This window comes from Aphelocoma coerulescens, chromosome 2, assembly GCF_041296385.1.
Source record: "Aphelocoma coerulescens isolate FSJ_1873_10779 chromosome 2, UR_Acoe_1.0, whole genome shotgun sequence".
NCBI classification, from domain to species: Eukaryota; Metazoa; Chordata; class Aves; order Passeriformes; family Corvidae; genus Aphelocoma; species Aphelocoma coerulescens.
Window position 1 is genome coordinate 143,331,301 of NC_091015.1, and position 144,179 is coordinate 143,475,479.

A 144,179-nucleotide genomic window follows, 5' to 3' on the forward strand; every position below is an offset into this window, starting at 1 on the left:
TATTACACCCACAGGTTTATTCCTCTGACAATGCTTACCTCAGGAAAATGAAATTTTTACATTTTAAATTAAAGGTAGCTCTAATTTGCAATCATAATGTACTGTAAGAGATTATTATACAGTATGTGTGCCAAAGGAGCTACCCTATGCTGGTAAGGTACACTATAGTAAGGACTGCTGTGAATGACTGTGACACATGAGAATAAGGGAAAAGACACATCAAGTAACTCCAGCTTCTGACTATAACAACTGCATACTGCTAAAGAAATTTCAGATGTGTCTGATAATCTGCCAGAACACACCAATCTCTCCAGCCTGGCAAGAAAGCATCACTCACACACCACTCACCTGCAAAACCAAACAATGTCTTTGTAACTATGCAGAAAAAGTGATGTCCCCAGGGTATCTCCTTTTTTGAATGGCTTTGGCATTAAGTCTTCTGTAGTAGAACATTTTATCAAGAAATCTTTCTGATTATATTGCATAAACAGAAAATCCTCAGTGCACCAGTTACAAATATTCCTCTTCCTACTGAGCATAGATCTATGCTGGGTGTCCATGTCAATGATCCCTATTCCAAGAAGCCATTCTGAAACAAAGTTGCTAATGATCTTCCCAGATCAATAGCAACTTAAATGCTAGTCTGCTAAACTACCGTTGCTTAATTCCACTCCCACACCAAGGAAGCTCCTGGGTAATCACTATCCTTCTCTTTCTTCAGAACTAGGAGTAGGATACCAGGTAAAGCTTGGCTGTACCATCTCCTGTACACACTTACACACTGCGAGTGGTGTAAAAAGGCAAGGTTCACTCAGGATGATGCTGTGTTATCTTATGTAGAGTTGCCTCATATGTATCAAGGCTAAATTGCTCCCTGAATCCCAAAGATCACTCCCACAACCCTGCTATGGCACAAGTAGTTAATAAATCTTCAGAGTGCTACCATTTCTCAAGGTGTAGTTTGTTGTCCTTAATGCAGCAGGAATAACAGAGTTCATGTTCCTTGACAGCCTTAAGCGTCCTGAAGAAAGAGACTGCCCATCCCTCACAAACAACCACAAGGGTTCATAGGATTTGTGGTCTGAAACGGGCCAGATGCTCCCACAGAGCAGTTCCAAAGGTCAGAGGCAGGGGTGCCAAGGGTCCTCTTACAAGCTTTATGTGTGTTGGCTGATCTTATATTAGAAGAGTGTCTTAAAAAGGCCTGTATAGAAACAGACCCCTTTGCCTCCGGGCATTGTTTGCTGCCAGTGATTGCAGCATCACAGTTACTCTCCCTGATGTGGTCTATCGAGTATTTCCTGCTTAAAACTAATAAGCTGTGAGAGTGTTATTTGTTCCCCCACCTCCCACTTTTTCTAATTTTCACTGCAAACACAGCTTATTTACACTCTGTCTCTTTTAAAAATCAAGTGTCAACCAAGTGCTAAACTGCTGCTATTTGCCAATGTTTCATTAACACCTTATTAACTTCCAACAGCTGAAGGTGACTGGACCCTCACCTCTGTTTATTTCCTCAAAGTAACAGTTAACTGAAGCATCAGGATAGAGGCACCCCTGTAAATATGACTGAAAACAAATATGCACTCAGAATATAATCAGGCACAACTTCAGCCAGATCTGCTAACTGACACATCTAGTTAATTTTATGCACAGTCACATACTATCAAGTTTGGAGCTCAGATTTTTATTAAAGATGATAATAAAGATCTCTGTTTTTTTCCCTAGTCCATATCAGAAACTGGCTAAAACAGAAATACAAACCTTGTACAAATTAGGCCACCAGTAGTTTGCTATTTCAGTTTAAATACCAGGTACAAAGATGTGATCCTCTTGTCATGTAAATCAGCACAGCTCCACTGCTTCCCATAAAAACTGTAGTGTTTTACATAGCTGAGCCCCCTCCACATCTATATACATTCTTCTATATTGAATTCCAGTCTATGTAGATATAACTGTAGAAGAAACAAGAAAAAAAAAAAGAAAAAAGAAAAAAAAAAGACAAAAAAAAAAAAAAAAAAAAAGACAAACCCCAAGAAATAGGACTCCCAGAACAAGAGGATAGGAAACATCCTCCTTCAGAGGGATCCCTGAATTGAAGGAATTAAAACCTTTCTTCAGCTTTCCACTATTCCCCTGCCCTAACCTCCCTCTCCTCCCACCCACTTCTGTGTTCTCATTTAATTTGAAAGGAAAGGGACAGGAGAGCTTAGATATATATGTTTTCTATATCTCTCTCTTTCTCTGTTTTTCATTTTTAAAAAAATCTTTCCTGCTGTTTTTTTTTTTGTCCCACCCTTCCAGATTATCATTTTACAAAAATGGAAAAAGTAACCAATTTGGTGGAAAGCAATATATAGAGATTTTTGTTCCTCCACCCAAATAGGCAGGGTCTTTGAGCTCCAGTAAAGCTGGAGGAGCTGGAGTTGTTATGGTTGCTCTCCAGTTCATACTTCTGTTTTTGAATGGCACATTGGTTTCTGCGACTGCATCACATATGTATTAACTCTGGGACCTCAGTGGTGAGAATGCTGAAAAGTTAACACTTTTCATTGTCTAAACAGGAAGAATACAGATGTTTCCAATAAGCTAAAAAGGGGGAGGTCTCTTCTATGAATAAGCATTCAAGAACTTGAACTAATCAACAATAAAATTTTCATGCATATAGTGAAAAAAAATCACTTTCTAAAATAATCACAGGAAAAGCTGGTAAATCACAAAGCAGCTGAGAAGAGTAAAAGGAAAGGAACTGGCAGGTATTTAGCCAGAAGTCAAAAGTCCAGAAAATAATCATATGGGTGATTAATAAAACATGCATAAAATAAATAGGATGCTGGTGGCACTAACAAAAGTAGTGTACCTAGTTGCAAGGGTGGAAACTTGGATTATAGTTCCCATCTCAAAATACTGTGTTAAACTAGCACATTTAAAAATATTTGCAAGCTCATAACTTGAAAATTAATGTAGCTTATCTGATTCTCTTTTTTTGCATCTACCCAGGAACATTCCCAGGTTTTACTAGTTTTGGTATAAGCTAGTGGATCGCTTTTAATCTTTTATTCTCTTAGTGTTAACTCTTTTTATGCTTATTGTTACACAGAGACTTGTGTTCAAGGATTTTTAAAAGTCTGCAGGGTGGTGTATTTTACTTGAGGATTGAAATGAATGCTTTGCTCTCAGATCTCTGCAAGTAGATTGGACCAAATTTTGGTCTCATTATCACCAATTTAAATCTGGAATAGTTCCACTACTCTCTGTAATGTTACTCCCAATACATGCTGATTTAACTGAGTTCACAAGCTGGTCCATTGACCTAAGTGGTGTCAGTGGGAATGTACTGTGAAGAAAATTTGATCTACTAAATTCAAATCCTTGAGGTGTTGTTCTAGCAGCCAAGTTGTTTAGAAAGAAAACACTGAACTTGAATGTTGACCCTCCATCCCAGCTGGATCTCCATGTAAACTGTGCTCCTGCTGTAGCCTTTTAAATAGATCAGCAATTTACATTTTAAATAGATCAGCAATTCAAATTAGTAAAATGCCAGGATGTAGGTAGTGTGCAGTGGGGAGATTTAGCACTACCTGAAATTTCATCAGTGCTCAGCAATGTAACTCTCCATACATTTTCTGAGAGCAGGGACTGGATGGGATGTAGGGATTTGGCTACGGCACCTCTGTACCCAGGGATGGCAGAGCTGGCTGTTAGATAAAGGACAAGCAGAGATGGACATGATGTCCCAGATTGTCACCAGACCTTGACTGACAATAACAGGTGGGCTGAAGCATGAATCTTGCTGGGGAGAAACATGCCAAAGAAGCATTTTGGACAACTGTGGGAGACACAACCATGCTCCAGCCTGGCATGGTTTGCTTATGTGGATATGTCCCATACGTATTCAGAGTGTGGGGAATGGAGTATATGGAACAGGGATGTGACAAGATGATGGCTCTGTGTTCCAATTTGTAGTCCTTTAAAAGCCCAAATATATTCCAAGAATAGGAGGCATTTGCTCCTGGGAGTTCTGGGACCTACTACAATGGATGTGGGTGCCTCTAGGCTTAAATTACAGTGGCCTGTAGGTTTTTAAATCATATTCTTGAATTTTAGTGGCAAATAGGTGGTCCAAGTCTCACCAAAGATAAATTACTGGCAGTGAGAGCAATGCATAAATAGAGGAAAATGTAAATGGAAAGGCCAGTGCAAAAGTGTGTGACTATGTGGTGTCTTCTGAAGGCCCCAGGCCACATCAGTCTGTATCATACAGTGGCTCATCAGGCCCTGCTAGACAGGGTTCTGTCCTTCTGCCTTCCCACAGAGCCACATCCATGGCAACAGTCACCTGTCCATGGGGGCCCAACACATGCTCCGTACAATAAGCCTGTGGGATTAGTCATAAGGTAGAAGCAGCTAGTTCTTCTGAATCAGTGGGAGAAAATACAACTGACACAGAGTGAGATTTTAATCAGATGTTTTGTTTCTTTGCTGCTTTTTGCAGTGCTTCCTCATTTATTTGTCCCTCCCTTCATGTATTTAGCCGTTGCTGCTGGGCAGCAAAAATTAACCTTCAGCACTGATCTTACTCCGAATGGGCCAGATGATTTTGGTGTGATAAAATGCTGCTGCAGTTCTCAAGCCCAAATAATTTTCCCCTCAAAGAAATAGTGAAGCTTCAGTACTTATGCTCATCTACATCCCTTGCTTCACACGCACAAAGAGCCTTTAATTGCTGCCACCAATTAAAGGCCTGTAGTGCAGGCATGCACCCCTCACCCCCCACTGTGCTAGGTCTGTCTCTCCTTGGCTGAAGGAATACCACTGCATTTTATCTGCCTCCCTCACGGCCTGACACACAGTGCAGAGCAGTGTCACAGACCTCAGCATCTGCCTTAAAAAGCATCTGCGCCAATCACAACACAATTATTCTTAATCCCTCCAGCTCTGGCATTTGTTCACCTCACACCAGGAGGAAGAATAGGGGACAGTTGCTTGGGATAAACAAGAATGACTGTGGGTGATCCTCTCAAGAGCAGCTCTGTCAGAGAGGACATTTGCCTCATTGACAGCCCCACGTAGCCTGTCGGCTTGGCTGCTGCTCTCCACAAGAGAAATGGCAGCATTTCAGGCTCTTAAGGGTGTGATTGATGGGTGTTGTCGGTCCCTACCTGTCAGCTCATTGCACTGACAGGAGTGAGATCCGCCAGGGGAGGCAGCCTTACACAATACAGCCCACCCGTCCTGTTCAGTGAGACCCTGATGCCCTGCTGCAGCGCACCTGGCAGGTGGCAATCTGCTTGGCAGGACTGGGGAAGGGCAAATGAAGAGCTGGGAGTGCAGTTTTTGTTGGCAAGGGCAGTGACATCTCTCTCAGAAGTACCTGGAGACGCTGGAGCACGGCTGCCAGAGCAGCTGAGGCAGGCTGGCTGCTGCAGAGCGCTGGTTCAGCCTGGGGTTAGGATAGATCCTGCTGCTGCAGCTGCAGCTGAGGGGACGTCAGTGGGAGAAACTTGTGGGATGCTGGCACGACTCCATGGCTTTGCATGTGCAACATTAAACATGTGCAGAGGGTTTGCAGTATGTGCTCCTGAGCCCAGGGGATGACAGAGGTGATATAACCATTTACCCCTGCCTGGAGGAATCCCCCACAGATGCCCATGGCAGAGCTGGCACACATAGGTGTGAATTCCTCACCCCACAGGAGCGAGGCTCAATGTCATCTGACTGTTCCTCTGGTTTTGCATCAAACTACATAGAAGAGTGTGGTTGGAAAAATAATTCACTCTAGGAACCAGGAGCTTTTTTTCTGTTTTGTGTTTGACAGCAGGAGGTTTAAGGCTATTTTTCAACATTGAAGTTTAAAGAGGATCTTTTCATCCACAAGAACATACAAAACCTCAGACCATTCAGCCAGTGTTAACAAGAAGAAAGCAACAGCAAGAAAATCCAGCTGCCTTTCAGCAGTCCATTCCCTTTCTGGCTTTCCCTTTCTCTTCCCCACCCTCTGCCCCTCCAAATCAGCAGTGGTTAATCTTTGAGCAGCTTGACCTGCCTCTCCCTGCACCTGGCTCAAATCAGCACCAATGTTCTTGGGCCAGGAAACCCCAGTGGGGTCATCCAAAGCCCAGTGAAGTCAGTGGAAATACTCCCACTGGCTTCAGGGGAGGCTGCATCAAGCCCAGTTCGAAGCAGAGCCATCTTTCCTTTAAAACCTTTGCTCGACATTTCGGAGCCCACACTGTCTACGCATTAATACTTTTGGGGAATTGCTACAGTGCATGCAAGGCAAGCACTGACATCACAGCTGGATCACTCCTTTCAGCTGGTGCCTTGGATAACAGTCTCACAGCTTCCCTTTCCCCTCCAAATCAAAGGCAGCGGCTGCAGCTGCACAGACCAGCGAGTCTGTTTAGTTTCTGTGGGCCAACAGCCACCAGCTGTAGACGCTGCTGTGCTTTTTGCTGGATAGGAGCTTTTAATTCCAATAGACAATGTGTACAAATATTTCCCATACCAAAATTGTTCCATATCTTCCTAAGTTAATTAAATGCTAATTTTCTAATGAGGTGGCAACAATGGCAACAACCTGTTATCAGCATGCTAGCTAGTGCCCGTAACCAACCAGTGAACACAGAACCCTTCCGCTGTTATTAAACTGCATTCCTATATTAATTAATTACTTTTGCAGCTGTATTATTCCGAAGCTGGACACAAATGTGGATAGTAATTAAATAAAAAAAAAAAATTTACATCATTTATAGATTCCAGAGTTGCTTTGTGGAATTTATTATTTCACAGTGTTGTTATAGAAACCCCTCATGCGTCTTCAGTTCCGCTGTATGCTAGTTTAGCAAAAAATGGTGGAAGGAAAACTCAGGATGAAAATGCTTTTTGTTGTGGTCTAACCCCAGCCAGCAGCCAAGTCCCACGCAGCTGCTGGCTCACTCTCCCACCAGCAGGATCAGGGACGGAACTGAAGGACAAAAGGTAGAAACCCATGGGTTGAGATAAAGACAGTTTAACAGGGAAAGCAAAAGCCATGGACACAGGTAAAGTAAAGCAAGGAATTAATTCACTGCTTCCCATGGACAGGCAGGTGTTCAGCCATCCATAGGAAAGCAGGGCCCCATCATACACAATGGTTACTTGGCAAGACAAACACCATCAATCTGAACATCCCCCTTCCTCCTTCTTCCCACTACTTTATATACTGAGCGTGATGCCACATGGTCTGGAATATCCCTTTGGTCAGTTTGGGTCACCTGTCCCAGCTGTGTCTCTTCCCAACCTTTCATGCACCCCTAACTTCCTTACCATCATGGCAGTACAAAAGCAGAAAAGGCCTTGGCTCTGTGCAAGCCCTGCTCAGCAATAACTAAAACATCTCTATATGATCAGTCCTGTGCTCAGCACAAATCCAAAACACAGTCCCATACCAGCCACTGTGAAGAAAACTAGCTCTACCTCAGCCCAAACCAGCACACTGTTCAATATACACTGAGCATAAATTAAAGTTTAAAAGTTTCCTGAGTTGTGCAATAAGAATGAAATCTTGGAGTTCAGGTGGAAGGGTGGGCATACATCTGTCCTGGCTTTATACTCAGAAGAGGACTTAAGTGCTTAAAACCTGGCAGAGTGGGAGTTTATGTGCTTACATTCAAAAGAGAGATTCTGCTATCTGCTTCAGATTTCCAAACTCTGAGCTCAGCTGCCAGTACAAAATCTTCCCAGATATCTTGAATTTGGGTCATACCCAAGAGCTCTTTGGTTTTAAAGAGGTCAAGTTGCCCAGTATCCCATTCAGGCACCACCTTAGTTCAGACACAAAAATATGCTCCTCTGTTTATCTCCCCCCAGGGCTGGTTTGAGCACTCCAAAAATTAATACTAAACAGCTCTGAAATTGGATTTTTTAAAAACACAATGGCAGCTATTGATTTCTTTTGAAATATGGCTGCTGGAGTCCTCCCCTGGTCTAAGCTATTGTAGTATTTGAATGGGATATGAGAGATGCAGCTCAATGCCTCACTACGCCCAGTCAGAGCTCACAGAATCACAGAGTATCCCGAGTTGAAAGTAACTCACAAGGATCATCAAGTCCAACTCCTGGCCCTGCAAAGGACCATCTCCAAGAGTCACACCATGTACCTTAGAGCACTGTCCAAACACTTTTTGAATTCTGCAGGTCTGGTGCTGTGACCACTTCCCTGGGGATCTTGTTCCACGCCCAACCACCCTCTGGGTGAAAAACCTTTTCCTGATATCCAACCTAAACTTCCCCTGACACAACTTCAGGCCATTCCCTCAAGTCCTGTCACTGGGCACCAGATCAGTGTCTGCCCCTCCTCTTCCCCTCATGAGGAAGTTGCAGACTGCAATGAGGTCTCCCTCCAGTCTCCTCTTCTCCAGGCTGAACAGACCAAGTGACCTCAGTTGCTCCTCATACGGCTTCCCCTCAAGGCCCTTCACCATCCTTGTTGTCCTCCTTTGGACACTCTCTAGTAGCTTTATATCCTTACATTGTGGCACCCAAAACTGCCCCCAGCACTTGGGGTGAGGCTGCCCCAGTGCAGAGCAGAGCAGAGCAGGACAATCCCCTCCCTTGCCCAGCTGGTGATGCTGTGCCTGATGCCCCCCAAGATGTGGTTGGCCCTCCTGCCAACTCCTGTTGACTCACATTCAACTTTCCATTGACCAGGACCCCCAGAAGAACATATTCCTCTTGTAATATACTCTAGTCAGCAGATTTCATCTCCCTGGGAGGTCAGTGTGAGATTTTCTCACCCCTTCTCATAGAAAAGAAATGGTAATTTCCATCAGAAGCATGATTAAGAGATCCAACAGGTGCTCCACTTTTGACAGAGCTGGCACCTACTACCATCAAGAGAGCAGTCAGATGGTGAGGAAAAGGACAAGCCTTCTTGATGGCATTGAAATTAAAAAGCCCATTAAAAAGCCATTCCAAAGTGGGGAAGGCCATGGGATTTCAGACAGGCTCCTGACTTCCACATCTCCATGTCCTGTCCCCAAGTATGCTCCACCCCCCAGCACCTCCATGCACTGTTCATGGACCCTGGTCACCCAGGTCACCCAATTAAGGATCAGGTACTGAGAAGCTGTATACATCAGTGGTAGAGTGTTGTGACAGTAAAACCTGCACTGGTCTTGAATTCTCTTAAATCCTGGGATTTGTATGTGGGAAACTCCAAATATTTTTCTGCCAATGGCCAGCATGCTTCAAAGATACAAAGGACAGATTTTTCCCCACTGTTGAGAACAGACTATGTTTATAGTGACTGACAGATTTTATTAGGAATAAATTGTATGCACTATGTTTAGATAATGAGGTAATGCACTTCCATGTAGAACATTTTACAGCCGTTCTCTAAATGGTATGAATTTCATCACAATGAACAGGTGAGATGCTCCTGTAAAACATTTCTTTGAGGGCTTCACAGAGCCAGTGTAATGATATCTTACAAAGGAATAATAAAGTCTGCCAGGAAAATTAAGACACAATGTGAAATTCATGTTAAATCTGTTCAAAACAACTTGTTTACTGAATTCAAATACCTCCAAACTGTTTTCATTACATTTACTACTACCTGAGTTAAGGGAAAAAAATACAACGCTGATAGTAAACTATGAGTCCATTTGCATTAAGCAATAGGTAGACAATTACCTCTGCTGTATGCCTGTGTGCTTCTTTCTACTCCTAATGTGGATAGAAAAATTCTCAGTATTCACGCCTAGTAGTTGAAGACAATGACAGTAATAATAATGATGATGACAATAGTGAAATAATTTACATTTAAATAAAATGTTTCCATTAAATAATTCTACAAACTTTGCAAAATGAGGCAGTGGGACCACTTTACCCAGTTACTGAAATGCAGCCACCTCTGGAGTGAATCACATCTGCTTAAATATGGGTAAGGTCAATCGTAGATGATAGTTTAGGATCAGGAGAAGGAATAAATACTACTATGTAAAAATGAAAGGGAAAGTATTTGAGTTCAGGTTTGTAGGAAAACAACAGCTAAACCTCTCTGCTTCAGAGGAAAGGCCTACGGTGTTTAGTAATTATTAGGTTTTTGAGTTTCGCTTCAACCTAATGGCAAAATCTTAAGCTGTGCAGTGATCCAAACAGCATACTGGAGGATGGAAAAACCTGGCTGTGACATACCAGCACTGTAACTTCCCAATGGCTGTGAAACATCCTGAGCAGGCTTCAGGAGGAAGCCTGTTGGCACCATGCACTGAATGAAGTGAAATGGTTTTTAAGACGACTCTTTTCATCCCAACCTATCACTTTCATCTAAATGAATTTGGTATTATTCAGAACAGTGGATTTAATTAAAGATATTTAAAGTATTTAAATTATTAATTATTTAATAATTAGAAGTAAGTATTTTAATCCATGACTGAATAATATATATTATTAAATTATTTTTTTGCAAATAATGGTCTATTCTTTTCCCTGTATTTTCAATTCAGCATTGTTCAGACATTGCAACTCTGTTATACTGGCTTGTTGCAAAATACAGTGAGTGCAAAACATCTTATTTAATGCAGCCCAAGAAAACACACATGCATGTGGGAGAAAGAAAGTGACAAAGTCTCCTAAAGCTCTGCTAAAATCTCAGTAGTGATTTGATATAGTGGTGTGAAAAACACTGGAAAAAACAAATCACAAGACATAAACAAAAAGGTTAGAATTACACCAGAGAAAATTTACAACTTTTATACCACTAGAGATAAGGCAAGAGGTAATGGCATTAATTTGGAAACTGATAGGTTTTAGGAAAAAATTCGTTACTGTGAAGGTGGCACTGTCAGACATTGGAACAGGTTTCCCAGGGAAGTTGTGGATGTCCCATCCCTGGAGGTGTTCAAGGACAGGTTGGATGGGGCTCTGAACAACCTGGTCTAGTGGAAGGTGTCCCTGCTTATGACAGGGGGGTTGGAATTAGATGGTCTTTAAGGTCCCTTCCAACCCAAACCATCCATGATTCTACGCATGTGCTCACAGAGTCTTGCTCAACACAACATCATGCATAATCATGTGTATTCATCCTTCATACAGGCAGCAAACATGGGCTAGCCTGGGAGCAGCTGGAGACAGCCCTTCAGAAACCACACATCCAAGCACACCCACAAGTAAATTTAATATTGCCATGGCATGAAGTGGGTCAGTGCATTACCAGACAGGCTGTTGCACAACACAACACTTGGTTGTTCCACTGTGGACAGGGAGCAGACATCCTGGTGGGTGGTGGCCCTTTGGTGACATATCCACACATCTACAACTGCAGACTGCCTTCTGCTCTGCAGAGACTTCTGGTGTGCCCAGTTGTTCACTGTACACTCAGGATCTGTTGAGAACCAGCCCTAAACCAAACCAACTTCTAAATTCCCTTCATTTCTGACCAGAGTTGGATTTGGACACCAGCCTCCTGAGAATTCAGCAAATCTAGGCTCTGTGTCCCCTGTGGCTTCTGCTCATCCTGTCACATGCATTCATTACTTGGTTTTGCCTCCAGGGTACTGCTTGCTCAGGTCTACTGCAGAGACCAGCCCTGTCAATACTAAAACTGCCTGGAAGGCTGATTCAGCAGCAGGGAGCACATCAGCTGCACTGGCCCTGCAGGGACTCCGGACTCCCAGAGCAGGCAATACCACTGGGAGAAGTGTGTCATGATGGTGTAACCATGAACAGATTCCTGCCTTCTCCTAAACAAGCTGCCCTGCCAGAGACACTGCACCCATCTCTGTGCCAGCCACAGTGAATCAAGCAACTATCTGCGTGGGCTTTTTTTTTCTCTTTAATGCAGCTGCCATATATCCAAAAAACAAGTAATTAGGAACATAGCAGTATTAGTCAAATCAATTTTGTTTATCAGAGGGATGAAAGCCAGTGACACAGTTCACAAGTAGGGAGTGTCAGTGGGTGGGAGTATTACGCAGTTTTTCAAGCTCTCTTCTTCCGTGTGAGCAAATTTTCATTCTTGCAGAGACCTCCTGCATAACTGCTGTTGAAGGTCACACAAGCTTTGTTTTTCCCAAGCTCCCAGGTAGAGTGAACTGGCCAAAGGCTTGGGATTCAGATGGAGAGGAAGTGCTGCTCCTCCAGGCCATGGCACTGCTGTGGATTTGAGGCTCTGAAGAAGAGACTGCTCTGCTTGCTGGTTGCTTTCTTCATTTCAGTACCATCTATTCAGCCTTCCACATCACTGATTATTCCTCCACTGGGACATAGATGGCCCAAAGCTTTTTTCACTGTGCTTTCCAAAGAGGAACAACAGTGTCTTTCCCAAAATACATTATACCAGTTCCACCTCCAAGGACAGCTGTGATATGTGCCTCCAAATAATTAAGACTAGCATAAAGTAGAGGTTTTTACAGACTATCCTCTTTTTCCTCCTCAATAGCCTGCCAACTTCATCTGTCAGCCCACACTAAGGTCAAGGAACACCTTGTGAGAGGACCAACATAATACAAAATCTCTCACAGAGTCTCTGTATTCCTCAAGACTTCTGAGATACATGAGAAGTCGACAGAGCGTGAATATGTTGCTGGTGGATCTGTTTTTGATATTTGGCTGTAATAGTCGGATAGCTATATAAGCTATAATTTAATGAACTGAGAGTTTTATTTCTTCAGCTCTCTAAACTGGGGCATTTAGGTAGCCTGGTGTTTTCTAATCCTGTTTTACTTAATTAAAGTATTCTGTTGGCTGGGTGGAAAGATGTGTTACCCTGTGACGACCACATGATGAAAGGAGACATCAGTAGTGTACATGACTCCTTCCTCAGACTCCACCAGAGCCAGGGCCTTTGTAGTTCCTCTGGAAGAGAATTAGCATATTTCTTATTGAAATGTTTTTCAGGTTTGGGATTTGGGGTTTTTTGGGGGGGCTGTATGTTGTTTTTCTCTCATATCCAGCCGCATCAACTTCCTCATTACAAGAATTAAATTGTACATTATCTGTAATGTACATAGACTTCTGTGAAGCTTTACAAAGGAACTTTTGCTGTTAGGCTAAGAATGGTTTATTGTAGCACTTGCAGTTCCTATAATCCTGAGTTGTTAATGAACTGAACAACTTTTCCTCCTTAGCATAAGAAACACTTCTCATGATCTTACTCATGAAAAGATTGCATTGGGGTCCTCTCCTAAGTTTTCTTGGGTTTCTGCCATTGGAGGAGGGAGTCCATAAGCAGCAGCATCTGGCAGAACATCTGCATCAAGTCCCTGCTGACATCCCGAGATCTGTCTGCCCAGGCTCACTTGTCATACAGAACTTGACACATTGTGTACCCTACTGCCAGAAAACCTCAGCAAATACTTCTCTCTCCAAGGGAGGCTGTGTCAGTTTTTCAGTGTGCTCATCCTGTGTTACCTCATTGTTCACCTGATGGAAGACTGCTCAGACTCTTTTCAAACTGCTAAGGCTCTCTGGAAGGAACCTGATGAAGAGCCTTGATCTGAGCAAGCTGGAAAGCCTGATCTAGGTGCGAAGATCAAATCCAGCCTTCTCCAGACCAAGGAGTTTTAATTCTTTACAAATGACAGGAAAACTAAGTAACTAAGATAAATGTCAATGAGTGGATGTGACAAATCTCTTCCTCAAGGCTTTGCAAGGAAGCAGCAAGGAAGTGCTGAAGGTCCCCAAGCCAGCTCCGTAGCTGTTTGGTTGAAAGTCAGCCATATTTTTTTTTTCTGTTATTTTACATCACTTTGAGTTATACATTATTGCAAATACCCTCAGGTAGACCCTTTCAAAGCAACTGAGTAACTCAGTGTTTAACAAAGATACTTTAATTTTCTTGCTTAAGTTCTGGGAAATACAAGATCATTTTTCATTCTGAGTTGGCAATGACGATCCCCAAACTAGTGGTGGAATAGGAAGAATAATAGCTTTGTGGAAATTATTCTAGAGATCTTTACTGTAAGGAATGGTGGATCAAGGAAATCTTCCTTTCTGTATTTGTATTTTCTTTTAAATTGAACATATTATCTTTTAAATTGCACAACTCCTATGCCGCAGGAATGATTCTTGTTTCCAAAGGCCCTTGCTCATGGGGAACATTTTTTCTTTTTTTTTCTGTAAAGACATATAAAACAGAATCTATCTTTTTCTGTAGATAGGAATTAATTCAGTAAGAGACATCTCTTCTGTGTATAGGAGCCTAATATAGTGTAGAAGAAATACTTGCCACTGTGGGTTTGAGGGTGCTACATTCACAAGCAAAGTGGGCTGTCTCAGATGTGCTGCCTCTCCATCACCCCATAACTCTGACATAGCCCAGTCGAAGCAGTGTGTACGTGAGGTTGAATAATGCATGGGAACAGCCTCTCAAGCATTTATTTTAGTCCTTTCATTTGTCCTTCAGGCATTTCCCACTCCATCCCAGTATCAACTTGAAAATTTCTTAATACAGAAGATAAAACCCGCTGACAAGAAGAATTTCAAAACCATTGCTCTTGTTAGAGTCATACATCTGATATTTCTGTGGAGAATTTTCCAAATTTCATCATCACAATCTTCAGAAAAAGTCATACATATTACAAGTAATTCTTATTTTGAGTTAACCCTTAACAAAAGGGATGTAATTATCATTCTTTAACATTTCAGATGAGAAGCTATATTTGACCAAACTGTATCACTGACCACTCTTAATTAAAGGCAGCAGATGATCAGTTTATGAGAAAAGAAAAAAATCACATGTATTCTCATGAATAACACAGCCATGTTTATAACTTGTCTTATTTGAATGAGAACTCAGAAGCCTCTATGTATAAGTGCAAGGACTGTCAAATTTAATTCACAAGAACAGGTTGTTCTTCAAAATAAAAATCTATATAGTGTACGGGAGAATGCCCCCACATATATTGCCTAACTTTAAATTAATTTGCGGCTTTGGTAATGGTCTAAAAAAGCTGCTCTACTCTCTTTTCTGTTTAGTGCATCCTGTTATTACTGGAGCAGCAGAGATAGAGTGGAACAAAGGCAGACTACTGCCTGAGAAGGGCAGGTCAAGAAAGGCTATGATTAATGAACATAAACATGGTCACCTGCAGTCAGGAGCTCTTTAGGGCAATGAAAACCCATGATACTGTTGTTAAAACAGCCCTGCCTTAAGTAGAGAAGCATAGTACCCTAGCTCATCTTAAGCTGAAGAAGTCATCAAAAGGGAAGTAGGCAAAACCCCTGAGTTTCACCATGCTTGCAGCTCTAAAATTTCCTCAGGCAGGAAAGGATAAATAAAGCTGCCCTGAATTCACAATTTGCTGTCCTCACCAAAACAGAAAAAAGTTTTACTACATTGCACAGTAATAGCAACTTGAGGCCTCTTCAGCTTCAGCCAGGTGAGAGCAGGGGAAACAGCAGGTCATTCCCCAGCAACTCCTTGCAAAAGGATAAGGCAGCAGGCCTCATACTACCAAAGAGCAGTAAGCATGAGAGTGGCATTCTGTGACTGGATAGGAGTACCACAGACAGTAAGGGAAACAACTATGCTGAAGAGTTTCAAAAGAACAAAAGACAATTTTTCTGGCACCTTCCTGAGAACCTAATAAATAAAAGTGAAATAGCTGAATGTCTCAGCATCTATTTACTTGTGGCAACAAATCAGGCACCAGTAATGGTAGGACGCTCACCCCGTAGGTTAAGCTCTGCTCTGTTCTTTTTGTAGCCTGTCCAAAGCAATCCAAGACTGCAGTCCTACTCTAAACACCAGCAGCTCCCCACTGAGCCAGAGAGATGCTTTAGAAGTGCAGAATCAGCAAAAGGGCTCCCCTGCCATTTCCCTCGACATCCTTCCACTCTGCTAATAGTATCACAGGAGAAGGTGCCTCTAGAGAAATGTGGACATTGCCAGTATCAGAATGTTTACACTTAACTCTGTAACAGACACACAAAGATACTCTAGCCTGGCATAATATGACTTTCTTTACACGTGAAGGCAGCAGCAACTACTCTGTGTAAATCCCCAAACCCTGTTTCTTTCTTACTGAAACAAATGACCCACTGGTCCAAGAAGAAGCTGCTTTGCTCCTGACACCTTTATCTCCTTGTGGTCCTTTTATCATCCTATGAAAAAGAAGAAGTTGTGGTAGCTCTGATTTGATATCAGATGTATCTCTTCTTGAGCAACATGGTGAGTTGCGAGGTGGTTGGCTCCTGGACGAACTGGCCATTTTGCTTTGATTTTCTCCCAGTCTTGTCTAGAGGAAGTGTGATAGAACGTCTGTTTGTCACCAAACTTCAAACTCTGCATTCACCTCCTGTGGCTGTGCTATTTTAAATTCCATCTTTGTGAAATGGCAAAAGGAGTACTAAAGATCATTATGTTACTCAGCTTTTCCATGGTTCAGCAAAACAAAGCTCTTTGTAGCTCACATTTGTAACTGATGTTGATGCCTGAGATGTGGACACACACCTTTGAGGGAGAGTTTGGGCAAGGCATGAACTGTGGTCCAGGGTGGACAGCTCTTATATGCGGTTTGTAGCTATGGAGAATAAGACAACAGAATCAAGCCTATTGATTGACTAGTCACGTATTTATTTGTGGTTTTAACATGCAAAACCAGTATAACAATCACGGAATTTAGAAAAAATGTAGCACTGAAAAAAAGTATTCATGCAGAATTGAGTATTGTACTTGAACTATCCTCCACAATCATCAGTTAGTCTGTCCCAATATTTATAGTTCATCATTACAACTGCCAAAACTGGCAACCACCAGGATTGTTGTCTCAATTAAGGACAGTAAACAGATTGTCCCATTTTTTTAATGAAAAAATCTAAAATGTAATACTTCACAGTTTAACATGTTTATTCATTTAAACGAGCTAAAAAATAGTGGTGTGACATCTGCTTGAGAGACACTGGTACCTAACATTTTGGCTGTCTCCCCACTAATTTGATTGTGATTAAGGGGGGATAAAAGGATGAGTAGAGGATTCTGTCAATTAAATGAATTGATGAACTGCAAAAAAATTTTTTTCACTCTTGGAAATGTGTAGAAAGAAATACATCTACAAAAATGCATTACAGCAAACTAAGAGGATGATGGGGAAAAGTACTGCAAAATATCTCCGCTGGCTCTTTCAGGGAAAAAATATTGTAAGCATAAGATCACAGACAATCTTTGCCAATTTATTCATTTCATGGCTTCACTTCCTAAAGTGCAGACATAATCCACTGTAAAATCTTTTAGGATGCAGTTCCAACATCACATTTCTGCTGTCTTATTGATGTGCCATATTGTTATTTTCTTAGTCATAAGCACCACTAATTACTATGCTACTGTAAGTAGAACTTGAAATGCGATCAAGATCTGTAGTATCTTTTTTGTTGGCACTCTAACTTGCCTACTCTGCTTTTCAAGTACAGTCATCTACAGAGAATCATCCCGAATGCATTTGACCTTCACCAACTGGCTCAGTTGTGCCTTACAGGCACAATCCCTTATCAGTCATCACTCTACTGGGAGCTGCTAGCAACATTTTCCTTCTTGAAATGGCAGCATTCAAAACTTGGCCCTAAGTCAGAAGATAAGCCTCTTCCATGGTAGCAATTTTCATGGAAGAGGCATGAACAGTTTTAAGTAGGTCCTTAACTGTGCTTTCCTTTAGTAGGGTTGTTCAAAACCTATGTTTTCAAACACAACTTTTATGTCAGCTGCTCTAGAGGACACCTAAGTAAACAGATGACTTTGCTTGTGTCATAGCTATCTGCAGTTATGTGCTGCAGCACAATCTCCCAGTCTACATGTCATCCCTGCTACAGCTGGTCTGATGCATGGAAGGAGCTATTTCTGATCCTGAATCACATGATGTCTATATGATATGCAACAGTGAACTTTAACTAAAGCATTCTTCAAGAAAAGTTTAAATGTATCTCTAGGGTCTATTAGGGAAATGCTTAATGTGCCTCCTAAGCTTCCAGTAAAATATGTTTATGGACTCTAGGAAGTCAAGCTAGAGCCTTTCCTTGGCAATGTTCACTAGAAGCACTAGTAAAAATCCTAGACTGAGGCTTCTGTCCTGAGATGGTCTACATGCTAGTTCTTCTTTTGTAGGATCAAAGGGAAAAGAAAAATGGCCTAGGAAGATGTACTGAGCAAAATCACTGCTGGAAGACTGTTATGCCTTCCTAGCCAGAGATTCTTCCAGACAAGACATCTGCTCCCACCCACAGCACAAGGACTCAGTATAGGCATCTCCTCCACAACCTCTGCTAGAAAGAAACTCCGTTTACTCCAGGAGGGCAACAACACTACTGATGTCTACCTTTTCCTACAGGTAAATATCTTTGAAAAAACTCATTAAGCCAGGTTTGCCATGTAAATTATTTGATCAGCAATACTTATTTGAAACAAGGATATAGAATTATTTATTTTATAATAAAAAATTCTTGTAAGACTGAGGTGATAGAGCTACATGGATCAACTGCAGAAAGAGATCTGATGTATTGGTATTGGGTAGGAAGCCAAATGAAGTTCTCTTCATTGTCCTTTAAGTATTCATAGGCCACATTTAGTTTTAATATGAGCTTAGGGGCTAGAACTGCCTAAAATAATCCAGATATTCTAAAACTGACATCAGTGCTCACTTTTTAACATTGTGCTGTTTAGATTGCTTTAATGTCATTTCAAATGCATACATAATTCAATGTGTTCAACATTAATAAGAGAATCAAAATAGAAAAAAAACATTTCTTAATAAAATAAGACACTGAGCAACTCATACAAAGATAGATGGTCCAAAATCCAAAAGGCATATTTCAATCTCAGATATAATTAAGGGCAAAATAAACCACATGTCCCATTAGGAATTATTGTACTGATAAGAGAGGAAGTATATTTGTTGCAATATTGACCATGTATTCCTATGTACACTGAACAGAAGTCTACCCAGTCTAAGCAAAAAGAAATTTTCCCCTTACATGAGACTATCCTTCTAGTACCTGAAGGGAGCCTAGAAGAAAGATGGACATTTTACAAGAGCATGTAGTGACAGCACAAAAGGGAATCGATTCATACTAAAAGAGAGTAAATTTAGATTAGACATTAAGAAAAAATTCTTTATTCTGAGGGTGCTGAAGCACTGGAACAGGTTGTCCAGGGACGCTGTGGATGCCCCATCCCTGGAAGCTGGACGGGGCTTTGAGCAACCTGGTCTAGTAGAAAGTGTCTCTGCCCATGGCAGGGGTTTTAGAACCAGATGATCTTTCAGGTTCATTCTAACCCAAACCATTCAATTAATTCATGGCTCCATGATCTTTCATGCAAATGAAAAGACCTAATTCAAACAAAGCCAACAGATAAACTGCAAACTGTGGGCAATATGGACTCATAAGCCACACACAGGGAAAGCTGACAGAATCACATATATATGCACTTCAGATTTGGTCTGATTCATAGTCATGGGAAATGGAATATTCCTGTTCTAGGAACTTCATGTTCACAAATTTGACAGTAAATTGCTTGCTTTTTAACACAACCAATTGAGAGATGACCTGCATGAAGGGAGTAACTACACATCTTTCTCAGACCGCACATGACCCAGAGAGCTATATGCTGACATTAAGAAAGTAATCTTCCCAGCATGTTATAGAACATGAAAACTGCTAACAGGAGAGGTCTGCAGCTTCTGTGACATGTGGTTGGGCACTGGTGAAGTGAAAGGCATGTCACATCCAAGGAGACAGCTTGTGATATGCTTTTCTCTCCACTGGAAGTTGGGCTATGTGTCAGATAATGCTTCACCATAAATTCAACATGTTGCGAGGTGTTTGGTCACGTGTGCAACTAGCACTGGACTATAAGTCATATGCACGCATAAATGTTAGGATTTTGTAACAGTCATAATTAGAAAATGAGCTATATTTGCATATATATGTTTCTCTTTCATATATTTTTTGGAAGACTGTTGTACTCTGAATTTCTAGAGCCGCTGTTTTGCATTGCATAAAGTGAATGAAGACGATGACACATATGAAGTGGATCCTTAGAGACTCATAATGTATATGGTCATAGTTACTGTATGTTTTAAAAATTAACTGTATTGATCCAAGTTTCTTAAGTGGTGATAATGGTACCGTGTCAATTTAAAAGAAATATATTTTCCATTATAATATTTGCTGCAATTTGTATCCCTTTGTCTTCAAAATCGCGATAAGAAATCTTAGGTATCTAAGGAACACGACAGTAAATATCTCAGCTGCAATTAAACCTAACAATCAGCTCTGAAGCTGATACCAAAGGCAAAGCCAAGCTAGTTCACTAACTCCAGTATTATGAAAACTTTTCTGGAAGTCAGTCTGCCTAAACTTCCTTGCCACATTCAGCACCAAGGGCTCTATGTGTTTCTTGATATCAAACTCAGAGAAAGGCTGACCACATTTTTAAGAGGATCAAAACTGAGTCTTTACATCCACAAGCTGAGTTATATGCCAAACTCAAAGCAGAACAGGATAAAGCCAGAATTTTAAAGCTCCCTGCAGCTGCTCTGACACACCAAATTCTTCAAGTGGCTTCTGGCTATTAAAAGGAACAAAAATGCTATCTACAGTGCCTAATTTGAAAGGTAATTTGCAAGAACTGAAGGATGTAATGGAGCCAAGATTTACCAATTATTAGTACACTGGAAAAAAAAAGTGTTTTCTTATTACTTACAATCTCTCACATTAGTTTGATGATTAAAATGACTGTATAGCTGGAAAGAAGTGTTTTTATACAAAATGCCCCTAGCAGGTAGAGCAAGTTGATACCAAAAGAATCTGGAAGAGAATAATTAAAAGGCAATTTTGACTTTATATTAATAGTAGACCGATACACTAATTAAAACCAACATCAACTAAACTTTCTATTTACACTAGTTCAGACAGCACAGGAGGCAAAGAACTGTGTTTCAGAAGCATATGTGAGTGTTAGAGCTTCTGTCATCCAGGTGCCATTTCTAACAGAACACATGTGTGCTGAACAGTTGGCAAAAGAATGAAAAAGATTACTGCAGATACATGGGCACACAGAATCTGGAATGAAAATTAAGTCCATATAGAAGGTGACAGACTGCTTGTAAGAAGGTATTTTTTTCCTACAATTTCTTCCATCTTCACGCATGTGCATGCATGCACAAGAAAGATTAAAAGGGAGAGAAAGGATGAGGTGTTTTTGATATATTTTAAACACAAATGAAGAAAAGACTTTTTATTTGGTATTTCTGCTTTCTTTTGGGAAAGGTAAAGGAAGCTAATTTGGTTATTAGGAAGCTCTGATTCCTAAATTTGGTCAAGGCAGACACTCCTCCTGTGAAGTCAGCATCAATACCTATGATAATAGTAGCACCTGTCTTTTGACATCAAAGTTCTCTGCCTGAGAAAAAAATAATGTAAACAATAAACTTCATCTATTGTACTGTTGCTCCTGGCTTTGGTGTTAAACAATAACACTTGGCCAGGCATAAGTGTTCTTATTTTGGAGACCTGGAATGTAAGTGACTGACGTATTGTAAAATGTTCTTATGAATTTGGACTGCAAGAAATGGTATCGTTTACTGTCTTACAGTAAAGGGGACTGTGTGTTCCTATGTAGTCTTGTTGAAGCTGAAGAAATCTTGATGATAGATTCATTACATCTGCTAGTTTTCATCTGGATCCAGATCAAGGTCAACTTCATTGGAAACATTAAGATAAAAAAAAGCATAGAAAGCCAACAAAAATACCAGTATAGCTGCAAGGACAAGGGCAACTTCCTGTAGAAACAAAAGAAAACAAAAACCTGTTAGAAATAGTACCATATTTTCAGATTAATCATAAATAAATATTACTTGCCTTCTATAATGCACATCAAAATAACATCACACATATAAAATTGCATCAGGCATTGATGTTTTAATGATTTCTCTACTGTGGTTACCATTTCAGATATTGTAGAATCCATTCACTTAATGAAGATTTTGGTGAGTCTGCTATACCATCAGAAAGAGGCTATTTAGCTTAAAAATCTTTAGTCTGACCTAGAAATAGGAGCTTTATATCTTATTATCCTATTCCTTCTTTTTTAAAGGAAAAGACAGAATTCACAAACCACAGTTTTGAACACAAATTTAAGTTATGAATTTACACTGTGAATTTTGATGTTTTCTAGCAATATGTTACTGCTTTTTGCCAACAAATTTGTAATTTTTTAATGAAGCAAACACAGTATGGTGGAAGTCAATGAAAATTGCTACCTCTACCTCCCAACCTCCTGGCATGCAGTACAATATGGAACTACAAACTCCTTCAGAATTGGATCAAACTTTTCTTTCTTCCGCTCTGCAATAAGGCAAAAAGCACAACAATTTGCACTTGCTTCTCTTCCCATAAAATATTGCAACTTGCTGCATCTTCCTTAATTAACATAAAAGAGACTTCCAAAGTATACATGATTTATAGCAGCTTTCAGAAGCAGAAAAATGTTTTTGTACTACACATATTCATTATGTGGCTGCCTATCATCTTAAGGCTGGACTCTGTAAAAATATAATAAATTATTGTATGATCATCCTCTTTATTTTCTTTCCTATATTCCTTTCCTTTCTATTTCTTTCAAAGACACAGTATTTCACATTTTAAAGTTTTTATTTTTCTGTAAGGCACAGCACACTTCCTATAGTGTTGACTCTTGTTTTGCTAGACAATGAAAGATGAAACTTGAGAAAATTCCTTCTGTCCCTTCAGCTCACAGAAAGTGTGACTGTACAGCTAACAACATCTACTGCTTCACTCCTGACCATCACGATGTATTTTTAAGAGTGTGCACTCAAGATGCTCCAAACATTAGTACAGTCCAAACCCCACTCTCCCTCTAAAGAAAGAAACCAAACTTCCCCTCCAATTCTCAGCTCCATGTTAAGCTATAAAACAACTACATCGGAACAATCCCAATGTACATTTAAAATGAGAGAAGAAAAAAAGTTCCATGATTTTATGACAACTGATCTGAATTGGTACAGAAGATGTCACATCAAACCTACTCTGTCAGTGAGACTGAAAGGAGATGCCTACACTGAACCAAGACAAGACACCATTTACTGTCCAAGGACAGAATCTGGCCCTCTTTGGCCTAAGATTCATTGTGTCCTTTAAGACAAGCCAGGTGAATTCTTCCCAAAAATGACCATTTCTTCCCTTAGACTAGAAGGGAGCGCAGATGGTGTCTCTGGTGTGCACTGTGGGATTAATCCTACCCAGCATCTCTACACTGGTGGTGGCTTTGTACCAGCATTGTGTGTCCACTGACACGAAGGAGTTAAAACTGTGCATTTCATTTTTTAGCCCATAATCTGGCATTCTTCTTTGGAACAGCATTTCATTTGCATTTACATGAATGCATTATATAGTTTATCAGAATGTTGGATCAATAATTCAACATATGCCATCTAATAAATTTTGAAATACTACTGCCTAGTTGTCATATGTTCTATAGGAGCATATTCTTTATTCTATAGAAACCTTTGCTTTATATTTTATATGGATGATTGAGATGTACTTTAAATTTGTTTTACCACATTAAAATTGCTCCTGCAAATTTGCTAAGGCTGTTGGCTACAGATTTCAGCTACATTTTCCTCTTAGAATTGTACCATCCTCTGAACTTCATCCTCCTGATTCAAATGATTTGATTTTAAAAAAAAAGTACATCTAATTCACTAATATATTAAAGGAAAGTGATTTTTGCTTTGTTGCAGTTGCAACACGTCAGTATCTCACAAAAGGGCATGGCAGCATCAGACAGGTTTCATTTATTTCCTTGTATCCACAGCTGTGCTCCCAGACCCATCTGGCCACACAGCTACTAATCTTAAGAGGATGTAATAAACAAGTGACATACAACTGCAGGCTCCATCTGCTCAGGAGAGTGGACAACAAAACCGTACAATGCAGGAACCATTCACACTTGACACAGAGAGCAAATTCATTCCAGTATTAAAAAGTTTTTCCCTTGTTTGGATGCCACACTTCCCACGCTTTCTGCTTTACAATAGCTTTACCTTTCCCTTCCCTTCTCCCCAGTCTCCCTTACGAAATGCTGTGGTAGCAGCAGCAAACTTTTGAGGAACCTCTGCATTAAAGATTTGTTTCAAAGGAAATGGAATTGGGAAAATCCTGAGTTTTATTCTCAGGCTGCCCAGTAACTGCTGGAGAGAAGCAGTTCTTTAGTTCCTCTGCCTAAGTTTCACAGTGAGTTACACTGTGATAACAATACTATTTTCCTTGCACAGCCATTAGGAACTGGGTGGCTGGATCAGTATTTATTATTCCTGGGAATGAAAAGTCTTACTGAAACCCCAGGTTGGAGAATTATGCAAGAATATTAATTTTGAGTTACTGAAAAAGGCAGAGTAACAAAAATCTAAAATAAATGGCCTAACAAAGGACATCTGGCTCTCAGCCAGGGATATGCAGTCTCTGAAGAATTGCATCCGGTTTATGAACTTTTATAAACATAAAGTTTGCAAGGTAAATAGCAAATGAGATCCTACACCACTATACTGTATTTGCAACAACAGATATATATTGTCATTTTAATTTGTTTTATACTTGTCAGGCTTTGCTATTTGTATTTTAAGTCATGCATAGAAATGAAATGCTAAAATACTCCCTGCTTGGCATATATAGCTCCCTTTCTCTTGCACTTTATGGATCATCCCCGTCATCTTCTGAAAAATCCATTTACGCAAAGGATTTCACCATGAATAATTAAAGAATATAGAAAAAGTCCTATAGAAATAAACTTACAATGATCAGAGGGTTTTTTACTCCCTTTCTTTTTTCTTTTATATCATGGTACAGAACACTAGGAAACAACATCCCTCCTCTCAAATCCCAAAGTACAGTCCTTTAAAAAGGAACAGAATTTTCTATTTTATTCTCTTGCATTTACAATAACATATGTAGAACCCTACCGATTTCAGTTTAAGTTTTACAGAAACTTTTCATAAAGGAAATGCATACCATTACAGCATAATGTAGATTTAATTCTCCTATCATTTTTTTGTCAGTTTTATGTCCCTCATGCCAAAATACTTGGATTATGTCCTCAAATTCACCCTGATGGAGCAAGTGGCAGAGCTGGAATCTAAACAAGATTGATCAGAAGATGGGGTGAGGAAAAAATGTAAGCTATGATAACACAAATCTGGACACTGTGTATGGCAGCATCATACCCTACACATATAGAGAAATATAATTCTTCCAGGAAAGTTCAGGGCGATTTTACATGTTTTTTAATTGTCCTTCAAAGAGAATCACACCTTTTTTACCTGAAACCTGCTTAAAACTAAGTGAAAGAGTACCACAAATTGCTCTCTTTGAAATGCTAAACTATTCCTAGCTCTTTCTGAAAAGAGACAGAAAGAAACTCAAGCTGACCAAGGACACTTGTAAAAATAAATATATATTAACTTGAAAATCTTTTTATCTCATATAGTTTTTAACAAAACACTTAAGGTGGATATTCACTGCGCCCACTTTTTAGAGTTTCAATTAAATCATATTTAAAAAAAAATGTTTACTTCCTTAATGCAGGACATTCTACAGCTAACAGAAGGCAGCAAAAGTAATTTATGAAATTTTATCCACACTTTTTCAGTTCTAATTTTTTACTGTAGGTGGAAGAGAGATCTTCTTCAGGGGGAAGAGAGATCATTGTTGTCTCAAATAATGAGAACAAGGTACTATTAGAGAGTCATCAAAAACTATATGCCTACAAAGCAACAGGATTCATTTTAATACAGCTAAAAGCAAAATAATATATACAGGTATCAAAGATGAAAATAGTACTTATAAAGTGGAGTACTCTGCCTTGAAAAACTATGACTCTAAGAAAGTCTTTGGATTTCAGGAGTAGCTACTCCCTCAGCGTGATTTCTGGATGTACAAAGGTGGAGGAATTTCCAGCAGGGAGATGACCAGTATTTATTTTATCATAGAGAATGAGAGGTAGTTTGGTTACAGCATATAATTATATACATCTTATTTGAGTAAAGCATTTCACAGTGTGCGGTCCTTCTATCCTGTTTACAAGAAACTTTCAAGGCCCAGCTGCAGTTAGGTAAGTTCAGCCTTGAACTAAGATGCCATTTTCTAGGAGCAAGAATGATTGAACATTCTTCGGGAAAATATGGACTTCCATAGCTGTGAGTCTTTTATCAGCTGATCTCTCTCCAAAAAGTACAATTTTATTTAGCAATTGTGAAGAATACTTCAACTCGGGCTTGTGTGAAAAGAAGGACCTGTCTGCCAGCCTTGGAGTCAGCAAACTCAGCTCTCCTAGCTGTTCCTCTCCTTCAGGGCCATAGGAAAACTCAGATTACTTCCACAGTCAATGTTATATTCTGAACCCCTGAAGTATCAGGTTATTAAAAATAATAGCATCCTATGTTTAACTGCTCAGACTTTTTTACATAACATAAAAAGTCTCCTGATGTTGAAATTTTCCTCCAATTGTATTGATTTCTTTTCTGGGACTTGAGGTTTTGCTGTTGTTGATTATTCTTTGAAGTGTTACAGACTTGTCCTAAGTAGAGACATAAGAAGGCTTGAGAAAGATGAGCTACTGCTCCAAGCTGGTACAGAAAATCCTCCTAAGATTTTACTTGGTGCATCTTCTTCACACCTCAAACCACCATGATTACAATACATGTGTTCAGGTCAGTCAAGGGTCTGATTTTGTTCTTTACTTTTATGTGTTGTTTCCCCTCTCTTTCATTTCAAGGTCAGGGATCAAAGCCTGACCACTGGGATAACTGGGCACATCACACTTTATTTATTGGTGGCACATTAAGCTGCTCTGCACTTTGTGAGACACATAAGTTGGTTTGAAGACCCAGTACTTTGGCCATTAGAAAGTGCTTGGACTTTGCAGAAAGTCTTTGGATGAAATTTTATGATCTGTAACATATAGAAGTGCAGATCAAATAATCTAATAGTCTCTTGTGGCCTTAATTTCTGCAAAGCTATGAAACTGTATCTTGGCAAATATAGTTGACTAATTTAGCAGATTATGAACAGCATGAAATCGGAGAATACCCCTTGCCAAAATACACTAGGAATGTCTTTTTATCTATTCATATCTAACTTGTTCCAGATGAGATAAACTCTCCATAGTGAGGTAGCTAATTACACAACAGATTAAGCACATATGCAAAAGGATGACAGACAGTAAGCTCTCACTTTGTCTAGGAAACATTTTTTCCTTAGCTGAATTGATGTACTATGTTGCTAATTCTCTATGGATTGATATTCTGCAGTCAGTTATGTCTTTGCAAGTACTTTGCAAATACTACTTTTAAGATTTTTGCCTACCTTTCAAGAACACAGAAAACTTCATCACTTGTCCCATGGACCACTGATTTGTTCTTGCAGCCTGTGAAAAAAATCTCTCCCCAAGAACTCCCATTACTTTCCGTCTCTGCATACCAAACTCCAGCTATCTGGGGGCAAAGCTTCTACACTTCTCAAACCATTTTCTGCTTGTCACCCTCCTGCTGGCACATCTTCCTCATCCACTGAGAGCAGAGCTAGCACCAGTGGTGGAAAGGCCTTCCGGCTCTACTTCGTAAGGAGGAGCAGCTGGACAACAAAACAACCCAAAGAAAGTTCAGAGGCTCCCTTTTTGGTACTGCTACAAAGAATTTTGTCTTATCCAAACACCAGGAGACAAACAGCATACTCCTTTCTCTTGGAGTTGTTTCTTAAGACAGGGGTCCTGCTTTTCCAAGAGACACAATGTATTTTGGCACTGTCTACATTAGTGTCACATATACAAACAGAGCCAGTACAATAGCTCTGCTAAAATATTTAATCTTTCAACATGTTTAAAGAGCAAATATGACACACCAAATACGAGCATGGTCACCCTGCTTGAACTAACTTTTGATAGTTATTAGTGCTCAGCTGCTTCTCTGACATTATCAACACAGATAAAAATCCCTCATTGGGGAAATTAAAAAGTACTAAATGCCAGTGACTGAAAGAAACTTTGTTACTTTAAACCTTGCATTAAAATGACAAGGCAATCAAAGTTTGACAAGACAAGCTAATTAGTATGCCAGCGATGAAATGTGAAGAATCTCCAGGGGATTGGTTCTGAAAAGTTTTATGTCATTTATAGGGCCTTTTTTTAAGCTAATGTTGTCAGCTCTCATGGTGAAATACACAACATTTGAATTTCATTATCCTCACAGAAATTAAGGACTAAAATCCCTTCGATATTTTCTAGTTCTCTTTTTTTCCACCCTAAATACTACACTAAGTCTTAGTTTATAGCAAGACATTTAAATTCTTCAGGACACTAATGCAAAACAACCCTAGAGTTACCAATGACATTAAAAAGCCTATTGTTTTAAGAGGCTGTATGGTGCTCAGTGTGTTAGCTTATTGTGTACTTCACAGAACTACAAAAATATTCCCCTTTCCCAGAGAGTTTATACTTTTACATTTATCCTTCCTCTACAATATTTTTATTAACTTTAACTTAGCTTTTTATAATAAAAGGTTTATTTTGAAATGCTGCATACTGCATCATGTACTGAATAGCTATGTATATAAACAAATAAAATACATTCCAAATACATGTATGTGTCTGGTTTCTTCTCAAACATTTACAAGAACTTTGGACTTTTATTTTTATTTATTATTTATTTATTTATATTTAAACTGCCTACTGATTACAGCATTGTAGTTTTATCACTTTTTTTCCTCTCAACACAGATTGAAGTCAATCAGCTGCTACAGCACAGAATAAGGGCCTACATAATAAAAAAGACTAAAATCCCAGCCTTTGGAAGATGAATCATGTTGCTTATTACAATCACTCATCACAGGGATAAGGAGGAGCTCTTAAGAGACAGAGAGGAGTGGAAATGGGTTTCTGCTTGGTGTGGCAGGCAAACCCCCTCCTGACCTACCTCACCTCTCCAGGTGCCCTTAAACAGTAGATAAGAGGCCCTGGAATTTGATGACCAGGGAGATGAGAATGTGAATGAAGATCCATCCAGGTTGGAGGGGTTGCGTAGGGCAGGGCAACCTACCCCCCACATCAAAACCTCCTCAATTAAGAAAAAAAGGAGGGTAGTAGTCATTGGTGACTCCCTTTTGAGAGGAATGGAGGGCCCAATATGCCAGCTGGACCCAGCCCATACTGAGATGCGTTGCCTTCCTGTAAGGCCATGTAAGGGAAATCACCAAGAAACTTCCCAGCTTGGCATGGCCCACTGACTATTGCCCACTGGTTTTCCAGGTGGACACACACAAAGTCCCAGCAAGACTAGGGATGATCACGAAGGACCTCAGGGCCTTGGGACAACTGATCAAGGGATTAGAAGAACAAATTGTGTTCTCTTCTGTCCTGCCAGCTGCTGTCATACCAAACGGACGCTGTCAAGAATTATTTCAAAAATTATCCAGAGAACAATGGAGTATTTAGGATAGGTGTGGAGGATGAACGTAAAAAAAGGTGGCACTTGGACAGCTGAAGGATCTTAACACTGGACTGATCAAAACATGCTGTGCCTGAAGAGAGTGATATAGGTTATGGGGCTTCACAACTAAGAAGCCTCTCCAGGGGTAAGAAGGTGATTTCCCTGCAGACACTCCAGGAGCATCTACTGTCCATGGTGAAGTTCTGCTGCTGGAGGGATTGAGCAGGGTGAAGAGCTGTCACCGCAAGATGGGAAGAGGTGAACCTTTACTCCAAGACATTAAATACGTCTCGCTCCCATGCTGTGCACTGCAGGGTCTGTCAGCAGAAGTGCAGTTTATTCTACAGAAATTGCCCATGTTCTGGTAGAAGTACTGTAACATTTAGTAAGCCTGAGGTTGTTGGCATTAAGCAGGCTCACTGAGAAAGATGTAGTCAAAAGCCCTGCTTTCCTTTCCCTACAAGCAAATCCCCAAAGGGAAAGGTGCCCAACTTACCTTCCTTTTTGCTTCAGCTCTGTCAGCTTTTCTCAGCAATTTGGAAGCAAAACAAATTACTGTGATCTACTTGGGGATGATCCAGTTTGGTTTTTTTTAAGGTCCAGAAGCACAAAAAAATATTACAGCCAGAAGAAAATATTTTAGAGATTTTTTTTAAGGCAGAGGCAGAATTGCAAACCTGAGACATCACACAGTGCAACCAGCAGAACCCCAGAACACACCCTCATGACCTGGAGAGCACATGTGCACCTTGATGGCAGAAGTCCTTTATTCACTAATACTCAATTCTTCATTACATATAGATTATGCATATGCTTTCCCATTCACCCTCATTTTTAGGAAAGAATTACTTAAGAAAATAAGGAAATGAAACAGGTTTTGAAGGACAAAATCTCATGCTCTTCTCACTTGTGAAAGACATGCAAAAAACTTGTACATTTTAGAAGAATTAGGCTGTACACTAAGTCTCCAAGTAGAACATCACTTTTAAAAGGTCACGTCATTGAAAGAAAAATGAAAAGAAAAAGGAAAATTTAATAAGGAAGGAAAAGGAATTCAAAAGGTTAATAATCTATCCTTTAAACAAAAAAGGCAATCTACTTTTTCTCATTAAAACCTGACACACAGCACTAACTGAGGAGATTATGTTGTGAAAACATACTGCATCGCATGGTAATGCTTGATCGAGATCAGCAATCAGGAGCAAAAAGAAAGCACTGTTTCGTGATTATAATAGCAAATTCTGGAAGACAACCAAATACATCATCTGGCAGCCTAACAGCTGTTACAGCTTGGTAGTAATACCTTGGCATTTGCTATAAGCTATAACTTGAAAAAATTGATTTCTCATCTGCCAGAAACAAGAAAATGTTCTCCTTTTAACATTTCTGAAGTTTCTTTCACTAGACTATCCAAGTAATGGATCCACTTTTTTATTTATCTCAGGTTTTACTCCTGCTGCTAAGTTAATAGTGTATCAGATTAAAAAAATAAGTTTGAGGAAAAAAAATACTGGAGGCAACATAAATAATGTGTGTTCAGACAGATCCCATTTTGATGACACACTGGGTAGTAGATAACAGAAAATATTTCTAATTGTCCTCCTTGCTTATATTCACAGCTGTGAACAAAAGTAATTGTTATACTTCATACTTGCCTGAAAAGGGTACATTTTCAAAATAAAGTTTAGTACCTTTCCATATGTTTTGCTGTTAGCTAAGCTTTCCTTTTCCAAGTCAGAGGCAGTACACAAGGATATAGACTGAGACAATAATGCTGAGAATTAACAATACTTAACAAACCCAGTCTTCAAATTACTACTGGTATAGGATCAGAAGAGGAACTTTGGAGATGTTTATTGTAATTTGTCTAACTGTATGAAATAGTTAAAGAACTTGTTCTGTGTGTAGACAGGCTCCCCAAAACCATCAATTTTCTAAGCACAGTACTTTAAACCTTAAAGTACACATGCATCATAACAAGGACATAGACTATGTAAAATCTTTCAGCATTTCAAATATTCAAGTTTTTTTAGGGTTAAGTAAAAGCAATTCATCATAAATATTTTAGATTCTAGCATTCTACTTAGATTTTGAAGTGTCATAAACAATATCTCTCAGAAGTCAATATTCACACAGTACATCTATGGGGAAAAGAAACAAAGGTGGTTTGAGCTATCAAAGAGGTCTCTACCTTTACGCCTAGTGCAGTTTTCTTGGCCTCTGCTTTTAATCTTGTAGCTCTTAACATAGGCCTGGTTTTCTTATAATCTTGTTTCCCTAGAGAAAAAAGCATATTTAATGAAAACGCTGCAAAAAGAACATAAAGAAAGTGAGCATTTATTTCAGTTGAAAAGTCAGGTTTAACACATTAAAAACATCCCACACTCCAGCATTTTAAGCAACAGCTACTCTGTAACACAGGGACTCAATCTGTGGAACAACCATCCTTAACACAAACAGTGATAGCAACAAGATCCAACAAATCAGTGCAGAACCTGTTACTCCACAGTGACATCAAAATACAACTATGGATAGTTATCCACTGGAACAATGTTTAATAAATTGCTCCATAGGAATCAGCCAGCAAATACCTAGATTAAGGGTAGATGATGTTTTTCCCTCTCATTGAAATCAAAAGTATTCATTAGAATTTTTCTTGGTTAGTCATCTCTAATGCATATACATAAATGTGCAATACAAGACATTCTGGTGAATGTAAACATTTATAATTCTGAACTGGAATATTACTTGCAGGTATCAGAACTCAGAGATATGGAGATCAGTCTAAGTAAATGCTAATAACGCCATTGCTTGACACCATCTGCTTATAGAAACACGTTACACAAAATCTTCTAGAACTTTCTACAAGTTACAGGGACCATCTCTTGCAGTCACAGAGTGCAGTCCAGGGCTTGACTACTGTGAGTCCAGATGAACTGAGTTCAGATGAGGACATGTAATTATTCAAAAATGGTAGAAATGGTATAAATCATTTATCTCAACTAAATAACAGCATAAAACACTTGGTATCTCTCAGGGATATTTCTGCTGTCTGAAAGGCCTGTTAGTATTTTATTATGAACTATTAACCATACCTTCTTTAAGTTAACAGATGTCAAGGTACAGATACAGTCACAAAAGGAGAAGAAAAAGAGGAATTTGTGAAGAAACTGCTCCAAGGGATAGAGCCTCAGTACAACAGCTTTGGTTTTTTTAAAAAGTCCTTTTCATTTTTTCACTCCTAATGCATACATATCTTTTTTTTTCTTTATGCCTACTTCCAAAGCCAAGCTTTAATGCGTAAAGCAGAGTGTCTGGCCTTTTTCAGATCACTAATTTTACCTATTTGTACATTAGCTTTCATTACTGCTACAGTCAAATAATTTAACCTTTCCTCTATAACTTTGTCCAGTGGTTTTGTATACAAAAATCCCATTTGTCCAAGCAGATGTGATTTTACATTCATAATCAATAATGCAAACTTCTCATTTTATGGCTACCTTCAAAACTGGGATATTATAGTGTAGTGATGAAATTCTGAAACATGAATGTCTTCTCCAGTGATATACTGGATTCATGGAAACACACTTCTGACTTTATCTACTGGTGGTATCACCCCGCTCATACTCAATACAAAGATTGTCTGTGTAGCATACTGTGAATGTTGACTACAAATTTGCTTTCATTATATAATCTCTCCTCAGTCCTATGGATTATATATTGTGAAGGTCTCCATATTATTCTTTGGTCAGATACTATTCATAAAAGACTTGAAATAACTTAAAATACTCAATGACAAATGGAAAAATAACCAAAATCATATGTATTAGGAGCAAAAAAAAAAAAAGGCAGCTTAGAGGAAAAAAGCGAAACTTAGAGGATAAAGAAAAGATGACAGAAAGATGATTTATGTCAGATGCTCCAATATATTCATCTAGTCAATATATCTTTTAAGCAGGACAGGACCACTGCAGCATTATTTTTCAGAAGTCAGTAATATCTGATAATAGGATGCATCAGGAGCACAGTAATTTTTAGAACATTTAAGGAAAGAATTGCAGAAACCACAAAAATGGCTAAGTCATGAGATTAAGCCAGCCAGAGAGAGAATGTGTTTCTGCTCTCTAAAGTTCTGCACTCATACTTTTGCCATGTAATAGTTAAAAGATCTTTCAGAATTTCCATTACAAATGGCAGAAGTTTATTACTCATAAAAATACACTCCAGGCTGAAATTTGGCATAGACACATCCTAGCCTTGAATTTTTTTGTTTGTTTGTTGGGAGCCAACTTTCATAAGTCATGCAGCTGTTCTTACTTACTTGTGAACAAACTATAGAAATGTATAAATCTGAAATGTTTTAAGCATGAAAAATATCTTAGTTTGGAACTATATAACTGACAAGCACTAAGTTCAATCTCAGTTCTCATAATTCAGGTTTGCTGCTCTTCCATCAGGGGTAAATGAAACAAGACGGTCAGAGATTCCCCTTCCAGTGATGCAACAGCATTAGATAATGAAAACTAGAAAGTTTGGTAAGGTCCTTTATGAATGGGACACAAGTGAGATAGTAAAACCCTTTCCTCCCATTGCCCATTCTCCCTCCTCTTCTCCACAGCTCAAGTGTGAAGGCGACACAAGCAGGGGAAAATACTGCATAGAAGACCGAGTCTGTGAAATACATCTATGGGCAGGACCATGTTTATTCATCCAAATGAGAAAGCTTATTGGTACTCTTTCCCTTGGTTTCAAGCACCCTGCTACTCTTTATTCCAGTATCATGGCAACAGCTAAGACTGGATTTTACTTATCTAGAGAATACTTCCAGATTTATATTAAGTCTGATATGAATCACTTACTCTCCTATAGCAAACAGGCTATTTCAATGATGACTCTAGAGCTGGTAGTTCTCCAAATCCATGCACCTGCCATTAATTTACCACTCTCCTTGCTAAACGTAATAGCCAAAAGGAAGAAAATATGGTAGGGAAACAGTCTGAGTCCACCAAGTGCAAAAGTATAAAAAGGGCATCTGTGGACTTCTTTGTAATGAAAACCAGATTCAGAAATAGTACTAGAAGACTCTTAAAACATGTGAACTTTCTGAGGCCTTGGGAAAGACATCTGAACTACAGGACTATAAAGAACAATGAAATGCAAAGCTCCTGCCACATGAATACTAATCATTACCACCTGGAAAACAAGCAGAAAAAAATAATACAGGCTCCATACAGCCTTCCTTCTTTTGGGCTTGCAAATTCAGCCAGTTGGGATAAGTATATTCACACTCTCAATGTCTTCTAGTTTTATCTCCCTTGTCCTGCAAGCCATCTTGTACATTTATCTGTCAGAGTCATCAGATTAAGCTATTTCTTCTTCTCAGGAAGTGATCATCAAAGCCAGTTGAGACAGACTCATCAGACAAAGCCCCATTTGTCTGCTTTATCCAATGCCTATCTGAGACACCAAGTTTTCCTGATGGAATATATAAAGGCAAGAAGAAGCCAAAAAGATAGAACTGGAAGATGTCCAGACTAAATCTTACTTTTCGTACTGCTTAAACAAAATCCTTACCTCTTTGACTAGTCATTATTGTTACCAATTTGTCATCTCTTCTCTCAAACTCTAAACTTTAGTGCCAGTTTTCCTTAACTTTTTTTTTAAAACTACCCCAATTTATTTTTTTTGGAACAAATGTACCACTTCTTTCCTTTTTCAGGTCCATCATTTCCTTTCCATTTCTAAGGCCAAAGAAGTACTCCATGATAAGACAACTATTTATACTGACTACAGCTCTCTGCTTGTCCTGCTTCCTGACAGTCCCTCCAAAGATTATTTTACTAGCCGTAGGATTAGAAAAGGGTGAACATAAGGGTGACATACAGGGAGCTTTTTAGCTACTAAAACAGCTATATTGTGAAAAATGACAAAGGGTGCACACTTCAGAGTGGGTATTAGGGATTCATACAATATGCAACGTGAGTTTGTATTTCTTCATGTAACTAGGAATAAATATCTATAAATTTTGCAAGATTTTTTTTTTTTAACTCTGCTTACAAAGGAAATTGAGATCCCATACATCTTCTATTCAATAATTTTAATAACATATTAGAGATGACCTGATCTGGTATATTCAGTATTCTTTTTAATTAAACCTCCAATAATATGATGATAAATGCAAAACTTAAACTAAATAATATGTATGAGCTAGACAAGTTCATTAAGTTCTGGGTTAATTTTTTTTAGTCTACAGAAATACTGTGACACTGCCAGGTAGTATGCACAACACTGTACTTCTGCATGCATACCAAGCTCCTTTATACATGTAAATGAGAATGCAGCATGTTGATGAACACTGTATTTCAGAAAACTGACTACATTTACGATTGTGTTTAAAGATGTTGCTGTTTAAGACACAACCTGAAAAAATCTACAGAATAACTTCATGAGAAAAATAATTGTATTTCCAACCCTTCTAGATATTTACTCTTTCATTCTAACAATAGCTCATTACTGGAATTGAATAACAGACTAAAGACTGCCTCTCTGCTTTTCAATTCATCAGGCTTAAGCAGAAACAGGACTGCATCTTTGGCCTTTGTTGATGCTGCTGTCCAAGCTTATTATCATATGAATATCTAGTTATTGTTTTATAAATGTTCACATTTCAGGAGCTCCCTGCTTTCTTTTCTCTCAGCAGACTTTACAATATCCACCTTCATTATCATCATGTGGCAGCATTGCTCTTTGCCTGCATTTGCTACTTTAAAAATTAATGCACTGCTATTTTCTGAATACTGTACTGCGTAAGCTGCTTATGAGTACATTATGCTATCAAGCAAGCACATGCAGAAAAGCTTCCTAAACTGTTATTCTTTCAATGAAAATACAGCTGGTTCTGCTTCAAAGGCACTTCTTTTCACCTGCAAATGGACTTGCTTCTACACTTATTCCTCAATTCATTGTCTTTTATTTGTGTCTGCAAATCTTTAATTGCCTTTAATTAGAAAGAAGTAAATTCAGTGCTTTAATCTTGCAAATACATTCAATCATAATTCTGTCTGGGATGAATACCAAGTTCTATTCACTAACTGATCTTTATAACAAAGGTATATAAATTTATTGTCCGTTTATATAGACCACACCAATTAAGCCACAATGGAAAACCAAATAGATAAGAGTCAAAATATTTGAAATGAGAAATGTGCAATCTAAATTTAATTACTCAGACAAATAATTTAAAGATGAGTTATTTACAGCATGCCAAAAAACCTGACAGATAGTAAAATTTTTTAATCAACACTACAGATTTAAAATTCCTTTCAACACTTTCACTATAATTTGTAACAAACAGCAAACTGCTGTCCTGAATCTTTCTGTACTGGTATTATATCCATACTCAAAACATTAGTAAGACATTTTCTATACATTAGCACTCCATTTCATATGTTAAAGTACTGTTTAAGGTGCAATAAAACTACAACTAGAGGGTAAATTTTAGCTACCAGTAGTAGTTTAACTGAAGTACCTTACTGTAATTGATACTGAAAACTATACTAAAATATATACATAGCTAATTAGAAACTAGAGACAGATTGTGGAAAGATTTACTGACAAACTGCAAGTGTGAAATCACACACCCAGTTAAGCTGAAATCAATTTATTATGATTATTGATATGAATTAGTGAAGGTTCCAGGAATTCTTCACAAAACCCCACAGAACAAACATAGAACAAGAAAATGGACCTCTGGTCTTTTCAGGGTTTCCACAGTCTGACTTCAAGCATCCCGTCCTCTTCCCTGCAGTAACAGGGATAGGGAGAATTAGATCTCATTGGCAGAGACAAAGGCCCAAGATGGTGGAAGGTTCAGTCATGCTGTCCCTCCACAACCTCCTTATATGAAAGACACAGAAGATCACATCCATTAAACCTGATTTCAGTTTTAGGTGATTGCTAGTTTAGGTCTCTCTTTACTTCTCATAGACAGATTTCACCAAAGAGTGAGTGACAGCAGTCTAGCATAGACTAAAGTACTCCCTGGTGCTGCCCGTTTTACTGTCAACAAAAACTAGAGATGTTCAGAACCCAAGTCAGTTGAAGCATTGGCTTCAACTCTAAGGTTAAGCAGAATAAATATGAACCAAGGAAATAGCTCTAAGGGACAAGTGGAGAAGAAGTATCAGTCCCTACATGACTTTATCTTGATTCAAGACATTTGCAGGCATGGCCAAATTACCTTTGAAGTAATTGAGTATGACTAGTACTGATGCCTTTTCCTGTCTTAAAATCAAGAGTCATACACAGTTAGAAGGGGAAAAGGGATTTTACCTTGGTGTTTATTTTAAGGATCCTTAGGTGTACACGTCCAGGTCATATGCATCAAGATGCACCCCGCCGAGTCTATCTCTCTCTCTCTCCCCAACATTGGGTATAACATTAGAGGTTTTACTAATTAGCATATCTATCAAAGATTCCCCAATGAGAGGCTCAAGTGAGCCCCCCTCCCCAAGGAACCTTCCCCTGGATGGTTCTATCTTGGTTTACAGAATGTGTTCTGGAGAGGACCTTGGGGTCTGGGGCACACTGATCTCGCTACGAAGCTTCTAAAATGTTTTGTCTCTTAGCTTAACAAACAAGTCCAAGAATGTAGGCAAAAAGCACTAGGAATACAAAAGTTGTAAAAAGGTATAACAGGAGTATAAAAGAAAAGGCAAAAATCTTCATGGCATCAGTACTATAGAGAGAAAATCATAGAGCCATGAAGGGACTGTAAATTGCATTGAAAACCACAGTCTGAATTCCATCCCTGCTCAGCTGTAGCATGGTGGTTCCCAAGCCAGTTAGCTATGCCTGTGCTACAGAGCCACTGCACTGAACGTGCACACTGCTTCTTCAGAACTGCTCCTGTATACCAGCTATGGTTCTGCTTTAAGCTACAGTCTTGGGGTACAGGTTAGGTTAGAAGACATTTCTGGGGGTCTTCTGCTCAGAACAGAGCCAATTTTCAAACTGTATTCAACCTGAAAAGTAGCTCCAGTGGCTCAGGGAACTAGTATAGCTGAGCTTATCCAGTTAAGTTTGGAGTATTTCCAAAGGTAGAGATTCCACAACCTCCCTGAGAAACCCTTCCCAATATTTGACCATCCCTCTGGTAAAAATATTTTTCACCTACCTACTGAGAATTTTCATGTTCTAACTTGCTGTTCCTACCATTGTGCACCTTTGAGAAAAGTTAGGCTTCACCCTGCCAGTAGCCTCCTATTGAGTATTTGTAGATGGCAGTAACATCTCAGCTGAGCTTTCTCTTCTTAAAGCTGAAAAGACAGCTCTCTCAGCCTCCTCTTGTACATCCTGTGCTCCAGATGGACATCCTGACCCTTCACTGGACTTACTCCAGTATGTCCCCAATCTCCTTGTTTTCTTGTGGATGAGCATGGCACTTGCCTTTTTCAACCATAAGGGAACCACTTCTGTGGAACCAGCTAAATGGCTGACAACTGAGGGAGAATTTAGCCATAAAATCATATTGCCTGAAATACCTTAATGTCACTATTGCAATGGAACTAAAGTGCACCAAAGGAATTCAGTAGGGTCTGCAAACAGCTAGTCAATGGACTAAAAGCTTCAAAACAGTTTGCACTATCAGCAATTCTCTATCAAACTTTAGTTTGTTTTTTAGTAGGAGGGAAGACAAGCATTTATTTTCTTACATGCCCTGGGACTCCAAAACTGAGCCCTATAATCTCATACATAGTAGTACAACTTTTCTTTAAGTGCCCTTCTAAACGCCAGCAAGTTAGGTGTCTGGCATGGGGAAAGAAGTGTTTTCTAAAGTGATTTGTAACAACAAAACAAAGAAGTCAAAAAAGTCAAAGAAGTACCTACTCACCTGCCTCCTAAGGCACAATAACAAGTATTTAATTCTGTGATCTTTGAGAAATTTTAAACCAGTCATTGTATATTCACTGAATAACATAACTTCAACCCAGTGAAACTCCATGAAATTCTACTCTCAAACACCACATCTTCAACATGCCTGCTTCATTCTGGAAATAACTATTTATTTAGGATTTTGAGGAACCTCAGAAAAACAAAATTCCATACGAATTTCAGGCCTAACTTCAGTAAAAGTCAGTTGGTAAACCACACATCAGCAACGGTTTTATAACCTATGTCTGAGAACTGGCAACACAGCCCTAGCTCACATCTTTGGAAACTAGATCAAGCTCTCAAGTGTTTATTATTGGGTTTTGTGTTATTAGTGTCACACAGATAAATTCAATGACTATTCTCTTCCTGAGAAGCAGAAGTGAGATTTTCTTATTTTTAATTGCTGTGATTCCAGAGGGAGTTTTTGGAGTCTTAGGTTAACAGAAAGATTTTTACATGTCTTATACCTACACAAGAGTGTGTCTGTACTCACAAAAGGCATGAAAACCCCCCACGGCCTCTCTATTTTATTCAGGTTTAATGGCAGCTCAAATCACTGACCATTTTTCAATCTTGAGAGACGGAACAGCTTGACACTAATAATACATTTGCAAAGGACACATCATCATTTAACACAACATTAAGTGCTCAGGGACAACTTTTTACCGTAGACACAATGTGCTCTGAGCTCAGGGTTGACATTTAATGCTACAAAGATAATCCAGCCAGTCATTCATGAGGGGTAAATTAATTTTCAAGCAACTATATTTCAGCTTTAAGCCAACAAGAAGGATGAAGAATGAAGGGTGAATAACTTCATTTTATGCTGCATGCAAGATTTAAAGCCCCCAAAATATAATGTATTCTTAAGTACGCCAAAATATACACATTTAATTATTGCTATCTTTCCCTGATTCCAAACCAGAAGTCTGGCAATATTTGTTAAATATAATATTCTGACTGGAAGCAGAAAATCCCTCAGAATTTTCTATGATTTGCCATGAAAAGCAGCATTTCATTAAAAAAAGGTTTACATTTAAAATTTGTATTCCACTTACTTTGATTGTAACAAGATTCTTCTTTTAAGAAATATTTTTAAAAATCGATATAAGTATTAAAGAAAATAAATTCAGAAAACCAGTTATCAATAATGTACAGAACAAAAAGTATCAACAATACTTTAAATCAGCTAATTATTCAGGTAATTTTTTTCAATACCTGTACAATATACTCAACTGCAAGACTATAATAAAAGATCTGAGTAACAGCACTAAAAATATTGATGCTTACTAGTACTATTTGATAGGCAGTCCTTTTTCATGCCTTTCAGTGCTAAACTATCTGTTGCAATCTTGTGCTTGCTTAAGTCCAACAGGTGCATGCCTATAGCCATTAAAAAGTAGTGGCTCCATGTAAAAGGAGCCACATGACGGCAGCTCTCCAATTAACCCTTCCAACAATCTCGTTAACATTTACTACTCAAACAGACAACTGTGAAAACCTTAAATACCTTTCTTAAAAATAAATTAACACAATTCATTTGAAACAGATCACTGGGTGGGTGTTTCGCTTTTCTTCTCCACCTACAAAATACATACATATATTATTTGTATGTACGTGTTGTTTTGAGTACATTTTTACTACTTTGCTATGGAACAACTGCTCGCAGTTACACTTTCATATAAACAACCATATTTTAGTATAAATTCTGAAAATGAAAAAAAACCAAACCAAAACTACTACTGCAGAGAGAGAATATTTACAAGAGCATGTAGTAAGAGGACAAGAGAGAATGGCTCCAAATTGAGAAAGAGTAGGTTTAGATTAAATATTAGGAAAAAAAAGTCTCTACTGTGAGGGTGGTGAGACACCGGAACAGGCTGCCCAGAGAAGTTGTGGATGCCCCATCCCTGGAAGTGTTTAAGGTCAGGTTGGATTGAGCACTAAGTAACCTCATCTGGTGAGAGGTGTCCCTGCCCATGGCAGGGGCTGGAACAAGATGCAGTCCCTTCCAACATAAAGCATTCTACGATTCTGTGAAGTATTCACTATTAATGCAATTAAAAGCCATATTTTTATCAAACATTTGATGAGATGATTTTTGGGCAACAGAAACTATCGTATTATTTCTTTGATGCATAGAGGTGTGAAAAAGGCAGAATAAGGTGTGGTAACAGAGACACACACAACACAAAGAGTCTTTCTGCCTCGGACTCAGGCTGCACCCAGTTGCAATTTGGCTTACACTGATTTTATTAAGGGTTGGCTGCAAATAGAGGAAATGTGATATATCCCCCCCAAAATGTGGAAACAGATCTTATTGCTATTTTTTATGTACACATTTTTCTTACACATTCAATCAGTCTGCCTGTGACTCTACTCGCTGTTACAAATCCTTTCTCCAAGATTACGGCATAAGCATTTCTTACACGTATTCAGTTTATAGGTTGAGTATTTACACCACAGTTAAGAAACTTGCCCTTTTTCTAGTGGATTATATTCTATTTTTCCAAGCCATTTCACTGATTTCTCAAATTTAGTTTGAATTTGCCTCTCATACTGGTATAACTTGCAGACTAAATTCATCATCCCACTGGCAATTGAAATACTGGCTCCAGGACAGGACACTGTGTATTCACTAGTAACTACCGCGAACAGCTTTCATATCAGTTGGGTACCCATCTTGCTGTACTTTCCTATTCATACATCTCAAGTTTGTTTACCAGAATACATTGACAAGGTCAAGGTGAATGGCACCTCTTCCTCTTCCCCATCAATGGAAAGTTTGCTACTTTGTCAGAGAAGAAAATTGAACTGATTTGACAAGACACATTGGCTGTTGCTCATCTCCTTGTTGGACTGTAGGTCCTTACAAGAAACTGTCCCTATCCTGAAGAGCTTACTGTGAAGGATGAGGAAGCTGAATTCAATAATTTATGAGTATTATATATTCCATCTGTTTGCTTGTTATTGTGATGTTGGCTTTATAATTACCAGAGGTTAGCTCCAATAAACGCTGGCCTGTGCTTAGGCAGGAAGGTAGGAAAATACTAATAGTTCTCCACTGAGAGCACTTAAAGACAACAAAGGAGAATATAGAGACTGATGACCAGGTCATCACATTCAGTTGCCCACAATAAAGCATATCCATGTAACAGATGTTCCACAAAGTATCTTCTCTGCTCTTCATATACATAGCCAGAAATGTCTCCCATTGTCTTACATTAATTACTGTCTTTTGACCTTGAACAGAACAGGAGCAACTAAAATCACAGGAGAAGTCAGATACCCACTGTGTTATGTTTTTAGGAAAAAATTCAACACACATGTATATGATTCTAGCACTAGGATCAAAAGGATCCTGGTCAAAAGGATGCCACCTTCCTTCTTCCCTCACTGAAGAAAATCTGTTCAGCAGCCCCAGCCCATCTGAACTATCAAGAAATTCTTCCAGACCACCTCTCTGGCATTAAGCAGGACCAAACCAACCACTGCCAGAAAAATGTCTTCAATATCAGTAACTTGAAATTTATTCCTAATTACTCTGGTGTGTATTATGCTACTGCCAGACCACACCACTAACTCATTCCCAAAAATGGCTGCTGTATAAGCACCATAATATCACCAAGTACTGTAGCAACACTTTTAAACCTTCTGGATAAAGAGTCACTGCTGTTTCAGGAGAGGAGGATGTCTGTCTTTCTGCTGTAATTCACATCACACTACCTGACACATCCAACCTTATTAGTTGACTGGGACCAGTCCCTGGGGGATGGCACAGTGGCACTGTGGCAGCACATGAATCTGGAGTCATCCGTTCTCCGATGTCTAATGCTTCTTCACAAGCACCCTCCAAGGAGCCACAGACGCCCCCAACAATACCTCACCAACCTTTCTGCTGCAGGACTTTGCTTAAAGGAGGGATGGTGACAACTAGTCCAGGAAGGGAATGACACAACCTGTCACCCACAGCTTCTTCTTCCCCAACAGAAACAGAGAGGCCTTGGAGGTGGCACAGAAAACCTAAGGAACTTGGGCACCAGATGAGGCCATATGAAACATAGTACAGGACTTTCACCACAAATACCATATCACATCTGTTTCTATCAGCTTCAGTTTTCTGTTCTCACACACAACAGGATGGTACTACTTGAACAGTATTAAAGCATATATCTGATTTTATGAAAAACAAACAAAGCCTTGCAGTAAACAAAGAATATCAACAAAGTCACATGATGAACCAGGGACAGAGCCCCAGAGACAGTACAGCTCAGGAGAAGCCGGGGTCTCTTCTCTGTAGCACCTGCTTTGTTGAGCTGAAATCCCTTTTAACATTAACCTGAGACTTTGCTGCCAAATTTACGTTAAGTCACCACTGGTCACGACTTGCTAAAGAAAAGCCTTCCAGGTCTGAACAAAACAAAGCCTGGACTGGAGCTAGAACTTGTAGGGAACAGACTAAATTTATGGATTTAGTTCAAGTGTGGGATTCATGTTATTCACCTAGGAGCAGACGGCCTGCAAGAGCTGAGAAGGATATCCTATGAATAATCACAACCACATTTGGAAAGCCAAAGGAAGAAAATACCCGAGTGAGGAGACCTGCAAGAAGTCAGGCACCATAAGAACGGCACAACTGTGATCCTGAATGCCTTAACTTCTGATCCAGCATCTTATCCAGTGGATAATGCTTTTCTCGGAACTGAAAATAGAATGCTGTCTGCCAAGATGCAGTAATTTCTTACTAGTAAGTCATATCATTCTGGACCAGCTGTATATAACCAGGCCATCCCAAAATACAAGTTGCAATTCATTAATTCTGCCTAAGTAAAAGGCTTCCAGTAATACTGACAGCATTTGCAGTTCTCACTTCAATGAAGCACATTGCAAAGGATGCTTCGTCAGACCTACATATCACTGTCACTCCAGAAGTCAATGCACTGACAGTCGTAGCAGAGGTGGATGTTACAGGATACTGTGAAAGTGATTATGTAAGATAGAAAAGCAGATTTTTGGAGTCTCACTCCAGCAATGCAGAAATCAGAAGCTTTTAATGGAATTAGCCAAGAAGGGAACATCTCTTGTACACATCACCATTATCCCTTGGGATCCTAAAATTACTTGTGAGGAATAATCTCTCCAACTCACTCATAATTTTAGCATGCCTAAGAACTACATATCTTCAGTTCGCCTGTAATTTGAACTTCTTTCCTTCAACAGAAACACCACCTGACAGGTCTTAACTAAAAGTGAATGACAGCAATAGCAGCTTATTTAAAAGTGCAAAGGAAATGCATATTTATGAGCACCCAGAGTAATGGTTTATGGACCTGAGAACTAAAGGTGTAATAATGTCTTGAAGGCATTTCAGGAGACACAATTTTACCTTCAAGAGCCAAACCAGGCTTCTGTCAGTGATGAGATGGGTGTTAATAGGATAGAGGAGCCTGGCTAACTTTTAAATTTATCTTTAATTTTTCAGACCTACTACTTCATCCTTTTCCCTTTCTGAATGCTCACATAAAAGCAACTACACATGTGTGCATAGTAAAATAATGGCATCTTACTCCTAACTTTGGGACTGGGCTTACTGCCTGACAGGTGAATGTCTGGAATCCGTCACAAATACTGCAATCTAAAATACATAATGAAGAATAACTAGGCTTTACTTCAAACCTTCTCTTTAGAAATACAAATTTGTCAAGTAATTTATATGCTGCATTCTTTCAAATAGCTGACATCAGAGTGATGGTAATGATTTTATCTGAGACCTTTGGATTTTATTTCACCATTTGCATCAGCATCACTGCTTTGTTGATATTTTAATGAATAAAATCAGTTAATTTCAGCAATAGCCTTACTTTGAACATCACTACTTTATAAATGAATTAAATAGTGAAAAGCAGGTATTAGGGCAATCTATTCAAAGAATCAAGGGTCGCTCCCAGTATCCTTTTTTCCAAATCTTTATTCCATAGGATGACTTTTAAGTATAATGTCTCTTGGAGGAAACATACAAAAGATGGAGACACTACTGAGGAAAAAATTCTTCCATCTGGAAAACTATTTGATTAGACCAGATAAAGCATGGAGCTGTCTTCTATTCCAGAATCTTCCATAAAATTACTGTATGATCTTGGGAGATCTCTTTTCCTTGCAAGACTTTGGTACTCATCAAAAACTCTTGAGATCCTGGTCTAATGGTATAATAGAAGTAAAAAACACTCATGAATGTTATCTATTAGAGATTATTCTCTGATGGCCTATATTAATTTCTTTTTAAAGATTTTAAAATTACATTTACAAATATAATGAGAAATAATTAAACAAGTACCTGAAAAAGTAACTGAATCTGCTACTGACCCTTAAATTCAATTTTTTATTCATTAAAAATGTCTGTTAAATATTTATAAACCCATGGACAAAGCAATTTCAGTTTCTAGAATTATAAGCATGCAAAATTAAACGATTAAAGGGAAAACCAACTTTTAGCTATGCTATGTTCCTCACAAAGTGTATGTGGACATTGCTCTGATCACAAAGGTCCTATGTGCCACCCCCCTGCCTTCCCTTGATGAAGTCCTTCTGTCTAGTCACCTAGACACCTAGTCACCCCATGACACAGGACACAGAACATCAGCCATGCACCATTAAGTGATCAGTGACTTGGTCTTAGTTCAACTCCATCCCCTGTGAGAGAGTCCTGATGCAAACCATCAGCACAGAGAACCCCCATCTCCCAGGTGGGCTCCCAGCAGACACAACGGGCATTGATCTGCACAGAGGAGAGTATATTTGTAAACTCTCTGAATGGTCCTCTATTGACATTTCTCAAGCTGATGCATTCTATTCTTTAAACACACCCCAGAAAGGACACTTTCATTGTACATAACATGCAGAATGAAAAATTGTCAGTACATTTCTTTTTCACAGTAATTTTTCAGTTCCTTGCAACCTAGAGGTTTGTCTCACATTTGGAGAGAAATGTTTTTCTGAATGTCTCGTTTCACAGATAGACAGATAGATAGATAGATGGATGTAAGAACACAGAACAACAACAAAAAAGCTACACACCCTCCCTATGGCCTGTTTTTCAACAGCTGCATTCCTCAGAAGAAAAGAGACACAACGTCACTTTCAGTAACAACACAGTCCTTGTGACAGACATGCTTCTCCTAGAGCCAAAAAAAAGCCAGTGAATCTCACTATGCCAAGTTCTAAGAATTTAGCAAAAGGTTTTTGCAAATGCAGAACAGAGGACACTGAATTATTAAAACAGTATTACTACAACATTTGAGTCCAAACATCGTTCAAATGGCAGCCTTAGCTAACACATCAGTGTGATATGTCAGTGACCAACAGTCCACAGACATACATGTGCCTTCATCACTTTCCACTCCAGATGTTTACTCTGCTATAACCCACTCTAGCCAATATATCAACCTATTCCAAGATGTTCTGAGAACGGAGCTCTTCCAGTGTCCCCCATACTGGTGTACACTTCTAAGATCTGAGCAATTCTGCAGGGAAGATTTCAGTAACTGCTGCATCAATTTCTTTCAAAATGTGATAAGCTAGGTTAAGATAGGTTAATAATTGGCGAATTACTGATTTTGCATATGCTGTGTAATAAATAAACAGGCAGACAAGGAAACTCCACCTAAAGAAAGCACTCAGTCGGTGATGTATGCAGTGGAGATAGAACATATTACTATGCCCTTATGCCACCACCTTTGGTAACTGCTGTAAACTGTTTCCAAATCTTCTTTTTTACTTACTAAATAAAACATGTCCCCGGGTTCCTTGTCAACCTACAGACACTATGCGTCTTTCTTTTCTGTCACTCCCTGGAGATGAGCTAATTGCTAGATGTATGTGGTATGAACTCCTTTTAGTTTCCTACCGAGATTTTTTGATGACAAAATGCCTGTGTCACATCCTATTCCTACCAGTGGGACATGCTGTAACAGCTAGGGCCAACAGGTAACATAGGCAAGTCCTGTCAAAGATTTACAACTGGGGATCCTCTGATAAACTGTACACTATACTTACTACTAGACTGCTAAGTACTGCACTTCTGTAATACAAAGAACAAAAAGTGCAGCAACACCAAATGTACATTCAACATTTATTGAAAAGCCCCCAAAACAAACAAAAAAAATGATGCTGTGGAAATATTGTGATAGCTTCACCACACTGTGTTGAGAGCAAAGGCACTGAAAAACAAAGTTTAATGTTATGATAAAAATGTGTCCCTTTTCCCTTATCCCTCTCCTTTCAGCATGAATTTCATGTTCTCTCCAAAAAAAAAAAAAAAAAAGAAAAAGCCTGTGAAATTCAAGATTATGTTGTCAGTTCTCCTGAAATCTTGATTTTGGTAAAAATATTCAGTATTAATTTTTCCACAAGTAAAACTTCAGTCAGAAAGTTATGGTAATCCTTCCAAATGCATTCTCTAGCTATAAATATCTCAGAAAGCTGCTCCACTTCACAGTGAAACTTTGTCCATATGGAACATATGACTAGAAAGGACTTGGTGAACTACTGAAATCCAGTGCTTTGCTGGAGAAGACACATGTATCATTCTGTTTTCTTTAAAACTGATCATAGAAAAGGATCAGTTGGAAAACAAGTTAGAGCTTTCAGTCTGGGTTTTTTGTTTTTTTTTTCTTTAGCCTACCAGTAGGACATTGCCCAAGAAGTTCAATCTCCTATTAGTAAGAAACCACCTTCTATTTCCTATTAATTTCATTATGGACAATTTATACAGTTATGGACTGGATATATATGGACTGTTTCTTTCCCATGTGTTTACTAGGGAAGTTCCAAAAGGAACCATATTTGTCTTAATTCGTGTTTAGCCGTGCTAAAGGCTTTTCTTGGTCTTCCCTAGTAGTTCTTTCAGCATTTCCTTCACTTTCAATTCATCTTTCTTAAACATAGATGAGCAAAACAGTACTCAGTACTTCAAACTCACTGTCCCCAGTGCCCTATTTAATGGCTTTAATATTTTTTATTATTACTTTAAATACATAAAAGGAAAAAGTACACTTTTTTCATGACCATGAGTAATCACTAGAAACAAGGGAACCTTTCCACTAAGATTTCCAGCTGATTATATCACTGGTTGTGAATTAGCTGGTCATCAAAGTGCACAGTTCTTTGATACCACTTTGACCATAGACAAAAAATGGTGAAGAAACATAATTAGCTTACCCAGCATCTAAATGTTATTCCTTTTTTCTTCACACTTATGGATTGGATTTTGCTCCCAGTTACAAGGATGAGTATCTGAAATAACTGCTAAATTCAGTAGTGTGATATCTATCCCAAATTTCCACCACAAGAAAATCCAACCTTCCTACTCATAGTCTCTTGACTATAGGAAGTGTTTCTCTTCAGACTAAAAATTATCTGAAAGGTAGCTGAACAAAGCAAAAAACTTAATACTAAACTATGCTTCTAATTTCTCTTTTTTCATCAGTGACAGAAATAAGATGAGGAAGACAATCCTCTGTGAGATACATTTTTTCTGCTTTTGTAAGAGTCAAAATGTTTTATTCTTCCTCTCTGAGGAATACATGAAAGCACTTCCCTCTTTGTCCTTCTCACAATGATTACTCATTAGAATTTGATAATTTTCTCTACACAAACATGAGTTATACTTCCTTCTTCCATTAAACCATTTGGATAGAAGCTCTTTCATGGAATATATGTGCTATGAGGTCTGTGGTTTTCCAAGCTGCCTATCAAGACACACAGAGCCTCCTGTATTACAGACATGAGTCTGACTTTCTTGTAACTCTACCAAACGTTTCCATCTGGTATTGTACTTAACAGGTGGATTTTCTGAGACACTTCACACTATGAAGTATGGTAAGGATTGTACCTTCAGTTCTATTTGATTTGCAATTTATTCAATGTTTCTCTGTGCATTCTAGTTTGTACGGTCCTCATCTATTCCAGAGAAGACAAGACTGCAGCCTATATTTTCTGTAAAAGTATTTCTTCACAGACAACCCTCCTAGTCATTTCACTCCACTTCTTTCCACCGTTCAGTATGTAAAACACCACTGTACTGTACCTGAACATTATGGAAAAGGCTGTGCCAAAAAAAGAACTGCATTCAGGTTTTGTTGTGCCTTCCACACGTGTGAAAGGCAACCTCATTGCTCACTGAAGACAGCGTAAAATACCTCTAAAAATACATGGATTTAAATTATTGTAGTTATTATTCATAAAGTAACTCAACCTGCAGGCCTGATCAGACCTACAGAGGCCACTGGATTGAAATCAAAACTGATTCTGAGAAGCTGAGGGAAACCTACACAGGGCACGAATCCTTTTTATGCTTCCTAATCTGTTCAATCTGCATGTTAATAAGGAATAAAGACTCCTCTTAAACTCAGTTGACATGTGGCTTGGCTTTGCAAAGTGTTCAACAGCAACACTGGCTTATGGCACTTGCTGGCCTGAGTTTTGCCACACATTTCAGTGCCTGCAGTGTGCTGTCCTGGCTTTGATGTGTATTAGCTTAGTTTGTGCATGCAGCCAGATGATGAAGCAGATCAGGGAGTTAATTCAACTCACAAACTGCTCAGCATATCTTTTACTTCAAGCTGGATCAAAATGGCATACAAACAGCTGTGCCATCCCAGATGATGGTGAACTATACACTGTGACAGGAACAAGGAGAGAGAGGTAGGTGTTGTTAAAGGTCACTTTGTAATGTTGACCTGTACCCTCTGCATAACTGGTTGCAGGTGCACCAATATATTAAGACAACGTAAATAGGAACTGGAATTCAAGGGTATCCTCACTCCAGTTGTTACAACAATCCCTGACACAGTTTGTGCCCACCATCACTCTCTCCCAAGTAATTCCTACACGTGGCTCAAGAGGGAACTGAAAATTGCTCGGAGCAATTTTCCATAAGGAGTGTGCAAGTAGCCAGTCTGTTTTATGGACAGAAGAGTTTAACTGTACCATTTTTCGATGCCAGTTGACCTATGTGCCAGAAAGCAGTACAATGCTTGCTTAACCTACAAATGCAGATGTGAATCACCAGCCCAAATTCTCACCCTTCACCTGTTAGAACAGAAACCTGTAGAGATTATTCTTACACATCTCCACTCCATGCCTGCAAAAGGCCCTACTTACATTCTACTTTCACTTGAAACTTCTCCCTGCTCTTCAGTTCACAGTGACCACAGGTCCCCCAGACCAGGTCTGAACTGACAGCCGCAGACTCATTCTGCCTGGGATGTGAACTGGTAAGGCGCAAGCAGGAGATCCATTGCCACAGTACACAGCATCATGGCCAAGTTAATTAGAGCTGATAAGAGACAGGACAACACAAGCACTGGGCTCAAGATGCCCAAAGCTGAAGGGTTTAACACACACTGTGAGCTCAGACTTACTCAAAACGGCTTCAGTAAATATGGGCCACGCTCTTATCAGTATGCTGTAACCTTGAGCTGAAGGGACCATGTCTAATGCTAGAGACACTGTTTCATTCCATATGCTAGTTCATTATCCAGCTCCTCTCTGTTTTGACTGCCAACAAATAATGATGTTTTTCAACACTTCTCCACTAGGAACTGAATGCACAAACATCACATCATAAATGCCACCCAACATCTGCCAGGCAGTTACCATCTTCCCATGACTATCACCTAGGCTGAACCTGAGCAAGTGATTTACTGACAATCTGTGTCACATCCTCTTACCTATCACACCCTAGATCATCCAAACACCAATGCTTATGAATGGCCCACAGGTATTCAGTTAAAATACCACAGGAAAATTATTTCTAACAAAAAAACCCCCATGCGTTCTAAAACTACTGTTACTTAGTTAATGAAAAATCCAATATTGCAACTGAGGATATCAGTTTTGCTACAAATCTTACAGCATGAATGCAAATATGCTGATAATGATGAGATATTCACATAAAATAAATGAAGGAAAAGCCAGGCTTTTCCACCTTTCCTATTTAACAGGCAGTCAAAATTCTTGAAAAATACTATTGTTTACTACATGAGTTACTCTTGAACAGTATCAGTAGCTTAGCTGAGCAGAATTCCCTCAGTTGGTCCCATAGTAAATAGGGTATCTATGCAACTGAAATAATGACAAGGACCAGATTTCAAGTAAAGTATTTCAGAAATTAAGTAACACAGTAGTGACTTGCATATATTATCTGTAAATTTATTAACTGAAACCAGAGTGCTCAATCAGGGCAAATTATTTGTTTTCCCACATTCCACTTACTGTAGAGCTCGTTGTTCACTTCATGGTGCTTTTCCATACTGATTTAACTACTACAGGAATGAAAAACCTCCAAATAACTTTGAATGTGTGAATACTTTCAATAGTGCTTATTTTAATCAGCCTTTACCATCAAGAGCAAAGGTTAGTCACATGATGTTTGAGATTTCTGTAATTGTAATTCAAATCAAGTAACATATAATAGCAAAAGCCTTTTCTTATTTTCATTCTAGCAGTTTGAGCTTCCTAACACCATTCTCCTTCTGCCCTGTAAGTTCTTTTCTTACCCAACATTTAAAGCCTGCAAGCAATATGTAGAGCCAAGCAGACAATCCCATAAATAGTTCAAGACCTTGAAAAGCCCAATGTAGCCAGTTCCTAGCTTTCTTCCAAAATAAGGCATAATACAAGCAAAAGCTTCCAACAAAAAGAAAAATATTTTTAATACAATCCAGTTACAGAAATCCATGACAACATGCAATTAATGGACTGCATGATAGCAATCACCAACATGACTCATTACATTCAAATCATTACAAAATCCAGATGACTATTCTATGGTCATGCTTACACTGAACACAGATATCTAACACATTCTTTTAAGGCCATAAATAGGTGCAACACCTGATGAACTACATAATGCACATGGTCACATCCTGAAGCACGAAATACAAAAATCCCTTCAGTTAAACCTCTTGAATTGATCCAAGGTGAGTCTGACATTTTTCTTCTTAGACCACAGCCCCTGCAATGCTTGCCAGACTCCTTGCTGCCTTCATTCCTGCTAGCGCAGACAGGGGTGGAGCAGCAGAGGTTTAACAGATCACCACTTTCCGTGGTAGGACAATGGCTGGACAAAACTTAACTGCACCCAAAAAGCCCAGCACCATTTCTCATAGCATTGTAGCTAAAGAAATGCAGTTACAACTATGAATTATGTTCACCTCAAATATCTATCAAACAGATCTTGAGAGATGGATCTGTGCTGGGCATTTCATACTTATGCCTGCTCCACTGCTTTGTTATGATGAAATGAGAGGAAATCAGATCTGTAGTTCGCTGCCCAAGCCTCCTTGCATTTATGTTGATGTAATATTACCTACAAATATAAGCACATGCACCACACATAGAGAATGTGTATATATGAACACTGTATACATAAAAAATTATGTCTGAGATTTTTTAGAAATGGTTGTCTAAAATTAGATTTACATATTTGCATTGAGATTGGAGTACTTTGAAGTCCAGCTTTCACACATGAGCTAAGATTTTCAAAGCCTGGTGAAAGAACTTCTAAAAATGTTAAACTGCTCTGCCTCTGAATGTAATCCATACATACTTATATGTGTCTATAGCAAAAATTTTATGTATTTTGTAAAGGATTGTAAGAGCTTTTTCTCAGTTGATTTTGACTGCAGGAAGGAATTCATTGAAGAATTGATCAGAAGCTGAGAGTAAGTACAAACACAAATATGTAGCATTGCAACAGCCCTGTAGACACCGGATACCTTACAGGAATTGCAAGTGCCTGAAATAACACCATGCTGAAAGGCAGTTCAGCAGCTGGAAACATGTCAAATTTCACTCTCATTTACACCTATAAGAAATTTGTAGCAACTCCACTGAGTAAAATGGTGATAGTGTTGATGAGATTAAAACAAGAGCAGACTATGAGCCTCCATCTGTATAAAAGTACTAAACAAGTGTAGTATGAATGTATAGTAAAAGTACTATAATCAAACAAGCTCAAAGAAACTTCTGCTGCGGAGAGGGGATGAGAGCCAAGGGTTTAGATACACAACCTTTCTCCTTAGCTTCTCTTTGAGGTGTGTGAACACATTCCCGCAGTCCTCTGGATCTGCAGCCACCCCTCCCATTCTTGCTCAGACTGAGTCCATGTCTGCCCAACAAATGGAAACTAAATAATATCCACACAAACGTAACTACATATCCAGATCTACCATCACCTTTTATGCTCTAAGCCAAGGCAATAATGCAAGGAATAGCTCTGCTGCGTTGGACTTAAAAAAATATGTGACCACAAACTGCATGTTCTTAAAATCCATCATCAGTCTTCACAGAACATGTTTAAAAACATCCCAATCATCACAAAATGTGGATTAAATTAGTATAGCCAGACTAGGCTTTATTTCACAGCAGTGTTTTCCTCAGCTGCTCCCACTGCTTCCAAAAAGTGATTCCAGTGGCACAAAATTAAAATCAAAACAGCACTAACTGACCAAAGGATGTAGTTCACTTTTTTTGTGACACCAAAATTTATTCTTCATAAAACCTCCTCTCAAGAAAAGGGACTGCACACGGTATCAGTGGCCTATCATTGTGAAGTATGAAACTCAGATTCCAAAACTTGCCAGCAGTCACACATAATAGCAAAAGAAGGGCATTTTTTCCTACATCTCTTTATTACATGCTTAATAGTAGATTTTTATTAGAAAAATTAAAGTGACGAAATGTAATGTTCCATATGCAAAAAAAAAGGTTACACTAGAATTGCCTATTTCTTGGGGGTTTTTTTCACTATAAATAAACAGTAGGAGAAGACTTACCTTTTTATCTCAACTTAGTCAGAATTTGTTTCTGTACTTTTCCCCTCCCTTCCTTTCCTATTTACAGTAAATAGGTGATTGACATTAAAACAGGGAAAAAAAATTAGACTAGTTAATTTAATTAGTTAAAAAAATAGACCGGAGCATTTTTTTATTCCATTGACATCTGTCCTCGTACATCTTTGCTTATGGCAGAGAAGAGAAATCTCAATGATGTAGATGTTGCCTTCTGGTTCCCTGCCTTTTCTTAACAGACAAAAGATAGAGGAATTGCTGTTTTGTGACAAATAGTGAAATTTTGAAATTTTCAGTACAAATTCAGTCCAAACATTTTTTGCTGTTGCGGTTATTTCAGAAATTATATCTAAAATTTTCATGCTGATAACAAGCATTTCCTGATCCAAAACAAAACAACCACATTTCGCTTCAAAGTATGCAATGTATTTCAAAGAAAAGTATAGAAATGTAACATTTTCCCTCTTTTTAAGCTGAAAAGGAAGGCTGATAACAGCCAGGTTTTTTTGAGTATGCAATGGCACTACTCAGGACAAGGAAGGTGAAGGCACACTAACTCCATAAAAACACAGAGAAGGTAAACAGTAACGGAAAACATAGAAAAGGTCAGGCGGTAGAGAGTAAAGACAACTCCTTTAGCAGTAGGGCAGGTGGAAATGGCAATCTGCCACAAGAAGGGCTTCTGTCTGGAGACAAGAAGGCAACAGGTCTATGCTCCAGCTGGCAGGTGGAAGTGGGAACCCCAGAGATGTCCATGCTGCCACTAGTCCCCAAGCTTTTCTCCATCTCAGGGCTACAGTGAGAGCAAAACCTTGGCCCCAGGACAAGGCACCTCTCTTCTGGACAAGTCACCAGTCTCCACACCAAGGAATTTTTAAAAGACCCAACTTTATCCACAAAGTTTTATTTGTTAGTTCATGTGGGCAGTGCTCTCTCCACTCCTGAGCTGGCACAGCAGGACTCGGGACTCCTACCCAGTCCCCTTCCCTGCCCCATTGCTCCACGTGTGCCATGCCAACGAGCACCACCTCCATCACGCAGTCACTGTGCTCACTCTACCATCTTGTGCTTTCCAAAACAAAAAGAGAATGTATTTTCATTCATAACTTTTACTCCTTCCCAGGGGATGTGAGGAGCCTTATTTGCTCCAAAGAACCCCTGGGCTATGCCTATATAAGCTCCAGCTCCTAAAAGACCAAGCTGGCAAGTCAGAAGATACAGAGCAGACAATAGGCAGACCTTTGAGTCTACAAATTGAAGGTTGAATGATTGGCAAACAACCTCTCCTCATGAAAAATTATGCTAGAGCAACACAATAGTAATGGGAGCCAAAAGTATGTCTATTCCTGATTTGTAGACCAGGTTTTAGTTATGCTATAATCCTCTCAGTATGCCTGCTTGGGATCCCACAATCACACAAGTCATGAACACTACCCACAAATCCTGCGGCTTCCATGCCGAGCAAGCAACACACCAGATGAAGAAGGATGGAAAATATACATGTGGAATTGTTCTGGGAACTTAAAGCACACATAACAGTAAACAAAGCAAATATGGTACAAAACCTGTTGCTATTTTCACAGCATTTGTAGAGCAAAGCTGCATAAATGCAGAAGGATGCATACTGCCTCACACCTTTCCTCAGATTCCAGCAAATTAAGCACAGCAGCACAAACAGCAGCAGGGAGAAGGAAACACTTTGCAGAAGAGCTGCCCTGTTTACTGCTGCACTACAGGTATATATTTGGGTATGTGAGCCAGAGATGAATAAGAAGTGTTAACATTAATTTTCCTCATGTGTCTTCCACAGCCTTGGCTGCTCATGGAGATTTGAACAGGGAGAGATTCCCTTGGTGCCATCCGCCCTCCTCCAAGCACAGCTGAAGCCAGTTTGAAAAGGCTGCTGTGGTTGTCCCCTGTCCACTTGGGGATAGGCTTCATGAAGCCACTGCCAGTTTGGTCTGATAACTAAAAGATTGCCTCTGCTCCCCACTGAGAAGGCAGTGCCACTGTCAGATACTGGAGCACTAGCTCAAGTGGCACTACAGACAAATTTTGGCTGGTGGCAGGAGAGATGGCTGAAAGCCAGCTGACAGAGAAGAGCAGTATCAATCTCTGTGCTGGGGGAATCCCCTGAAAATGCTACTGAAGCAAATAGCAACAGCTAGCGGCACAGAGGCAAACAAGACACAAGTGATCCTGTTCTCCTGGAGAAGAGAAAAAGGCAAACGGCTAAACTGAAGTAATCAACATGAACTTGAACCATGGCACAGGGCAAACATGTGGCATGCCGTATGGAAACTCAGCACAAAACAGAAAGCTTGGAACAAAATGAAATTAAAAATCTGGTTTTATTTCAAATTACTCCACTAAACATCTAACTGAAAATTGTGTTGAAGTTGATATGACTTCATGACATGTTGTTCCTTGAAGGCTGCCATTTTCCATCAAAAAAAAGGTATGAAAAGCATTTCAATCTGGTTACCTTCTATCCAGCAAGGCTAGAAAACACTAAGTTGTAAGCTAAAAAATAACATCACACCATTAGTCAGCAGGAGATAGCTGTTCAGCCAGCATCTATCATAATGTTTTCAACAATCCATAGATACCAAATGCGTGGAAAAGAAGGCCGGCAATCACTCCAAGCATGGATTTTGAGCTTTAAATGCATTTGATAAATTAATTTTTTTAAAGACAAGCCCTGTGCAGCCTCACTTTCTTTACTGTTTCTAGATATAATCTACCTCAAAAAGGGTGATGAAATGTCCATCTCCAAAACAAATGAACCTGGAGCATTAGGGCATTCTGTATTCTGAGGGATCATCTGTTGACCAGCTTCACACTAAAACATCCCTGCAAAAGTACCTAAGTTGTCAAATCTAAGCTTTAATGGATGAATGTGTTTAAAAACAAAATAAATTCTTTCTGTATAATTTCTAATAAGTACCTGAGTGAAATCAGGCCAAGAAGAGTCAAGAGGAGTTAAAATGAAGGATCTAGAGCCACCTCTCCTATGAGGAAAGACTGAGGCATCTGAGAGTGTTTACATAGGAGAAGAGTGGGCTCAAGGACATCATCAGTGTATATGAATACTTGAAAGGAGGGTGCAAAGAGGACAGAGCCAGGCTCTTCTCAGTGATGCCCTGTCACAGGACTAGAAGCAATGGGCCCACACAGAAACACATAAGAAAAAAACCTTTTACTTTGAGGATAATCAAACACAGGAAGAGAGGTTGTGAAGTTCCTATCCTTGGAGATACTTAAAAGCCATCTGAACATTGTTCTGGGCAACCAGCTCGAGGTTGCTTGAGCAGGGCAGATGGATGAGATATCTCCACTGGTCCGTGTCAACCTTAACCATCCTGTGACAAATGGAGGAATTATTACCAGTGACGCAAAGCTATGTAAGAACAAAAAAAAACAGTAATGACAAAAAACCCCCCAACTTTCATATTCATGAGGGCAATAGTGGACAGTATTTGTCAATAATACAGCTATTTGTCCTATAATACACCTAAAGGCATAATGAGACTAGAGGGCTCACTAATGAGACTAGAGAGCTCCACTAAGCTCCGCTACCATGCCTAAAGATAGCCCAAAATGCTTACACATAAAACTCAAACACACCTGCAACACTTAAGTATAAAACCATATCAACAAATTTTCAAACTCTCCCTCTTCCATTCATTAAGTTCAGAGAACTAATTTCCATTGGCAAACTCTATAGCTGTATCAGTGAATGACTAGAGTGGGAACTGAAACAATCATCTTCAAAAGGCAGAGCACAGTTTATTTTAGTTCTTGTTCTCCATCCTCTAAGGAATATTACAATCACAGAAACACCTCCTAGGTTATATAGTTTATTTGCCTGCCAGCATGAGATTCTTCCCTACAATAATTTTTAACACTTGTTTTTGCCAAGTTAAGAGCAATGTATCGTGTCTAAACAAAGCAAGCTTATTATGACTCCCCTCTATATTTTGCAGTACCCAATGGATGATGCTGCTGCAGTGTAACAGGGAAGGTGCCAAATTGTTCAGACAACACACCAGGCCAAAATTGTCAAGTCAGCAACATAACTGGATCCCTCTGAGTGCTGGGCCCCAGTACAAATACTCCTAATGCCTTGCTATCGTACAGTGTCCTCTCCCCTGCTCAAGGCACAGCTGATCAGTCCTGGCATCTCACAGCTTTGAGAAGTATAACAGTGTCACACAGTAGTCATGTGCAAGAAACAGCACAAGTTGTGAAAGAGTGGGAGGTACTGAGCCTCCTACTTAAATGAAGCTTTATACCTGCCCTGGTCTCTCCAGGGGTCCTGCTGGTCACCACTCTTTCACTCTGCAGACGACTTCAAAAAACAACTCCAACCATGGTCACCTGAAAGTTTCACAAAAAAACAAAAAAAGCAACTCTAAAGGTGGTGGTTGAAAAACAAGTGACCATGACAAAAAACAAGTGGAGAAAATGCCAAAAAACTGCTACAATCATCCTCTATCCAAGCACCCAGTTACATAGGATGAATTGTCCCAAAAAGAAGCTGCAGGGCTCCCATTTCTCACCAAACACGTTTGGGTGAAATATTTGTGGTGTCATCTTCTACTGGGCAAGGTTTTCTATACAAAACCTAAAAAACCCAAAAGCAAAGAGTTCATATTTTAAAACATTTTTCTATTGTATCTGCTTCTCATCCATAAAGGCACTCACAAGCTTTCAGCTATGTTTCTCATAGAATGAGCCAAGGAAATCAGCCACACAAACTAACCAAGATTAGGAAACAGACCACTCCATAGCTATCTAAAACAAATTAAATACAAAATAATCCCTTACTTACAACGTGATGAGAAGTTGAACAGACCACTAAAACAGTTATATTAAAATAATCAGGCAGCATTAAAAAAATTAAGACATGACAAAAATACGACTGCTCACATAATCCTAGCTCTTTCACCATGAGAATGCACATTCCAAACAACTTTTTTTTTTCCCCAATTGTTGTTTTCTGCATATTTAAACAGATGTGTGTGCTTAGCAACTGTAAAAGTAATTTACTTAAATAAATGAGTGCAGATTAAGGTATTTCATTTTATAGACAAACTTTTAAAATACTGTGAATTTTATATTATTTAACATACAGAGACAGAATCCTCATATATGGATTTCAAAAATAACTCACCTTTGCATTTAAGCAAAGAAAGAGGGATTTGAGTTTGCTATGTAAGTATCTATGTGAAGGTACATGTGTGCATGTACATACTTTGCATACATGTTACCTACATATGTAGTAGGTAAGGACAGAAAAAATCCTAAGAAAAGAAATTAATATATTCAAAATATCCATTAGTGTGAGAATAAATGCAGTTCTACAATGCAAAAGTCTGTAACATTCAGTGTATCAAAAACTGTTGTGAATGAGGAAAGTATCTTGTTAGAAATGCCCATATATGAAATTAGAGACAAACAGGAAAATCAGGAAAGTTCAACCAGTTCAGAAACATTGTGAAACCACTTCACTACAGTATTTCACTAGTGTACCCAAACACAGAGCATATATTTTATCTAAAGTCACTCAAAATACTGTCTTCATAAAGCTGAATGAATTACTCAACAGCATATACAAAATGAAGTTTTTAAATAGGAATGCTACATTTTGTTACACTAGTGGGACTTGCTGGAAAAAAAAAAAAGTAGGGTTTTTTTTTAAGCACACAAACTTTTCTTTCAAACTCTTACCTATTTGTTTCCTGTATTGGTCAACAGGAGTCCTTGATGTAGAGGCATCTTTTCTACCCATTGTTTTCAATCCAAAAATCACTGTCAGTATCAGAAAAAAAAAACCAAAACAAAAACCACAACATTATTCCTAAATAAATTACCAACTAAATCAATTGCTTATAACATCAGAAAAATGGTAACAAGCAACATTTACATGATTATACACAAAGACATAAGCCTTCCCAGAGTACAATGAAACACTGGAGTTAATCATCACTATTCTGAAGACTATTAGATACATTCTAAACATACCTTTTTCTCCATTGCATGGGTTATTAACATTATAGAATGCCTGTTAGTCTGAATAAAGAAAAAAGAAAGGATTTAAACTGATTGCACTGTAATTCAGCATTTGGTACCATTGAATTACATTTCTATATAATTTATTTCTTTAGTAAACCAGGGAATGAATGTAGTATTGTGAGTTGCTCCCATTATTGGCAAATACATTTATACCACGCACAGGAGTCAAAGGCAGGACTAGGCATGTGTGCTTTCACAGGTGAAATTGCTCAGGAGACCCACCTGCAGACACAGCCCTCCAGACATCTTGAGAAAAGAGAGGAGCAGATACCTAAAACACAGCAACCCCACACTCTCCTACCTTCCTGCCATGGGCTCTAGATACATGTGAATGAAAAGGAAGTGGAGAACAAAAACTGAGAGCTGGGGCTGTGTGCATTTTACACTTCTTAGCCATGGTATTGATAGTTTAAATCACCTTCACTGCATTTAAATAACAACCATCCTAACTCTTGAATGAGCTTCTCATGTTGCACAGTCACATTGCACACCTCCTCACAAGGAGGTGACACTACGATTGCACAAGGAACTGCACTATCATCCATACAAAGATGGTCTTTATGTTATATTGATGCTTCCACACCATTCATGTAACTGAACAAGCATCATCTGAATAGTGCTCTAACAAATTCGTGATGTATCTTTTAACATGCAAAACCTTATGGTTTCATATTCATCCCCTCACAGGGCTGCTACTCAAGTGGCAGATTCTACAAACATGCTCATTTCACCTCTTTTTCCCTAGTTAAGAAATAACTGGCTGTTACAGTCACACTCAAAACACTGGGATCAAACCATTTCAGCTGGGCTGAAGACATTACTCACCACAGTGATGATAAGCCCCACCATCTGACTGCCTGTATGACACAAGAGTCCCAACATCAACACCCACACTCATGAGAAGACTGACATTTTCAAGAAGTGTCAGATTTACTGTTCAAGCACCGAAGACACACAGCAGCCAACCCCTGCCTTTTTCCAAATGGCCCTGGCGAGCACTGTGCCAAGGGCAAACTTTGGCTGAATCATCCTGGGTAGCCACAAGCCATGTGCAGATTGTGCACATATGGCTGTGGAGTATCTGCAAGAGTTGTACTTTTCTGTTAGGCATAACCAGCTGTGCTACAGCAAGACGAGCTTCCCTGGTTGCTGCCAAGGCACGCTTTCTGGGAAGTGCAGCCCTGGAAGACACTGAGATGCCAAATCACGACCCAAAAAGCATGCCACAGCACTGCTGAACCCTACTGCCAGCATCCCAAACTTAATGCATTCACCATTTTCTCCATAGCTTCAAACACAATTTAAAATACAGTTGCAGGAATGACACCCACCAGTTATTTGCGCATTTTAAAACCATGAAGTTTATTATTTTATATTTATTTATTCTATAGGAACTACTGGCATTTAATGTCAAGTGACAAATCCAGGCTCCTCAATTTCACGCGTGGGACACAGGGCATAAAATGAACTTGGATACTCCAAAGTCAGCAACTTTTGTTAAAATGTATTCAGGAATAATAGCAAGGTACAGAAGAGTGCCATTAATTTTTAAACTGAACTGAAAATTCAATTATAGTGTTCTAATTTTTCCATACATTACTTTGGTTGAATTCAGAGAATACTCCCTGCTTTATGTAAAACACGTAAGCAGTGAATCCACTGGGTTGAGTTTCCCCCTCTACTGTGCTTCAGAGAAATTCTCTAAACTGGGTTGTATTTTTCATAACATTCACATCATAATAATTAGAATGGAAAATAAAAGTATTGTTTGAACTTTCAGCTAACTGAGGAAGTAACAGATACATTTTTGCACTGCAAAACTAGTTCCTGGCTTTTTTCTGCCACTGTTAAGAGACTGTTTTGACTTGCCTTTTGCAATTTCCATAGTCTACTAATGGTTTATAACAAAACATCAGCTGTGAAAGATGTCTGCAGTTTTAGCAATGCCAATAAAACACAAGAAGAAAACACAGGCAAAAATTATTTCCTGACTTACTATGAGCCACAGAGATACTCGCATTTGCCCGGCTCAGTGTCACCGACTCACATCTAGAACCTCGAGTCCTTTGTTCTTCAAAGGGATGCAGTAATCCTCATTCATTTCCACTGCTTTGATGGTTAGATAGCAAATGCCTGAGAAACCCATGGAGACATTGGCACACAGAGCCAGTGACTAATAAGACAGCTATTTGCATAGAAGATCAGCCACAATTTAGAATGTGTTGTGATAGATGTGGAAAGGGAATAACAGAACTATATTAGCATGTACGAAACTGAGATTGTTTTCAAAATTTAATTCCTTGGGGACTATGGCTCATCACCTTCTCTTGTAAAGAATCCCACATTCCCCAAGGAGGCAACTTGCCATGAGCCAGATTTAAACTAAAATATGGATTAATAAGAGGTAATATTTATTATTTATGAACCTTGCTGTAGGTTTTCAATGCAACTTTCTAACCATTTCTCGATAAAGCCTGAAACCTTTGTGAGTCACAAAACTAATTCTCCCCATTTAAAATAGCAGTGGTCATCCTACAATAGTTGGTCATCTTTACTATAAAAGAAATTTACACTCAGGTGTCTGAACACCTTGCTGCTTCTGACATCAGCAAACGGAGGATCTGGCTTCTCGTATATTTCTTTGCCAAACCAAAGGGATAGGCAGCATGGTGTGCTGCATGCATCCCAAGCAGCCTTCAAGTCCCTGGAGTTTTAATGATGACATAACCATTCAAAAAAACATGTAAAGGAGCTCGTTACTGCTCCTTTTACTGGCTATTCAAAATACTTGAAAATTCATTCCAGATAATATGAAGGCAAAGTGAGCCATCCTCAACTTTCAAGCTTTTATAAAAGATGGTTTTAAGAAAACAAAGCAAGGCCCCAAAGAATGATTTTTTGTTTACTTCTGCTCCAGAGATACTACAAGATTAAAAGACATATTTGTTTCCGTGGTATCCTCCACTATTTTGTCACCCCCTTTGGCTTCCCCTCTAGTAATTCACCTTTGAAAGTTTGCACACTCAGAAAAACATAAGATTTTATTCTTCTCTTCTTTTACTCCTAAGCAGTGGCTGATAATAATTAAAGCACATAATAAATTACCTATTATTACCTCTAAATGTCAATAGCATTTTGTGAGATTAAAACGAGTCCTAAATGTCCATTCAAGGTCTGTCTACACTTTAAATCCCAATTCATTGTTCTTGATGTATACATAGCATTTTTTATACCACTTAAAAAATAAATTCCAGCAATTACTTTAACAAAATAGAAACTTACTATGAATGACTTTAGGAATACTAATAAAAAATAAGAATAGTATCTATATATACAGAGATTGCACTTTCTACATTATTGGTGCAATACACCAATGATTAATAACAGTGGTAAGTCTTAAAGTATAAACCAGTGAACACTGAAAAGACCTACCTATCTGCATGTGTACAAACTTTCTTAGCAGTGATACTTGATAGCATGTCTGCACTCTTCAACAGTAGGTGGCCTAAATATTAACAGTGGGCACATTAAAGAAATCACCAATGAAATAACTGGTTTTGTAACTGAAATATGGTTAGTCAGCTGAGAGAAAAGCAAGTAAAACTTCAGGACAGGAAAGAACCACTACAGAATGTAAAGCTACTGGACCCAGTCTTCAGCATCTGTATATATGCAGAAGTTCCTCATCTTTAATTGCAAATAGGTATCTACCCTAAAAATAATTCATTTTTTGTTCATTTTGTTGGATGTAATGCAGACTGATCATTTGAACTCATAAACCAAGTAGTTTTTAATATGATTCAAAGATGCTGTGAAAACTTACTGATATCACTGACGGAACTGGTCTTCTCCCATAACTCCATACCTGATAGTTTAATAACCAATGGATATTAAAATATTTACAAGTTACAAGAGAGCAAAAATAGCCTTCTATCCACCTCAGGTAAAAGTCAAGGAGAACATGAGATCCTCTGCAAACATCACATTATCCCAAAGAACTGGTAGCACTACATTTAAAGTGGGAAGCCATCTGCATGTAGGTATTTTGGAAATTGTTGCTGCTGGTTATTTTAATTGGCTTTTTTTGTTTTACTGCTGAAGTACAATAACTAAGGTCTGTCTACACAGCAGTGGATGTAGCCTGAAGCCAGAATTGGTAAAATAATGTAGATTAATTATTTAACCATACTGTAGCCAAGAGAAAGAATTTAAAAATCTTTACTACTACTACTACCACCTTAAAAAAAACTCAAACAAAGAAACGGAAAACAAAATACATTCATATTATTTAGGTAAATCTTACTGTAGTCTTCCATTCCTCTGAAAAGTCTCTCTCAAAGAATGAGACTATTATTTCAAAGGAAAGAGTACCCTGCCCATGGTGCTTCTTGAATAATCTCTCTCTGCTTTATTTGGGGGTTTATTTATTTTTCTGTTAATAAAAGGAATGTCATACTTCTTTACTTAATTTAGCCTTGAAAACAGCACAGGTGATTTAAATTTAATGATATTTAGGAAAATTAATCAAAAACATAGGATCTGTAACTCCAGTCAGAACAGATATTAAAATAATCTCAACTTTCTACACAAGGACAACAAACACTGTACCACATCCCAAGATTCAAACCATATAGGAACTACAACCTTTACTCAGGCATATATCAAGCTGTTTCATAGCTTCATGCAAGCACTAGGAACAAAACATACATTGTTATTTCCCATTAGTACCCTCTGCACTCCAGGGAACGAAGCTGCTCTATTGTTTGTTAGCTATACAGAACCTACAAACCCCATAAACTGCATTTATTTAACAAAACTAATAAACAGGTTCATAGGAATTTTCAGCACATTCTCATGGATGTTTCAAAATCCTAAGGCAACATATTCTGAAAAACTAATTTCATCAACAACCCGGATTAGTTGTACTAAATTTCAGGAACATAACTGAGACACACAAATAACACAGGAGGCCATCTCTACTCCCTTAGCAATGAGTGAAGAAAGAAATGTAATGGAAAGGAATCCAAATCACCTCTGGCAATCTTGCTTTCTTGTTTTGTTCCCAAACCTCTTCAGAGTGCCTAAAATTTGGTGGGATTGTTTACACCCAAATATTTGCATTTTCTCCTCTAGTGAAGAGTCTACATACTTTTCCTAAACATAAAATGTTTTTAAACATCTGAAGAGTTGAAAACATTATCCTTAAATGTACTCATAGATAGGAGAACAGTGAAAATTTCAAGGGTGGCAAAACCTGAATAAGATTTTTTAAAAGAATTTAATATTTATGTAAAATTGCTTTCTTATGCAAAAAATAGGCTATTAAAAATGTTAAAAGGTTCCTTCCATTCCCAGGAGAGTACAGTTTGTCTCTGCTTCTACAGGATGAATATGTACTAGGCCAAAACACACTTATAAAAGCACTACTTACACAGAAGAGATCTATTTAGCAATTGGTGTTATTCATGTAAAAAAAAAGTATGAAATTTTGCAGAATATTCCTAACTGTAGTGATTCTGTGCACCTTACATTGAATTTTCATTATTAGGACGTTATATCTTCAGAACAAGATTCCCTACTTACTTCAGTGACAAGTAGAGCTATAGCATGTGTGAAACACATATTCAATTTAATATGAAGACAAATCTTCATCTGAACAAATTTAAAATTCCAAACATTCAAAGAGGAACTTGTTCCCCCCATTTTTATGAAACTAAGATGGCACTGATGTGTCAAGAAAATATCCTTAAAGAAGTTCATGAAAGAAAAAACACACACATGGTTCATTTCTGCCTTGCCAGACAGTTCAAAATGTAGTACTTCACAGAGGGAAGAGTAATCTCTGCTAAAAGGGAAAATTACACAATAAATGACACCATATGCAGTATTTCAGAATAACATTCTTCAAAATAATAGAATCTGTCTAAACATTTTTGGGGGAGTGGGAAGGACATGGGACTACGGTAGAAATCAGAGCTAAAAAGGGTAGAAAGAGAACTGACATCCAGACCACCCCAATGCCCAGAGGCACATCTGCCAAGGATGGATACAGCTTTCACGGGAGCACCTGCAGATGCTGTACAGACACCTCTGTGGCATGAGGTATAAGGAGGACATCTCCACCATCACCACACAAAACACAGTGAAGTACATGCTCTGTACATGCTCTCTGCCTCAAAAGTTCATCAAGTCAAGAGCAACAACAAGAAACAATTATTTGCTCTGTCTCAGTAATTGAATCATCAGCAGTGGACACTTTTGCAGTTCAGTTAAATCCCAGCAATTTTACTCTCTCTTTGATCCCCACCACATACCCCTTCAGCACCCATTTCCTTTCATAAAGTAGGGACTAATTTAAATAACAGGTATAAAGCTAGAGGTCATAGACCTTAAATTTCAAAATCAGCTTAGTCTGCCTAAGCACTTCACATTCTTAAATTTAATAGAGTCCCATGTGGTTTTACTGAAGTCTTACTCCAAAACCTCAGAGATTTTGTTTTGCCCTCCTAGGGCGCTGTATTACAGCAAGGGAAGAGTGGCTTCTTTCCCTTCTTTAAATGAAAATTAAGCCCCCTATTATCCCCTCTTTAGTTTTGGGAACCGACAAAAATTCTATTTTTCCTAAATGTTACTTCTTCCCTGGTACTGCCACAAGCTATAGCTTGCTATAAGCCTGAATGCTTTAATTATATACACTTGTTAATTTCTCATTTGTATATTTTTAAGCTTAGGCTTATTTTTGATGGAAACGAAATTCTGATTTCTTCCTCAAGTGAGAAGTAGTATTTAGGGATTATCCTTTCCTTTAGTACATCCATCTTAAACTACAGTTTTCAACCATCCAGAGGACAGTGTTTTACAAAGTTTTCAATACTGCAAAATAGGACAATGACCTTCATGAAAATAAATCTTGTAACTTCTAAAGTTATTCACACACACACACAAATTAGAACAAGTAATAATTTCATATTGATCATGCTATCATGCTTTTGTATATATATTGTATCATGCATTTGTTTCTATAGTGCCTTTCTTTTCACTTGCCTTATCGTAAGACTACTAAAAATCCAAGCTTTCTGAGTGAATTATTTAAAAACTGAAACAGTTTTTTTGAACTAATATATCAAAACAAAACTGCTGGATTTTTTCCTTTCTTTTCACACTCCCATGCTGTTTTTAACCACCTACCCTTTTTAAAGTATATGAGGCTAAGTCTCAGCTTAATTTTTCTCCATTAATTCTAATATTGATATCTATTTTCCTTGAATATGTCTATCATTCAAGCAGAAATCCAACTCTCGGCAAATAAAATTAACTTAACTGAAAACCAGAAGAGAAAACAGCCACAAATAAGCCATGCAGGCACAAAGCTGGGAGGCAGACAGTGCCCTTCTGTAACCTATTTCACTGTAGTATAACACAATGTCCCATCACATGACTTCAAGTCACAGTAATTGCTGGCACTGGTTACCATGTTTATAGCCTAATGATTGCTTCCCTTCTTTCTCTGAGCAAGCTTGCAAGAGTTGAAAGCACGCTACAAATGACAGCAGCAAATAATACTTCAGTCCACATAAACCTAATCGTAACACTTCAGCAAAACTGAATTATTAGCTCCATTACTAAACCTGGTGTTCAAAAGGACTTAAAGGGTAATCTTTCCATCCAGCATTCAGAACAAATGTGCATTTTCTTCCTTTCTCTCAAGCTACTGCAGCTCAGTAAGTATTAAATAGAGTGATTTATAAATGAAGAAAAAATAGTTTTATGCCATTTTTTTTGTTTCACATGCTGTATTAGGCATTCAGGAAAGCAACTCAGCTTTAAAAAAAAAATCACCTATTCTTGTCACCAGGCAAAAGAAACATGAAGTATAAAGAGTTTTAATTTGATGAGTTTGGTATTTATCTTTTCCTCCATTATTCAACTGATTAAAGATAGTGTCATCACAGAATCCGTCAGGTTGGAAGAGACCATCGTGGGTTATCTGGTCCAACATCCCTGGTCGAGCCGGGTCTTCCTAGAACACATGGCACAGGACAGCATCCAGATGCAGATTTTACCCATAAAGACCAGAACATAAAGCTGGCATGCATTTCAGTCTTAACACAATATATCTTCTTTTGTACTTTTTTTTCTTTAAAACCGATCAAAAACCAATAGATAACCAGTAGCTAACCTGGTGATAACAGATAAAATGTACAGTTCAGCCTTACAACACTTAATAATGAGCTTAATAGTCAGGTTTAGTGAACACAGACCCATAGATGTTAGCAGCAGCATTTTCAAAGCCAAGTCTGACTCTACTGGTTTTGAAGGATTAGGCCATAACTGGGTGAAAAGTTCAATACAGTGTAAATAACATCAGCTCAGTAGTTTCCAAAGTAGTTCAAAACAATAGGGCAAGCACACTCTCTGCAGATTTTATCTAAATTGCTCAAGACTTTTCTCCTAAAAACTACCTAGAGATCCCATTAAAGGCAATGATTTATAGGATAAAGAATAAAGTAATAGCTTACACGATACCATCTCTTTGGGAATTTTATGTTGTATTTGGGCAAAAAGGGGAATGTAAGATCATTGATATCTATCTACAATCTGAACCTTGAACAAAGATTGAATTAAAGGAATGGATCAAAATCAGGCTAAAACCTTTATATGCATCCAATGGAAAAACAAGCTTTGATAACCATCAGAAAATCTGGTAAACTGTTTCCTTGCCTCATTTTGAGGCAGAAAAAATTGTGATGCACAGCTGGGAAGAAACACAGCAAAATGAAAAATCATCAACCAGCAAGAAAGTATCAGTTGAAATAGCAGAACATCATGTGAACATCTGAAGATTTTGGATGCAACCATTTGTGCAAATGTCTAATTGGGCTCTTTTCATGGCTCTTCCCACTAATGGGAATGGGGTGGGAGGAGACTGCATCCCCATCTCTTCCCTCTGCTCCTAAACAGCATGAAGGCATGTGTCATAAGGAAGAAATTTTGCTTCCAGATTCATTGTCCAGAAGAACGCCAAAAGGATGACACTGAGAAAAACACATTAAAGAAAAGTATTCCTTTGGATGTTGCAAGTCATTCAGTATGAGTAAAATTCTAGTTATTATAAAAATACTGGTGAAATACAAAATTGAACACATTTTGATGAGTGGCTGCTTTAGGAGATGGCACATTTTTTTAAGATCCTAGATTCTGATGTGTTAAAGGTTGGCCTTTTCTGGCCTAAAAGATACCTCTGATGAGAGATTCCTATACCACAAACCAGTTACAAATAGAATAATTATAAGTCTGCTAAAAGACGTAATTTGAAAAGCAGTTTGTGAGCATTTCATCAGGAACCTAGCCTGAGATGAAGCAGCAGGTGACAATCCACTCCAGTTGCTCAAATTTCCTGGGTGCATCTCTCTAAGCATTACAGATTTGCACATGCCTTTGGCTACAGTCAAGCAGAATGTGTGCTTCTAACATGAAGTTTTATTAGGAGAAGGTGGATGCACTGCCTGAAATCTAGCCTTGTAGATGACAGACAACAACAAAAAACCTTCTAGAGCAAATAGTAAAATGAGTTCAGATTGGTTTTCTTAAGAATACACCAACATCACAAGAAACTGCAGGTTTGTTCTCTTCCTGCTCCAATTGCCCAGTCTGGCCACTACTGTATCAACAGCTGTACAGCTCTGAAACTAGGTTTAAAAGTTTAAGGAGAGCTGGGTCAACTCTGAAAATGAAGCTGTTGATTCCTCTTTTACCTTTCAAAAGACTATCCCATGCACTCAGCTTTACAGGTGTCCCAGTTGTTTCCACACTGATCTATGTATTTATTTCAATAAGGTGAGTAAATAAAAATGTCTAACAGTGTAATACAGGGGAAACATCTTTCTAGCTCTTCACTCTTTCCAGCAACGAGTGTTTAAGTGTGAAGGCTCAAAACCCAAAAACAGACAAGTTTGGTCAGAGAGTCATTGCCCTGAGCTTTTTCCTACACACATTATTCCCTCCCCTTCAAGGTCCCCTCAAGGTACCGTACATATTCTATAGTGTCCTTCTATGGTCAGGATACAGAACTGAACCAAGCCTATACAATATACATAACTTGTGTGCAATAAATGACAGAATACAAGTGCTTTGAATTCCTTACTCTGCATATATGGCTATGTTTTAGTACAGCATTCACATTTACATCATAATTTCCATGGCTCTATATAAACATGCATGAAGATAAACAGGCACTCTTCCCATGCAAAACTGGAAGAATTCACCCAGAAGCTTTGCTTTGTCAATTATTTCAGATGTATTTTAATAAAGCCATAAAAGATATTAGCAAGTGTGCTGGGAACTTTAGTTTTAAATTATTATGACCTGTTACTCTAACAGAAGTTATTCATAGTCTTTAACCACACTGGTGTACTTAAAATGAAAATAGTTTCAAGTTTTTTTCTATAGGTTTTGTCTCTGTAATAATTTTTCCAGAGTACCCCTCCTGTTTAGCCTGTTGGTCTCTAGCTTTGTACAAACAAAGATACCAAAATAACCCAAGCTTTCAAATTATTCTGTTTTCCAGAATAAAAAGTAAGCAGCAATCTAAGAACGCTTTATTAACCTTTTCACTCCAAATTACAGAAAGATTCATTCACAAATTAAATAGCATGTCAAAAAATTCCAAGGAAAGCAACATCCACCCTTGCTTTTACCATTATATGATCTCAGAAACAAACAAAACAAAACAAAACAACAAAAAAACCAAGAAAAACAAAAAAAAAAAAAAAAAACCAGGAAACTATTAGTTGTTGCAATTCTTAGCAGTTCCATTAAAATAATATTCAGATTTGTTGGAAAAACAAATACTAGAAAGCTTTCCATGCATATATATACAACAAAATAGAAACAATGTTTTTCATGTCCTCTGCAAATGGAAGAAATGACAAATTCAGAGAGATTCAGCCTCCCCTTGCCTAGGACACTAAACAGTACAGGCAGGCCTCTGCAGCAACCAGGTGGAAGGGAGAGCTAACAGAGCTCGCTAAGACAGACGTGTGCTCAGAAACACCACAGCAAGCTTGAACCCAATCTCAAACCCACCCATCAAGGGCAGTTCTACTAACAGAACTTAAGTCTTTGTCTTTCAAGACCTTCATCATGCTTTCAAATTTTTCAGAACATGTTTTCCATAGAAATAAAACTGGATGCAACACTCCAGCACTGGTCTTAACATGCTCCTACCGCTCCTCTCCTAGGCAGTACCAGCCCTTCTTGACACTGCCCTGCACTTGAATCCCCTTTGTCTACAGGACCTTCCCCACAAACCTCTAAGTCTTCCCTCAGCCACAGCTTTACAAGACAAAAAACTTCCATTCTGCACACACAATCCAGCATTCCTTGTTCCTCAACACACGCACACAAACTGCATTCTAACATGCTCATGTTACCATGATCTCAGCCATGCTTTAAACTTCATCCTTTCTTCATCAATCCAGCAATCACTGACCTATTCACCATTTGCCATTACTGCCTGTATGTTTACACAGACAACTGACCAAAATGGCAAGCATATCACACCTGATGCAAATGCTGTGGGAAGTCCCCACAAGCTCTCAACCATTGGCAGTGGCCTCTAGTCATTACTTCTGAGTGCTGGCAGCTCACCAGCTCTTTATCCATTTTATTGTTACTGTACAGTCCTAATTTTAAAATTAATTTTAGTTGAATAACAGTAAATCAAGGACCTAACCAAATTTAAATGTTAGCTAGATAAGTGTGCATTCAGTCTGACAGCCAAGACACAAAAACAAAACAAGTAATACACTGCTTCAGGTTAACTGTTTCCTTTTGGCAAGAGCATAAATAATACAAAACTGGTCTAGCTAGCAGTAAAGTAAGTGATGCAATCTTAACTGGAGGCAGTGTAACCAGCTCCACACACAATGACAGCAACACACAGCCTACCGAACAATTTCTAGGTATTTTTATGTAATACACATTACATGAGAAGATCTTTTAGGCTTGATCACTTTTAAAAGCAGACAAAACCGTGGGGTCAGCGTTTATCTAGAGACGGTGATATGGTAAAGCCAAGTACAGAAATGTCCTCCACATGGACTTGGTAGAGTGACAAACTGAAAATACAGGTAATTTGAAAAAGAAATTTTTAAACATGTTCAACTTAAAACTACAGAGGAGTCTCATCAACAAGCTGGGAGTGTCTGAGAGGCTTTAAGATGTTGGTAACCCAGGTGCTTATCTCCTGCCAGACTTAAGGAGGCTGTAAGAAAGGACAACAAAAGGGGCTATGTTCTCTGCCCAGGACCCAATTCCCAGCCCCTGCATCAGCACAAGGCACCCTAAAACAAATGTGAGTTAGGCAAGGGAAGTGAACTGAGGTGCAGGTATTGCCAGCTCTTCCATACAGACTGCAATCTGAGGGGTGGGGAGAACCGACCAGCTGGCAGCATCTTAAACTACAGCATTTAAGGCTTCCAGAGTACATCTGTCAGAGCCATTTGTGAATAAATTTCAGCATAAGAGTTTGTAGAATTGAGAACTTCATATGTAAAGATTACAATGAAAACACAATAGATAAAAGCACAAAAAGCTACAAAGGCTGATTGATAATGAAAATGTGAGAGGGAATTATCATGGGTAAACTTAACCTTTTCTTCATTTACACCACACAGCACAGCCGGAGAGAAAACAATCAAGACTTCGAAATCTACTACATTTTCAACCCAATCTGTTTCCCCAATATAAAAAACAGTTCATGACATAAAAGGTTATTATTTTTTTCCACTATTTATTTTATTTCAATAGAAATATATGAGGATTAATTCAGCTTTCCGGCTAGAAGCAACTAACTACAGACGATGCAACCCCACTTTTATTTTGTTGTCTTATCTAAGACTAGAAATAACAGCACTAATAAGTGGCAACAAACTTGTGTAGAAAATGGTGGGCTTCAGCTTGCCCTCTGGATTTTAACTCTCCACTACCATGCCAAACACTAACCTACGCCAACATTTGCTCTTTTACCCTCTCACATTTCTCCTTTCAACTGTAAGTGACTTCTCCACCATAAGTTTCTGCTGTCAGAACAGTCTTTCCCCATTTATCCAGCTCCACATCTAGTCCTGGATTTCTACTGTACCCTTTCTTTCCTATCGCCCATGCTTCTTTACAAACACTGCTGGATTTACATTGGCTAATTCATCAGCCTTTCTTCCCAATTCTGCCTCGTTTTTGATTGTAAAACATAGTGAGTGAAGGATGATGACAAGAACAATCACAACACATGAATGAACAATATTTTGATGATGTATGAATTATCATACGTAAAACTGCAAAAAATCTCAAGATCCAATAAACAGTATTGTGCAAAGCTCCACTGTCACTGCAGTGTGTTTAGAGACGGAATCAAACTTAATGCTGATTTTTAGCCCTGTGGCTAAAAAAACACAAAACAAATGAGAAACAAAGGAATTAGCACTGTCCATGTCAGAAATGCCTCAAGTAAATACTTGAGTAAATACATAAATTCAACCCACTGAATTACAGGCGTATCTATGCGCAGCTAGTGATACAAAATCACCTGGGATTCCATGACATTTTCCCATGACCTTCAAACATAATTCTAAAGAATAAAAATGTATCAGGAATCACACACTGTTGCAGATAATTCTGCAATATTAAAGATGCATTAATGCAAGTCCTACATGGAAACACACACAAAAGAACTTTTTATTCTTCCATAGCCATACCAAACATGACCAGATCTATGTTTGTAATTACATCAAACAAGAGCTCCTTCTTCTACAGCAAACACCACAGTTTTTCTGGATCCTTCCTTCTTATTTTCTTTTCAAAAGAAAAAAAAATTGTTAGCTGTTCACTTTGTGTGCCAAAAAATACTTCAAGAATAAACCTGATTATTAAAGAGCTATAAGATACCTTGTGTTTCCTCATCTCCTCTACCAACTATGCTACAAGGTTTACACTGTACATAATACTGCAATGATATATTGGATCATCAGGTTTGTTAACTAAAAGCAGTTTCACTGGCCCTATGATTGATAAACTACAGGAGTATTAAAACATTAAAAATGTTAATCTTTGTAATAATCTCCTGAAAAATTTTTGTATTAATTTAAACCATGGATCATTTTAATATTTAATCATTGCAGACTTCACTTGGAATGAGGATAGCCATTCACTGAAAAGTACTTCATTTTTTATTCTGAAAAATGATCAGCTAGTATTTATTCTGTAAATCTCTTCACACTTTTTCCTCAAGCAAATAAACCCGCAAGCAAATGAAAAAATCCACAAGAGCAGAAAAATTTAAGGCAGAGTTTGTGTCAGAAAACATTGACTTTCGCACTCCTGCTTCCCAGGAGTAACTGCATTACAAGAGTAGTATTGTATGAGAGTCAGAGGATTGAGGGAGGCTTCTACTGCAAATGGAAATCACTGGCTTCTTTGTCTACACCTTACAACCATCTATGTTGCATTCTCTTTACATACTCGTAACATGTAAACATCATAATTCATTTATTCTTCACAAGTCCTTAAGAGAGTGACTCGGCTCCCTACAATATTAAACTGGTTTAGGTTTTTTAACAGGCAACCCGATTTTCTAACATTAGCCCATTCCTATCCTCTCCTGTAATTCACAGCTTGCCTTGGTTAATGCAAAATTTAGATTAATATGGAAATATCCCAAAGAAAAAATCCTAACAACTTCCTAGTTATGATAAAAATCTCACAGAAACTCTATAATTCTAATTGTGATTAACAGTAACTAATCCTGATGGTATCAATTCATTTCAACAGGTACTTAAAATTATCTAACCAAAACTAATTCATGGTCTAGAGAAATGAATTTCACAGACAAATGCAAGTATAATATCTTCACTGCGCTGCAAAAAAATAACCCAAAGAGAACAACCCTTGTCATGTTTTCTACATGGCATCTACTAAAACTGGATGTTTCCTGGAGCTACTGCTGTAAGGTACACTGAGCTTCAGTTGGCCTTTAGACTGGGCTGCAGGAGTTTGGCTGAAATATTTGAATTAAGTAAGTCCTAAAAATACCTTGGGCAGTACCACAGGTTAATATATTAGCTTACATGACTAGACTTCATTCTGTATTTTTGACCAATAGTGAGGTAGAGGATTTTCAAATTGACACACAAACCGGCTTCACTATCCGAAGAAGCTGCAGAGGCTACATGAGCTACATAATCACAGAACTGGCAGAAGTGAGTGTGGCATCTTTCAATGCATATAAACGCACTCTGCGTAGCTCAAATTCATGGAAAAAAAACACAATCAACCAAAGAGCAGCAATAAAGGTCCTGCCTTTAGTCCTGATTTCATGAGGACAGTATGTATCTCCTTGCATATTACCTTTCACTAAAGTACGTTCTTAAGGAAAGACGTATGGAAAAATCCTGGTCATTCAATGTGATGCAGTAATAAACTCTGGAACTCAGTTGCTTGTATCTGAAATGGAAGGCACAGTCCTGTTCGTGTGACTTTAAAAAAGACACACATGTGTCTTTGTATGAAATCCAATACAAGACTTAAAGCTAATTACATAAGGAATTTACCACTGTTAATCTCTGCTTTAAAAATCTGATGAAGAAAACTTTCAAAACCTAGATGTCTGAAGAGCTCCCACATTTGCACTGAAAAAGCACTTTCTACATTGTTTTCGCAGATACAAAATACCACTTTAAGCACAATAAGAAGTCAGTTATAGAACACTGTGGTAGTCTCTTCTTGGTTACATGAATCAAATTCACAGAATTCCCAGGATTGTTGATGGACCTCTTGAGGTCATCTACTTGTGCTCACCTACTCTTGCTCAACCATGTTTAGCTAGAAGACTATACATAAATTATATCTGAAGTAGACTTGCACCTTTCCAACTTCCATGAAGACAGAAATGCTAGTGAATAAATTATATTATTTCATGATGAAAGATAATCACGTCAACAAAAATATTGGCCAAACTTTTTTTTAAGTGAGCAGACATGCTATTCTCTGAAAAATGAAGTTTGCCCCAGTCCATTTTGTACCAAAAAGTGATTCACCCAAAGATGACAAGCCAAACAGCAGTACTTAAGAAACGGTTCCATTTTCCTCATATTTGTAGTATTTTGTGTATCTCTTAAATATCACTTTATACAGTTTTCCACCACAGATGTCACCTATCAGTAGCAAAGGCTGGATTAGAACTCAATGTATCTTTAATAGCAGGTACCCTTCCATTCTGACTAGCTCTTCAGGAATGAGCCTGGGCCCCTACAGGAAAGAACTCAAAACCTAAGACATGTAATTGAATTACTGGGTGTGAAGGTGTGTACTGCATATACAGCCCCATTACACCATAAGCTCTTTCAGAGAGGGTTTCTGGTGCTACTGTGAACTGTCCTTGTAACTGTGAGGGCTGATGAAGGTGGAGCAGCTTCCGAGCCACCCAAACAGAGTGGCAGAGAATCCCCTGCCAACACCTCACATTTAGAAGTTTTGCAGCTCACATATTCTCACACATTTCTGTCCAGGATTTTCTGAGCACAGGCGTGACCGGAGCACTCTGCAGAGAACACAAAGGAGTCCAATGTACCCGGAACACATCACGCCTGAAAGGCAAACATAGCCAGCTCAACAACTCCGGGCTGGATCAGATTTACTACACACCCACAGCCGGTCGAACACATCCAGGAGCACTACAAGGCCCGGCCTCACTGCGCGTGGGGGGTCAGAACACACAGCGCAGCAGATTGTCCAGCTCCACACACCCGAACATCCCACACAAGACAGGGCTTCACACACACACCCAACCACACCACACGGGCCGGCAGCATATGAGCAGTCGTGCTCACGAAGGAGAACCGTGAGCTATCCTCGCATGGAGGCACCGCACGCTTCGGCCACTTCGGCCCCGCTGGTGTGCCCGAGCCAGGCCTCGAACACGGCTTCACCGACGACACCTTGGTGAGGAGTACGTTTCCCTCCAATTTGGCTGCCTGGTGAGGGTCGTACTCCTCCGGGCACGGAAAAGCAGCCCTGGCAGCCGAGGGATCTCGGTGCGGTGAAACAGAACACAAGCCCCGGCCCCAGGACAACGCACCGCACCGCCTTTCCCGCCCACGCCCAAAATGGCGGCAGCAGCGCCGACCCCCGCCCGCCCCCAGCCTCTCAGCCCGCGGTCCGGGGGCGGGGCCGCCTGGATCGACAGCGCGCTCCGGCCAATCGCGGGGACGCGCGCTTCCCGCCGGCCAATGGCAGGGCGGGCCCGCGGCGGTCAGCGGGGCGGCCGCGCGCGCCGCCGGCGCGAGCCCTCCCTGCCCGCGGGCCAATGGCGGCGCCCCCGCCGCGCGGGAGGGGCGGGGGCCGGGGCAGCGCCCGCTCGGGCCCCGCGGCCGCGGCCTCTCGCCCACCCCGGGACGCGGCGCGGTACCTCGGGCCGAGCGGCAGAGCTCCGCCTCCTCCCTCCTCTCTCGGCGGGGCGACTTCCTGTGCTAGCGGGGCTCCCGCCACCTCCTGCCCGAGCGTCCCCGCCTCCCGGTCCCGCCCGCTCTGCCCCAGCCCCGCGGTACTTGCGGTGGCGGGGTGGCTCCTGCCCGTCTGTGGCCCTCGGGTGTGTAGCAGGGTTTCCCAGGGATGATGCTTTGGGGGAGGCTGAAGGCCACGGAGTGTTTCAACATAGCTCGCTCACCCTCCGCTCACTTTTTACCACTGTATTTCTTGCCTGTTTCAGAAATGTCGCTCCAGATTCATAGAGCAAAAAGCACATCGTAGAATCACAGGATGGTTGGGGTTGGAAGGGACTGTAAAGATCATCTAGTTGCAGCACCCCATCATCCTCACTCATCACAAGGCCACTTCAATGGGAAATTTAAAAGTCATGAAAACAAAACACATGGCAAATTACCAACAGGTAATTTTTTGGCTACCTTGAGGTGGTGCTGGGTCTTCTACAACAGATAATTCCTTCACTTCTGTGCAAGAAGCAAGCCACTGACTCTCGGAACAGCTTACTGATTAGTATTGCAAGTGCATGCTTTGGTTCCTGCAAAATGGCACTTGATAACCAAGTGTAACACTCCCTTATAAAGAAAGATACACAGAAAAAGAAATATTTGCATTTGTTTACCTCTGCAACTTTGGAAGTGAAAACCATACCCAGCTGAACTTTCTCATCTTTCTAGATGACATGCATATAAAATGGAGAATAAGCCTGCAAAGAAGTTGATTAATCAGAGTTTGTGTCTTGCATGCATACCAAACCAGGGTTTTCTCCAGTCATTTCTATAGCAAGCTTAATAGATGCTTCAAATGATACAGAAGGATAACCTATCCTGATTTTGTGTGATGAGACAAAATGCTTTTTTTTGTACTCTTTCATTTTGCCAAGAAATCTCACAGTAAGGATATTTAGCTGCTTTGAACATGGCAGGTCACTAGACACGACCTCACATTTTCTTCCCAAGAAATCTTGTGCCCCTCTGGAACTGGAGTTACTACAACCACTGTGGGCGCCTCCTCTGATTTTTCTAACTTCTCTGTTCAGAATTTTCAACAATAATTTTATTTCATTTGTAAGCCTAATGGTAGGGCAGGAATCATATGCATGTAGAATATTTTAATACTTCATTTTGGTCCTTTGATTGCTTTAATATGATTAAGTTAAACCCAAGTCATGATTATGCTCGTGTATATTTAAATATAGTATTATGTAAAAAACAGCAATCACATTCAAATAGACATTACATGTGATTTTTGACTGTGGAATCACAACCAAAAAAATCCTATGAAGAAATATCAGAATCAGTGTTCTTGGCTACATTATTTTGTATTATCTGAACCACTGTTAAGGAGTTTGTCCATGTGAGTCCTAGTAGCAAAATACTTCTGGTTCTAGTTCAGTTTCACCTAATTTGACCTAATCACAATATTCATTTCACTACTGAGTTGTTCTTTTAAGTGATAAACCAGTGTATGCACAGCAGCCTCAATACTTAATCTGTAAAGAAGCCATAAGGAATTATGACTTTGTGAAAAAGAGCTTTATGAGCACTGAGATGTTTTCACCATTTTAGTTTCACTGTTTCATGTTTTCATTCTTAATCCTCATTTTATGGGAAAAGTTTGTTTCCCTCTGCATTTTTTTTTCTGCAAGAAGGGATTCACGCTGGTCAAAATGGAATGGTCAGAAAGGCAGTTGACATTTAGATGATGAAGTGCTACTGACAAGCTTGCTGTGTGTTGTGGGATAAGAAGCAGCCTGGCTGGAGTATATGTGTTCTAGGATATATTTTATGTGTTTCTTACAGGTATAAATAGAGGAGAGGTACCATTACTATTGTGTGACTGTAACTGAAATGTATGTCAGTCAGAGAGGGATTTTTGTTGATCTTGCCACATCCATTAGTTTTCTGTCATATCCCTGGATGAGTTTAGTGTAAAACTCTAAATGTATTTTTAAATTACATAGCTTTATCTCACAATTTTTTAAAGTAAATGTATCAGCCATTGTTTTCATTGACTGTATTTTCCTGGTTTTTCTCCTGTTTTCATTCTTTCACAAGCTCTTCAGCTTCTTCTGACAATTTGACAAGAATCTGTCCCTTTTTGTTCTCATCATGTGCAATGATTTTTAAGTTTATGTTTTGTGAAACTTTAACAGAAGTGTAGTTAAGCCCATTGAAAATAGGTTTCCTTTTGTATTTATCTTTTGCAAAGCTCCAAGAAGCAGTTCCTGAGCTTTTAGAGTTTAGTTAGTTTAGGTAAAAGGTTGGGAAATATTGCTCAATGTCTTTGTTCCAGCTTGACAACACAGATTAAATTAACATACAGAAAACTATCTCCCCAAAGTGCAGCAACTTGTCTACTGTCTAACCTGATGTCTCCTCATGTACTCTAACCACCAAGTTAAGCTCAAAGATATGAAACAATGTTCTTGATTATTTTTATTCTATTAATTTTGCTATCACCAAGTAAGTGTTCTGTCCCATCTCTTACCCTGAACTGTAGCCTGAGTGTTGCAAATAAAGCAGCTATTTGATTGGGTCTACTATTCAGACTAACATTGAAACTTTCAGGTAATACTTTACTTCAGAACTTCTAAAAGGTACAATATCCCCCATCTAACCACAAAGCTAAAACACTCTTCGTGCTCCTGTCACTTCCAAACAATGTTATTTCTGGTGGCTTTGACAGATACAGTCTTGCTCTTCTCATATCCAACCAGAACTGCTACTGAAAGAAATAATTGCCTTAGCTCATCCCTTTATCCATGTAATTCCTCACTTTGCGTCTCTCCAATGTCTCCCATCTCTATGCTGGCTCTGTACACACTTTGTCTTTATTTTCAAATCCGTTATTCCTGTCCTGTCTTGTTGTCACTTAGCTTTTACATGTCATTGCTTGCCTCTGCCTAATAAAGAATTCTGGTTCCACTACTGGTTGTTTTGTTTTTTTTTTTTTTTTTTTTTTATACAAACTCTGTTTTGCTTTCCCCACATGTCACTCTCTCTCAAATCCACCCAAAAGAGAGGTACAGCAGGATTAGCTCCTGTTACTTATGCTGCTGGTGTGCTGTGCCTACTCCTATCATGCTTCTCCTGTACTTAGTAGTTCTGCCTGTTAGCTCATGTCTAGTCTTGCATTTCAGTTCCAAGTTCTTCAGCACAGATACCTTCCTCTTGCTGTGTTAGGTTGGTAGTTGACACCACTGTCCCTAAAATCAGGCATTCCTAAAATCCCTGCAGCATGGCTCCCAACAATTGTCCTTACCCATGCTTCTTGCAGGGTAGAGGGGTTGTGGAGCCCATCTTCTTTCCTTCCAGCCTTCCAGCTGAAAATCTCAACATGATGTCAGTCATGATAGATGGTGCATTTTGTGACACAGACAGCCTGCCATTAGGACAAACTCATTTCACTGAACCATCTGATGGTAATGACTTTCAGTGACAGACTGACCTAGGCTGGCTCAAGTCAGCATGCTGGAGGTGAAAGGCTTCATATTCCATTACCAGGACTCTGAGCCATCAAGTCTGCTCCATCCCACCCCTACTTAATCTGTATTGATAGACTTGGTAGCATTTTCCTAACCGCCCTCATCCATACAGATGTCTGCTGTTGTTTTGTTGATGCGGTCAATCAATACTACATTAAATGTTACCTTCAGTTTACCCTTAATTGTCTAAAGTAGATGTGGTGTTTTCATTATTTATACAACTATACCATTAAATTATGCATTCCAGATTAAAAGAATAAAAGACTTGTTTACATTATTATTATTGCTCTGGCATCAACTTTTGGATTTCTGTGTAAAGAAATTAATCTCCTATCGGAGGGGGAAATGGGGAGTGACAAGCTCTAGCTCCTGTTGCCTCTGGGACGTAATTATGCTTGCAAATACAAAACCAGAAAAAATCATAAGCTTAACACAGTAGACACTCTTGAAAGTTTCATCTCAGCATGAAGCTATGTTTTAATTATTATTTTTGTCTGCATTGTTCAGATCGACAGTGCACCAACTAAAGTAAGTGGTTATCCTAGTTAATTCTTCATGAGACTTATGTCGCTGGAAGATGCATTTAATTTATTTTCTTTTGCTTTCCTTAAGCTGGCATGGACTAAGTGGTTATCTATAAACATTCCACAAAGGTTTTGCTACTTTAGGGCCAGATCCAAAGCCTGTTGAGTCAATTTGAACCATCAAAGGTCTTTGGAACACACCCTCTTACAAGACAGAAGTAAGTGTCATTTGTTTGAAGAATCAAGAAAGGAAAAACTTGTTTATATTGTACAATATTAACAGATTTCCTATATGATAGAGATTTTCCATTCTTATGAAGCATATTTGGACACTTAGACATCCCCACTCACTTAAATGATAATTATATATATATATATATATATACACATCCACACATATCTATCTGTGCATGTCATGATTCCAACTGAAGATAGATAGCATTATAATAAAATCTTTTTCTGCTACAATTTCTGCTTGCAAATATTAATCTGTGTAACACATTCAGTTATTATACCTGAACAACTATCATCTCTGTTGCAGAAGATTTTCCTATTTACTGATTTAATTGGGTAATTACAATGATGTATTTCATATTGGGGAAAATACCATATTTTGAAAATTCCTGTGACATTAGTTTGGTTCATTTTATTTAAAAAAGCTGACCTGCTAAGTATCAGCATAATAGTTACCTGTTACAGGATCAAACAAAAAGCTCAGCTTCCAAGAATGAATGTGAGTTTTGCAATGACAAAATAAACCTAAGAAATGCTCTGCCTCCAGATATTAATGTGGTCATCCAGGAAACAAAAACCTATTTACAGTTTTATAAATTATTTGTAATATAATTTGGGATCCATATTTTCCACATTGCATGATAGTGCCCTAAATTATTAGGCTGATACAGTTCTCCTCAGTTTCCCACAGAAATCTCCCCCAATTTGTTTGAATAGTAAAGTATTCTATTAAGTCTGGACTTGAACTTCATTTTCTCCCACACAGATGTGTGCCTTAAGTGAAGTATGCACCATCCCCCTTTCTACAGTACTGTCCCAGTAGCTAATAGGGAATTGAACACATCAGTAGGATAAGCAGAGAGCTTTTTATCCTACACCAGTTATCCAACAGCAAGTTATCCTTGCTAGGACCCTCTCCTAGCAAGGGTGGGACCTGTAATCTCTTCTTTTTTTCTAGTGGAGTAGAAAGAGGGGAAGTGCTCCAACCTTTCCTTTCTTTTTTTCCCCGTCTCTGGGACCTTTGGAATATGAAGGCGCATTTTGCTAATGAAGACTGAGTAAAGGTATCCCTTCAGTACCTTAACCTTTACCGTATCCTGTGTAACCAGGACCCCTATGTCACTGAGCAATGAGCTCACATTTTCCCTGTCTTCCTTTTGTCACCTAAACATACTTGTATGTTTTGTTCAGGATGTGCTTTGACACTGAGGTCATGGCACATGCCCTCTAAGTATCTAGAACAGTGTGTCCACATGCCAACAACCTGTCAGTAATCATTCCTAGTGGGTGATGACTCGTGCTTCAGGAAGCTTGAACCATGTTTGGGAATAATTTGGCAGAGAGCTGGCCAAACCAACACTGTGTGACTTTGTAGGTACTTGGTAGCACAGGTGATCAAAATGCAAGTGCCCAGGAACAGCCTTTGGCAGAGTTCATTGTACTTCTGTCTCTGTGTTACCAGTCAAGAAACAAATCCTGAAGTCACTGTAGATCTGAAAACTTCAGCTCAGAGCCTGGCACAGATTAAAAAATCAAAATAGAATAATCATAGTTGCTTAGAATGGAACAAGGACAGAATGAAACAGAAGTCCTTATTATACCACAGTATGTATCACTATATCTTGTCATCTTGTCTCAGGAAAGACACCTAAAACCTAAAAGCATTACAGAGGTGGGTAACAAGAATGTTCAGATTTGGCTGCTAAAAAAGAGATTAAACAGATGAACATTCTTCATCCTGGAGAAAAAGATAATGTGAGAAAGTAATTTCTTGCAGAGTGTGTAAATAAGGAGCAATTGTTTGCTGCTTCCCAAATCTAAAAAAGAAGAGGACAGCAAGTGAAAAAAAAAAACAAATCCAGGCAGCAGGTTAAAAACAGGTCTTTGCTGGACTGTGGACCTGCTTTCTTGTTTTGCCTTCTCTGTGGTGATCAGTAGACCCAGTTATCTCCTGCGCTCTGCCCATCATGACTGATGCTGTGGGTTTGGGTCCTGCTGGTGAAGGCAATTCCTGCCCTGCAGCTCCCTCCAGCTCCTGGCCAATGTGCCTTGTAGATGAGCCCTGCTTTTGTTCCTTTCTGATAGTAAATTCTTAATTTAGCCAGAAATTCCATACCTTAGTGTATGGTAAAACTCTATATGTTTAGATTTGCATCTTGAGCGAGTAAATGTGACATTCATTTTACAAATCTTTTTTACAAAAGATTTGCTGTTAAAGTTACTGCCACCAGAGTAGCATTTATATTATAGTTAGTGGTTAAGGCTACTTGGAAATAGTTCTTCTCATTTAATGTTTGTTTAATGTGGACAGAGCTAAACTTTTATATCACTAATAAATTTTATGGACAGTTGACAAAATGATTCAATTAAATGATTACATGATACAGACCAAAGTAAATATGGCACCTATAGAGATTTGTCTCACTCCTCATGACACGTATTTCAGAGAGAGTTTAGTTTGTCACAGACAGCAGTACAATGGTGTCTACATTCCCCAGATTCATAGTTTACAGTCAGAAGTGAGTGTTAGGTCATTTGATCAGATCTGTATATGCTGTGCTATGAAAACTTGTCAACTCACTGTTGTGCTGAGTTTTGCTGAGCACGGGGACACAAGTCAGAACAATGTGTGTTGTACACTCTCCAAAGGAGCTGTGGAAATCCAGAGATGGAGAATTAGATGTTTTTCTGCTGTGGTTTGTTCCTATGGTTAATCTCATTTGTAATTAAGATCAAAAAAAACCCCCAGTAAATAATAGCCAAAAAGCTGTTCCTAATATCTAATCTGAATCTGTTTCATTCCCTCTTTCAGCCATTGGCTCTTCTTCTGTCCCTATCTGTCAGAGAAGTTTTCAGCATCTTTTCACTGGGAAGGTGGTTATATACTGTAATCAGAAACCACAGTCTAACCCTACTTTTAATAAACTGAGATTTGGGAAGTTTTGCTAAGATTTCTTACCACTAGGCATTTCCTTCAGCTCTCACATAATTTTTACAGCTGTCTGCCTAATTTATCAAAATGCTTTCCAAAATACAGATGATAGAAGTGCATTATTTATTCCAAAAATGATCCCATCAGTGACAAATTCAGAATTAAAGCATGTCATTAACCCTGGAAGTTACTTTAATACATGATTTTATATCCAACAACTAAGGATGTACTTTGTCAAAGCTTTGCTTTGGCAAACTGCTTTGAATCATTTGGAAGCAGTGACCATAATAGTTTCAAAACATTGGTTTTCAGAATAAAGCTTTCCACCTTTCTAAGTATCACTTGTAATTCTTTGTTTGGCTTCATTTAAAATGGTTTAATGGTTCCAGAGCAGCGGTGGATTCTTATCATGCTTTTAATTCCATCCTCAATGTTATTTGCTATTGGCCAACCTTTTTGTTCTCATTTTTTTATCAAAAATGAGTTTATATTCCTAACTGGAGCTTTGGCAAAAAGTTTAAAGCATCTGTGGCTCACCATCATTCCCAGAAAAACCTTATTAGAAGTGTATCTTTAATAATAGCTTTTTTTGTGTGTTCATGTTCTATTTCCTAATATCTTTAATGTGTGCTCTATTGATTTGTTACTAGGAAAGTCACCCTTCACCATTTCTTCCCACAAACACAAGTGGACTGCCAAAATTCCCTAATAAGTTTAATAACAAATTAGCAATTAGAAAGCAAGTCTTTTAGCTTGACAGCCTCTGCCTACTTGATGGGATGTGCTGTGACTACAGGCACATCCCTGTAATCTTGTGTGAGAGCAGCTTCCAGACTGTCCTTTTGACCATGTTTGCTGCTGGTCCTTTTCCACTGTTGGGAGGGATGACAGCAGAAGTGGTGGCAAGTGCTCTGCAGCCACACAGGCACCAGCTCACTCACTGTGTGTCTGGCATGCTGTTCCTGGCAAGGCTGCCTGCCCATCCCAACACCTTTTCGCTTTAGTAGTGATTGACACAAGACAGAAGGATCCTTCCTGGAAAGATCCTGGCATCACCTGTGAGGGAAAACAGATGGGATTTTTACACAGCCTGAATTCAAGAATAATGTGGATGCTTTTTCTGTCAGCACTTCAAACCACTAAAGCAAGTACAGACACAACCCATGTTTCCTGGCTGGCCATGAGTCCAAAGATGCAAGGTAATTAGGTCCTGAATTCCCCTTGACTGAGATACAGCTTTGTGGGTTTCACTCTCACCTGTGTCTAAATGTTGTCAAACCCAGAGTTTGGACACTGAATCTTAAGAGCATGGTGATAGACAGCATTCATGGAGAGCATCCCTGTTCTCCTCCTTGTTTTGCAGTGGTAGAATAAGATTGGAGCAGTAAGAAGCTGGAACTTCCCAAACCTTGCAAATAATTGCCAAGCACTGTTCCAGTTAACTGAGACAATACTGAACAAAATGATGGAACTTTGCACTGTAGTCTATCCTATCTGCTGTATACTGAGGCTCTTCTTGATGCTGTCTTGCTTTAATGGCTGCGTTGATTTTAATTTGTTTTTTAATTTAAATTTGTATCAGAATGATCTAAATATAAGCGAAAATTACCTTAAAAGGATATTCAAGATTAATGTAGCCGAAGTGAGCCATCTTTTCAATATCTTTATTCAAATAAAACATGTACTGAAATGTATGGTAGCCAGATCTGACTGGAATTGCTTCAAAACATTTTGTAAATGTATCATTACTAATACTGATAGTAATAATGGTATGTTGAACTATGCATCATATAAATATACAACAAGAAAGATATTCTTTGCCTGAAAATATCTGAAAATAGGCTTCATGTAACACTACAAGCTAGCTTCCAACAACTAAAAAGTGGACACAGTTTCAGAGGGGGTCATTAGCTTCCAAGGAGCTGTTTAAAGATGTCAACATCAGCTGAGGATAAAATATAAAAAAATGCCCCATTACATAATAAGAAGCTCTTTCTTCAGCATCAGGTGTAAAAAAAGTCTTGAGTAGCTTGAAATAACTGGAACATTCATGGTTCAAGCCCAGACTGTATTTATAAATAAAAAACTGGTTTCTCAAAAGATCAGGAATTAGGATTACCTTTCTACTGGGAAATCTTTTCCAGGATAATTGAATTCTGTAGTGACAAAGAGAAAGTACATGCAAATAATTAATTAGCAATAATTCAGCATGGAGAATTATTACTTACTCTACATAATAAGGTGAAAGGTAGTATAGCTGGAAACAGTTATTCTTACTTATGAATATTTCTGTACATATTATTCTTTCACCCAGTACCTAATATCTTCATTCTTATTGAAATATTATTAATTCCAGAGTTATATGCAAAAATGCTCATCCTGCAAACATTTATGTATATGCTTTGTATTATACAATCTAGTGCTAAGTTAAGAAAAGTTCTAGCTTCTAGGGACTTCAGTTCTCAAACTCTTCTTTTAAAAATCAGCTTAAAATAAAAACATTTTTTCCTTCTTAACAGACTGAACATTTTCATGTTACCAGAATAAATAATAAATTAATGTGACAGGAGGTAGGATAAGTATGAGGACTGAAATGCTGCATTTACAGCTCTAACGTGTTTTGAGAAAAATCTGATCAAAGGCATTTTATGAACAGAAATTTTCTGTTTCCCCTTTGGGGTAAATTGTCTTTACTGTGCAAAGAGGAGTACTACTAGGAGCAGAGAATCTTTTTTTGAAATCTGTTTTTCTAGAATGACTGCTTTACTTTTTCAGTTTCATAGCCATTAGTCTTTTTCTAGCACTAATCATGAAAGTGATGTCATAAAAAGTAACTTTTTATATAAGTTTTAATCACATATATTTCAAATCTCAAGTATGCTGTTCAGACAAAACACTGCTTAGAAGACCCTATTATACCATGCAGTAGTGTGTGATGAGGAGATGCTACATTTATTTTAGGAGAGAAAGAAATCTGTATTTCATTTGTTACACTGCTAACTTCACTTTAGGTAATTGCATTCAGCTTTATTATTGCCCAGAGCAATAACTGATTGTTAGTTATTGAAGTCTGAAATGATTTTTCTCATTTCCCAGGGGAATCTGGAGATTTACATGGTGCACAGCAGTAACTAATAGATATAATCTGGTCATAATGTAGCCCTATAACGTGTTATTTACTTGTTGAGAACATGGATGTTGAACATTTTAACATTTCCTCAAGAAGTGTTGCAGATTTTACTCATGATATGTGAGCTTTAAGTGTGTACTGCTCTTATTTTCACAATGGTTGCAATGCCAGCAACCATTAGAAGGTATATAAAACACTGGGAGCACACACCTGTACTTACCCAGCTGCACAGGAGCTTGAACTCATTTTATCCTCAATTTCTAAAATGCACAGACATGAGTTAAAAATAGCCTATGGTAAGTAAATTTCATCAACAAAAGGTACTCATGAGTTTGACTTGGAATACTGTGGAAAGGTTATTACACTGGGACAGAGAAAGGTTTTTATGGAGCAGAGCTTGCTTTTCTTGCTCTCCTTGGAATTATTTGTATCTATTTTGGTACCAGTGTATATGAAACCCGGCGTATTTTAAGTAGTTGTGTGCACTGCTTTATGAGTGTCTCGTGCTACTCTGTAGCCAAACGACATTGAAGGTGTGCAGTCACAAGCAAAATGTCCCTGGATGTATTCTGGAAGTATCAAATATTTTAAAGATGGGATTAGGGTGCCTGAATTTAGGCATCTAATGCTATTTTGCATGCTGTGGTGTATTAAGATCCCCCACCAAGGACCAGCAATATAAGGCACAGAGCCTGCAGGATATTTTGCCTTCGGAAGCAGCCAAGTGAAGTACCTTAGAGCACATCAGGTGTTTTGTGACACACCTTTGTAGTCAACAAACTAGCCTTCTGAAAATCTCCTGCATTTATTCAGTGCCCAGAACAAGGGACCCCAACTCAACTCTGACGTTCTTTAAGGCAGTAAAATAAACCTTAAACAGCAATTGCTTCAAACTCATTAGTTCTGTGGCACATATGTCTGTCCTTGAAGCCACATTCAGAAATGGTGTCTTAGAGAAAGAAGAAGAAATTGTTCTGTAAACTTGGGTTCATTCTGGCTGTCTTAGTTAAAATGCTCTGTTTTGAGGTTACAGTAAAATGAACTCTTAATGTTAGATAAACAAACCAGTAATATGAAGTAAAGCAATCTTAAGCTAATAATATATAATAACAATGCAAGTATGTTATGCATTATACTCAAGTAGATAAAATACCAACTGCTGATTGTATAATTGTGGTAAACATGTTTTATTAAAGTAGGTTTTCCTTTCCATCAAATATGAATGTTTTATGAAGGTTTCAAAGTATTCCTCATGGAAACATTAAGGAATCTGTTCTTCTATCAGTCCTCGGGGGATTTGTGACTGTTATTCACATTAAATCTAATGAGAATTACTGACATAAATACGTGGTGCATCAAGAGGCATCCAGGCTCTTAATCCTTATCATCGTCATCATCCTTCTTCACAGGCTCCACCTCTTCCCAAGCTGCTGCTGCTTCCATTCCTCCTGCTCATTTCCTAATACAAAAACATTCCTGCTAATGTGGGAGCGAGCACCTTCTTTAGTGAGGAAGATTGCTCGAGGAAAATGCCCCTTCTTGACTAATTGTGATGTGTGCTTTCTTTCTGTGCTAGAGACAGTCCCTATTCCACACAGCCAAGATCTGGATGCCATTTTAAAGTTTTATTGGGATCTGTATTGGATGGGAAGGGAATCAGAGCTATTTCTGCTCTCTGGATTCATCTCCAGACTGTTTATCGTCAGGGTGGAAGATGAAAGGCAAGAGAGAAGGAAGAAAGCAGTAAAGTGAGAACTGCAGGAGAAAAGGAGGGGGAGTGAGAAAGGACAGGGTGGGTCTGTGCTCTGATAAAAACAAAATATACAATTAAGGAGTTCAAAGCCATTCCTTCCCAAACAGCAGTGAGAAAGAGTGAAATAAATTAAATACAAGCAACACCATCCTCCCTTGAAACACCAACACTTACTACACTCCCTCCCTTTCAAAACGCAGAGCAAACAGCCAGATCTGTGTCCTGGAGTTAAATGTTGCTTTAAATCCTACAATAGCTGTTCAACGTGAGGTGTTCAGCTGACAGTACCCGCTCTATCTCAAAGCACAACCCAGAAGGAAGGTGCTTCATTTGTTCAAGTCTTCCAATGCTAGCCTAGATTCATGGCTTCATCTGCATCTGCACAAACTGTAAAGAAAATCACTTGAAGCAAAACGACCAAGTTCCAGTGGGTAGTCTTACATATTATGCTGTGATGGATCACTGCCGATAACATGTACTAAAAATGTCACATTTCACACTAAAGCCATATATCAGGTAACTCCTGCACTGGACCATCAGCCAAGGCCACATACATAATCACTAACAGATTATGTCTTGAATTTTTTTTTAAGGATTTTCGTCAAAATTAAAATGACTTAATCTCTCCAAATCTTGTAGTGCCATTCATTTTCCTATATCTTTATTCTGGTCTGTTTCACTGTTGTGCTGTGCTCTCTGCTAGTTCTTTTTCCTCTCCCCAGTCACCTCCATGAAGTTCTTCCCTCCATTTTATCCCTGCACTTGTGTGTAACAGAAAGGTCTTGTAGTAAAGAACCTTTCAAACTTTTAATGCTGGCTGTTTGGCTGTTACAGCATTACTTCTGTCCTCGCTAATCCCAACTCTCACACATTGTCCCTTTGAAATTATGTCAGGGGTTTTTTAATAGGTTTTATTTTTCTTGTAAGTAAAAAATCTATACAGAACTAGAAGATAAGCTTTTGAGAGCTTGTCATACAATAGCTTACCTCGTGAATTTACTTTCTCTAATTGTCCTTGTACAGTTTCTCCTATAGCCACACATATGTGCATCTGGCTAGTTCAGAACAGCATCTCTCCGTCTCTAATCAAAGTCCTCTTTTCTATACTGATTACAAATCCACCATTATGTATTTGTCATAGCCCTCTGCACACCAATGTTGGGTTCTCTTCTGATGAGACTCTTCCACAACATTCATCAGCTGTGTTCCAGAAGAATTAGGTGAATATGGAACACACAAGGAAAAGCTTTGGATGCTCATGTAAATAAGATATATTTTGTATGGCAGTGGAATAGAAGACTTGGAGTTTGGTGGGATGTATGCCCAGGGAATGGGAATGTGTGGTAGGAAAACATTTAAGCTAGATGATAAAGTTAGTCAAATAGCAAAAGGAGTATGGTAATACTTTTATGAAAGAGTAATCCAATGATAACAGTCACCATGGATGACTTTTGTTTTATTACTAAGAAGATTTCTAACCATTTGAGAGCAGAAGGACTGGAGTACCTTTCAATGGAAGCATTTATAGCAAAAAATCTGACCTTTTTTAAGACAGGCATTAAGGAAAGGGCCTGATCATGCTTGGATAGCCTAGGTACTTGGATATTGATCCAGGGATTTTTCCTGTTCCTTGCATATTTTCATTGACGTTGAAAACATAACTGTGAATTGCTACATCCCTTTCTTGGGTGCTGTATAAACAATTACTTCTGCTGTATGGCTTTATGTTGCTGCTTTCCAGTTTATTCAAAGTGCTGCTAACATTTCCTTCTCTGAAAACATCTACCTGATAAAATCAAAGTAACATTTTTTCAAGTATTTCAAGTGTATTTGAAAAATTGACTTAATTTAGTGGTCTTTGTTAACTTTGTTACTAAGCAAAGAGGGAATCAAAATGCATGATTCTTGCTAAAATCTTAAAGAACTGACACTAACTTGGTAAAACCAATTTTATTGAAGTCCCAACAAACTGTTAGATAAATATGTCAATACTGCACATACCCTCTTTGGCTTGCAACCATGTACCTGTTTTGGACAGATTAACTCAGCAAATAAGGCAAGTACACATTAATCGTATTGACTGTCAACTGCATAGTTTATCAAATATATATACAAAAAATAGATTACATTATCAGTAAAGAAACCAGGACCTATTAAAATCAGCTTCTAAAATTAACTGTTTCAGTGCTTGCTACTGTTTGATACTCTCAGACTGTGTGTTAAGAGTTAAGAGCAATTATTGGCTCCTGCATTTCCAGAAGACACTTCATTAGGAAAAATTTTCTTTCAGAGGCAATGGAAGTTTCCACCATTCTGCTTTTCCATTAAAGGCTGACAAACAGGTCATCACCTGCTAAACCTGCTTGTGCAACTAGACTGGAAAAAAGTCCTCCTGAATTGAGTTTACAGTTCTTTATGATACTAGTAATTTTTGCTGCTGTCCTAATTTCTCAGAAATTGTTTTAATATCTTCTCACATCCTTTTCCCACACCTTTCTACAGGGTTTGCACTGAAATATCCCTGTGTGTTTTCCTGACATATTCCATAAGGACACCTGCAGTCAAGACCTTTATAAGAACAGTCATAAAAATTTCCCTAGACCTTGCAACACAAATTCTAACACCCCATCTGATACAAAGCCTCTGGTATGGTCTTCCATTAAACAACTCAGGACAACAAGATATTTCGATGGTGATGGTAGGGAAGCCACTACAATGTTCTGGTAATATCTTACAGATTGGTAAGCCTTATTGGTAATTAGTGGTGTATTTGGCGAGGTGAGAGCCACCACAGAGGGATACAAGTGCTTTCAGGGAGGAAACATCACTGTCCCTGGGTACATGTGGTAGACATTCTGAACCCTTTGTACACAGGCTGTTACATAGTCTTCCTCCCATGTTTTACCTCTTAGGCTGCACTATTTGTTTATAGCATGCAGTTCTTATAATTTTTAATTGACCACTTTACAAAGAAAAATGAACTACAAAAAAAAGATGTTTTTCCAAGCTTTCCGGGGTTATTAAATGACCTTGTCAACTCCTGGAGGATAACAAAACCCAACGTTTTGCAGTTAAAGTGAGAGTTTTTCCCTGTTGAAAATTGCCTGTTGTTTTTATTATTGTAAGAACTGGTCCACTGAACTTAGTACAGCCTCTGAGGTCTCAGTGAGAATCCTATGATTAATGAGGTAGCCATTAATGTCAGTAGATTGAACAACTGAAATCTGATTATATTAAAGTGCTTCCCAAACATTAGGGTCACATTAACAGTTTATTGAAACAAGCTGATAAAATTTAAAATGGTCATCTAATTCCCTAGGGTTCCTAATTGTTGCATGATAAATCACTCTGTAGAGAAATCTATTACAATGTTCCAAATGTGAAAATGTAATTTACTGTACCATTAGTGGGGTGTTTGAAGCACATCAGTTCTTTCATGGGGGAGTTTTGCCAGAATAAGACAAAACTCTGTATATGGAGGGGTTTTTTTTCTTTTAGATCAAGATAATGCACAGGCCTTGAGCTGCCTAAATTATGTAAGAAAAATGAGACATCTTATGGAAACAAATCATCTGACAGTGACTTGCAAGTGTATTGCAAAAAGTACAGCATGAATGAGCATTCATCTATGTTTATGGTATTATTCTACTTACAAGCATATTTTTGCAGAGATTAAAAAGTTTTCATGACTCAGTTATGGTGGCTTCTTACAGAGAAAGAATCAGCTGAAAATTCACACATTTCTGGTTTCAGAGCCTCAGATGCCGAAACAAATTTTGCGCAGAGGGCCCGAGTTATTCAAGCCAATGTCTGCAGGATCTGGGTCTGTCTTGATAGTGTTTTCTCCTTTCAGTGTCCAAATTCCCACACACTCACCTGTATTTACATCTTTCTTTCCCCAGTTTATTTGTTGTATAATTTTATTACTCTCATTCTGTGCTTAGGTAGAATTTGAGCTTCTGAAATTAATACATGTATTTCACTGTGTGCATTTAAATAAGTAGCTGAATGATGAGTGTCTCAGCAGGCCCTAATTCAGTCTCTAGTTTGGTGGTAACCCCAGTCAAGCAGTCACAATGACCTTAAGTTCCCGTGAGAAAGAAAAGGGTTTAGTACTCACCAGAACTATTTTTAAAGGAGGAAAAGTATCTCAGCTTCATCCCTTTCATGGAAAGAGGGCTAAAATATTGTAAAAATGAGTGATAGAATGGGAGAAAGTCATCAAGTCATAGAATGGTTTGGGCTGGAAGGAACCTTAGAGATCATCCAGTTCCCACCCCTCTGCCATGAACAGAGGCCCCTTCCACTAGGTCAGGTTGTTCAGAACCCCATCCAACCTGGCCTTAAACACTTCCAAGGATGGGGCATCCACAACTACTCTGGGCAACCTGTTCCAGTGCCTCACCGGCCTCACAGTAAGGAAGATTTTCCTAATATCTAATCTAAACCCTACTCTGTTCCTCTTTGAAGCCCATTCCCCCTTGTCCTGTCATGCTCTTGTAAAATGTCCCTGTCCATCTTTCTTGTAGGCTCCCTTCAGGTACTGAAAGGCTGCAATTAAGTCACCCCGAAGCCTTGTCTTTTCTAAGCTGACCAATCCCAATTTTCTCAGCCTTTCCTCATAGGAGAGGTGATCCATCCCTCTCATCATCTTGGTGACCTCCCCTGGACTTGCTCTAGCAGGTCCATGTCCTTCCTGTCTATGACCCCAGAGGTGGATGCAGCACTGCAGGTGGGGTCCCACCACAGAGGAGCAGAGGGGCAGAATCCCCTCCCTCACCCTGCTGCACACACCTCTTTTGATGCAGCCCAGGACACGTTTGCCTTTCTGGGCTGCAAGTGCACATTGCTGGGTCATGTCCAGCCTCTCATTCACCAGCACCCCCAAGTCCTCCTGGGCAGGGCTGGTCTTGACATCCCCAGCCTGAGCTGATACCAGGGGTTTCCCCAACCTGGGTGCGGCACCAACCCTTGGATAAAAATGATGGCATTTGTACTTAACATCCTCCCAATAGGCACCTGGCTTTTTTTAAGTGTGCCATTCTACCTGTGACAAAATTTGAATCACATTGCATATGAAAAGGAAATTTGTACATATTCCACATTCAAAAAACTGATTGCAGGATGTGAAGTTATTAGTACTGCTTGCAGCTTGGTAGCATCTGGGAGTCTCAGCTGCACAGCAGAGTTCTGTGTACGAGGAGAGGCACAAGCACAGGACAAAAAAAAAAAACATGTTTCAATAAGTTTCAGAGGATGAAAAAATATATGGCAGATGGATGTAAGGAAGTGAAATGGAACATTAAAACAAGCTGCAGTCTTAGCATTGTTTGCTGTAGGTTTCACACACACACACAAAAAAGGAGAATTCTAAGCTGGCTGTGCAGAGAATAATAAGGTGCAGCTTTGTGAAAATTTGTTGTTCCCTGAGAAAGCACATCTGGAAGAGAAATTAATGCCACTGGTTCTTTTTTATGCAGTGCGTCAGTGGTCAGAATAGTCTCATGGGAAATTCAAGTGCAATTTTCCAGCCTTAGTGGTGTGGAAGTCAGATTGAAGAGGATGCAGAAAAAAACTTTGAACAGGAAAAACTCCAGATTTTTTAAATGGAAGAGACAAGAAAGAAATACAGTGACAGTTGAAGAGCAGTCTTTTTTAAAATAGGAAAAACATTTGGGTTTATAGTCAGATGAAAGAGGAAGATGAGATTAACCAAAAGCAGAGAGGAACAGTGACTCTCAGGTCACTATCTTAGGGGGGCTTAGGGGAGATCAAGCAGTGGAATTAAAACAAAATATGTAGTTAAGATGTGGAACTCATTGCTACAAAACTGTGAAGACTAAAAAGGGGTGCATTTTTGTTTGGGTTTTTTGTTGGTTTTTTTGTCAAAAGACATTAGACTTTTATGTAAGATTGGTTCATTCGTACCTATTAAACATGACTGACCCAAAGGAACTTTCAGCTTAAGTCAGTAAAAAATGGTGGGTTTAACTATTTTTTTTTCTTGTCACCTGCTTATTACTTTGATTCCAGATAGAAGTCCTGTTCAAAAAGAGTCATTAAAGATGATGAACATGCCAGTCTTTCTAGGATGCTGACAAAAATACCAGGCTTTCAAGGGCCCTTTTTAAACCACTGGAATGGGTCTGCCTGATCTTTCTGAGAGGCTGAATACTGCTCAGACTTTGAGCTGGGTCTGACAGGACAAAACACATTTCCTTTTCAACCTCTCAGATCTTCCTGTGGCTTGATGAAGCTCAGGCATCCAGCTGCCTTTCCCCAGTCACTAAGCTCAGGACTGAAACTGTGTGAGATTCAGATCTCTCTATTAGGTCTGCTTTCTCTTCTCTGGGCTGTGCTAGGTTGCCATGCTGGTTACCTAGAAAGGTCTGCCTCTTAGGCCAAAGGGATACTGCTGGGGTTTGCATTATACTCATTGCATTACTGGGCATCCTGAAGAATTGGCAAGAAATAAATAAATAAGAAAATAGATTAATAACAAACTAATAAATTAGCAGACTGTTTCCACGACAGCGACTGATTTCCTAGACTGTATGATATCAATTCACTGCACAGCTATTAGTTTGGGAGGCACAAGGCTGTACATCACTCACATGCTTTCTCTCTCCCCTTTTTTATTCTTTAGGAGTTGGCTGACTTTGAATTGAAGACTGCAGAGCCACAGTGGCTGTGGATGTGCCCCCACAGAGTTTTTTTAATACACCATTTTATTGGGGAAAGGTTCTTCAGATGTAACTTGTCTGTCAGTTTTGCTCTAATGATTATTATTATTACTGCAATCTATGAATGATGTCTATGAATTTCTGTGGATTTATGATAACTATGGATTTCTAGGTTTTGGCATGAGAAATGTGAATGTTGCCTAATGTGCAATTCAGCTCCTCTGAAGTTGCTGAAGGGTTCCATGCTGGTTTGGAAGAACTGCTTGCACACATCACATTGCAAATTGGTCCTGTGAATGGTTGGCAGTAGAGGTTTTTTGTGATACCCTTTGTGTGAAATTGCCTTCCTGGTTTTGGTAAACTCGACTGAAGTCAATAGAACTACTGCAGAGATGAATTTGGACCTTTGTATTTTGTTTATTCTGAAAAAGAAAAAAAAGAAAAGAAATTGCCTTTATGGAATAAGAAAACATACATAGTATTTACCCGAAAGCTCTCAAAAGCTTTTTCATAAATACATGTTGTATTTTCATTCGTATAAATGTGTATTTGTATTTTTACAAAAAACCTACTTATTAGTAGCACAGTTAAATAAGTGTTTTGGATGTACAGTAGGAGTTTCTTAGCTGAAACGTGATTTACCTTATCAGCTATAATGGCTACCAGGATAAACGCATATTTTGCTGTAAGTAAAAATGCATATTATTAATATTTTTATAACAGTTTACATTTATATAGCGCCTTTCATCCCAAATACCATAGTGTATTATGTATATGAATAATCCCATTGAACGGGTGTGAATAGTCCATTGAAACCAATTGGACTATTCACACAAGCAAGGCTATTCACATGAATTAGAGCTCTAGAGTCTGGCCTTCATTATATAATGTATTTTTTACTCCACAAAATTGTCACTCGCCCTACATGTTAGTTTTAAATAAATTAATTGCAGAGGAGATGGAATTGCAAATGCTACTTCTTTCAATATATTTTCAGAAATTTACATATATGAATAAGGGTAGGAGGCTATATAATTTAAACTCTCTCTTGTATATTAACATAATAGTTTAGTGCTGATTTCAAATGAAGATGTCTCTTGCTAATGGCTCATCCCAAAACAACTTTCTACAAATAAGGAGCTTAATCCCAGAAATTTTTACTTCAGGAAGTAGGTTTTAATCATGTTAAGAGTCTTATTTCATTCAGTGGGACTGCTCCTGAGTTAAGATTCTAAGATCAATACCAAGGCCAGATAAACAAGTGGCTAATATAATTGATTGCTCTTTGGTCCCTATTAAGAAAACATTTTACACTGAAACAGCAATTTGAGGAATCAAATTCAGGTGACAAACACTTCCAGTTCTACTTTTCATTTCTCTGTGTTAGAGATGTTCAGGAAGCAAACTTTTTGTAAGATTTGGGATATGTTATTTTTTAGTTAATCAGCTCTAATTAAACAACATATGAGCAGTACAATTCTATGAGACAGTAATAAAATTTGGCACTATTTCCAGTGAAAGGATTCTTGCTCTGCTCCGCTCCACATTGTTTGTTCCTGCCTTCTCAGCCCACCATGCCCTATGTGTACCCACACAGTTGTGGAGCCATACATTGATCATGTCAAGGACCAATCTGGCTGAAAACTAACCAACTATTTTTTTGGGGCCAGTTTAGCTCTTATCCCCACTATTTGTCCAGATGAAGTCCATGACTGTATAAATAGCTGTTCCAGCACCAGGGAGAGGGTGATGCTCCTGTTAAAGTGCAAAATGGAGGAAGGACTTCCTTCAAAATTGCCCATGAAACCACAGCTTTAGTGTGCCAGAGCTGAGACCATCAGGAACCTGAGCACTGGAAAGGCTTTAACACTCAATGATGGTTGGTTCTCCCTCATACACAAGCAGAATGAGGCATCTTGGAAAGATATCCTAGGACACAGAGGTAGCAGCAGTGGTATTTAGGAGAAAATGTCAAGTTAAGCATTGTTTGGGCTCTCGAGAGGCTCTTGTCCACCTCTCTGTACACAGAACAGTCAGGATTAAAATTTGAGAAACTGTCTGTTAAGTGTGAAAATCAAAAAAGAAGTGCAGCGTGATTCTTAAACCTTGGCAAGGTTCTGGTAGAAGAGTGGCTACAGGGGTGACTTCTGTGAGAAGCTGCCAGAAGTTTCTCCCATGTTCAACAGAGCCAGTGGAAGACAGACCTGCCACTGGTCAATGCTGAGCCTATCAGTAACAGTGGTAGCACCTCTGGGATGATGTATTTAGAAGGGGGGAAAGTTGATGCGCAGTTGCATCCAAAGAGAGAGACAGAATGAGAACATGTGAGAGCAACATCTCTGCAGATGCCAGGGTCAGTGGAGAAGGAGGGAGAGAAGGTGCTCCAGGTGCCAGAGCAGAGATTCCCCTGCAGACCATGGTGCAGACCATGGTGCAGACCATGGTGCAGACCATGGTGAAGCAGCTGTGCCCCTGCAGCCCATGGAGGTCCACAGGGATGCAGAGATCCACTTGCAGCCTGCAGAGCAGGTTGATAGATGAAGGAGGCTGTGACCCTATGGAAAGCCCACATTGGAGCAGGCCCCTGGCAGGACCTGTGGCCCCATGGAGAGAGAGCCCATGTGGAACAGGTTTGCTGGCAGGACTTGTGACCCTGCAGGAGACCAACACTGGAGCAGTCTGTTCCTGAAGGACTGTACCCCATGGAAGGGACCCACGCTGAAGCAGTTTGTGAAGAACTGTAGCCCGTGGGACTATAGTTCTTATGTGTGTGTGTGTGTGCGTGTGTGTATATACATATATATACATATATATACATATATATTATGTTCCATGTAAATCTTCCTTGCTCCCTGGTCTAGAGGCTGTATTACCCCACCTCAAGGAAAGGTCACAGCCATAGGAGGTCTATGAGACCAAAAATTCGCTTTTAAGTTTTGTATCCATTATATGGGGTTGTTCATTAGTTCTGAATGTCACATGGCCAAAACAGTCTTATCCTCTCTCAAATAACAAAGATCCCCTCAAGGTCATTTAAGAATCTCTGAAGATCTCAAATGAAATTGTGGTAAAGGATTTTTTAGCAAAATTTTTAAGAAAGCATATTTAATACTTTGCGTTTTTAAGTATTTATTGCAAATACTTCAGATTTGCTATACCTTTAGTACTAATGTCATACTTAAAATAAATCACAATGTGTACTTCCTGTGATCTTTTCAGAACGCAATAAAACAGATTGTTTTTAATGGCTGTTCCAGCAATGAAAAATATCTGTGTTAGGTGGAAACAACAAATTGATGCTTTTTCAATTCCTTTTAATGGCATGAGAATCTTTGCAACATGCTGTGAAAAATATTCTCTTAATGATAGGCCTGTGGCACAACTTAAGGAGTCATCAAGAAATAAATGCTCTGCTGTCTGGCTGGCAGCTTGGTGTCCCTTAATTGAAGTATTATAAGATTCTGTGCAGAGTAAAGCCTCCAGGGTTTTGTAGCTAAATGACACGGACACCTCTGATGAGACATGCAGATGAAGATGTGTCAATACAATCTTCACCAATTTGTTGTAATAGCACAGACTGATTAATTTTATAACCATGGGTGCTTCTATTAGCTAACCTAAGGAATGATTTAGACTTTATTAAGCGACTTATTTCTATCTTTTTCGAGAGACTTCTGCAGCATAGTTTATCTCCAACTGCTAGACAGCAACACTTTTTCTAATAAGGATTCTAAATTTATTATTTAAGGATGGATCATGAGCATAACTCAGCTATGTACAGCTTAGTGGGGGAAAATCTGTGTGACTTGGCAAATCAACTGTACTTAGGTTGGTGTTTCTCAAAAAAATAAAGTGGCTTGATATCCTATGCAACTGAAATGGCAGCTCCTGTATACATTTTTAATGTACGAAAAAGGAAATTGAAGCAACTAAATCTAAAGTATGTGGCTCTATATTTTTATCTGGTTTTGCTAGACTATAAAACTATTTTAATATTTTATTATAATTGCTTATGGACATCTACCATGATTTGGTTACCCATAATCAACCAACACTTAATATTTTAGGGCTTTCTTCAATAAAATATGAATTACCACATGGACAATGCATTTCATGACTGCTTTGCACAGTGCTGGCTGTGCAATCATGCTGCACTTTCTCTCAGGAATAAGGAACCCAAAATGACTCCTGTACATTCTGGACCCAGCAGATAGTTAGAAAAATGTCATATCCATTTTTTGGATAGCCAAACCCCCGAACTGGTGGCTGTCATCAGTTTCCTTACCCATTCAGCAGGAAAATTTTATGGCTATGTTTTTTCCATCGCAGATGCCATCATGCCTCCCACTGAGGAATCTCTATGTCCTGCATGGTACTCTACTGCTGCCTCCTGACACAGCACTATGTTCTTATTGCTGAAGGAGAATGTTTGTCCAGTGAGTGGAGACAAGCCTCTTTCATTTAGTCTTACTTACCAAGAATGGTGGAGTATGCTGGCCTTGTCTTTTTCTGTTGGCTTTGTGCTGTTTTCCAACTAGTCAGCCTCATACAAAGTATTAAGAATTTGCTGTAACAAAAGTCAAGTTGACACATCTCAAATTATAGCCATCAGCATAGATATAGAGTAAACCACTTCCAGACCATGGTCCAAAGTTTCACTCATACACTAATGGCAGAGAAAGCAGTTACTTTGCTCATCGTGGATCCAGGATCTGGGCACAATTTAGTTCAATCTTGTGCTCCTTCATTTACGATCTGATTCTGGGATGGACACTTACTGCAGGAATTCATCTGTTACAAGGTAGGAGACCTGCACGTACAATCTGAGCTTCATATTTTCCCCCTACCAGCAGAAATGTGAATGTGGGAGGGTGTTTCTTTGGATCAGGGATTTTTCCTCCCTTCCCCTGTTCCCTACTGGTTTTGTGTTTTGATTTTTCTTTTTTTTTTTTGGTGAATGTGTGATTCCTCATTTTTATGTATTCATTTCTCAAGTGTGGCTGAATACATAACCGTATTTCAACATTTATTTGTTTGAAATTTCTTCTTATTGCTTGCTTCATAGGTTCTTTTCTTTGACCAACTGTTGAAATTTTGAAACAGTAATAAGAAGTTCCTCAGTAAGGAACAATAAATTTTACTTGTTTTCCTGCATACATGCAACTCTAATAGCAAGATTCTCCAGAATCACAGTATTTCAATACTTCATTCTTACAGACATCTGAAAGTTCAGTTTTCAAAATTACAGGAATCCCTACTTTTTTGACTTACCTGAGATCTTCTGAAAGTAAAATTATATCTAACTTTGCCTCTCATAGGTTCCATATACATTTTCCTCACGTATCTGGTGCAAGCTACATGCCAGTGGTTGTCTGATCTAGCATGGCAGATCCAAGTGCTTGTCACTGCAGACGTGTTCAAAGAAGTCATTCTCCAAAGGCTTGTGGGAGCCAAAGGCAACTTTCTTGTGAAGAACAGAAAAAGCATCCCTTTGGAATTGAAGCAAGCATTGGTGATCACCTTTTATCATACTTGCTTTGCTTTTTCTCTCTTCCCTACATCTGTAGGCTTCATTTCTTTCCCCCTCCAAACTGGGTTCACTATCACCCCTGCAATTTTAGAGTTGCTGATCAGAAGTGGAGCAGCACGTGAAATATGACTGCTTTACATCAAGCACGTACATGCCAGCTCTATCTAGTCTGCTTCCCTCAGTACTTTAGGCTTGCTCCTCCTGAAAAGATGAATTAGTAGAGCCACTGATTCAGGTTGCACTTGTGTTAAAATGCATAAGAACCTGCTCTGATGCTTACATTTCTCACTGAATGCTGCTGTGGCAGCTCCATGATACCTTACCTACCAATTAGTTTTCCTTCGACATCTTCATGGGTAGTGAGGTTGAGGCTGCTGAGAAGTATTGTAGCATTTACTGAAGATCCATTCCCTAGTGCTTGAATTGGTAACAGACACCTGTCAAGTGAGATATGACTGACACATGTCTTTCAAAATTATATTTATAAATGTGTGTCTCTATGTATTTCCATTTACACATTAATTACCAGAAATATGCTTTAAAAATAATGATGTATGGCTAGATCATTTTACAAATTAAAACACTGTCCTTTACTTCACCTTATAACTGAAGCAGTGCCTGCCTCTAGCACCCTGTCCCCTGCATCGTCCTGGAGAGACAGGAGAGCTAAGCTCAGATGGGTTCATTGGCACCATATTACCCCATCCAGTGAAGTTCCTTAACCCTTGAATTGGTGCTGCACCTAACACTGATTGAATCACTAAACACTATTGATTTTGGCTTTCTAGAGAAGCCATTCATACAGCCTACAGTGTATAAAAGAGCTTCTATTCTCCCTGAAAATGATTTAGTATAAATAACTAAAATAAATGTCAGTGGGAGATCTGTGAACTTATTAAGCACAGGTAGACCTCTTGATGTGTTGCACATAGACTGAATGTGTCTATGTATAGATTTAAATAATGATACATGTATTTTCAGTCCAAGTTTGGCACAGGACCAGAATGGACCTCAGAGTGAGTGCAAATACCCCAGACAAATTACATAATATGCATCTGCATAGGGAAACCCAGCGCCAAGGCACACCATGTCCATTAATCCTGCCCCAGAGGCTACTAAAGGCTGGGGAATGCATACTCGTAAATATGGACTGTGGCCCCTGGTCACTGAGGTGGTCCCTGAAGACTCGTTTGTACCCACTTTGGCAGGGTGGTTTTGTGTCTTTGAGGGTGATCAGAGCTGGGGAGGAAATGCTGCCTTATGGCTAGAAAGCACTGTCTTGTTTTGTCCTGCATGGACACGCTGCTTTCTGTGGCCGTTTAATTTGGTTGCCGGTCCCTCACAATCCAGGCAGGTTTCCAGCACACCTAGGAGGTTTGTTACCGCGCTGTCCTGTCTCACTGAAGCATGAGAGTGTTGGTGGATGCCAGAAAGCTGGGACCCTGCGTCTTCCCCAGATTTCATCTCTGCCCACCATGGGGTATCTGAGCATCTCCTGGTCTTTAAATGAATGTTGTGTTTAGGCTTTTTGGAGGTGAAGCACAGAAAATACAATGCCATGCCAGATACAGGCATTTCAAGTTAACTCTGATTCATAGTCTGCTGCAGGCAGTACAAATCTCTCTATCATCTCTGATAGACTCTGGATCAGGCAGAGACTGAGGCACTAACAAAGTATTAAATTCTACATATATGTGCACACACACACATAGTGTTCATAAAGTATGTACATCTATGCATTGCTTTAAATTTTCATACTAATTTAGCATAATGCTAATTTATAGAGTGGATCCATTGCTCTGTTGGATTTTGAAAAATAAAAACAAAATAAATCTTCCCTAAAAATGGACAAGATTTTTTATGTTACATGTTCTTACAGCATGACAACCATTGAAAGAGCTATTTAGTATGTTACATGGTTTAATAAAAATAACTTGTCTGGCAACGTCTGAAAGCTTTTGCAGCTGCAGGGGTACTTCTTGGAAATAAATTTGTGTTTACACAGGTGCAGCCATATTTAACAAAATTTTTATATGCAATGCAAACAGCTGCCTGTCTGTTTTCTTTGGCAGAGCTCTTTCCAGCTGAAACAATTTGTATCAAACATATCTCTCTGTGATACCTATATAAACAATAGACAAAATTCCTGTGAAAGGAAAAGGTTTTCAATAATGCACTTTTTAGATAAAGTGGAAAGCAGAAGCACCTTGATTAGAAAAGCTTGTACCTCCATGAAATATTTTGCATTTGAGAAGGCCTCAGGAGTCCACCAGGGAAGTATCAAGCACTGTAGGAAAACTCAGAGTTTTATCGAGTTAAAGTCAAGCTGAAGGATTGTATGTTCAGTAAAAGACACTTGGCAAATTGGATATTTTCCTTAACAAGAGCACTGCCAGTAGTGATGTACATTATATTATTCAACTTTTGTAATATTTTTATATAGAATGAAGTATTTCCCAAAATATTTAGTCATAACTCAATTTTCATTTTTGACTATAATTTAAATATTTTGGGTTTTTTTTTCCATTGTATGACATTCTTGTTCATTCAGAACACTGTAATCTACAGGAGTCTTAGTAACCCTGCACTTTTCACTTCTTTGCAAATACTTATGCTTTTGAAAGGTTGCCCTATTGCCAGTTTACTTTCTTTTGGTCAAAATTCTGTAGATTAAAAGTCTGTGGATTTTAAATTGTGATCTGGAGTTTGGGTTTCAAAGACATCTTCCTCAGCCTTCTCTGTTCCCAACCAAAACAGTGAGTAGGAAAAATAGATTTCTTCACTTAATTTATCTTGATGTTCACAATTTCTTCCACTAATTGTTTGTGGAAAATTTTTTCCTGTTTAATTCACAGCAAAAATTGTTAATAATGCTGCTATTGATTCAAATTATATTCAAATATTATTGAACACATAAACAAAATATAGTCCTAACATTAAATATCAGTTTAATTATTTCAGCACTGATGAGGAATAATTTTCTGTTCACAGATGAAGAGCAACTCTCCAACAACATTATCTTCTCATGAATTTTTTTTTCTTTTGTAACCATGCAGTATAGCAGGTGAATCCATGCATGTGATATACTTTATCAGTCCTTTTACTTTATCAGAGAGTGAAGTGGAGAAGCTAACAATGCTTCTGGCAGCCTCAGTACAACAGAAGCCTCGTGTCTAGATAAAGATTTTAATAAATTATATATTTGTGTAACCACCAACTTCAACAGAGGATCCAGGGGTCTTTGTGCTGTACTTGCATTTGTGTGGAGCTGACACAGCTTCTGAGTGCTCAGAATGACAAACCTTTGTTAGCATTGCTGCAGCTTTGCAGAAAGCCCTTCATGAAATGCAGTTTGGCCTCCCAGCGCCATGGGGGCTTGTCGCACTCTCTCCCAGGCAGTGTGCTGGAAGCATGTTTTTAGTGAGGTCGCTTGTTTGTTCTTTCCCTGTGAATTTTCCCCTCAGTATAAATGCAGTCCAAAAAATGACCTTTTCTTAAGCCAATTCTGCACACAATATGTTCACATATCTCCACGAGACGTATTTACATATACCTACTCTATCCCTATACCCCTGTATAGAACGAGGCAGTACTTCACCACTGGTTGGAATTATGGCCAAAGAAGATGATTCTGTGATTGTACATTTTCTACATTTTCTGAATTATGCTGGTCTTCTGTTTGAACTTCAGTCTGATAAGCTGAGAACCCAGAAGACATATTAAAGAAAGTTGTGCTCTGTGTGTAAAGGCTGCTTTATTTTTATATGACTACATTAGCTGTGAGAACCAGCTAGAAAATGAACATTCTTTTTGGGTATTTAGCTTCCCTTTCCCGTCTAAACAGTATTTAAATTATTAACTACAGTGTGATTATTTGTTTCTAGGTTTAAGAAACATGCTTCTATTGTCAGTCGTGCCTGCACATTGGTAATTGTGTAAGCTTTGTGGGTTTTTTAGCAATAGATTTACTAAATAAATGAGGACTCCACATATCCCTTAAGCTCTTAAATTTTCAGACTGAAAGATTTCACTCCAGTGTTTTTAGCTGAGCTGGATTCTAGGCAAAATTAGGAACACTACTCACTGACAACCAAGGAGTTGGAAAATCCATTTTGTAAGTTCATGATAACAATCTTTCTCCTAATAAATGAACAATTAGATAGAAGAGGGTACTGCATTCAGCTGAAATAAAAAACATTAACAAAAAAGAGATGGAGCAAATTTCACCTTGATGGAGAAAATTTTTTTCCACATTAACTTGGGATCATGTGCTCAAGAACAATGATTTCACCAAAAACAGAGACAAGCCTGGGGCAGCTAACCAGAAGTGTTGAAAATTGCAGTCCTTTGCTTCAGTAAGTACAAACCAGTGGTTCTTACTTCTGCTGAAGATTCTTTTAAGCAAGTTGCCTAACTGACTGCTGGACCCTAACATCTTTATAAACAATCCATTCCTGTATCTCTGTAAAATTCTAGCTTGCTTTCCACCAAAATTCCCTCTCCAAGTGCATGGCCACCACCTCTCAGTTCAACCTCAGCTTAAAAAAAAGTATTTACAGGAACAAGTAATGGTATTAAGTATATGAAGAATGGTGTTAAGTCTATGAAGAATCCTCCTAAGGCTATTAAGAACTTCCTAGATAAAAAAGTTCTTTACAGAAGTAATTATTATTATTTGTTTCAGTCATTTCTTCATTTAAATTACTTTAGATATACCTTATCTAAACCACTCATTAGACTTGTGTTATTTCCTATATGGGCTGTTATTCTTCTATTCTGTCTCTATGTGATATAGCCCAGGTTTGTAGGGACCCTGAAAGATGAAGTGAAATGCTACAGAAGCCAAATCCTTAGCCTTGGATCTGACTGTGAGCAAGCACAAAGAAGCTGAAGATGTACTTTAAAGGGATAGCCACGCTCTTAAAGTTTTAGTCATACCAGGTCCCTGAGAAAATAATTTATTTTACATAGGTAGTCTAATGAAGACTTGCTTCTGGGATCCTCCCCTTGAAAGGAATTCTAGGGCAACAACCCTGAAAATGAAGAGTAAAACCTGTAATCAGTAGCGCTAACTGTAAGTTTAGCAAGGCTGGGATAATGTGGAAATACAGTAAATCATGCACTAATATTAAAAAGATAATAATAAAAGCTATCTGAAACCAATCAGATAACTATGTTAAAGATGAATATGAGCTCAACTGTGAGGCCTAACTGCATTCTTTGGTATAAATTTTGTCTTGAGTTATGTCTCCAGAACAAAGACTTGTATTGCCCTGTAGTGGGCGATGGATGAGGGAGCCTTATTCATTCCTTTATCATTAGCTTATAAATCACCCCTCTTCCCTTTCATGCTTTCATCTTACTTCCTCTCACTGAAGATCCAATATTAATTTAGGTCATGCTGCTATGTGACTGCCCCAAGAAACTCCATCTATATCTATGCTTTAGCACCTAGGTTTGACATCCTGGAGGAGCAGCCTGGGCAGGACTCCTGGAACACATGCTTCTTTTGCAGGTAGGCAGTTCAGCTTGCTCTGTACTCATGAGGTCAGCAATATTGTCATTCCTTTACAAATATGAGCAAGTGTCCCTACCCTGGGTGCATAGAAATGAAGTTTCTGGGAATCAGTCCTCCCAAGATAATGTGGGGGAGCAGTGGGGCAAATATGCTGTTGTATCATTCAGATTAATCAAATACACAGTAAAATTCTCTCACTCGTGATAATGCTAGTTGAAATAAATTATCATACAGATACTAGGAAATAAAAGTGGCCAAGGACTATTTGCTAACTTTCAAAGTGGCACATCTCATATCCCTGTAATGAAATATAATTCACTTTGCCTTCTATTTCCCAAAAATAAAACAGAAACAGTTTTGTCCAACATAATCCCTCTGGGAATCCTAGTTCCTTTCAGTCTCCCTCAGCACTCCTGCACACTAGTTGATGACTGACATGTGCCAAAACTGGATGGGAGAATGTGCTAACAATAAATACTACAGACAGCCCTGGCCATAATTATGCCATGGCTGTATTTTGCCATGGTCACCTTGCCCAGCTTCCTAGCACTGTGCTCTATCAGTTCAAAGTTATTTTGAAGACAGAGCAATATTTTAATTTTGCTAGAGCGAAGGACTTATATAAATCCCAGATTTATATCAAAATCCAAGATTTATATCAATCCCTGCTTCATATCAAAAGTGCTTATGTCTCAGCACTCTCCAAAGGACTTTGGTGATTTTCAGAAGAATGTTATATCATATCAAAAAGATAATTAAGAAGTAATAATTTTTTTTTTTTTTAATAAATTGGGTTTTTAAAGAGCACTGACCAGGAAGATACTGGGGTTTTTTGCTTCATTCTTGGCTGCCTCTCAAAAGAGCGAGAAGCAAAAAATTCTAACACCTTATTTTTAATCCTCTCTGTATTTTTTAGGGTGAGAATAAAGATTACTATTCAGCACATGGCAACATCTCAAGTTCATGTTGGTGATAAAAAAAGATCAGTATACTGGAACTTTAATCTGAAGTCCTGCAAGGGAAAAGCCCTTCAATAGCAAGGACAAAGTCTGTTTGCTAAACAATATAATCTCATTGGTCAAGTGCTTTTTGGTTGTTCAAAGCTCTTGAGAAAACTGACATCTTTCATTCCTGAAGGTATTCAAAGCTGTTCTCCTGAGCACAGAATTTATTTGGCTTTGTAATCAGCAGGTGTTTTAGCGAAAGCAGACATTTTAAGGAGCATTTGACTGTATTTTGTCCTTACTCTGGATAGAGTCACACAGTTTGACGACAGGCACAACCCTCTCAGCATTCCAGTCAATCGACTTTAGAGCACAAGCTGGTGACTGCAGTTACAAGCCTCTGTTGCCATCGTCTTTTATTATGTAACCCAAGTTATATTATTGCATCCCCGGTCTGCCTGTGATCACTCTGCCACTTCATTGTTCGGGCCTTTTCTGTTTGAAACAGATGTTTAAAAACATTTGAATAAGATATTTTAGTTTGTGGACTTCTTGTCATCATCCTGCAAATTTACAACAGTCAGCAATGTAAACATGTACTTGACAAACTCCAGCAGCTTGTAGACTTCAGAGTTCATCCACTCATTTCAGCAAGGCAGATGTTTCATTTTAATACTCTTCATACTATAGATTAGGATTATGCTTTTTCTTTCTTTTGCTTTCTTTATTCTTCTCTTTGAAAAGGGAATAAACCTGACATGCTACTAATGTCATTTCACACTGCGGGCCAGATGGCAAAAAATGCAAAGGCTGCAACTCTGTTTATGTATGGGAAAAAAAGGAATTTTGTTTCTGAAAGACTTTCAGCTCAATCATTTGTTACTTTAAACTAAACACTAGATGATGAATAAAGTAGGACTATCTGAACTTCAAAAAGGTCCTTGAGATTAAGTGCTTAACAATGTAATGCATCTGGAGGAAGAGTATTACATTATTCCTGCTTGCTGCGTTGGAAAGATGTTGGGAATGTTTTCACTATAGTGGCTGCCTGCGAGCAGGGTGCTTGAAGACAACATTTGGCAGTGCCTTGGAAATTTCTGGAGATATAAATCATATTTCCATCACTTTTTATTATTATTAGTGAAAGATGGTACTTGAACAGACTGTCTGTGCTAAAATAGCTTGTTTTATCTGCCATTTCAAAGCAACAAAATTGTGTATTTACCAAGAATTGTGTAAAATGTTTGCATAGAAATTCAGCATTATTCCAGGTAAGTTAGACTCTGAAACTTAGGGATGGGAAAGTTTTTACCCAGCAGGTTTTTCTTGATTTGCAGATTATCACAGAATTCATCTAAAATTTGTGATTCTATATGATTTTTAGGGAAAGGCTGAGAAAACTAACTGTGCTTTGATTTGTTTACTTTAAAGCAAATGTTTCAGAAGAGGTCTCAATTTGGGGATCAAACTGTTTCACTTTGTTTTCCCACCCCACTTCTGTGGTACATTTGTAGCACATCCTGAATGTTGCAGTCCAGTTGCCTCACTCTGGATGGACAGAGTGGTATTTTCCATTAAATATCATTACTCCTCAAAAATAGAAGTGGTTCTCATGCATCACTGAATGGTCCAGTTTGCCAGAGGAAGTCAACCCTCAGAAAATGGTGGGAACAGAAGGGAAGCAAATCCCAGGTGCAGAATCTCATTCAATCTTAAATCTTTGCATTTAGGGCAAAGTATTTCAGTTCTTGAATTTTTACTTATTTTTTTATTAAAATAGTGGGGCGATTTTGTTTTGAGGGTTTTTGTTTTGTTGTTTTGGTTGGTTGGGTGGGTGGTTTTATTTTGTTTGTTTGTTTGTTTTTTCTATTGGGAATTTTACTTCCCCAGCTATCCTCAGTAATTTCCAAACATGAGAATGAAGTTTGGACTAAGCAAGAATAAATACTTTGTTCTTGTGTTTCATGAGGGTTTTCATTAGTTTGCCTGTTATTGTGTCATCATAGTCTCTGTATGACACCAGGTTTGTCTGGAAAAAGAAACTCCTATGTAGCTTTCTTCAAATGAGTTATGTCAGATTTTTAGAGGAAGAAATTAACTATGTAAAGGGGAACAACCTTTTGAGATTAAAATTGCCTGGATAAACCCAAGAAAAACTCAAATAGAAGAGCATTGACCATCCTGTGACCTCACAAAATTGCTTCCTTCACTCTTGGCTGAACACAGTGATGATATATCACAGTATGCATGAGAATCTGCCGGGATGTGTTAGTATATTAGGGCCTGGTTAAGAATGGAAGGCAAAGATAGGGTAGGCACAGCCTGCATCTTTCCCTGAAACATTTTCCTGTGCTGTGTTACCCGCATGAGTATTCTCCAGCACGAAAATGATCAGGAATAAAGGAAAAATAAAAAAGACTCTTAAAATAAGTTCTCAGCAGTATTTTTGACAGTTCTACTGATTACAGTAGAAGGTAGCATCAAAGGAAATTAGTATAAATCTTTGGTTAAGCCAGGTAAATTAATGCATTAAAAATGTAACTTCAGGTGTGTTTTGACAAGATGAGACTTGAATTTAGGATATTATCAATTAACACAAACTGTGTCTGTTGTGGATGTAGTCCTAAATGTCATGGTCATAATAACAAAACACTCCTATTACTTAAGAAATCTCTTCTGTCCAGATATTAATATATAAGATATCCAAAAAGACCCCGTAATTTAATGTTGTTTATATTTTTGTCACTCAAAATGCAGATTACAACTTTTAAGTAAGATGTAGTTCAGAAGTAGATGCGGACTGAAAGCTCTGACTGAACCTCATCAAATGCCTGCACTGTTTGAATGTGTCTGAATCTAATCCATCCCAATACTTTTTTGATCTTTGGCCAAATCCACATTAAAAGAGAGACTTACTTATCATTTTAGATACAACTTCTAATGTGAGTGACTGACCTCACAATTTTTCCAGCATTCATACTGCTAGAAATTTCTGAAGAATAATTTATCATAAAAGTTTTCCCCTATTGCAAATTTCCATATTGTATTGTAGTCTCTAATGTTGGTATAGGCTCCAGTTTACACACAAACTCCAGTCTACATCCAAACAAGATTCAAGTGTGTGCTGAACTAAGCATGGCTAAAATTTTTGAAAAGTCTGAGATACATTTTTGAATAAATCTACTGTCAGTCTTCTTTTGGTCCTTTCATTAAGTCTATCAAAACTGAAATGGAAGTATTTTGATACATAAAGACTCCCTTACAGAAACAATACTCTGCAATGTGGGTAGAAAAGACTTATAAAATCTTTTTGTGTTACTTAATTAAAAGATGATGGGCAGAAGGGATAATAGGTTGTTTCTCAAATTCTAATGAATTTTATCATCATAATGATGATTACCAAATGTCTGTATTTGCAAAAGAACAGCAGTTCATAAATATCAAATTTGTGCTATTATTAACATGCAGAATGTGCCAGTTTTTATCAATATAGGAATCTTGTAATTATCACTAAAGCCATTAATTAAAATTAAGAAGTAACTAAATAAGGACTAGGAATGCCACTTACTTCTTAACATCCAAAGAGCAGAAATATCTACCTATTATCCTTTTCAGGCATCTGACACTGTCACAATGGAATAGAAGGTTGTCACGGCATAATAGTCCCCAGCTGCTGGGTGGATGTGAGCTGAAACGGAGGCATTTATCAGAAGCAAACACCAGGAGAAGCTGGGAGACATTCATCCTGGGACAACTCTCTGTTAAATCAATGGTACTTCTGTTCCAGAGGGTGACTGATGGGTGTGCTCTGTCTAATGGGTGTCAGTGTGGCACAGTGGTGCCAGTCCCACACCTCTGGGAGCCATGTGGTGATTGTCCAGGGAAAGCAGGCACCCTCACACCCTGCTCTGTCAGAGCAGAGCTCCTGTGGGGGACTTGTGAGGTGTCACAGCATGTCACCCCTCCATCACCCTCTGCCTCATGGGGTGCTTGGAATATGGTGCACAGCAGGCCCAACACCCATGAGTGTGAGAGGCCCGAGGGGTGGGAATGACCCATCAGCAGGCATCCCTAGTTTCTCCATCATTGCATTGGTAAAATCGGCTGGGAAGGTGCAAGGCAGGCAGGAGGAGGTCTGACACTGCAAGGCATGAGGGTGGGAGGCGATCAGAGAACAGTGGGGGCTTGGGGAAGAGAAAGGGACTCTGCTGGCGTTGCCACAGTGAACCTCTGGTGTAGCTGGAGCCAGGCAGAAGAGCCAGAGGCTTTGCACGGAACCACACCCGCACAGCCAGGGAGGTGGCTAATGCACACCTCCATGAAAGCAGCCATCAAACCCCCATGGAGCACTCACTGCAAGCCAAATGAAGTCTGTGGGAAGGGCTGTTGCTGGAAAGGACTCTTAATAAGCTCATGCTTATTAAGACATTAGTACTCGCTTGCAAGCTTCATCTGCACTGGACACAAAAGACTTTGAAGCAGACCCAGTCTGCCAAGGCAGTGAAGGAGGAGGTGAAAAGGGTACATCTTTTTGGGGCAAATACCAGTTACCTCTGTTTCATAAGAGGCTTTCTGCTCTCCTGGCATTGTGTTATATATATCTTCAGCCTCACTCACTGCCCCCTCCTGTGTAAAATTTACACAAGCATTGAAAGATTGTGGAATACCCAAGGAAATAATTTTTCAGTCGATTGAGTTCTTAATGGAAAAACCTCCCTGAATGCTATCTTACAAATTAGAAGATCCCCTGCTTTCTAAATAGTTCAATTGAAATCAGCTTTTGTATTTATCCTTCAGGTCATTCAGGCTCAAATGTTGTTAGCTCTGAGTCAAAAAGTCAGATTTTTAAAGGGAAAATGTCAAGTCCTTTTAGGCTTCAACTGACCTTTTAAACCAGATTAGGGATTTGAAGCATTACACATGGATTTCTACATTTTATATCACAGTATTTAACAAATGATCAAATACAACTCCCAAGAATACTATTTTTACAAGCTTGACATTTCAGGCCTTAAAGGATGTTGCTGGTCTTTCTTTTACATAAAATTACCCTGGAGAAATTCAGCCTGTTTTCTGTTCCTTCATTTCTCTTTCGTAAGAGAAGTTCTGTGCATTTCATTCCATGCTGTTGTTTTCTCTTTGGCATTGCAAGAAAGAAAATATCATGATGAAATCCTTGAGATATGCTCAAAGTGATTGCTACAATAAATTCACTCACTGGGTGTCACATGTGGTTAAAGCACAAATCAGGCAGTTATAGATGCCAACAGGGCCCTAGGAATAGATCTGACCTTACTTTCATGCCTGGACTGACAGATAATGCCACTAAAAATGCACTAAATCTCCCAAGGTGGACATAATAGAAACCCTCATTTGGTTCCAAGTGCTTCCCCCACATAGGTAGGACAAAGGAAATGGATGCTAGAGTGGGATCATGGATGTGTGAGAGGATACTTATAAACTGAAAGAACAAGCTTGGTTCAGTGCTCAGGGATTGCAGACACGGTGGGACAAGAGGAGGAGTCCCATTCTCAGCTCCTGTGGTCTGCAGTGGGTCTCTGTGAATCGTGCCTCAACCGGGCCGGGAGACACTTCAGAGACAGAGTCAGAGACGTGGGTATTTGCTTTATTCGGCGCGCCGGGTGTGTGGGGATCGCTCCTCCAAACACACACACCTGGTGCTCTCTACAACACAGTATTAAGGGTTAAATTATGAATATTCATCACATTCCTCGGGACAGGTGTGGTTAAACAAATTATTTCTCAGAAGTCATTAGCATATGGGCCACGCATGCGCTGTGTGTCCTGGTGGTCGCACTGGAGGAAGGCCTCTCCTCTTCCTCGGGGGTCTTTCTGATGAAGGCCAGTAGTCATCCTCGCAGTGAACTTTTCGCCTTTCTCCCTGGGCATGCGTAGTCCTTTGAGGGATGATTCAGCAGTCTCTGAGATGGTCCTTGTCCCCTCTATCTTGACAAGATTAGGATGAATTCGGCTTCTCAGGCTTTGTAATTAACATCTTCTGTCTGAACTAACATTTGCTGTCTCCCAATAGTTAACTTGTGCTTACATTAGTTAGTTATTGACTGCCCCTTCTTCATCTGTCAGTCTCACATGCCATGAGCTGGTCAGCTGGTACTGCACGGCGGTGATAGACCTATGGGGAGGATGGAGACAAGGTGAATTTCCTTTCTGTTTTCTGTCAAGGGACGGAGATCCTATTTCAGAGGTATCATGTCAGAGGACTTGGCTCTGCCTTGCTGGCTGTTCAGCCCTTCTGTTTTCTGAGGGAGGCCCACTAACTGCTAATCGTGGTACTGGAGTTTTTAGATGGAGATTTTTGGATGTTTCTTGGATCATAGTTGGAAAGAGACCAGAAAATGTTATCACATGGACCGACTAGGCATCAGACAGCAATAGGGTTCAGTTTTAAAAGGCTCTGCAATAACCACCAGCTCCTCCTATGTTTGTAGTGGAGATAAGGTTTGTCATTTAGGCACATGGGTTTTGTTTGTTTGGGTATTTTTTTTTCATACCAGACCAAGAGCAAGACAAGCTTCCCTGACAAGTTTTCCTGGTAGTTTCAAAATCATCTCTGAAGTCAGTATTATTATGGAATGTAGAGGACATCTCAAGGCTTTTCACATAGTCCCACTTTTGTACAAGGTCTCTCCCCAGTGACTTGACTCCAACCCAGACAAACACAGTGCAACATTCTGCTGCACACTGCAGTCCAAAGGGGTTAAACCACAAGAGTTTGTTACCAGTCAAGCATTCTCCATCCCTTGATAAACAAAAGGTGTTAAAAGGGCAAATTTATAGAAAAAGAGCAGAGACTGCCTTCAAGTTTCAGCCCTGTGCTGGTAGCATTTAGCACAAGTGGGTTTGTATTTTATTTGCCTAATAGGCAATTACTGTGCTCACCACAGTTACCTGTATGGGTGTGGATAAATAGAGGCTTGAAACATCTACACATTTTAAGTAAGTGCAGAGCTTACTTTCTGAAACAGGATTCCAAAGTTTCAATTGCACAAGTTGTTGTGTTGGAAAGGACTGAAGAGCTAAGTCTTGTTATAGCCAAAACTAGTGCTGGCATTGAGTCTCTTCTGGTAACTGCTAAATACAAAGTAAACACCATACAAGTGTGTACCTCTGTATGCTTTGATACTGTCTGCATTGTGACACTAGTACTGTTCTTCTAGGATCAGAATAACTCACTTTTCCCAAGTCCTACATCTGAAGGGGAAAACACAAAAGGAGCAATCAGCAGCTCTGTGCCTGGGATACAAAATTATTGCAGTCTGAAGCTAACATATTATAATTGGTTAGAGCAATTATTTACAGTCCTTAATGTTAGTTTTCCTGGTGATTTCATTATTTTCAGCTCTTCTTACTGATTCGTTTAGAATTATAAGCTATTCAAAATTATATTTGTAACACAGAAAAAAAGCATTTGTAGCTTATAGCCAGACGTAGAAAGCCATGACAACACCTAATGATAAAATTACCAAAGACATCTGACAGATACCATTTTGTGATGCTATTTTTTTTTCTAAAATAAAATAAGCAGCTATGCAGCTGTTTTAAAATATTTGTCAGACTTTATCAAAATCATTTACCTATCACCGTATATTTGTTTCTTGTAATGGGAAATACCTGTAGCATGACAAGAAGATGAGGTTAATCTGAAGCAAATCAACATGATTGTTTCCACTATTGGAACTCAAATAGGCTCGTCAACAAGGGATGACACAGAACAACTATGCTGCTGCTGTTACACAAACATGCATTCACAGAACAAAGAGTATTTTGAGATATGTTTTTCTTCTAATTTGGCAATATTTTATAATGAAAACTAGGCTATTCTGTTAAAGCTCAGGAAGGCAAGCCCTTTCAAAATAACGTGTTCTCCTTTAAGCTGCTGCTTTGCTCAAGTTTATCTCCTTTCCTTCCACCAAAGGATTCTTTCATCGCTTTAGTCATTATTACAAAGATACAATCAAGAAAAGCATGCCAGAAACATTTGGATTTGTCATTTGCTCCAGTGTTAATGGGGAGTACTTGGTCTCTGATACAAAAGTTATATTTACTTAATTTATAAATTTTATAGGACAGATCTTCTGGTCATCTGTTTTTGCTTTGGAAACAATTATACACAGGGCCTTGCTGGACCCTCCATCTGACTATAGGCACTTTTGTTTATGCCAATCAGTTCTGCATTAACAATTAGATGTTTGAGTTACACTGAATTTTTTTCAAGAAAATGCTCTTTAAAAAGAGGGATATTGCACCCCTAGCTCCCATTCAGAGTGTTCAGGACTTCCTTTCTCCATTAACCAGATGTGGCAAGAAAACAACCCCACAAAGCTGAAATGGCTAGTTACTAATGATAACATAATGGTTATCGTGTCGCACTTTATCTTCAGTTTGGGGAACATCCTGTCACAACAGAGCTCTATAGTAGGTGGCATGAGTCTATGACTTTTGCAAAGCTTAAAGGGCATCATTTTTTCAGTTACCAAGTAGGAACACAGTCAATTCAAAACACAAAGTCGAGGGTGGAGAAGAAAGTTTGATAATGGTAAAACCCCTACAGTTTTGAAAATTGTTGTTTGCTTGGTTTAAAAAAATGCAAAAACCTCAGGTCTTGCTTCAGAGAATCTGACTTCTCTCTTAAATGTGTTGCAGGAATAGTTTTCAGCAAGTTACTCCATGAACAGCCTGACTAATGAGGAGGAACTCAAATGAGTTTCTAGAGCAAATGTATCACTGAACTGTACTGGTGGAACTCCTGGTAGAGCTCCTGGTAACCAATGAGCCATGGTCCTGTCTTTACCATGCAACAAGGTGTGATGCAGAGGTTCCCAAATTAGTGCCAGATGCAATAGTAGTCCTGGGACTATGTGAGAGTGCTGAAGCCAATGATGAGATTTCTGTTTTGTTATCTCAACTGCTATCTGTGCTCAATAGCAGCATGGACCAGGCTGGGAGGGTGTCTCTGACACAGAACCCCTTCCACTCTCTCACGTACTGATATCTAATATCATTCAACAGTTCACAACTGGTGTTTCACCTCGTTCTTCCCCTTTTTTTCTGATTGCCCCAGTCTGAGAAGAAGTTAGTCTTTCTCTACTTCGAAAGCATCATCAGAAGCATCCCAAGTGCTGTGTTCTGCATCCATCCTACCCTTTGTTTGGGAACATGTGACTGGAATAACAACTGGGCCTTGAGGGGCTAGTATCTGCTCAGGACTTTAAGACAGCCAAGAGAGAAAGACATAAGGTGCATGTAAAATTAGAATTGTTTCCTTTTCTAATGCAGAGGGTGTTTCTGTGGTCTTATATCAGCAGAAAGGCAGATATCATACTTTCAAAAGCACATGGTTGCCTTGTTCCCATTTATCATCTGCCTTTACCAGAATAAATTAGCCAGAACAGGAAGATCTGGCAATTGTTCTCTGGGGTTCAGGCTGGTTTACCACCAGATGGACTCAGTTTTCACATCTCCTTGTACATGCTCTGTCCCTTCTAAGTCACTTCATCTTTCTGGTCTCTCCCTTTTCCTCTGCTTTGTGCTAAAGCAGCCTATTTCCTTTACTCAAACTCCTGCTCAGTCCACCCACTCCAGTCAGCAGCTCAGTGCTTCGCTTCTGTGTCTGAGGTATGTGCTGAGTTTCCCTCACCATCCATGGGTTTGGACATGAAACTTTTTCTTTGCCTGAGAATACTTTCCCTTGCCCTTTGCTTCCAGGCAAAAAGGCTTTTCTTTGCTAACTATTACTTTACATTTATATTGGGTCTATCTCCTCAGAGCACCCCAAAGCACTTTACATACTCTATGCAGGAATCAGTGGAGGGTGAATGCATTGGGGCTCTCTTGTTATTTCTGTATTCTTAGTTACAGCACTCTGTGTCATTGAAACTGACTTGGTGACTGACAAGGTTAATTCTGCTTTGCCTAATTCATTCCAGTAGAAAAGCCACAAAAAAGCATGGTTTAAGTGCATAGAATTTTAGAGGGAATATGAAACATACTTCCTTCACTGTTTTAATCTTGCTCCAAGGGAATATATGAGAAGCATAGTTGATAGGAAAGAGTATTTACATAATTTAGATTACTCCAGAGCACTCCATTATAATACCTAGAAAGAGTGGAAAGAACAAGCATTTTGGAGATGGCTGTCTGGGCAGCAGAACCATCCTTATCCAATGATGAAAATCAATCTTTTCAACAGTCAAGGAGACCTGTTGTAACTGCTGGACTCTGCCTAGCAGGCTGCTGCTCCCTGAGAGCTCAGGAAGGGTTTCCTAGGGCCATGCGATTGATCACATCCTGGAGACCATTCTGGGCAATCTGGCTCCGGCAGCCAGCAGCGTTACAATGCAGTGGTGATGGTAAAGAGGGTAGAGAAGGGTCTCTCATAAGGGTTTGAGATGGCTTTAATCACATGCTGTCCCCGGGATGTTCAGAGCTACAGCGACAGCGTGGTCTGGATGCGGGATGGTTTTGTCAGGGGCCCAGGGGCGGTCCCTGGGCGGGGTTGGGGTACAGGAGCAAATAGGGAGAAACTGAGGGAGTGGCCAGGGCTAGGGAGGGAACAGGGGCAACATACAGAATCACAGGGTTAACAGGCTACCACAGAGACCAGGGTCTGGGTGGTGTTCATCAGAAAAGTATGATATATATGAGAAGGGAAATATGATTTTACACTTCTAAGTACATGACTATGTTTATATCTCAGCCTTTCATTTAAAAAGCCACAAACAAGGTAAACAAAATAAGATGCTGTTCATGTTGCTTAATCAAAAAACACATTGGTGCAACTGTCATCTTACAAGAACAAAATACAATCACATGTTTGAAGGCTTTACAACCTTGAAACAACAGTTGTTTCCATGCTTAGGTCAGAATAGAGGAGGAAGTGTGATCATATCTAATCTTAAGAGATCAATACTTCACAGCAGTCAAGGAATAGATGAATACAGCAGTCAATTCAACAAGCAATATGGTATAATAACTTTTATTTTGAAGGTAACTTTTGTAAGGGTAGCACACAACTGATGGCAGGGAGATTCCATGTGGAAAGTGATGGCAGAGCAATCATAGGCTATGAACAGTGAATGTTTGCATTGACCACGTGCTTCCAGTTGACTGACCCACTGACTTCAAACAACTTCAAACATCTTCAAAAAAGGATTTGGGTTTTGACCAATGCACCGCATATTCCTTATCAGTCCCTAAAATACAGCACATCAGCACATCCATCTGTCCTGCTCTGGGAACTCACAAATGTACAGCAGACCCTGTACAGTGGGTCCCCATTTATCAGAGTCCATGCCAGTGTCCTCACGCTCCCTACTGCCTGGTTAGCATGCAAGACATCTCCTTCACAGAGGATCACAGAACAGGACAGATTGAAAATGCCAGCTATGCCACTGACAGTGGAAGCAATACTGTTTGCATCTTGGGATTAAACCAATTTTTCTTTCATCTGTTCAAAGCGTTGTGAGTAAAAACCTGTTCATTCTCCAGAGGAAAGGGCTTTAGGAAAGTCACACTCCTGGCATGAGCATTTCAGTCAACGGTCCTCTTCTTCCAAAATGCCTCTTGTTAGTGCCTTGCTGAATCAATGAAAATTCCTCTTTTAACTGGAGCTGCTGTAAAATAAGTTCTACATTTACACTGAATGCCATGGGCTTCTTGACTGCTGTGATCTCAGCAATTCAGAATATACTCAGTTTGACAAAGCTTGTGCCTAGCAGGTCCCTGGACCTGTGGGGATTGGTATCTCTGGACAGCTGGTTCTATCACTCATAAAGCAGAGCAGCCATGTGACAGAAATTAAGATTGGCAAGAAATCATGAGGTTCGATGCATCATACTTTGTTACAATAAAAGACCATTCCATGAGGTACATTGTGTGCTGGTGATATTTTGTGGAAGGTGACCGAGTTTGGCCTAACAGTTTCTGCCTAGAGTTGCACTCAGTTAACCCCGTTGCTGCTGATGATGATTGCAAGTTCACTGAGCTCTGCATCTCAGATGCCTGAGAAACTCAGGAGGTAATCATGAGTGACTTTGACAGGAAAAACAGTGACCAATTCTTGCCTGTTAGCTAAAAATCTTTGCACCTGAAGTCCCTTTTTGAAAGTCCTATTTTTTGTACAACCAGGAATAAAGGCTGTTGTACTACCTGTAAGAGACCTCTGACCATCTATCATGCTCTTCTGATAGTGTCCCAGTTGTGTTTTCCTAGGAAGAAAAACTAATTCTTACTGCATCCCAAAACACATTATCGTTAAAAAAGAGAGTATTACTGTTTTTAACTAGCAATAGGACTAGAAAGAAAACTAATGAAAAGTCTTCTTATGTAATCTCATTATTTAGTCTGTATTTGTAAAGGTATTATTAAACAACTCTTCCACAGTTGATGTGGCCTAGAATAGAGCTATTTCTTTCCAGTTTATCCAACAATCCTGGATGCTCCAACATTTCATCAATAACACTGTCAGGGATAAATAAACTTATGGTCATTCATTTTGATAATTTTATTTTTCTGAATCTGAGCTTCTTTCTGAGTAACATACCCCTATGTTGATAAAGTATTTCAGAAAAAAAAAATCCAAATGTCTTATAAGAATACAGTGGAGCTCCTCTCCTGCTATGTCATCCTCTCCAGTGATTGCAGTATGGAGACAAAAAAAACTTCATGCCATCATGGTTTGGGCAGCTTTTTAAGTATTTACAAGTATATTGATTTTGATTTCACTAAGGTTCCTCAAGGCAATTCAGCAAAGATTTTTCAAAAGCAGTGCTTCGTTATTCTTAAAACAACAAAATTAACTGGATAAATGAGTCCATGTCTTCCTTTGACCAGTTTAAAGAGCTTTCATTATCTTTCTGCGTCCAGATTGAACACAACACTTCTTTGTAAAGATGAATACATAGAATTATAGAATTGGACCTGACCTTTTGCAACACAAGACTCCCAAAATGAACACTGTTTGTTCACATTCAATTCCCACAGAGAAAAGTAAAGTGAAAATAGCAAGGAACTTCAAGCACCAAGGAGGCCTTCAGGCAATGGCATAGTCATTTGGAAGGTGAACAATGTCTGATTCAGGTTTTCATAAGGCTTAAGAATCTCAAAAACTTCCAAAAAGCCTTTATCTAATACCACATTCAAGGATCCCTTTTCTTCTCTAGGTTCAGTTTCACAGTAAGTGTAACCATGGTCCAAGAAAGTTGGTCCAAGCGTACTATTCTGTGAGTACCAGTATATCCACCCAAGCTTTCAACAGCTTGTAATTGTTGTACAATCATGCCATTGCATGACCTGCAATGCACTGTCCAGTATTAAGGCCAGATCATGCCAAAATCTTTTCTGTTGAAACAAAATATGTCAAGGAGAAATATAGTTTTAATTCAGTATTTTAGATCAGAATACACTTACATTCTTCAAAACCTAGCCTTACACTTGGAGCAACTAACCCCACTGGGCTACTCAGACCACTCCACAACCCTCCCAGGAGCAATTAGCTTGGAGAGTTTGTACATGCAAGCACTTACCTTTGTAGGTCACATTTTAAAGGTTTACAAACCATGAGCCAGTGGTGTTGGTGATTAGATATCTCATGTGGCATCTCATTTCTGTAATGCAGAGATGGAGATGGGTCAACCACTGCTCTAGCCCTGCCTGGCACCCTGTTTCCTGTTATGTGGAAAGTGCACATCTGTTAAATGAGCTGGGAGAGGCTGAAGGACCCCATGGGATGAAGAACAACTAGGAATGGATTGCCACTGCAGGATTAATTTCTCTAGCCAGCAACCTACTCTGTCTCCTGTGTTGAGGAACCCCTGGGAAAGTAGAAAATAAAAGCAAAAGATCCCATGTCCTCTGCATGTGTAGGACATCTGGTCCTTCCCAGGAGATATGCCATCATGTACTGCTCCTCAGTGGCAAATGGAGGCAGCTGTGTGTCTCACCCAGTGGGGAAGTTTAAGACCGCCTGGTCAGGAGTGGTCATTTTAAATAGAAATTAGGGAAACATTTGGCTTTCAAGTGCTCAGATCACTTGCCCAGGCAACACAGGCCCTTTCCCCTCACCTTCAATGACTTTCACGTAGCTTTGTGCCCAGTTGTGTTCTTGCATCAGCAGAGTAGCTCCTCCGCCTTTACCTTCTGCCCACGGGGGCTGCCACTTGGAGCCACAGTTCCATCGCAGCCCAGACCTCTTCCAACCTGGGCCTGATTCCTGGAGGCAGAGGGCTGCCCACTCCACACTGACTTTAGGAAGCTTTGTTATACAGCTGTCTCTGGCTAATTGGCTCTCTGAGACTTGATATTCTCCAGGACTTTTTGCACAAACAGCCAGAAAGACTGAGGGGGACAGAAGGGGCCTCAGGGTGAAATACTTGCTCTATTGAAGTAAGATGCAAAATTCCCTTTGACTTCAACAGGGTCAGAGTTTTACCCCGTAGCTTTAATTAGCTCACATTGTTGTAAGTGTCCTGTGTTGCTACATGAGGAATGTAAAGTATGGTATGTTCAATGGTGATGTGTACATAAATGATTTAAGAGGATATAAAAGAGGAGTAGTGCATTTAAAAGGCATGAAGTTACAGGAACTGGCTTGTTTAAACCATATCTATTCCATGCTTCATAATAACACTTAAATCTATGTGAAGGCCCTGTAATTTAACAAAACAAACTTACTCCCCCCAAAACAAATATCTATGAACCACTGGGATAAGTGTCCAAAAAATGATCTGACAAAAGACACTATAAAGGGAGTCCACTTTCAAATCATTCCGTGTGTCCCTTCTAATAAAGACCTGAAGTTTTTATACAAATTTATGGATTTTAAGCAAGATAAGATGGCTGCCAGGAAGAAGAAAGAAGAAAAATCTTAACCATCTTGCAAAGGGGAAGAGGATGCATGATATAGGATGTTAAGCTGGAGTGTAGTGGACATAGGAAACACGGGTCAGGGTATCACAAGTAGTACATAGTGGCAGAGAGCTGATGTGGCAGAGCGACAGATATTTTGACAAGAGCCACAGTATGAAAAGTGTTCTATGCAAATGTTGTGCCTGGAGTAATGAATAGTGTAATTTTTTTCCTCTTCTGAGAGTTTCAATGGAAAGGACACCTGGATTTCACAGAAAAGCCCCCACAGAGGAATTTAAAACAATGTTTTATTCATTTATGAAGCAGACTTTGTCTTGTGTGCAGATTTTATCATTTCATTGTCTCTGGTATCTCAGAGAAGAACAAACAGCTGGTTCCTCACTAGATGCTTCCACAGAGGATTTTTTTTTTTCCTCAGGAAATTATTAGTCTATTTGTACAGGAAAGAACCAGACAATGCTCCCGTATTTCTGATTTCTAACCCATGCTGAGGGAGGAGGGGCAGTCCAGTTTGGGAGGGTAGAACATGGAAAGCCGCATAATTTTCTGGTAAGTGTAATTCCTTCCTCACTCACAGGCCTTCCAAGTGCTGGAACAAGGAATATTGAAGCCAGGTACTACCAATGAGCTGTAAAGACTGCCCAGGGCTTCAGTTTAGTAGAAAGCCCACAGTCCTGGATTCAGCTTGTGCATATGATTGCTATGTGTTCAGCCATGGCTTCGGCATCACAACTACTTTCAAGATAACTAAAGCGAAGCATTTCATATGCTTTTCTTTAGCCTTGCCCAATTTTAAATCTATGGAAATTTGCCTTTTGATATTCTTTCAAAGTAGAATTGTAGAATAATTTAGGTTGCAAAAGGCTTATAAGGTCATCAAGTCCTTAATTTAGTCCATTGACTTAACACTGCCAAGTCCACCACTAAACCATGTTCCTAAGCATGACATCTACATACCTTTTAAGCATCTCCTCTGAAGGTGACTTTACTACTTCCCTGGGTAGATGGTTCCAATGTTTGACAACACTTTCAGTCAAGAAATCTTTCCTAATATTCAATATAAACCTCCCCTGGAATTACTTGAGGCCATTTCCTGTCATCATATCACTTGTTACTTGGGTGGGTAGAATTATACCAGATATTTTTTTGTTGGGGTAGAAAGGTCATTCTGCTCTGTGTTTCAGTTGCAGAGGTGTGCTCCAGTTCTTATTTACACTAACAGATTTCAAGGTCCTAATGTGTTGTGTATTATAAATTTCATACTAGCAACTATTCTATTTTGCATTGTATTTTTAATTGCTTACATGATAGCTCTGAGAACACACAATAGAACTCAGTGTGTTTTCTTAAGGAAAGAAGAAGTTTCTTTCCATCTCCTTTGTTATTGCTATAACATTATTCTTTGCTAATGCTATTTAAAACTGAAATTTAATGTTTTATTCCATCATTTTCTCTAGTTTCTATACTGCAACCCTTCTTCCTTTTAGGAAACTCTGGGGAGGCAGAATGTCTCTATCATGAGAATCCCCTGCATAAGGGAATTAAAAAAACAACTTGTAATGAAATATGCTAGCAATTGTATAAAAATACATTGTGTGGGACTTTTGCCTGTGGCAGTATGTGCACACATGAATGACAGTATTGTGTGAGACAGAGCATTGTGTTGTTCAGTGCCAGTGTATAAAGCTACACTCATTTTGCATAAATATTTGACTGCTTTCTGGGATGTCTGGGATTTTTTTTTTTAAGTAATGTTCCATTTCTCTTTCTTTGCAACCACTCCTTGAATTTGCATGTTTTAACCATGGTTGTCACAATGTGGAAATGTTCATGTGTTACTTCAGTAAATTTTATCAAATTGGGGAAGGAGAAAAGGGGGAAGAAAATTTATTGCTTGAGAATCAGCAAAACCGTATCTATTTTTTAGCCGTAAACTATGCATTAAATACAAGAGGTTATGGTTTTAGTAAGATAGTCCTTTACATTTCTAATTATTTGGGCTTTGAAGTGTTCCACATACTTATGAATCACCTTCACACATGCTTGGAAATCCAGGGATAAGATGCCAGATGAGAATCTACGAATATCTACAAATATTTTCATTTCAGTTTTCGATCCCAAGTGCACTTACGCAATGAAGATTTTTCTCTTCTCTAAAGTGCCAAAGGAGACATTTTTTACATAGTTCATTTGATGATGAGAATAAGACACTCAAAATGATCTGGACTGCTTACTTATTTGGAGCCACTGTTTTACATCTTTACATTTAAGAAGCAGGAAAGATACATCTGCAGGATGAGAGATGACACCTTGGAAGCTGGGGACTCAGAAGAAGATTCAAGGGTAGAAAATGAAGAGAAATTAATCAAGATCTCTCAGTGCAGTGCCAGGACGAATCTAGTTTCAGCTTTGTAACGTGGTGGGCCAAAGACATGACATGTCCCAGAACACAGAAAAGATTAATGATGGGACATGTGTTCAGATCCTGTGTACACAGTTTTAAATTGGAAATTTAAAGTTTGGAAAAAGTCAAGCTTCATGTGAAGCCTAGAGAAGATATGCTAGAAAATCCTGTGACTCATTCAGATTCTTTAATAAGACATAGACAGACAAATGGCATGGAGACTAGAGTGATGATTGGATGGTGAATCCCAAAGACCCCATTAAAGTCCCTGTTCAGTCTAACAGAAAATAATGTCTGAAGACAGGTGTATGGGCAATATAAATAAGGTAACATTTAATACTGTGAATCATCAAACCATCGAGATAGAACCTCTATCTCTTGGAAACTTAGCCAACACTGGATGCCTGTATGGTGCTTGATTGGCCACCCTTTCCTAAATGGTAGTCAACCCTCCAACCCTCAGTATAAGGGTTACTGGGTAACAGAGCAGAACTGGGTTAACAGACCATTTGAACTGGGAGACCCATTGGGATAACCTAATGCCCCTTCAGGCTGTACACCTGATCAGGTCAAAGGAAGCTCTTAGAAGGCTGTTTCAGGACACAGAGTCCTCTCATTGCTCCCATGTTGTGGCTGCTTTAGACCAGTTTGTTCACTCAGCACTTCCAGATGTCAGCTGTGACACTTCCCATAGATGTCAGAATAACCAAAACTGAAGGGAAGGCCAGAATCGAGAGCAGCTTGAAGCTTTGCCCAGTAACAAGTTGGCAAACCGAGTTATCATGTATATCCTGCTATCGTTCCAGGGCAACTGCACAATTGTAAATGCATTTTCTACCCTGGGTGTCTCATGGAGAGCATTCCCAAGAGGTACACTGACTGACTAAACACCCATTAAGTCTTGCTCTAACCCATCTGATTTGGTCCAGTTAATTTTCATGTGTGCTAGCAGGCACATGGAAACCCTGCAGAGGACATGCCTCACTGTGCAGCTGATTATTTCTATCATTCTATCATTTCTATCTAATTGTGCCTGGAGCCTGGATTACAGGCCTGAAAAAGTGACATCCAAGTTTTCTGGCTGCACAGATTTTTTGCAGATGAACTCAGAGTATTTACATTGCATTGGAATTATTCCTTTTTCGATAAGAAATGTTTGAATTTCTCATATAATTAGGCTTGAGAAAGCCATAATTCAAAACCAAATACAAATCTACTTCCCAGCATGTCCAATAAAAAAAACAATTGAACAAAAAATTTATTCCATTATAATGTGATGTGCTGTGGAAAGGGGTTCTCAAAATGCCTTTCAGATGGGAGAAAGAATGAGATCAGGAACAAGCCACAGAGCATGGAGGTAATTTATTCTGTGTGGTGTCAGGAAGAAGGACTGACAGAAGGCTCAAGGAGTCAATCTTTAATTTGAGTCTGTGAACAGGAGACTGGCAAAACTTGAGCCATGTCTGCAAGTCTGTGGCCACTGCAGGAGTTCACGATCTCTACATATGCTGCACTGCAGTTCTCTAATCTGTAAAAATTTAATACTGCAAGTTTTCAAACATGGATCTCACCAGAGCAGGAACCACTCAAAATGGCCACTCCTCAATCAAACCCAGGATCTCCATGCTCTGCTGGTCACCTCTGAAAAGAATCATGCTCTAAGCGATCACAAGGCCTGCACCAAAATTACTGCTATCAATCAGTTTACCTTGAATGGTTCATGAAGGCAAAATGTACTAAAAGTGTGAGGCAGTGATTGCCTCTTTGATCAGGCAGAGCTGATCAGGATGAGCTCCTTTGACACTGGTCCATTCTTCCAGGGCTCTAAAGTAACCTCTTTGACAGCAGATACAGATGGAGAGGAAGAAATGCACTCCACAGCGAGTGCTGATCCCAAGTGGGAGGTGGCAGTGAACAGCCCACATCTCACTGAAGGCAGAAAGAAGCCTGCTGCCTGTGTGCTCTGCCTTGCCTTGACTCCTGAGAGGTAGGAGGCACTCATTTGTCTTCCCTAGACTGCTCTGTAGAAACTGGAAAAGTAGCCAAGAGGGCATTGCAGTGAACCTCATAAGCATCCAGTCATCTATGACTCACAATCCCATTCAAACAAATCATAGCACAATGGTGAACCCCATGTCCTCAGACTCTCCTTCTGCAAAGGACTGCCAGCTTGGAACTTCAGGATGTCATGTGCATGGTAGCTGAATTAGGAGGCAAAGTTAGATTCACAGTAGGGAAAATCTGTAGCACATAGCATTCCAACAAGATATAATGTCTGGAGACTTCAGAGCAATTCCCACAGATTCGCTTCTCCTCTGCACAATTTCCCACACAAGAAGACTAATGTTTTAATAATGGCAATTGCCATTTTTAAGTTTCTAAATTTTTGGTATTTCTGCAGAACAACTCTTACCCTCATTAAGTATAGATTGATTTCACCAGTTCGTGCCGACTGTGAGCAGAACTTGACTGTGTAAAAGATGCTACACAAATGCATAAGACAAAATGTGAATTACTTTAACGAGCCAAGCAGACAAATAATGGCAGGAGAAATCATTGTGGAGAGAGGGCAAGACACCTTATTCAAGGTTGTTCCTTGGGTCAGTGGTAAATTCTGGGCAGACAGTTGCCTTACATAGTCTCTCTAAACAGCAAAGTGGTACTGTGAGAATGTCTGTATTTGTTACCATCCAATAGAATCATTATACTTCCATTGAATTTTCCTTGGCTGGGGTTCTTCATGTTACTAAATTCTGGCCACGTTCTTTGAAAGAGTGATTTAGCTGCTGTAGGTTTATAAAGGAGGATTTTACTGTCACAGGGAAAATCCACTATTTTCAGTCTTTTAAAAAACATGTTCTGGAGAAGGAGGTGAAACAGCTGAAAAAACTTACTGCACATGGCCAATGGAACAAGCAACAAATGACAAAAGTTAAAACATATTGCAATAAATGAAATCAGCTACACTTTATCCTAGAGATTCGTTCATAGGGTCTTAACCCTATCTGAAGGGAAACCTGATATGTTTTCCCTACTGCAAAATACTCAACAGCAAACTTGTGAGCTATGTCCTGTTAGTTCCTCATTCACACATTACTACACAGAACAATTCTGAGCATTTATTTAAGCAATTAGACTGTTTTCTTTTTAAAAGAAACTTTAATAATAAGTTGAAAAAAATTAGTACTATGAAATAAAAAAAAAAAAGAGGATTAGTTTATTTTCAAATTTGATGCAAAGAAATAAATGCCCTTGAAAGCGAATTGTTCCATTCTTGAAAAATAATCTATGGTTTTCTGTCCATTCATGTGAAATACTTAAGCAGATACATATTCTCTTCCTTACTTTAATGTGAGCACCCAGAGCAGTTCAAGAGCTTTTCCAATACAATCTTTTGTGACAGAAAAGCAGTTTCTGCAAAATCAAATTTCCACAGGGAAAATTTATTGAGTTTCTTTTCTTTTTCTCTAGGGAAAAGGGAATTTGAATATTTAGTTCCCGAACATGCTTTGAAGTGCAAGAATTACCTCCAAGCTTAAAATTCTGCTTTATGGCATCTATAAATAACCTGTATGTCTCTCAGTTATATACACAGGCAATGTTAGCAATCAATCTGGGTCCCAGGCACTTACTCCTGAAGGACACAGAAAGGCATCCGTTCTCACTTAACCTGTGTTTCAAAGTTGACCAAATACAATAATCAGTCTTTTGAGAGACTCTGCAGAGGGGAAAGCATTGTACATCTTGTATTTTCAGGTGGAATTGGTAATAGCTGGGAGTGTGAAACAGTTTGGTAGCATTTAATGCCATGACACTCCCCTATTGATGAGGTTTCTTGTTATCCCAGAAAGGAGTGACCAGTTCAATACTGCATGATGCTGCCTGTGGTTTACAGTGTGGACACAACCGAGTTGCAGCCCAGTACATACCTGATTTTTCATTGTGATCACTGGCAATTAAGGTCGCTGAACTATCAAAGAGAAACTCAAAGTTTTTTAACTCAAAATGTGAGTCTGCTCCACATAAATTTGGGCTAATCATTTATTGGGGTTTTTTATTAGTTGTTATCAGCTATTATTTATTTACTGCATGTTGCAATGATTATTTTGTCCGCTACTGCTGGCTGTTTTGTAATCTGAAGGGTCTGAATCATGGCTGGGAAGATGACAAAAGCATAGGCAATAATAGAAACAAGAAGACCTATTGGGTTAAAATAATAAATTATTATAACTAAGTCATCTGAGAATTCTTAAATTAATACAAAATTAAATAACACTACTAATAAAGATCTGCAAATCAGTGAATAGTAGTTAAGTGGAAATAACATTACTAGTAAAGGCTTGCAAATCAAAGGTTAAGCTAGTATTCCAGGTGATCAGCTGGTATGCTGGCTGTTTATGTCTTCTGTTCTGGAAATCATGTTCTCCTGTTACCAAAGACCAAAAAGCAGTAGACATATATTTCTGGAAATGAGATTTCAGTGAGTGTCAAGAAGTACAGAATCGAGTGTACGATTGTGTTGTTCGGTATCCCAGATGTGGCAATGAAGGTGAAATAATATCTGCAATGGGTGAATGCAAAACTCTGTTCTGCAGAACCCTTATCTGACACCTTAAAACCAATGCCTGAGATCATATAATGCTTCAGAAGTGCAATGTAACAAAACAACAAGACAGCTATTAACACTGGAGATTGAGCTAGCTGTAGTGTCTATATTGTCTGTGTTTCCTATGTCTGTGCTAGGCTTGTTGCACCCCATATAGGAAAAGAAAGTTCATGTGTAGGGAAGAGGAATTCTGAAGGAAACATTGGTATGTACTGCAGTATTTTATCCATATAATTCTCCCTCTTGTTTTGGACATTACAGTAAATGCACATGAAATTGAAGCCTTCCTTGTGTTTTACCTGATTTTACCTATCACAAAGTACAGTTAGTCTACAAATCATGTAACCAGAAGAAAAACAAAACAAATATATAGTAGCATCATTTTTTACTTTCTAGAAGAGAACTGGAAATATTTATGAATAATGAGAACATTTGACATTATATCAGCAAGGTTAAAACTGAATTGATTTCCAGGGAGTATCTTGCAAAAATCAGCTGTAAGGCAAAACAAGGAGAGGCAGATTTGGGCAGATTTGGCCCTGCAACATGGCACAGGATAGGGTCCAGTAGCCCTGGGCTGAGCTGAAATGAGGTCCTGGGCCATGGTCAGGTGTGGTGAAAGACCCCAGGAAAGGCATGGCCAGAAAGGGCTGTGGGTGTACCCTCAGGGCCCAGGCACCTTTACTAGCCTAGTCACCCTTATTCTCTTAAAATTCTATGAGTGATACTGACAGAGAAGGAAAGGCTCATAGAATGTGAGGGAACAGCAAGGCTTTCAGAAAACTTGAAATCCTTAATTAGATGCAATTATTGGAAAAGAAACTGTCTTTTCATGGCACTCTTCATACTTGTAAAACCCACCTCATGCCAAAGGTAGCAGGAACTTTAATGGTAGACCCTGTGTAAGAGCTTCATGAAGGGAATATTTTGAAGTAAGTAAATAAATTGCCCCACTGAAATTGAAAAAAAGGCAGCTCCAGATGTGTTAGTTTTACAGGAAATCCTGTCTCACTTGGATGGATATAGAGAGCCTGAAAAACAGCAGAGCCATTAGGTAGCAGAGGTGAGAGAAAGAAAGTTACAGAAATACTTTACAAAGGGACACTATTCACCCTGTGTATATATGGACTGAAAATACAGAAGGTTGCACTCTTTACCACAGATTTATAAAATCCCTTTACAAAGTACTCTTTCTACAGCTGCCCTTGAGACGTGTCACAGTGCATCCCTGTTGCTAGACAGATGCTAATCCTGTGTTAGCCAGTGTAGCCAAACCTGCTTCATCAATGCAAGAAAGCCTTTGTCTGTCACAAAAACCTCCTCTGAAAAAAAGGTGAAATAACACCTAAGAAAGAAAATGAGTCTTAAAACAGGTCTTAAGAAAAAACAGACCTGGACTCTGTTAAGCAGAGGGTAAGAAAGTAGTTCTAAATAACAAAACTATTTTTCTTGAAGTTGTCCTGTCCTGAGACGCAGGTGCAAATTTCCAGGGGACCTGGCAAGAAGGGTGCACTTTGACATCACCCTCCCTTATAGATCATACCAGATGGTGAGCTGGCAGTTGCTCAGTTGCAAGCCCATCCCGTGTGCATTTACCCCCAGCCAGATGTACACATCAAGTCTTGTCTCTTTAAATACTTTATCTGTCAAGTTGAAATGCAATGATCTTATTAACATATACAGGATTCAAAGTGGGGTGGGCCTTATAGGTCAAAATTAGCCCAGAATTAATTATGTGCCAAAGAGCAAAACTTTTCAGAAGTATACTTATGCCCTGTTCTAGAAGCTCTGTAGACACTGGTTCATACCTAGTGAGTGCCAGGGTTAAGGACAAAGAACTTCACCTATTTAACTTCAGTTCAACTGTAAAATAAATCCCAGGCTTGAACAGAGCCAAGCCAAGCTTAGACAGCAAATCTGACACTGTGTTTGCTCAGTGTGGGGACACCTATGGTTTAAAATGCAGGTAAGACAGAGTAGCAGTGACCCAGAGCACTTCTTTAGTTTCATATTCCCCTTTGCTTGCTATTTTGGATTAAAACCTGTGTGATGTAAGGCAGAACTTTATTATGAAATGTTCACTGACTTTGCTGTGGGCAGCCAGATGAGTTTTTGGGGCCAGCTTTTATCTGTCATCAATCAGTATTCAATGCTTAGTGGTGGAGTGTAATAAAGCAGTTCAACAGAATGTGATTTGCAATAGGGTGCAGGTATTTACCATAGAATATGCTGAGTTGGAAGGGACCCATCAAGATCATTGAAATCCAACTCCTGGCCCTGCAGAGGACACCCCAAGAATCACACCATGTATCTGAGAGCATTGTCCAAAAACTTCTTGTACTCTGACATGCTTGGTGCTGTGACCTCTGTTAAAGCATGTGTGACATTTCTGTCTACTGTCCATAAGGAAACCCGAATGCAATAATGAAGCATCCATTCATGCACCAAGTATTCAAGACAGTAAAGCTATGTTGTATTTTAACCTCAAAAATTACTGTATGTATCTTTCCAATAACTGCTTTGTAGAATTTTACACAAAACTATTTTTTTTCTTTTTCATAACCAGAACCCTAAAAGAATTTTCCACAGCTAAAATACTATTTGTGCCTGACTTTCTGCTGCATGGATAAGCTTTGTATCCTGCATTGCAATAAGTTATTCCTGCTGCAGAGATTGTCATTATTCTAGAAAATCAAGGCACTGGACCATATCCAAGCACTCAGAAACCTCAGTGATAACAAAGAATTTATATGTAAGGAAGGTGAAGTACAGTTCTGTGCCATCTGTATATCACCGGCTTTTAAATCCAGTTCACTTTGTAGCTGGATTCATGTAGACATTGAAAGGGACTAGAGAAAGAATGGGTCTTTGTCTGCTTGAAGACTTACTTTGGATTCATGCCACCTGTCAGACTTGACATAAGGTCAACGGTGCCAAATACTGCAAAGATATTAAGCAGAATAAGAATGGATTTCTCCCTTGTATCCATTGACAGCGACAGCCCTTCTGTGCCAGTCATCCATCAGTGCCAGTGAGACAGATTCAGCATCATGCCCTGGCCTGTGTCTGTGCCTCCTCTGACCCTGGATTAACATGAATAAACTTGTAAGTGGATTCTGTATGAGCTTGCCTTAGAATACCAGGTTTGATGGTAGGTGGCAGATGAACTGAAATGATGTATTCAGGACAGATATATTGAGGAGAAAAAAAACCTGAGTTTAGGTACTGATGGAAATACTGAGATTCCCTCCCTGAATTAAGCATTAGATATTTCTGCCTAAATGATAAAGCAGTGATACAGTATTAATATGAATCCTCAGATCCTTGACTCCTTGTCATATGGGTGTAATGTTAGTATAAATTAGCAAGCTGTATAATTTTCTAGCTCTCAGGAATCCCCTCAGTTGCGCTGGGACCACCAAGCTTGGGGATAATGAGGGAAGTCTCCATAGAGTGCTACTGCACAAGCACAAGGGCACAGGAGACCTCTGTAGCATGTATTAGAAATATTTTAAAAAATCAACAGAAACTTGTTATGTGTTGCAACGCAGAGTGAGCCCCAAAGAAGCACACAGGAGATGGTTACAGGGTTACTCACAGGTTACCACTTGCAGTGGTCACTGTGGTTCTTTTGCACCTCAGTGCTCTCTCAAACTCGTTTTGTCACCATTGACAATAATAAAAAAGAAACATTTTGCCAAAGTCTATAAATCTCTGGTGGAGATGAAACCTACTATTCCCAAAGTAAGAGCTTTCCCTGAACAAAAATACATCACTCCCATGTTAAGAGGTTGGATAGCATAGGTAGAAGGAACAGACATCTGACCACTTTGTCCTGGTTACTGAAAATTAATTAAATCAGCCTGATTTGTGTTTTGATATTAGGCTATTATGGATGGCCCATTCTTTAGGCAAACTGTTAAGAAATGTCTAGCAAAAGTGTTTTATCATCCATGATTCAATGAATGAATAATAAAAATAAACCAGATGAGCATCAGTGAAACTTTGGAGAGCTGCAAAATGTTAAAACTTTCCTTTCTCTCTTGTGTAGACCTCTAGTTATGACTGATAGGAGAACTTTAAGTTCAGCATAGGGGACATTTTACAGAATAGAAGGTTCCACATGATTTCAAGTGCAATTATTCTTGTGCTCCATTTGACACGTCGCAGGATCAAACAACATTGATTTGAACTCATCTAGTGAAGTGCCTGCATTTCTTGCAATTAGAGTGAGAGTTATGGAAAGAAGAATACATTAAAATGACCAGATTTTAATATACTGTTTTGGAGACTAAGTGGGCTCACAACAAACATGACAGCTTTTTATCTGAATTTGACTTAACTAAAGGAATCATTCCTATCATAAAATTAAATATTCATATCCATTATTATTCTCGGACTAGAGACAATAATTTAAATTAATATCAAGATGCATTTTTAAAAATCATCAATCTGCCATCTTAACTACATTATATTCTACCTTCAGGCTCATGTTGTAGTTTTTATGAACATGATTCAAATAAATTGGCTCTTTTTCCTCGGTGGCTTCTTTAATTACTTTGTTATTATCCAAGGAACTGGTTTAATTTAAATGAACACAGTGTTCTTGCTACTACTACCCAGAGAAAACAGAGACTCAGAACATGCTGTTTTGTAGTTACAGTGTGTGCATGTGGATGCCAAAACTGGTTTGGGCTTACCTGTTTACCTACCTTCACGTGATTCAGATGACTCCTAATGAGTCCAACATACTCACTTGTCCTGAAGACCTTCTTTTGAGTGTCTCCAGATAAACAGCAAAGGTAATTAGGCAATTAGATTAAAGGACACTGTTACAGAACATTTATTATAAACTTAAACAACACAGTTACTTCATTTTATTCGGGACAATGTTCCTTTGCCAACTATTTGAATATTTTTAATCAAAGAAATGTGTGTAACAAATAAAGACAATAAATTAACAGTATTTGCTGTTGTGTCCTTATATTCCTCTTATAATCATACAGGTTGGTAACTGAGTTCTGTACATAGGTGTAAGATTCTTTCTCCCCCTCCTTTTGGTGTCTTTCCAACTAAAGTACATAATAAAATACATAAGATGGTGTTTAAAAAAAAATACAAGCAAACATTGGTACTTCATAAAATATTTAAAGACCTTACAAAAACACAAAACTGTATTTCATTTCCTGAAACAGTTATAGTTTCAAACTCCATCTATTTCTTTTAAACCAAACCCATATGTGTTCGAGGCAGTTTTAATCTGTGGAAATACTTTATTTTTGGCTGGCCTGAATGAGTGAATATTAAGTATGAAGCAACAAGTCAGGATATTGAGAAGAAATTGTACTATCTCAAAGAACAAATTGTTAAAATCTGAGAAATTTCAGTTTGTTTGTCTTTTTCTGTGATTAAATATGAGCTACAGGACCATATTTTACAGCAATGGTCTAGACAGATAGAATATTTCGATTTTTCTGTGTGTTTTAATGGGGAGAAGTCTTCCATCTGCTACAAAGCTGACACATTGTGTCACTTCTCTCTAGGGAGGACACATGCACTATCCCTTTTCAGAGCTGTGTTCTCATGTGTGGTCATAGGGGGGGCCAAATCATCGCACAGATTACTTGCTATTGTTCTTCCTTTATCACTTCCTTAATACCAAAAGGAGTTCTCAGTGGCAAGCTGCTCAGGACCCGAGCACCAGGCGGAGCAGGGAGCAGCAGCTCCCAGTCGCCGGTCCCACAGCACGGACACCTTGGGAAGTCATTTGCAGAACACGTGAAATGCAGCTTCTTCATTTAATGGCATTTCACACCATTCGAGTACAGTCAGAAACAACTGCTCAAAATACAAGCCAGAGGAGGGTCAGGCTGGGCATCTCACTGTACTTAATCTGTGGTTGCTGTAGACAATTACCCTGGTGGGCCCTGATGTATCTCCAACATTTAATCTAATTCCTGTTGCTGTTAGTCAATTAATACTGTCATCACAAAATCAGAGGGAGAGTATAGTACAAGAAAGTGTGGTTATTTTCTTTTTTAATGTGATCTCTGCTGAGCACAAGGTTTATATTTGCTTAATTAGAACTTTGCTATAAACATTAATGACCCTAAGGCCAACTTGATTTGTTTGAGAAAGGTAATAAATTATCTGACAGAATGGTTTGATCTCTGTATAGAAATCTTAGTCCAGCTGGACCCTGACTACATCCCCAAGCTTCCCATCAGTTTATCTCACACATCTTTTACTGCACCACAATTCCTCTTGCAGCAGCCTCAGACAAGTCAGTAAAAAAAAATACAAAAAGCTTCGTCTTTCCCTTTCAGACTGATGCTCTGCTGCCCACCACAGTGCTACATCCTGAACAATCATTGCTTCTTGCGACTACTAGGAACGTGTCAGGATCTTGAAAGAAATAATTAGATGCCAACTTTGGATAATAGAGTATTTAAAAATCAATTAGCCTTAATGGGAATACTTCGCAAGTTTTCTCATGATTCTGCTGTTTGACACGATGTGTTGAAGTGTGTCTCACAGACAAGTAATAGCCCAGTATCTCACGGGAAAGTGAAGCCTCCACTGTGATGTACTAAGAGTGCATTTTGCTGCTTCTGGAGTCCATTCATTTCTTGCCATACCAGCGTCAATGAACTTCCTAGCTGCTGTCAGCGTGTTTAGTGCACATGTCAAGCCAGCACTGTGCTGGTCCTGACATCAAACAAACTGGCGCCGATCAAGATATTACCTTGAGCTGGCAAGAAGGAAAAATAGCAGGAGCATGTAAGGAGCAGTAACTGAAATACTTCATCAACCACCCCAAGTTTACTGTATGTTGTGGCCATAGAGTAATTAATCTGCACAGATGATGGCATGAAGAGCATTGAAAAGGAACAAATTATATCTTTTGCTTCACAGTCCGTGGAAATGTAATTTTAAAGATGAAGTTCTTGGGAGCATGTTCTGCTTTTTTGTTTCTTGGGAGGCCAGTCTGGTCCAACTTGCTCTCTTGCTGTAAGTGCATCCTTAAATATCTCTTACCCACAGAAGGCAGATTACAGACAAAGCACTGCTGGTCGGCTCGGCAAATTGAACACTTTCTGGATTTGTTTTTTCCCTCACTGTTTTCTCTCTGGTGACCTGAGGTTATATAATGGGATTACTGACTGATCCTTGGTTCATATGTCCTTCTGAATGCAACTCTCACCAAATCACATTGGCTTATTGAGTGTAAGATTTACTTCTAAGTGCATAAAAAATGCTCATTTTGTTTTGTTTCTAAGGAAAGAAAACCAAGGAACCGCGGAAATTCCAGTTCCTCCCCTGTTCTCCCTTTGGTACATTTCTGAGATCCAAGCACACGAGAGCTGGCAGATTCAGGACCTGTCCCCTTCTTTCCTGGGAGGTACCTGAGCACATTTTTTCCAGGGAATGACCAGCACTAACAGTCTACCAAGTCCTCCTAGGCAGAATTTTGCTTCACCCTTCCTGTTGATGCTATATGCAGCTGCTACACCAAATATTACCCCTACTAACGCACCCCATGGAGCAGGTGTTTCAGAAACAGCAGGGAGATTAGATGCTTTGAGTTTCAGAGCTCAGAATAGTGAAATTTTTGTCCCTTATCCCCAGTAGCAAAGTGCCAGAAGGGCAGATCAAGCAATCCCCACACTTTGCAGCAGCCTTTTGCCTGGGGAAAAATCGAGGGTCCAGTGCCTCATACAGAAATTTCCCTCCGATGTCTCAGATATGTGCTGTAAATCCTGGTCCAGGGATAGAAGGGGATAAAGAACCTCAGCCTTGCTTTGTCCCCACTACTTCTTGACTAAAACACCCCATCCTATTTACACACACACACACACACACACAAAAAAAAAAAAACAAACCCAAAACAAATCCAAAGCAAACAAACAGTTACTATTGAAATATTGGCCAAACCAACTTGATGTTATGCTGATGCCATTTCTTAAAATGCTTTTGGTGTTTAACCAGTTTGATATATTTTAAACATTTCAGGAATTGAACAGAATGGCTGCTCATATAGTAGATAAATATTTGTCTGTTATACATACTAATGGCACAAAGCTACTGCATGGGTAAGGGAATTGCAAAGATATTAAAAAAATGCTTTATAAGCTAAGTAAACAAAAACACATATATAAATCAAAAATAGCATAAATCAAATTTTGTCTGTGGGGTGCCCTTTTGAGCAACAGAGCGTGGGAAGAGACTGCTGTGAAACATTAAAAAAAATGGCTCTATTTGCATCATTTCAGTGGTTCCAAACAAAACAGCCATCATTGCATGAGATGAATAAGGGATGCACTTTCCCCTGTCATTTTGCCTGGCACTTTCTGACATCAGCTCAAACTTTAAGCAGCACTCAGCCAATCATGCAGCATTTTCGTATCACTTTGACCATAAAATAAATAAATAAGCAAACCCACCCAGATGCAGCAACATATCTGCATAAATGGATTGTACAGAGATCTCTCCTTGAAGTTAGTTTCTCAGGCTTTTTAAATGTGTAGCCTTGGGCTCATATATCTCTTTAAGTACCAACACTATGAATCACCTTGAAGAACTTCTTTAAGAAAAAGCAAGAGAAAAAGAAAAAAACCCTCTACTGTTGTAATAAAAATGAAAAATGGAGTTCCTTCTGGCTTCCAGTATCTAAGAACTGTGTCATTGCTTTCTTTTTCTTCTTTTTCTAGTTTATAGACTTAAGGAATAAACATTTCCCAGGATTTGGCTGACAAATATTTGTGTACTAAAGCACCTGCACGATTAAACAGAACAACATGCTTATAACTTGTCCTTTACTCTGCTTAGCAATCAATTCTTTTGCAGATTTGCATAGTTATGATGACACAGTAGCAAGGAGCTCTAAACACTTGTTTCATCTGCCTCTTTTTTTCAAGTGCTTATCTTTAAAGTATATTAAAAAATATCACTTTGAGCTGTGAAAGCTGATAGCTAGAACACCAGGAAGAGATACAGGGACCATTGCTTCACCCTGCTCCTGGAAGCAGATGGGAATGTAGGGTATGGCAGCACCATGTCCCCTTTTCCCAAAGCAATGGGCAGAAGCAGATAAATCAGCCGGAGTAGATGGACAAGATTCCTTCTTAGCTGCCCCCATCATGAAGTTGCCTGCTTGGTGGGTTTATTTAATGCTACTGTTGCCAAGAAAGGCAGCCTGCAGCAGAAAGGAGGCTCCTGTGTGCCTGTCCCACTCCCTAGGACATGGAGCCAACCCATATTCTCTTGTCTTTTCATCTCTCTTTTACTAAAGATAGAGTAATAGCGAAGGATTCATTTTTAGTCATGAACAATCTATTACATTTAAAAAGCAAAGTTTAGAATTGGGGATTGGTTATTTTTCTGAAGTGATTATTTTAAAACAAGGATTTAAACAAACAAACAGGACTGAATTTTGCAATTCTTTGCAAAAATTCATTGCAAGGGAAAAAAAAAAAAAGAGAGCAGAAAAAAAACCACTAGGGCTGTATTTAGCATCAGAATATGTTCAAGTATGGAAGTATTTTCTGCTCTCCAGTCAACAAGGAATTAATTTTGAGATCTGATTTCCTCTTTTCCCTTGCAAGCACAGCAAGAATTGAGGAACTACCAAGGAGAAAAAGGATGGGAATACAGGAAGGGAAGGCATCCCATTGATGATTTTGTTTGTTACTGTCTGGCTTCCTGTTCTAATTTGTTTTCACAGAGGTTTTCCCTTCATCAGCCCACTGCCTGCTTTGCTCCTGCTTTTGAGCCCTTCCAGGTCTGAGAGCAGCTGTGCTAGCCTTAAACATTGCTGCATAGCTGGGCAGAGCCAGTGATGACCCTGTGGGATACTGAGAGACTGCAATATCCCCTGGGGTGCTTTGATATAGATTAGGGTCTGGAGGTACTGAAGACAACTGCTGTTTCTCCTCTGATCTTGCCATGAGGAAGCTCAGAGGAGGAGGGGGACCATTTCACCTGCAGTGTGGGATTTGGCATTGAATCACCTTCTGGGGATGGGATGCAGAACATGAACCGAATAAATAAATCTGAAAGGAGCTCCTGTGCCCAGAGAACAGTCCTACAGTCAGGAGAGTGAAGCTGTGCATTTATATGCAGTGTGGAGGGTTGGCGAGGCTGCTCTCTGTGCTCCAAGCATTCTCTTGGTTAGACTTCAACATGACAGACAGCCATCAGGTGCAGACACAGATGGGAGATGTAGGAATTCTTCCTAGAGAGAGGACTGAAATAGCTCCTGACATTCAGAGAGCTTCACTGGAGATGGACACTTCACAGAGATGTGGGTAAAAACTGCCTTGGCTCAATGTGAGGGGGTGGGTAATGTGGAAGAAACTCAGCCTCCTTCAGAAAATATCTTAGCACATCCTGAAAAGAGGTGTCTTCTCCACCTGAAGCTGCTTAGCCAACTCTTCTGCTCTCATGGACCAGCTGAAACAGTTGGAAATTTGATATCCTTTTTCCACATCCAGATTTGGATGGTCTTCACTGCTGCTTCAGGGAATCCCAGGTGCTACCTGCCCACTGTGAAGGAGCCACTTCAACACTCCTTGAAATGCAGGAGCACATCACATGTCTTCCCTGAATTATGCACAAATCAGTTATTGAAATGGATGTTCAGGTTTGACTTAATAACAGCATTGAAGAATTGAGCACCGGAGTGGTACTCTGCACAAATGGATTAGAAATTTTCTTTCCATTCAATCATCCCTTTCTGTTTGCAGTCTGGGCCTTTCTTTTCTCACATACAATCATTTGCAACTCCAAGTTTTGGGCTGCCACTGCTTTTGTGCTCCTGGTTTGGATTTCTTTATCTGTCCATGGGAGCAAAGAGCAAGTGGAGTAATCTGAGGTGTAGACATGCTTCAGATAGGGGCATGTTAAAAACCATTACCTCTGCATGCAGCTGGTGAGAAAAATGGCAGTACAGTGTTGTACTTTTCCAAAAGAAAAGGAAAAAACATGGCAAATTAGCAGCTAGGAATTAATGACAAGTAAAATGCCACATTGTCTTACTTGGACAGGTCTGGTATTGCGTAATCAGTGCTACAGCAGCTAAGCTGCAAAGGGATGACACACACTTCAAACCTGTGGTGATTCACAAGCAGCACACCACATAGCAGCAGGAGCAGCCATGGGATTCCACATGAACAATGCTGTTTCATTCAGATAGGTTTCAGCAAACCCTAACTCAGTCTCTCAAAAATTCTCTATCAGGGAAATTCTTTGTCCTGCTTCACTTATATCCAGTCCTGGGCTGGAATGAAGAAAATGTTTAACAGTGTTCATTCAGAAGCCCTACACATGAGGAGTGTACTGAAAGCATAGAGGGATTTTCACATAAGTAGAATGAAAAACATTAGAATGAACAGCATTAGATCAAGGTACAAACCAGCAGCACCTGCACTTTTATTACATGCACACGCACACACCCCCACACACATAGAGAACCCAAATTGCCTGGTTAGCACTTATCCTTGCTTCCATTTCTGAGGAATGTTACTGAAATGAACCTTGGATATTGTATTCTGAAATGGGTGTAACACAATGCCTCAACCTGCCCCCATACTACAATCTTTCTTTCCAACCCCAGCCCCAACCCCAATGGACTTGTCAGCAGTTTCTATCATTAGCAACATAATCCCTCCTCTCTCCCGCTCTTTCTTTTTTATGTTTTCCCAGGGCTGCACCAATAATGAATAATTTACCAGTGTGGAGAAAGAAAAGTGTCACTACTGGATTCTCAAGGCTCATCACTCACAAACCTGTCACATGGTCAAGAGTCATCAGTGCCATTATTTGTGTGAAGAGAAATTAGCACTAATCTACTGCTGAATCTCTTGCTCCAGCCACTGTAAATGGTGCCAGATTCTTAACCGAGCAGATTGTCTGTGCCACTGCAAATTGCTTATCTCAGTAAAGTTAAAAAAAATAAAAAGCCTCCTCACTCACTTCACAGAAGACATCCCACATGTGTTTAGAATTAGAGGAGAGGCACTGTAATGCAAAGGGCTGTTACCTTTCCCACAGTGGAGAAGTGCTAGAGGTTTGATTTGCCTCTCCGCTATTAATGAATACCATTGAATGCAAGGAATGGGTTCCAAGCAGGACTTTCAAAGGTGCATTTGTACATTCCTGTACAAAAAGGAGATATAGCTTTCCATGTCACAGAAAAAGCATGTGAATGCTAAGATTTGAATTTTATGGAGGAAAGGAAATGCCCTGTACTGAACTATGAAATATAAACAAGGCACAAAATAGAACAAAATGGTGTCTTGAGTAAATAATCAAGGCAACAGTCAGAACTGTTGTAGTGTGAGTGGCTTCCTCCTGTGAGAAAGGGAAGAGATGGGTAATGTGCCCATTTTGCTCCAGCAGTCATTTCCATCCATCAGTCCAGGGATTTTAAACCTGCTACCATCAGCAGGTTTTTGGGACACCCCCTTCACAAAATCCACAGCAAAAGCAAAGCTGCCATTGGCCCAGCTCATCCCAGTGGCAGAAGAAGTGACAGCTGGGGCTCAGAGGCAGAAAATCCCGCAGTCCCTCCTCGAGGCCTCAGTGGATCCCATCAAAGGGCACGGTTTATTCTCCACTGGGGATCAGCCCCCACATCTGGTAGAGTCCAAGAAGAGTTCCTGGCAGAAATTTTTTTTCTATCTCTAAAGGTTTTAAATTATTTCATTCTCTCTCTCTGCTTCCCTTTATTCAAAATAATTTTCCAATATTAATTTCTAACAAAATAAGCCTGTCTGAATAAAGGAATTACAAATTAAAAATTTAATCCTTTGGATCATGAGGGACGCTGGCCTAAAATCAGAAACGTAGCTTTATAAAACAAAATTTGGATGCATAAACTTTTTTGATTTTGATCAGAAAAGTACTTAATTTGTTAAAAAGTCTTTCCTTTTCTCACTCTGGGAGGATATGCAGGGAGCCAGGCCTCCAGCCTGGCTCTGTGCCTGGCAGCCAGCCTTTGGGACTGCCCTCACATTTCTTGGCAGCACAGTTTTGCCAAAACACACGCTGGGGGCACCCCCCAGCTACGGCAGCCAGCGTAATCCCCAAAGTGGGAGACTACATGAGAAACATAACACAGCCTTGGGCTGTATTATGGTTTGCACCTAAGATCCTCCAAGGACACTACACATCCTAAATGCCAAAATTCACCTCCTCTCCGCCCTTGGAGGTCACTCTATCTCCACTTGAACCTCCAAGAAGACCGAGTTTGCTGTGGAGGAAAACAGGGATAAATTGTGCAGCTTGGAGAAAATCTCAGTGTCACAGTGAGAGGAGGACCAGTGTGTGGGAGGGCTCCTTACTGCTGGGATTGGAAGGGACCTCAGAAGTACCCAGCACTTATGGAAAAATGTGCATCCAAACACAAATGCAAAACCTCTAAGAGCTTTTAGATAGCAAAATATTGATATTTATCTATAATAAAATGTGGGCTTTAAAGTCCAAAGATCTTTGAGCTTTTACTTTTTTTTTTTTTTCAGGATTTATCTCTTTAACTAAAAAAAAGGCAGAATCTCACACAAGTTTTCTGTCACTTGTGCAAACTATTGGTATTGTCCTAAGGCTGGATTCCTGGCTGAATTTCCTAAGCACCTCTCCACTATCTCTCTTGTCTT

The 144,179-nt window shown here is 39.1% G+C and overlaps 1 protein-coding gene across 2 annotated transcripts; it reads right to left on the minus strand.

Moving 5' to 3' along the window:
- Window positions 1-16,506: 16,506 nt before the first annotated feature.
- Window positions 16,507-77,964, minus strand: TRIQK (triple QxxK/R motif containing). 2 transcript variants are annotated; one of them, XM_069005124.1, is made up of 5 exons: window positions 75,740-75,761; window positions 60,287-60,334; window positions 59,993-60,073; window positions 31,666-31,751; window positions 16,507-21,758 (listed from the first exon to the last, which is right to left on the minus strand). In XM_069005124.1, exons 3-5 carry the CDS (start codon window positions 60,051-60,053, stop codon window positions 21,645-21,647), a joined length of 261 nt encoding a protein of 86 aa, XP_068861225.1. In that variant the 5' UTR covers window positions 60,054-60,073; window positions 60,287-60,334; window positions 75,740-75,761; the 3' UTR covers window positions 16,507-21,644. The 2 variants fall into 2 exon arrangements, with proteins under 2 accessions (XP_068861225.1, XP_068861226.1); XM_069005125.1 differs by lacking the exons at window positions 60,287-60,334; window positions 75,740-75,761 and adding an exon at window positions 77,799-77,964.
- Window positions 77,965-144,179: the final 66,215 nt, after the last annotated feature.

Coding starts and splice junctions, on each gene's coding strand:
- TRIQK (XM_069005125.1), bottom strand. CDS start 60,053: ATGGGTAGAAAAGATGCCTCTACATCAAGGACTCCTGTTGACCAATAC. Junction 31,752..59,992: donor CCAATACAGGAAACAAATAG/GTAAGAGTTTGA, acceptor TTTTTTCTCTAG/GGAAACAAGATTATAAGAAA. Junction 21,759..31,665: donor AAACTGCACTAGGCGTAAAG/GTAGAGACCTCT, acceptor TTGTTTCTACAG/GAAGTTGCCCTTGTCCTTGC.